This window comes from Pleurodeles waltl, chromosome 9 (genome assembly GCF_031143425.1).
Source record: "Pleurodeles waltl isolate 20211129_DDA chromosome 9, aPleWal1.hap1.20221129, whole genome shotgun sequence".
Classification (NCBI taxonomy): domain Eukaryota; kingdom Metazoa; phylum Chordata; class Amphibia; order Caudata; family Salamandridae; genus Pleurodeles; species Pleurodeles waltl.
In genome coordinates, this window is record NC_090448.1 from 671708987 (window position 1) to 671853165 (window position 144179).

Below are 144179 nucleotides of genomic sequence, written 5' to 3' on the forward strand. Positions count from 1 at the left end.
TTTGCCCCTTCCATATCTCCTTTCTCCCCAACCTGCTACCTCCCACTCCCTCCTCCTCTTCTTTGTCTCTGCTCCCTGCCTCCGTTGTTCTATTTCTAGCCCCGGGGTCACAGTCTGAATCCCAGCTGAGCCTGCTCCAGACAAGATGTTTGTTCGAGAGATGGGGGTGGGCGGCTCTTAGCTATGTGGTGCAGCTGCTGAGACCCATCCTCCCCTGCACAGATCCATTCTTCCTTTGCATTGAATGAAGTCAGCCGGCAGCTCCTCGGTCCGTTGCTATGGTAACAGAGGATGGCTGAGACCCCCAAGTCTCCTTCAGTGGATGGAGCCATTCAAGTGTGAGGAAGGGAAAGTAGACCGTTGGGACGGAAAGCGGCATCACTCTCACGTGGCGAACTGTAGAACCCCAGAGTGAAAAGGCAGCATTCTCTGCAACAGTGGCGGCAATGCAGTCTCTCTCAGAGGAACGTGAAGCCGTCTCTCCCCAAGCAGCAGAGAGACAGTCTTTTCACTCGGGCCAGGTGCAGTCAGTATCAATGGCACCGGGTGTGTGTGTACCATAGTTTACTCACAGAGGCAGGAGTGGTATTCCGCTGTCCCACGCAGACATGGTGACAGTCTCCGTCCCTCTGGGACAATGAGGCTCAGAAGCTGCCTCTTCTACGGGCCCATAGAGTCAGAGTAGCCCATTGATGCAAATACACTCAATCAGTGGAAAGGATGCTTCCTCTGGCTTGTTCTCATTGGCCTGGGTCCAGCACAACGGAAGGGCACGCATGAAAGGAAACACACCCACATGCCTAAGGAAGTATCAATGTACTGTGAAACAACAAAACACACATTGACTAAGCCAAACGTTTTGGGTTTAATATGCTCAAGATAGCAACCACAGGTATTCACAAGAGCACTCAGGCTATTTGTGCCACTTTATCCTGCATGGTGTAGTGTCTTGCATGATTTAAAACGGAACATTTCTGACTCCACAAGGACTCTCTATTTGTATGACGTGAAAGCCAGAATAGAATGCATTGAAAGCTTGCTTTAGAATGTTGGAGTTCACAGGCACATGCAGAGAAATAAAGATGTGTGATTTACAGCTCAGTGTGTTGCCTAGATATTCATTGCCAGTGTGAGAGAGACAATTCCTAGCCGGTGCAAGAGCTGTGCATGCCAACGCCTGCTGCAGGATAGTGGGCGTCATACCTGGTTCTAACTCGAGGATTCCACATTATTTTGGAGCATCCTGACTGCGGCTCGAGGATTGCAGTATCATCGGGAGCATCCTGACCTCTGGCTTGGGGGCAACGCCTAAGCATCCAAGTCTGACTTCAGATGTTCTGGGACATGGGCGGTGTGACGTCACATGCACCGGTGGCCATTTTGGAATGGGTTCCCAGCACAATGATGCACACACTATGCTGCACCTTACTGTTGTGTGGAGATAATTTAATGCCGAATAGGAAATTTATCAGTAAGGACACGCACAATTAAGGATGATAAGGGCAATTTGTTGTCATGCATGTTTTTCAGTGCTGATGTGCACAGCTAGTAGTGACTTTTAAGGTCTGAAGGTATTTACTATCTCTGGTATGCACAGCTGATCGCATTGGTTAACTTCTCTTTTAACTCTTGGGCGCACTTGAGGTATTTGTCACCCTTGTTGTGTGTGACTGATAACATGCATAGGACTCTCTGCACCTCTCATCGTTCCTGCACACAGCGAATTGGAGGGGCATGAAGAGTACTTTACACCACTGATGTGCACTGTTTTTGCAAACATTGGTTATGTCATTGATGTACACAGCTTTTGGGAACAATGATTCTGTGTGTGTAGTTAGTCAGGGGTGAGTGTACCTCATCCCATGAGACTTATATAGTGTGCAGCACATTCTTACATTTTTCCTGGTGTCATATCACTTTCTGGTCAATTGCCATGGCTGCAGCTAGTATTTCACAACCTCCACAATTTCTTTCAAAGAAGAGCGATCCGCTGTTAACATGGAAACCGGGAAAGAAACTTTTTGATTCTTATTTATTAGCAATTGGTGGGGGGAAGATTTCCACTGTGTGTAAACAGGCTGTTATGCAGCATAATTTAGAGGTAGAGAGATGGAACGTGTTTGAAAGTCTTGATGAGATACCTGTGGGGTGCGCTGGAGAACCATCTGATGTATTTGAGATGTCGGTGATGATGTTGGAGGAGCATTTTGGGTCTGAAATCAATGTAGCATTGGCATGTCATAAATTATTTACCAGAGTTTAGGGTACGATGGAGAAAATCAGGAGCTATATAGTCTCCTTATAGACATTAGCTTGCACTTATGAGTTTGACTCATTATCATATTCCTTGATAAGGGATCAATTGGTAAAGTGCAACAATAATCCAAGTGTGCAAGAGAAGCTCTTAACAAAGAATCCAGATTTGAAGGAGGCGGTAGCAATCATTCAAGGTATGGGGAATACCATGACATGAGTGCGAGAAATAAAAGATGATGCACCAGGGTTGGGCAGTGCAGACAAGTCTGGAAAAGTGGAGGATGTTTGTGAAGTAAAACAGCGGGGAGGTGATCCTCAAGGGGGACAGCCTTCCACAGGCAAATAAGACACCAAAGATGAACTAAAATGTTTCAGGTGTGGCAGTGAAGGTCATTTGTCCAAAGTCCTGGGTGTTGCACAACTAGCGACATGCAGGAGATGTGACAAGAAAGGTCACTATGCTAGGGTGTGTAAAGGGCAACAGATACAAGGGATGGCAGCAATTGAGATGGGCCAAAGTCTTGTCTTGAATATAAAAAATGATGGTATGGAGATCCAGTTGTGATGACAGAGTGTCAAATTACAGTAGGAGGGAAGAAGATAAATGTCCTAATTATCCTAGGTTCTCCTTATATTATGGTGGGGGGAGAAAATTGGGACACATTGTTTGGCAAGGATGAGAATACTTTACAACCATCTGACATAAACCATGTAGGGTATGGAGGGAAGAGAAATGACATGTTGGGTTACACAGTGATCAGAATTCAATTAAGGGACAAGGGAACAATGGGGAAGGTATATATTGCTAAAAGAGGAGATAACTTGTTGGGATGAGGGCATCAGGGAGACATGGGAATAATGTTAGATTCTACTTCGCAAGAAAATATACTTTTGCTATAACATGTAAAGAAGAATGATGACATCATTGATGAGTATCCCCAAGTGTTCGTGACACCCTTTGGCTGTTGAGGGGTCTTGAGCACAACATTACATTAAAGAATAATTCCAACTCATCAGTGCACAGGGTAAGGAAGGTTCCAAGTTTAATGTTGGGTCCATTTCAAGAGGAGCTCAAGAAATACCTGGATGCCAATGTGATTGAGGAAATAGAGGCATCAGAGTATGCTCTGGTCATTTTAGTATCCAAGGAAGGGGCAAAGAAAATGTGTGTGTTTGTAGATTTGAGAGACCTAAATAAGCATTTATGGGTGGACTGGCAAACCCTTACTAATATATCTGAGTCTCATGCTACTTTGGGAGAGGCCAACGTTCTTAGTGTGATGGACCTATATTCACACTACCACCAAATTTCTTTGCACCCTGATTCAAGACACTGGATTTTGTTTGTCACTCCATTAGGTGCCTATTGGTTCATTAGTATAGGGCAGCCTGCTTTCAATGGGTGATACTAAAGATACTAAAGGGCATACTGAAAGTACTGCTTTTCAGGACAATATACTGGTATCAAGGGAGGGCATGTTGGAACATGATCGCATCTGGAAGTTGGTTTTGATTAGGATGCCAGAGTGTGGCCTCACTTTGAGCAAGGAAAAGTGCAAGTTCATTGTACCACCGGTCACATATCTTGGGCAAACGATCTCCGGGGAAGGTGCAAGCCCCAAATTGGAAAAAGCAAATGGTATTGTAGAAGCACCTTCTCCTATCAACAAAAATCAGGTTAAGTCTTTCCTGGGTCTGGTGGAATTCTGTGCCACGTTTATTCCTAATTTTGTGATGATCTCTTTCCACTGAGAAATTTACTGAAGAAGAATTGTAGACTTGAGTGGACTAAAGAATGTACGAGTGCTTTCAAGGCCATCAAAGATGTCATTGCTGTGTTGCCCATATTGGAGCAGTTTGATGTACCTCGCAGGGCGGTATTATCTATGGATGCAGGTTTAAATGGGCTTGGGGCAGTGTTTTCCTGGGTGGACAACAGTGAGAAAAGGGTCATTGCGTTTGCCCCGCGTTCCATCAGGGGTGCCGAGGAAAGGTACTCAGTGATTGAGCGTGAGTCAGTGTCATGGGAAATCCATAATTTTAAGTTCTTCCTGTGGGGCATGCCCATAGTGATGACTGATCATCGATCTTTAGTCCAGCTATTTTCATGCAGAGAAGGTGCACACTTGACTCCCAAGATAAAACGGTGGAGTGAAGGGTTAACAAAATTTAATTTCCATGTAGAATATGTGGCGGGAGAGGAGGAGGAAATTTGTGGCATTGCATAGGTGTGCATATAACCACACCTAACTGTGTTACGTTAGAGCCTCCTTTTTCCTTGCTCAAGGGTAGGTCCCCTGGATCAAACTCAGTCCTCTTTGTTTGAAAGCAAGGAGGGAAGGGGAAGTTAGGGAAAAAACGTTCTGAGGGAGGCATAATCAGAAGATGCAGATACTACCAAAGAAGGTACAAGGCCAGATTTGATGAGACAAATTTTGCAAAAGCTGTGGTCTGGAATGTGGGGGATGCTGTTTTGGTGAAAAAAACAGAATTTCTCAGGAAAGGTATTTTCAAAGTTCATAGGTTTATTTATCATCCAATAAGTGAAAAGAAATGCATTTGTTCGAAAACGAAAATAGAAAATTAACAAAGCACTGTATTGCATTTAGACAGGATGTGGACAAATCTTTACTTACCTACCATAGAACATTCTTGGTTGGAATATTATAGGAAAAACAAAATTATAATATAGATATTATATGGTTTATATCATTAATGTAACGTACATATTGGGCCAGATGTATCATGATAGGGCATTGCGAATCGCAAATATCGATTTGTAAGAAATCGCTATTTTTGAATCGCAATAGGCCATGTATCAATATTGCGAATTGGAATTAGCGATTTCTTAAAAATCGATATTTGTGGTTTGCGAGGCCCAAATACCGAATCACAATTTGCGAGAACGCAAATTGCGATTCGGTAATTGTAAATCGCAAATTGCGAGAACGCACACCTGGAGGAGTCTGATGACATCAAAAGCAGGAAGTGAGTCATCCCAGGCAGTTTTCAGGTGCCACACCCAAAGTAGCACGCAGAGAGAGACAGCTCAGCCACGGTGAGCAACTCTGTGAAGAAGGCAGGACTGCAGAACCACCATGGACCCCTCTGCACAGGGAAAGGAGAAGGAAGAAAGGAAGAGGAAACTAAAGTTTAGTGAGCAAGAACTGGAGGTGCTCACAGAGGAGGTTGTGAGGAGCCAGGACCGTTTGTTTGGGAAAAGCTCACTCCAGGTGCCTGAGAGTGAAAAGCGCAGACTCTGGGCATACATTCAGACCAAAATCTGCGCTGTTGGAGTAGCGCAGCGCTCTGTGGAGGAGATAAAGAAGAGGTGGTACGACCTGCGGTCCTGTGCCAAGGAGAGGGTGGCAAGATGACTGCAGGAGGCCAGGAGCACAGGAGGCGGCCCACCCTCAGAGACACCCTCTACCTCGATGGAAGACCTAGTGGAGTCGACACTCCTCCCAGAAGCAGTCAGTGGGGTCACTGACATCGACACATCCGGCACATCAAGTACCAATAAAGGTAAGTGCAATATTGAAATGTAACCCCATATGTGTATGTACAAAAGCCCCTTAGGAATTAGCAAATAGTGCAAAGCATTGTGATAAGTAGTCCATTCCACATCTTAGATGCGGCACAACAATGCCTTATGGGAGTGGTAGTCCACAAGCCAGAGCTGAAAGTAGCACATAGAATGTAATTAGGCAGAGTGACACCCAGAAGAACACAACACCCACAACATTTTGATGAGAAGTAACTGTACATTTATTACCATTGTGTGACCTTTGGTGATACATACATTACTGACATGCTGCATATTGTCGTTGCAGGTGGCCCAGTCCCAGCAGCTTCTGCAAGTGCCATTGTGGGGGATACAGAAACCCACCCTACATCTGACTGTAACACAAGCGAGTCACAGAATATAGTGCCCATCCGACACAGGGCTAGGGCAGTACCACTACCGGAACTTAGCCAGGACTCTGATGAACTGCAGGATGACTCCCACACACCTTACCCAAGTGGTAGATGCACTCGTATGCAGGAGACCCAGCCACAGCATATGACAACACCCCGCAGGATGCCTACGTATGCAAGCGCACTGGCTTTCGAAGCAGGTGAGGGACCATCAGTGTTCGGTGGCCTGGAATCTGCTATGTTAAAGCAGCAGCATCTGCAAAACAAAAAAATCTCTGCTTTACAAAGGCAGATGCAGGCACACAATACAAACATGGGGGGTCTGCATCACCAGCTGGAGTGCCTCAATGGGAACCTCAATAAACTGCATGAGGGACAGATCCAACCATCGGAGAACACCAGGGAGCTGACTAGTGCAGTGAGGGAACTGTGTCATGAGCTGTGCCACGACAGAGTTAGCCACCGCAGGCAGGAGAGACGTTTCATGGGGATGTTTGGCAGTTGTTGTCGCTCTGTCAATCGGCTGGCAAATTCAACAGCCCTCATATCGCGGCGTGCTGTGGCCGCACAGGTGGAGGCAGCGCACAGCAGTAGGGATGTGGCACAAGGACTGGTGCAGATCACAAATGTGATAGACAATATGATGGGTAACCACCCCGCCACACCTAGTGAACTGGGACTGGGGGACACTGAGGACACATCTAGTCTCAGCAGCGTAGCTGTGCCCACAACTGATGCTAGACGTCGTAGTGCCAGGCACAGCACTGTCACTGAGGCAGAAAACAAAGGTGCCAGTGAGTCAACTGCGCACTCGAGTGGCTTGCGTGGCCGGAGGAAATGAGAGTATTGGCCACAGGGGACTGTTAATGTTTGTGCCATACAGGAAACTATGAAGGAATAGTGAAATTCTGTTGTCTGCTTTTCTTTATTGTTTCATTTACTTATTGTTGCTACTAGTGAAATTGATATTACCTGACATTAAGGTAATAAATGTACTTACTACAAGTACAAATGTCAGTGGATTTGTGTTGTTCATACTTACATCTGAAATGTCAGCACGCCTTTGCCTGCCCTCTGCTGCACTGTTCCTGTCTTCTGGCTGTAGGGGTGGTATGGGATAATCCTCCTCATCAGATTCAGAATCACATATTTCCACAGGTATGCCCATGGCGGTAGCTATATTGTGCAAGATTGCACATGTAGCCACTATTCTACATGTTGTCTCTGGGCTGTTCTGTAGTGCCCCTCCACTTTTGTGGAGGCACCGGAAGCAACTCTTCAGCAGCCCAAAGGTGCGCTCCACCACATTGCGTGTTGCCCTGTGTGCTGCATTGTATCTCCGTTCAGGAGGTGTTGTAGGATTGAGGTAGGGCGTCATCATGTAGGTGCGCACTGCGTAGGCACTGTCTCCTGGAAGGAACAGAGGGTATAATGAGTAACTGAGCCATCTGACATCAGCACGCCATCAATGCGCCAGTGTACAGAGGGTCAATACCTAGTAGATATCCTTCACTAAACTCCCCAGCTAGCAATCTTGTGTGAATCCCACTGTGGCGAAAGATGTACGAATCATGTGTGCTCCGTGGGTATCTGGCCATGAGATCAGTTATGATATAGGAGGCATTGCATATCACCTGTATATTCATGGAATGTTGGTATTTACGGTTTTGGTACACATATTCTGTGGCTGATGGTGGACATATTGCAACATGTGTCCCATCTATGGCACCTAGGACGTGGGGGAACTATGCTATCTGGAAGAACCCAATTTTTGTCTGCTGTATTTCTTGTGGGGTGTGGGGGAATCGGATGTACTGGTGTATTCTGCTCAGCATGGCGTTGATAAATGCATTGAAAAATCTGAAGAGGGTACTTTGTGAGACCCCTCCAGCTGCTGCTATGACCCCTTGATAGCTCCCTGAGGCAAGTAGGTGGAGGGAGCATAATACCTGCACATGGGTGGGTATGCTACATATCCTATGTGTTGTGCACTGCAGTATGGGTTGTAGCTCAGCTATCAGGTCAAGAATCATGGCTGAGTTCAAACTGTACTTCTCAAATATTTCCTCCTCAGTCAGGTCAAAAAGTGTAATGCGCACTCGGAAAATGCGCTCCTGTCTCCTCCTCCCTCTCCTCAAACCTGCCAAGATCCTCATTCTCCTCGCTATGGCGCAGAGTGCAGTCATTGTGGAAAAGGGTCTGAGGCATTCTGGGCCTCTTTATATAGGTTGCACCTGGTTACCACCTGGTTTCACTTAGTGGTATTTTGCATTTGCAAAATGGCATTATGTGAAAAATCGCAATTTGTGATTTTTTGGTGCATCGAATTGCGACTTGGTTTTGCGAGTCGCATTTTGCATCTCACAATTTCCTACTTGAAATACCGAATCGCGATTCAGTATTTCATGTCGCAAATTGCAAGATGCAAAATGCGACTCGCAAAACCAAGTCGCAACGCAAAAAATCGCTATTTTTGCGATTTTGTATTTTTGGTCTGCGAATGCTTTTCATGCATCGCAGACCACATTTTTGAATTCGCAAAACGGCCAATTTTTGCGATTCGCACTGTTTGTGAATGCAAAAATGTTTGATACATCTGGCCCATTGTTCTATATCTTCCATTGCATTTTATGTTGCACTAAACTTCCTATAAGTTAATTTTGGTTGGGCCTATATTTGTCTGGGGTGAAAGATGTGTTGTGGTTGTCCATAGATATGTTTGTCATAGTTGCAGAACCAGCTTAGATCACAGTGTGGGAAGAACCTGATGAGGGTTCTGAGAGTGGCAGCTGGGAGAGGAAGAGAGCTGGCTGGAGGTTGGTGGTTCTTGTATTCTTCAGCTTACAATACGTTTTCCTTGAAATGAGAAGACTGGAGTCTGTCTGATTTGAAGAGGTGTACATCTTAACACACTGGCTGACAGAACAAGTAAAAAGTAAGAATACTGCCATTACTCTTACCTGAGTCTTGGTAAGAGGAGCATGGCAACCTCAGCACCGGGCAGGGAGATCCAAGAAGAAACACTGGGGTTGTGCTTACTGAGCTGTCAAAAACCTGAAGGGGCACCCCATCAAAGCTGCCAGGTGGTGGCTCAGAACAACTCCAGAGGTCTACATGAGTGATTGGGCTCTGATGGAGTCTAAGAAGAAGGTAAAAACTTCAAAGACTGTTCTCGGTGGCCCTGAGACTGAAACATTGTCAGGCCTCAGTGATGATGCAGGTTCCCAGGGACAGTCAACAGTATCTGATAGAGCTCCACCAACAACATCAGCCACTCACATGAACAGTTACAATGCTGCTATCTTCCCAAAACCACGACCACCGTTCCACACTGCCAAAAAGCAAAATATTGGAGATAGATGGGCTGCCTTGATAGAGACATTTGAAGATTTCATTGATGCATTTTAAGAGACTAATAAAGGGAAGATTATCAACTATCTCAAAAATCTTGCTGGTGATGGTGTGAAAGAATTCATAAAGAAAATAGCAAGAACTGATGAAGGAGTCACATACAGTCAGATTAAGAATTAGTTTAATCTCAAATGTAATCCAGTTCCAGATGTTGATATTGAATGATATGTTTTCAGCCAAGAATGTCAAAGAGTTGGGGTAACAATTGATGACTTTGTTAAAAGACTTGACCCACTCATCAAACACTAAGTTTAATAAATGTAATGATAAAGAAGCCATGAGGCTTAGAGTCTTAGTTTGCAGTGAGTGTTGATGGCTGCCATAGCTGTGGAATGTGCTGAGAGAAGCTACTGACATGGAGGCCAGAGGTGCCTACAGCAAGTCAGCCATGAGAGTGAAAAGTAATTTGAAACAACAGACTGAAGGACACAAATTGATGTCTATGTTTTTCACTTTTGGATTTGCGTTTCCACATGAAGTAACGTGTTCCACCATTTGTCAGATATGCAACTTCTATGGAAAAGAGAACCTTTTAGTGATGATGTGCAAAGTTAAGGAAACAGTAAGTGCATCATGGCAAGAAGACAAAATGGCCACCACGATGTTCCAGAAGCAACGTTCGATGCACAAACACAAGGCCAAGTGGTGATAGCAGTTGAGGCAAATAGATACTAAACGAAGTTGATCATCATCTAAATCATAGTCAAACAGTTCTTCAGCCTCAATAATAAGTGAAAGTGAAGAAACTGACTGTGAAAGGTGAATACTTATCTCAGACAAATGTGCACATATCAACTAGTTGCTTGTGTGATGAAAAGTCAGTCAAAGAAAAATCAACATTCTAAAGCAACAAAATAATGCAAAAACTGTCCAAAGATTACATTGAAAATAAATGGATGGTCAATACCTTTCATTATCAATAGCAGTGCATCAATAAATATAGTGACTGAAGAAAAGTACAGTAAACTGCCTCAGTTTCCGTTGCTTACACCGTCAAAGACCAATGTATACACATGGGCTGCATCGACACCCACGAAGAGTAGAGGTTCATTTGTAGCAACAGCAAAACGTAAGAAAATGAAAGTACAAGCACTGATCCATGTACTTCAACAAGTGTCTTGCTTGCTCCACTTAAGCACAGCTGCTGACATGGGACTGATTTCAATTAATTACAACATGAATGCCCATCATGAAATAGTAAGTTGATTCCTTTCATTGTTTTATGGTTTAGGAAGGTCAAAGACATGAAAGTAAAACTACATTTCAATGAAGATGTCTGTCCTGTTGCTCAGAGCCATAGATTAGTTGTTTTTCATTTACAAGAAGCTGTTGAAAAAGAACTTGAATCATTAATTAAGCATGACATTATTGAAAGTTCCATTGGTCCAAGGCCATGGGTTTCTCCCATAGTAGGCATGCCTAAAAAGGACCATGAAGGAGCTGTGCGCATAAGCATTGACATGCGCCAGATGAACAAGCTATTGAACGAGAGAGCCAAGCAGGGCCATGCATTGCTGATATGATCACGCAGTTGAATGATGCCAAAATCTTCGCTAGACTTGATCTGAATAAAGGTTATTCTCAGTGAGAACCAGAAGAAAACTGCAGATATATTACAACCTTTGCTACACATGTTGGTTTGTTTAGATATAAGAGGCTTGGTTTTAGTGTTTCATCAGGTGCAAAACTTTTCCAAGACATCATACGACACATTATAAAACCTGTTGTAAATGCATTTAACAATAGCAATGCCATACTGGTGTTTGGAGCTACACAGAAGGAGCAGATAGGGCCCTCACACGTGTATGTCAATTACTCATTGATGCAGGTTTGACTTTAAACGCAGATAAGTGTGAGTTCAATAAGACAAAACAGAAATTTTCTGGCCATTTCTTTTCTGAAGGCATGATACCTGATCCTGCAAAAGTGCAAGCTTTGCCAAATGCTGAACCCCAACAAGAGGTTTCAATGGTGCGTTCTTTTCTGGGAATGGCCAGCTACTGTTCATGATAAACAAAGGACATTGGCACTGTTAGTACTCCACTATGAGAGTTAACAAAGAAAAATGTTTCTTTTCAATGGTCACAAGAATGTGAAAATAGTTTCCAGAGTATCAAACATGCCATAGAAAATGCAACAGAAATGGTGTACTTCAATCCAGAATATAGTTGATTCTAGCCCCATTGGGTTAGGCGCTATACTTGCACAGCATAGTGGACCCCCGAATGCAAAACTAAACATTGTGGCCTATGCTAATAGAGGTTTATCTCAAACAGAACATGCTTACTCACAGCCTGAAAATGAAAGGTTGGCTGTAGATGGGCTTTTGACAATTTGCATGTATTCCTGTACGGAAAGCTTTTCTTGCTGGTTACTGATCATCAAGCCTTGCTGACAATCCTAGGCAATCCAAAAGCCTAGCTGCTGCCTCAAATTGCACGATGGGGCTTACGACTGCAATAGTACGATTCTACAACTGTGCATCACCCAGGAAACAATCAAAATCCTTCTGACTATTTTCAAGAGTGCCCATTCAAGGTCATGGCGCTCCATCCAAAATGGCTGAGGCCTACATAAATTTAATTGTCAAGTCAAGTACAACAGCTGCAGCATAGTTAGCCCAGATTGTTATTGCTATGAGTCATGATTGTGACCAGTTCAAGTTAAAAGACATAGGCCCTCATTCTGACCTTGGCGGGCGGCGGAGGCCGCCCGCCAAAGTCCCGCCGTCAGATTACCGTTCCGCGGTCGAAAGACCGCGGCGGTAATTCTGACTTTCCCGCTGGGCTGGCGGGCGGTCGCCTTCAGACCGCCCGCCAGCCCAGCGGGAAAGAGGCTTCCACGATGAAGCCGGCTCGGAATCGAGCCGGCGGAGTGGAAGCTGTGCGACGGGTGCAGTTGCACCCGTCGCGTATTTCACTGTCTGCGCAGCAGACAGTGAAATACATGTAGGGGCCCTCTTACGGGGGCCCCTGCAATGCCCATGCCAGTGGCATGGGCACTGCAGGGGCCCCCAGGGGCCCCGCGACCCCCCCTTCCGCCATCCGGATCCCGGCGGTCCGACCGCCGGGATCTGGATGGCGGTAGGGGGGGTCGGAATCCCCGCGGCGGTGCAGCAAGCTGCGCCGCCGCGGAGGATTCAATGGGGCGGCGGTACACTGGCGGGACCCCGCCAGTGGTGCCGGTCCGACCGCGGCTTTACCGCCGCGGTCGGAATCCCCATTGGAGCACCGCTGGCCTGTCGGCGGTGCTCCTGCGGTCCTCCGCCCTGGCGGTCAAAGACCGCCAGGGTCAGAATGACCACCATAATTACTCATCAGTCATGGAACTAACACGTTTGACCACTCATTAATGATGGTGTATATCAAAGAGTACAAGTATGTCAAAGATGAATTGTCCATAACTCAGGAAGGAGCTATTCTGTGAGGATCGAGGATCCTGATTCTGGAGCGTCTACGACAAAAGGTGATAGTTGTGGCTCATGAAGGAAATCCTGGCATTGTTGTTACAAAGCAAGCCCTCCGAGACTGAGTTTACTTCCCATACCTACATGAAAGAGTTGAAAAGGAACTCACGGCCGGTCACATATGCAAATGCCTGTCAACCAAAGTCACTCAACATACGTTAAACATGTAAGAACTCCCTAAACATGCCTGGAAGGAAATCTCTATCATTTAATGGTAATAATAGATGAATATTCACATTTTCCTTTGGTCAAAGATCTGTTATCCGTCACACATGAGGAAGTAATTGAAAAATGTGATGGCATCTTTGCAACATGGTGTTTACCAGTCATTGTGAAGTCTGACAATGGTCTACCCTTCAACAGCAAAGAATTTAAAGATTTTCTGGAGCACCTGAACATAAAGCATCAAAAGATCACTCCATTGTGGCCACAAGCCAATGGATTTTAGTGTTTTTGAGTACACTAAAGAAAGCACTGCAGCGTGCAACTCTTAAGAATCACAGTTTAAAAACAGTTCTTAATTCTACTTTATGAGCTTACCGTTCAACACCCCACTCGCCCACAGGTGGAAGTTCTGCGACTTTGATGTTCAGGAGAGCAATGGCAACCAAGATACCCCAATGGACTATAGAAAGAGATAGTAATGAAAACATGATTCGTACAAGAGACTTGGTTCAAAAACAGAAAACAAAAGTGTATGAAGACAGGAGGCTACCTGCAAAAGACTTCTTATTCAGAAAAGGAGATTTGGTGATTGTTCGACAGTTGGGGAAAATAAAATCTGATGCTTCTTGCGATGCTGAATATTTTAAGTAGTGTCTACCTAAGGTCACATGGTGGCTGCCTAACGACCTGGGAAGTCCCTTACCAGAGACTCTTCTCAGTTCAGGCCTATGGTTCATTGGTCTTCAACTCAAGATGGTGAAAGAAAGACTAATTTTGAAAACTCAATGAATGTTGCTGATTCCTTACCACGATTGCCAATTTCCCACATTGAAAACAACTGTTTACAGCTTCTAGTAATCAGATCGGGTCGACAGATCAAAGTGCCAAGAAGATTATTCTAAGAGATATAGTTGTACATGTTTTTATATATGTAGATATTTGTGTCTGTTTCATAATTTTCTAAAAATTTGCAATTTTTCATTTAACAGAGGGGGAGATGTAATGTCCTGCATGATTTAGAACAGAACCTTTCTGATTTCTCAAGGACTCTGGGTCTATATGATGTAATAGCTAGAATAGAATGTAAGAAGAACTTGCTTTAGAATGTTGGAGTTCACAGGTACACACGGAGAAAGAAAAATATGTTATTTACAGCTCCATGTATAGACTAATCATTCAGCGGATACCAGGCTGGGGAGGATTATACACGTGGCACAAGTAGCTTGTGTGCACTTCTGCATACCTGTGTACACCAGTGCTAGGACCTCTATATGGCTTTCAACTACATGATTGTCTTCAAGATTTTGAAAAGAGGGGTTCCTATTTTTGAGGAAGAGGTGTAAGCAAAGATTTTCTGCAAAGTGTGGTGCTTTGTAGTAGAGGTACGGAGGGTCAAAGAAAAGGAACAGGAACTGGTTGTGAAGTGGGGGACCCTTGAGACCCTATAGTGAGAAAATGCCATGTCCTCCATTAATGTGATATGGAATGCAAATCTGCATCACCATTTGGAAGATATACCGGAGGGAGAAAATGCAGCAGGTGGGGCTGATAAGTTCTTACTCCATGGCAGAGTGGCATTCATACAACCCCATCCTACTTTTGAGGATGTGAAAGAGCCTGTAGTAAGCTGTGAGGACATTATACATAGTTATAAAGCATGTTGGCAGCTGGACCCCTCACTGTGAGAATAGAATCAAGTGACTTTGTGAAGTATACGTGCAGAGCACAGCATTGTCCCTTGATGTGTACACAGAGGTGTCATATTAACAACTGAAAGTGTAAAAGCTTATATGATGTGCTGTACTCAGTGGGAATTCTTCAGCCCACACCAAGTACAAAGTCTGTGATGTGCTTGTCCTGTTTTCCTGTGTGTTAGTGGCAGAGTAGGAGATATGAATGGGACTGTTGCTCTATTTGGGCGATGAAACTAATGGTATAGTAATGGGCAGGATTAACTTTGTACTCATATGCAGTCCTGCTATCCCTTTTGTGTCCATACGCATATATCAGTGAAGTGCTACCAGCAGTAGCTGTTAGTTTACAGTGGTTTATAGCTACTTTATTTTGTGCCAGCTGACACCTCTCAGACTGGTAACCCAGTGTAACTTAGTTTAAATTAATGAGCTAGAGACAGCCTACCAGTACCCCCCGGAGCCATCAGGGGGCAAAGGGCTCCCTCTTTACCCAGCCTGATGCCTTACCCTGCCATGGCCTCTAGTCCTCACAACTTACAACTGATGACCTCTCAGTACAGATACAGGCTAGAATGATGTTCTCAATGGCACTCCTGGATTCTCAATTAATCCCTCCCTAAGTATGGCTGATCTGCTTACTCTCTTCTTGTAGTCGCAGACACAGCTCTTCACCCTCCTTTATGTCTTTGCACCTCTTTGTGTATATCAATGGTTCAGATGTGCACATTTGTAGCATCTCATATTCATGGCATGGAAGGAATAGAAACTTCCAAATTCTGAGGGGTGAGCTGAGTGCCCTGGATGTAGTATCAGGCTGGGAAGCACATCAAAGTGGTCCTGTTTCTGTGTTCTTTAGTGTTTACAAGAAACCACATGTTGGAAAATGGGTTATTGGTAGGGGCAGATAAGTACCTACACTTAGCAATAGGCCACTAATCTCCACTTAGGTCCACTTAGGTCTCAGTAAATTAAAACCAGATCAACCCTTGGTAGCTTGGCAATGAGCAACAAGGCTTAATTTAGGAGACAAAGTGTAAAGCATTCAAATATCACAAAACAGTAATTAAATAAAACACAGGAAACAGTTTAAAAATCCAAAACCAATTTATAAAAATAGATTATATTTTTATCTTCAAATTGACACAAAACAAATAAAATCGGATAAGGGGAACCGGAGATATGAATTTTTAAAGAATTATTGTTTTCTAGCGCCTAGAAACAAAAAGCGCCAATCTGGTTGCACCTCGACCGGGGCAAAGTTAAAGTTTAAGGCCGACCACGATGGAGCCCGGTTTGGCTACAGCCCGCAGGAGGCCTCGGTCAAAAGCTTACCTTAGGACTTAGTCGTTTTTCTGAAGATTTTCTTCAGCGGGACGGACCTGCCAGTCCAATCCGACCTCCTGGAACTCTTCTTCGGATACGCGTCGCGGGAGCCCGCGGTGGAGATTTTTACCTTCAGACTTAGTCGTTTTTTGGAGGTGTAAATCCTTCGACTGGGGCAAACTTGGATCTTGATCTGACGTCCTTGGAGCCCTCCTCGGATACGCTGGCTGGAAGGTCCCGGTCAACTTCCTACGTTCGGACTTAGGTGGCCATTACAACCCTGGCTGACGGTGTTAAAGTGGTGGTAAAACCGCCAACAGGCAGGCAGTAAAAAAATTGCAATTACGACCGTGGCGGAAACCGCCAACAAAGACAGCCACTTTAACACTCCGACCACCACGGCGGTACAAACAAACAGCGCGGCAGTCACCGCCAACAGACAGGCGGGAGACAATGTACCGCCCACAGTATCACAACCTACCAATCCGCCACCTTTTCCGGGGCTGATTCACCACGGATAAAAACACGGTGGAAACAGGAATTTCGAAGGGAAAACGCTCACCTCTACACACCCCACGAGGACACCATGGACCTGGAACTCCAAATTCTCCCTGCGATAGTCTTGCTGCACCTCTACCAGGAGCACGAACGCCAGTGGCGAAGACCACAGTGAGTACTGCACCTATGACACAGGGGAGGGGGAGGGAAAAAACAGGGACACACACATGCAACACCCCCACCCTCACCCACTACAACACACACAAATGCAATTCTATACATCATAGTATCACCCCCCCCCCAACCCCCTGGAAGAATGCAAAGACAATAGAAAATTTGTGTAACCATTGTAATATATTAAAAACAAGTAGGCAGAAATATATATATATATATATACACCATGTACAAAATATATACCAAGCATAGTAGTCCAGGTAGTGCACTAAGATAGTCCGTGGAACACTGGGACCACACAGTATGGGCGAGGCCCACACAAGGTCCCCGACCATGACGGAGAGAACACTGCAGGGGCATCAGAGAGCAAGAAAACAGGCACCTCAGGGGGAGGGAAAGGGGGGGCACCTCAGCCGGTTGAGTGCACGACGCCAAATCCACGAGGGGGCCACATGCCCACTGTTCCATCCTGGGGAGTGCAAAACCACAGTCTCTCAAGTCTCTACAGTGGGTGGTCTGCCCACTGTTCAATCCTGGGGAGTGCAAAGCCACAGTATCTCAAGTCTCTACAGTGGGTGGGTAGCCCACTGCCCCATCCTGGGGAGTGCAAAGCCACAGTCTCTCAAGTGTCTACAGTGGGTGGGTTGCCCACTGCCATATCCTGGGGAGTGCAAAGCCACAGTCTCACAAGTCTCTACAGTGGATGTGTTGCCCACTGTTCAATCCTCGGGAGTGCAAAGCCACAGTCTCTCAAGTCTCTACAGTGGGTGGGTTGCCCACTGTTCAATCCTGGGGAGTGCAAAGCCACAGTCTCTCAAGTCTCTACAGTGGGTGGGTTGCCCACTGTTCAATCCTGGGGAGTGCAAAGCCACAGTCTCTCAAGTCTCTACAGTGGGTGGGTTGCCCACTGCCATATCCTGGGTAGTGCAAAGCCTCAGTGTCACGAGTCTCTACAGTGGGTGGGTTGCCCACTGTTCCATCCTGGGGAGTGCAAAGCCACAGTCTCTCAAGTCTCTACAGTGGGTGGGTTGCCCACTACCATATCCTGGGGAGTGCAAAGCACAGTCTCTCAAGTCTCTACAGTGGGTGGGTTGCCCACTGCCATATCCTGGGGAGTGCAAAGCCACAGTCTCACAAGTCTGTACAGTGGGTGTGTTGCCCACTGTTCAATCCTCGGGAGTGCAAAGCCACAGTCTCTCAAGTCTCTACAGTGGGTGGGTTGCCCACTGTTCAATCCTGGGGAGTGCAAAGCCACAGTCTCTCAAGTCTCTACAGTGGGTGGGTTGCCCACTGTTCAATCCTGGGGAGTGCAAAGCCACAGTCTCACAAGTGGATGACAGTCTCCACTGGTTCTGGAGGGGGCATGGTGCCCAGAGTGCTTCATCCTGTTAAGGACAGAGGTAGTGGATGTCAGTCTCCACTGGTCCTGGAGGGGGCATGGTGCCCAGAGTGCTTCATCCTGTTAAGGACAGATGTAGTGGATGACAGTCTCCACTGGTTCTGGAGGGGGCCATCTGCCCAGAGTGCTTCATCCTGTTAAGGACAGAGGTAGTGTATGTCAGTCTCCACTGGCTCTGGAGGGGGCCTCGTGCCCAGAGTGCTTCATCCTGTTAAGGACAGAGGTAGTGGATGTCAGTCTCCACTGGTTCTGGAGGGGGCATGGTGCCCAGAGTGCTTCATCCTGTTAAGGACAGAGTTAGTGGATGTCAGTCTCCACTGGTTCTGGAGGGGGCCTTGTGCCCAGAGTGCTTCATCCTGCCAATGACTGAGGTAGTGGATGCCTTTCTCCACTGGTTCTGGAGGGGGCTTTGTGCCCAGAGTGCTTCCTCCTGTTAAGGACAGAGGTAGTGGATGTCAGTCTCCACTGGTTCTGGAGGGGCATGGTGTCCAAAGTGCATCATTCACCCTGTGACAGACTCAGTTGCGTCAGTGCCCCTGCCGCTCATGGGCTAGCGGTGCTTGAGATGGCGGTGCCCTGTTCAGCGATGCTTGAGATGGCGGTGCCCTGTTCAGCGGTGCTTGAGATGGCAGTGCCCTGTTCAGCGGTGCTTCAGATGGCAGTGCCCTGTTCAGCGGTGCTTCAGATGGCGGTGCCCTGTTCAGCGGTGCCTCAGATTGCGGTCTCCATTGCAGGGTCTCAGCTGCTGGCGGTCCTTCATGGCCCAGTGGGGCTGGCGGTCCTTCATGGCCCAACAGGCCTTTTGCTGCTCGGTCCTTCATGGCCCAGCTGGGTTGGTGCTGGCGGTGGCCTCCTGGGCAGCTGGGCTGGTGCTGGCGGTGGCCTCCTGGGCAGCTGGGCTTGTGCTGGCGGTGGCCTCCTGGGCAGCTGGGATGATGGCGGTGTTCTCCGACGTGCAGCTCTTCCCAGACTTGACGGGTTTCTTGTGGCCCTTCCCCATCTTGGAAGGTGTCATAGTTGACTCCACACTCCCAACGGGACCCCTGGGAGCGGCTTTGGTGGCTGGAGTCTTCCCCCTCTCCCGCCGGGCACTGGCCAACTTCTGATGCTTCACAGGTGGGGGACTGTCTGTGCTGTGGCTCCGTGCCACACTGGTGGCCGGTGCACTCCAGATTCTGGTGACTATAGGCACCACTGGTCCCGGAGATGTTGTGGCTGAGGTGCTAGATCAGGACCTATGAGACGGACGGGGTGGGGGAGGTGTGGGAAAGAGGTCAAGGGTGAACAATAAAAGTTTTTGGGAGACACTGGGACGGGTAGCTGGAGGGGGTTTGAGAGTGGAGGAAGAGGTGGTGGTTGTAGGAGGTGTACGTTTGGTGACTTTGGGTGAAGGTGCATGCCTTGGAGGCTGTCGTGAGGTGGATGGCTGTTGGGTGGGTGTGTGCCTGCGTTTGTGTATCTTGGCAGGGGGCGTCACAGACACACTGGGAGAGGACGGAGGGGACATGTGAATGGTAGTGGGGGTGGTGACTGCACATGAGCGGGGTGTGGTGGTGAGTGTGCTGGAGAGGGACGTAGTGGCTGTAGAGGTACTGCATGCAGGTGTGAGTGTAGACGAGACTGGGAGGGAGGAGGGAGATGAGGAGGAGGGGGACACAGTGGAGGTAGTGGATGTTGGTGTGTCTGCATGTGTGTGATGCTTGCGTGAGTGTCTGTGAGATGTGTGGTGCTTATGTTTTCCTGAGCTTCCCTTGTGTGTTGAGGTGTGTGCATTTTGGTCTGTAGGTGTGCTTGGGATAGGCTGAGGTACAGGGGATTGGGTCGGGATTGAGGAAGTTGGAGGGGGGAGGCTAGAGACGAGGACAATGGCTGCCATCAGTGCTGAGGCCAGAGTCTGAAAAGCTCGGTGAAGGGCCGCCTGACCAGAATGAATGCCCTCCAGGAATGCATTGGTTTGTTGCAACTGCCTCTCTACACCCTGGATGACATTAAAAATGGTAGACTGCCCAACAGTGAGGGACCTGAGGAGTTCAATGGCCTCCTCACTGAGGGCAGCAGTGGTGACAGGGGCAGGGCCTGAGGTGCCTGGGGCGAAGGGGATGCCCACCCTCCTGGGTGAGCGGGCAAAGGCTGAGGGGCTGCTGGGAGGGTGGTGCTGGTAGGGGGGTGGCGCCTGTACTTGTAGATGCGGGGGGCACAGATGTTGCCACCACCACAAGGGAGCTCCCATCAGAGGACGAGTCTGTGTCGCTGGTGTCAGCTCCTGTCCCCGCTGTGGAGCTCCCCTCGCCCTCTGTCCCACTGGTGAATTCAGACTCCATAGTCTCGCCCTCCAGGGCCATGTGGGATGCAGCTCCCTCGTGCTCCGTTGACACTGCTCCTCTGCCTAATGATGCTAATGCACACAAGAACAGGAAGACCACAAAAAAGGGGGGGAAGACAGAAGAAAGACATGTTGAGTGAATGCATTACCGCTACCGTTGGCAGACACGACAGACACAGGAGCCCCCTGCACTACGCCGCGCTCTTGGGCTCCACTGTTCAATTTCTGGAAAATGGCCTACAAGGCTATGGACGACCTCTGCACACATAGATGACACAGGGGCATGACTACCTGTACTTGGCACTCTACAGAGGTGGGCTGGGGTGCCACATGGCCTTGCCTACGGAACTCGCCCGGGCCTAGGGAAACCCACAGCCCTCCTACCCCACCCAGACACCTCCACTGCATGCAAAGTCATCAGAATGAGAGTGTACTCACCCCCTTGTGTCTGCTGTGATGCCCTCAAGCGCCCATCAAACTGCGGGTAGGCCACCGCCAGGATCCTGAACATCAGGGGAGTCATGGTGCGACGGGCACCCCTCCCACGCTGGGAGGCTATCCCCAGCTGAGCCTCCGCCGTCTTCTTGCTCCAGATGCGAATGTCCTCCCATCTTTTCTGGCAGTGGGTGCTCCGTCTGTGGTAGACCCCCAGGATCCGGACGTCCTTGGCAATGGCACGCCAAATATCTTTCTTCTGGTGGGCGCTGACCTACATGAAATGTACAGGGGAAAAAGATAAGTTATTACCAACTACACCGTCAAAGTGATTGGTCTCCATCCCTACCCTTGCCATGTGGCACATGCATTCACCGTCTTTCATGCACGTAGCACTCTCCCCCCTTCCTTCTTACATCCAGCCCGCTCCACACAGGCATAGCCCATACAGCATGCTCCCAGTGTACTTACCTGTTTGTCTGGAGGACCGTAGAGTAGTGTGTACTGGGGGAGGACCCCATCCACGAGTTTCTCCAACTCCTCTGATGTGAAGGCAGGGGCCCTTTCCCCCAACACTCGAGCCATTGTCTCTTCCAGACCGGGGTCACAGCAGCACTTGCAGTGTAGGTCCTCTCCTGTCGAAGATCAGGTATCGAGTGATTGAAGTGATAGAAAATGGCGGTCACGTCCGCAGCGGTGCGTACCGTCACTGCCGGCGTACATCGCCATTGGCTCCTGGGACCCATTGGGTCCAATGTTAACCAATGCAGCATTGTGCCGCGGTCTTCGACCGCCTACCGCGACGGTGTACCACGCCAGCGCAGTTACCTCACATCCCATTATCCCACTTTACAGGTCAGGCAGCCGCCATTTTAGGGGCCCACATGGCTTAATTTCCAACTGCGTCACTCATACCTAGGCCTAGACTCAACACACATACAGGCCACCTTTTGTGTATGATAGGTGTTCTGTGTAAACTTTGGGTATGTACCTCTGAGTTGTTTGACTCTGTGATCGCTGTTGTCCTTCATAGGCACCGTCCGCTGGGACATGTGAGGAGATGGCAGCATCCTCCAGTGTACCGACCGTTGGTGGACCTGTCGACAATGGAGGAGCAAGATTATCACCTACAGGCTTGACCGTGCCACAATCCAGGAACTGTGTACCCAGTTGGAGCCAGACCTGATATCAGCAATCCGCCATCTCACAGGAATCCCCCCTCAAGTGCAGGTGCTGTCAGTGCTCCATTTCCTTGCAAGTGGTTCCTTTTAGACAACAGTGGCCATGGCATCAGGGATGTCCCAGCCTATGTTTTCCAACGTATTGTCCGGAGTGTTGTCTGCCCTGCTGAAACACATGCGGAGCTACATTGTTTTCCCTCAGGTGGAGGATTTGCCTACAGTGAAAGGTGATTTTTATGCCCTGGGACACATCCCCAACATCATAGGTGCCATTGATGGGACAAATGTGGTTTTGGTCCCCCCCCACAGGAGTGAACAGGTGTACAGAAACCGGAAGAGTTATCATTCTATGAATGTACAGATGGTATGTTTGGCAGACCAGTACATCTCCCATGTGAATGCCATGTTCCCTGGCTCAGTGCATGACGCCTATATCCTGCGGAATAGCAGCATCCCTTATGTGATGGGTCAACTCCAGAGGCACTGTGTGTGGCTATTAGGTGAGCACCTGGAAGCAAGTCATTGGGAGTGGTTGTCTGGGATTATCCCTACAGGTTAGTTTGTGTCTAACAGTTGTCCCTCGCCATTTGCAGGTGACTCTGGTTACCCCAACCTGTCATGGCTACTGACCCCAGTGAGGAATCCCAGGACAAGGGCAGAGGAACGCTACAATGAGGTCCATGGGCGAACTAGGAGGGTGATCGAGCGGACCTTCGGGCACCTGAAGGCCAGGTTCAGGTGCCTCCATATGACAGGTGGATCCCTATTCTACTCACCAAAAAAGGTGTGCCAGATCATCTTGGCCTGCTGTATGCTTCATAACTTGGCTTTGTGACAACAGGTGCCTTTTCTGCAGGAGGATGGTCCAGATGGCGGTGTTGTTGCAGCTGTGGAGCCTGTGGACAGTGAAGACAAGGAAGCAGGGGAAGAAGACATGCACAACAGGGACTCAGTGATCCAGCAATATTTCCAGTGAGACACAGGTAAGAATACAGAGCTACCTCCTACATGTACTTTAACACTACTACCTCTCTACTGTGTGTCGTTTTCACCCAGTATATGGTCACTGAGTTGTCACTTTCCCTTACAATTTCACAGATGTGGGTCCCACTGTGTGACATCTGTTTAGATTCCTCATGGACTAGAGCTGTGTGACATAGGTATGTTGACATTCAACTTGAAAGAGCATTTTGTCACTGTAATTGCTAATACACTATTTCGAAATCACAGACAGACTCCAGATTGTTTTGTGCTTTAAGTGTGTTTATTTAAGTGCTCAGTATTGGAGGGGGTAGTGAAATGGTGAGGGGTGATGGCAGAGGAATGTACATGGCAGAGTCCAGTCTATTAGTATCACAGGTGCATTGCCCATATGGGCATAGGAAGTGGAGCTAGGGCAGTTTCAGTATGGACAGGGTGACAAAGTGGGACAGTAGGATGACAATCAGGGTGGTCTCATTTCTTGGCGGGGTCTTGGCATCGTGCTCTGTCTTTGTCCTGGATCTCAGGGACCGTTTGCGGGGTGGTTCTCCCTCTGCAGGGGGTGGGGTGCTGGTGTGGTGGTCCTGTGGCGGTGCCGGCGGAGGTGGTGGGCAGTTCATCGTCCATGCTAGTGTCAGGGGTCCCTTGTAGTGCCACAGTGTCCCTACTGGTGTTCACAAGTTCCTTCAGCACCCCTTAGATGGTGCCCAGGGTGGAGCTGATGGTTCTGAGTTCCTCCCTGAAGCCCATATACTGTTCCTCCTGAGGTGCTGGGTCTCCTGAAACTTGGCCAGTACCATTGCCATCGTCTCCTAGGAGTGGTGGTAGGCTCCCATGATGGAGGAGAGGGCCTCGTGGAGAGTGGGTTCCCTTGGCCTGTCCGCCCCCTGTTGCACAGCATCCCTCCCAGTTCCCCTGTGTTCCTGGGCCTCCGTCCCCTGGACTGTGTGCCCACTACCACTGCCCTTAGGTCCCTGTTGTTGTTGGGGTGGTGGGTTATCCTGGGTTCCCTGTAGTGGTGGACACACAGCTGATTGACGTGTCCTGGGGACGGAGGTATGGGCCCGCTGGGTGGGTGCTGTGCTGGTGTTTCCAGAGGGGGAAGGTCTGTAGTGGCCTGTGACTGGGTGATGGGAACCGACTGTCCCGAGGTCCCTGATGGGCCGGGCTGGTCATCCAGATCCAGTTGGACAGAGGTGCTGTCATCACTGTGGGCCTCTTCTGTTGGTGACGTTGGGTAGGGGTCCTGCAGGGGTATAAAAGGATGGTTATTACATCTGTGTGTGTCATGGTGTGCAATGGGTGGGTGACCGTGTACCCCAGTGCTTGCATTCCTGTGTGAGACCTTATGTGAGGATGGTTTAGGGGGTTGTATGGGTCTGTGTAGTGGGCATGCTTTAGTGATGGGTGTCCATGCTTTGTTTTTGCATGCAGGGCTTGGTGTTGGGATGGGTGGTTTGTGATATTGGGACATATGTGAGGAGTTGGGGTGCTGGGGGGTGAGGGTAAGGGTGGGGGTATGTGATAGCATACAGGTAGGGTGAGGGTTGTAATAGTTAAGATTTGACTTACTGGAGTCCATTCCTCCACCTACTCCTGCGAGGTCCTCAGGATGCAGAATCTCCAAGACCTGCTCCTCCCATGTTGTTAGTTGTGGGGGAGGTGGTGGGGGTCCGCCGCCAATCCGCTGAACCGCCAGGTGGTGTCTTGAGACCACGGAACGCACCTTCCCCCGTAGGTCGTTCCACCTCTTCCTGATGTCCTCCCGATTTCTTGGGTGCTGTCCCACTGCATTGACCCTGTCCACTATTCTTTGCCATAGCTCCATCTTCCTTGCAATGGAGGTGTGCTGCACCTGTGCTCCGAATAGCTGTGGCTCTACCCGGACGATTTCCTCCACCATGACCCTGAGCTCCTCCTCCGAGAACCTGGGGTGTCTTTGCCGTGCCATGGGGTGGTGTAGGTGATGTGTGGGGTGGAGTGTTTGGTGATATGTGTGCTGATATGTAGTGGGGTGTTGTGTGAGGTGCATGGAAGTTCTGTGGGTGATGGTGTTGTGTGCCTGTGGATGCTGTTGTTCTTGCTGGTGCTCTCTCTCTGGCCTTCTCTCCGTAATTGTGGTCGTAGGGGTTTGTGGGTGATGTGGGTGTGTGTTTTATATTGTATTGGGTGTGTGGGAGTGGTGTGTGTATGTGTATCAGGTGTATGTATTTCAAATTGTCCAATGTGGTAGTGTTTTGTAAGTGTTGTGTATTTTGAGCGCGGCGGTGTGTACCGCCAATGGAATACCGCGATTGAAAGACCGCCGCGTGGATTCGTGAATCATGATAATGTGGGCGTATTTCTGTTGGCGTGATGGTGGAGGTTTTGTTTTTGCCAGTTTATCACTGACCTTTGGTGTGGCGGACTTGTGTGGGTGTCTGAATTTTGGTGGATTCGAAATGTGGGTCATAATAGCTGTGGCGGAATTCCGCGGCCGTGGCGGTGTGCGGCTTTTACCGCCAATTTTGTAATGACCGCCTTAGTCTCTGTTTTGGAGATTTTCTTCACAGGGTCGAACCTGCAGGTCAGGCCGGGTCACGGTTGAGGCAAGCCGGCTAGAGTTGCTGCGGCGGGTCGGTCCCTCTATGGAGCTTTTTTTTCAAAAGTTCTCCAAACTTCTCCAAACTTCTGGATCTTCTTCCAGATGTTCCTTTAAGGTTCTTTTGGGGTCCACAGCTCACCCCAAGGTTCCAGAAGCTCTGAGACGATCCTTAGGGGTATAGACTACAACTCTCAGAATGCATCTGGCGCAAACTTGTTTTTGGCCACTGGGCAGTGGTCAACTGGTTGGTTTCTTCAGGAGTTGGTGCAGGGGACTCTGGTTAGCAATTTTCCACCTGCAGCAAACAGGGAGTCCCTCCTTGAACCAGTTGAATCCAGACAAAGTCCTTCTTGTGGTGAAGCCCAAGTGTGCAGCTGGTGCAGTCCTTCAGAGTGCAGGGTCCAGGTGCAGGGCAGGGGTCCAGCAGGGCAGTCCTTCTTCTCCTATAGTTCTTCCTTGTTGGAATCTGTTGGGGATCTGAGGTGTGGGTGCAGGTCTGCCAGTTTTATCCTTGCTCTTGGGTGAAAAACAGGGGGGTCCTGGTTCTCCAATCAGGTGCAGGGTCCTTTCCCCTGTGATGACCACTTCCTGGGTAGTGTGGCAAAAATCAATCCCAAGAGGTGACATTCCTCAAAAATCCATCATGGCTGAAAGTGATTTTTGGAGGTTACATCTGGCTGAGCCCACCCACGGGTGTGGCTAAAAATCATAAACAGACCCCTCTCCTGTCCTCTCCTAATCTAATCAAGGGGCACCTTGCTGTCCGGGTTTGCAGGATGCAGGGGTGTTGCTGGGTTGCTCCAAATGTCCTTCTCTGCCTTTGAAGACCAGTTTGGCAGCCCTCCCCCTTCCTGCCTCACCATCTGCTGAGGGGAGATCTCCTCCCACACGTACATCTCTTTGTGTGAAGGCAGGCCACTTCACACCTCATCAAGACAGCCTGGCCAGGCTGCCAGAGGCTGGCCAATCAGAGCACAGCAGCAAAAACACTGCAGGGCTGAAGTTGGCAACTTTTTAGGTAACGTTTAGAACTCTTTACCTGAACAAGTTATATTAAATCCCACAACTGGAAGTTGTGGGATGTATTATAACAATTAATTCGATACCAAACTCTTGGTATCTGTCATTTAAGGGGACTTTTAAAATTAAAATAAAGTCTCCCCATTCTAGCCTATGGAGGCCATTCACTACAATGAGGGAAAACGAATTTGGCTGTTTTACCTCACCAGGGCTTATAAAACTATTTTTAGAAGATCCCTGCTTATAGTTACATGGCACCCAGCCCTAGGGGCATATAGGGCACACCTTAGGGATGACTTTTATGTAAAGATAAGGTAGTTTAAGAATTTGGAACTACTTTTAATTCCAAAGTCGAATTTGCATGTAACTTTAATTTAAAAGCATCCAGCAAGGCAGGCCTGCCTTTAAAATTACACTGTGCACCTCAGCAGTGCACATATGGGGGCACTACCTATGCTGGGGTCCCTAAACCTCCATGCCCTACCATATACTAGGGACTTACAGGTAGGTTAACTTTGCCAATTATAATTAGCCTAATTTGCATATCCACTTTACACAGAGCACTGGCCCTGGGACTGGTAAGCAGTACCCAGAGCACAGCCAAGAGTCAGTAACCACCAGTACCTGTCCAAAAAGTGTGGGGGTGACCAGGGCAAAAAGGAGGTCTTTCCTACACCACAGCACTATTTTTTGGAGACAAGAGGGTTGGGTTCTACATCCATCCATGCAGATGATATGCAGTTGGTGCTCCCACTAGGATAAGCACTCCTGACATTTGTTTGACCCTGTGAATAAAATTTTGGTTTAGCTTTAGGCACTACTTTATTTGTAAAAGAATGATTGTCAGTTCAGACGCCCACGGCTGGTGCAATTAAATGTCAGCGAATACCAAGGCCGAGTGGTCCTAAATCCAACTCACACCTCTTTAATCCACTACCAGACACTTCACGCCCATTTATCTTACTCTTGCAGGTTCATGCTTTCTTCTTTTTGTAGTGTTTTTCCATATTTCTCATTCTCCATCTGTGTTTTCCCTCTTTAGTTCTTGGTAAATATCTCATGCAGAAAAATAAGTGCTAGTCTCCAAATAATAATGCTTAAGCAGTGGTGGTAGGAGAAACAACTTGTCCTCAGTTCCACTCAAACATGTTTGCTGTTAGTGGGCAGCGTTCTATTGTGAAAGAATAAAGTGACTCCCATAAGATCTGGAATGTGGGCGATGAAGAGGAGCGACTCAATAGCCCAAGCGTGTACTCAATAGCCTTCTTTATATGGACGAACAGGTCAATTATTCAACAAAGGCCATAGCTTGTCCTTCTCTTTGTCTGGTTTTAAACCATTTTTTGTCTGAAAAAATACAGGAGCACTGTAGCTCAAGCTTGGGGAGATCGAAGGGAGGCTTGAAATCTGCTGCTACATTTTTGTTAGAGCATCCCAAAATACACTGGGTCAGCTACAAAGCTAACCAATTCTAATTCTATGATGGCTGTTGGGAGCAATCAGCACTGGCTTCCTATTGCTATCCACTAGATTTCTCATTGTCGTAATCATCTACAAAACTATAAAGTAAGTGAGATTGGACAATGGAGCTTCCGATTGCAGCCTTAAGTTCCCTGATGACCACTCAGATCTCATAGCAGGTAGTGTTTGGTTTCTTTCAAGTTCAAAAAGAAAACGTGTGATAAATTAGTACAAGATGTGGCAGTAAAATGGTGAAACGACCTTTCATTTTGGTTAAGAAGAGACACTTGTCTTGTAAGATTTCGAAAGAATCTGAAATATTTCCGCTTCTATACCCTGTTCTTCCCTGGTGGATGGTGTATCGATTAAATGTGCCACACCAGAATAGTCCTTGATTTATGATTCCTTACAGTTTTACTATTCACTTGATTCTCTGTTGTCAAACCGGTTGGCTGTGTGGCAAGGAAGCACGAAACTTGACCCAGTGAAGCAACAGCGGACTGGTGTCTGGCGCTTGCAGCAGGATCCACCAGGAGTTTGCAATGTGCAGACGGATGAGGAATTAAACCCAGCTCAACGGAAATCCAGTAGTTCTGCGCAAAGTGCAGGTTTGTGAGTAATACTGTTCTAAATCTCCTTTGTCAAACGTTTCCGCACCTCTCCTTCCACCCATCCAGTCTTTGGAAAGAGACTGAACGACCAATAACTTCTGCTATGGTGGCTGTCTTTTCCCCGCGAAACCAAATGGGAAATTGGTAACTGATGTGGGGTCCTGGGGGACAAGTCTTGACATGTGAAGATGGTAGCTTGTAACCCAGTTATCATTCATCCTCACGCAAATCTACAGATGCCCTTTCTGAATTGTTTGTTAATCGAGTAACTCATTAAGGAGCTCTACACTACTTTGGCCTTGGAAAAATGGGCAGGGATCTGATGCGCACCCTCCTCACACCCCATAAATGGACCTCTGAGTTCAGTGCTTAATTTGTAAATAAAAAAGTAGGGGTGCTCAAAGCCCTTCTCTTAAACACGCGGCTGCCGCAATTAAATGTGCGAACACGGAATAATGAGGCAGTGGAATCCTGAAACCATCTCGGGCCTCTTCAATCCATTTAAAGCCACTCGCTGCATCTTCAGCTCACTCTTGCAGTTCTCTGCTTTCTCCCATTATGAAGCTTTTTCATTTTTCTCTTCTTCCCTCTTTCCCATATGTGTCTTTTGCTCGCAGTAAATGCTTGAGGTCGATAAATAAGTGCCAGTCTTCAAAAATAAGTGCCTGTGTTCCGCACTGGAAACAACAAACACAAATTAAACACTGTCTGAGTTAGATGTAAGCACCTCTAGATTCTGCACCCGTACATAACATGACAATGGAATTCCTGTTACTGCACTAGAGATTGGAGCTTCTGGTGGTGGATACCTATCTACACACGACTACTTTGAATGAAGGTGACAGAGGAATGTTCTGAGCTACAAGTGCAGAGATTCACTGAAAGACTTATTGTCATTCAAATTCAAATTTGTTCCCTAGAAGCACCCTTGCTGGTGCGGACCTGAAGGCTGCAGGTTGGGAAGTGCTACAAACCCATACCAGAGAGGTACGTTTTTATTTTCAGATCTGGTGTTAGCTGGGACATTTAGATTTTGCTAGAAATATATTAGAAATATACTTAATTGTCGGGTTTTCAGCAAGCACTTTTCATCCATTGGCCTCCTGCAGAATTGCTCACGTTTTCCTACTGCCCACCATGGCATGGGACACTTGGTGATCCAACTTTAGCCATTGGCTCCTGTCTGTTTGAGTGACATCATTCTTCCAAAACACAGTGTTGTCACATACTCAGAAAGTAGTTCCCTCCACTGTCATAGTCTTTTTTAGCCATTGGGTGCTTGTTGGTACAGAAAAATACTTTGCATGATGTAGGACGTGTACCCCTACCCTGACTGTGCCATCTGCATGGATAACTGAATCCTTGGTACTCATTTTTGGTTATGGGCAAACACAGAACGTAAGTGGGCTCCACAACCTAGACCTGTCTCACAGTAATTCAGTCTGCTCAAACTGAAAGGGGCGCAACAATCACTATCCTCATGAAAGTAAAAGACTACTGCTCTTACCTCGAGTTACGTGTCATAGGCACACCCTTTTTTGTGTTCACTAGAATCAGTAATGTGAACCGGCCTTTTTACCTGTGTCACTGGAGAGGGGCCTACTGTACAGTTCCTTGGTTCTGTACTTGACTCATCCTTGGTCTGCATGGAGTTTGTATAGCCCTGGACAGTGCATGATACTTGTGTGTGTGTGTTGGGTTGAATGTGTGTGCCTATGGATGGTACATAACATAAAGGCCTGTGGGTTCAATTTTGGAAACCCAGTGCATGGAGAGGCTGGGAAGGTGATGGCAGCAACCCTAAGAAAGGAGCAGTGGATTCCTGAGGGCTGGGATGGGAAACATAAACTGAAGAGAGGGGAGCACATCAAAGGGCTCTTTGATTCCAGAAAGAGTTACTGGTCAGTGGAGCCTGAGCTGATTTCCAGGGAGATGGAACAACTGATTAGGCTGGCACTCTTAGGGAATCTGATAGCGAGGAAGGCTTAGGGGGTCATTCTGACCCTGGCGGTAATTACCGCCATGGCGGAGGTCGGCGGTAGCACCGCCAACAGGCTGGCGGTGCACCGCTGGGCATTCTGACCGCGGCGGTTCAGCCGCGGCCAGAAACGGAAAGTCGGGGGTGTCCCGCCGACTCGCGCTCCGCCGCCATGGGGATTCTGACACCCCCTACCGCCATCCAGTTCCTGGCGGTTCTCCCGCCGGGAACAGGATGGCGGTAGGGGGTGACGCGGGGCCCCTGGGGGCCCCTGCAGTGCCCATGCCAATGGCATGGGCACTGCAGGGGCCCCCGTAAGAGGGCCCCAAAAAGAATTTCAGTGTCTGCCTAGCAGACACTGAAATTCGCGACGGGTGCAACTGCACCCGTCGCACCTTCCCACACCGCCGGCTCAATTCTGAGCCGGCGTCCTCGTGGGAAGGGTGTTTCCCGCTGGGCTGGCGGGCGGACTTTCGGCGGTCGCCCGCCAGCCCAGTGGGAAAGCCAGAATGACCGCCGCGGTCTTTTGACCGCGGAGCGGTCTTTCGGCGGGAACCGCGTGGCGGGCGGCGACCGCCGTCCGCTGCGGTCAGAATGACCCCCTTAGTCTTTAGAAACTGTATGGGGCATATGTCAATGGAGGCTGACAGCCAATAGTAACTCCCTTGGGCTGTGTTGTGGTTCGTTCAGAATTGGAGACACTCGGGGTGTGGTCTGGCCGCCGATCTGAATGGCCGCCTGAACACGGAGCTCTGTGTGCCGGGCCGTATCGGGGGCTTGTGGAGGGGGCACGGTGCCAGAGGAGGGCTTCCCCACTGCCATGGAGATCCCTGTAGCCGTGTGGGATCTGGAGAGCGGGTGAGGAGATGACCCGTGACACTCGACGGCAGCGGTGATCCCGAGCGGTGCCTGATCGGATGCGGCCTGGAAGAACATGACGCAAAGCGAGCTCGATTTCCATGGGGGGCGTGGCTTCGCCGCCGAACAGATAGACCGTCTGTGAGCGGGCCCGTGTGTCGGTTAGAATCGGGGGCCTACGCAGCAGAAGAAGGTGCCTGTCCTGCCCCGATAACGACTTCTGGTGCAACCCTGGATCCCGGTGTCGGACAATGAGACACCCTGTGACACTCATCAACTGCAGTGCTCCCTGGCAGCGTCTGACTGGGTGCGGCCTCGACACGCTATGCCACGGTTTTGGCATTCGCATGGGGCACGACTGGACCGCTGACCCGTTGGACCTCCAGTGAATGGGGAGCTGTGTGCCGGGTCGGACCGGAGGCCTGAGTGGAAGAGGGCGTGGTACTGGACAAGAACCATCCCCGCTTCCATAACGGTCCCTGAGGAGGCTGGGACCCCTGAGGCGACTTGGGATCCTAAAGGCGTGAAGCTCATCAGCCACAGAGACCTCTTGCGACCTAACGGGGCTCACTGCGCAGCGGGCTTCAGTTCTGTTAGACGGGTGCACGCCGACGACAGAGCGGGAGGTAAGGGCGGCCTCCTGCAGACCACTCACACACATTTTTGCCCATTCAGAGTCAAGACAATTGGGAGGGTCAAGCTGTGAGGTGAATATCTCAGCCCTCTAAATTACTGCTAATGACCTGAGGCTCGACCGCACTACTAAAATACACCAGAGGACCTCCCTGGAAGTTTTGATGACTCGGTGGCATACTGGGGTCAACTGGCCCTAACGATCAGATTCTGGAGGCCTATGTTGAAGCTTGGAAGAGGCGCAGCACTGGTTGGCGTGTGGGAGAGAGCCCCCTCGATGAGAACTAGTGCAGTATCGGCAGCTCAGGTGAAGGACCACGGTTTTTGAGAAATAGCTGGCCCTCTCGGAGAGCATCCTGAAGGGTAAGGATTATGGACCTACCTACAACGCAATAGTGACAGGGTCCCCCTCAAATGGATCCACTGGATCTTCCTAACGCAAACGTCTCCCCTTCGCCACCCACCTTTATATTTTGGCTTTGATTTGGTGAATGCTGTTAACCCGGCATCTCCAAGGATCTCTTAACCTGAACAATGAAAGAGGCTTGAGAGGACAAGTAGCTATAGTCCGACATTCTGAGCCTCCCATACACCAGTGTGCCCACTACGTCAAACATATCTTCTATTATAGACTTGCTCTATTAGCCTAACACTCGCTGCTGACCGCAACCACCAGCCTCCCAGCCGACCGCATCACTGATAAAGTGTCCTACGCACATCTCTACAAAATGCTTCACTTTTGAATACTCCAGTACCTTGGGGGAATGCCAAACGGGAAGTCCTCTGGTAAGCATTCTCGCCAACTGCTGTTCTCTGAGGCTCTGGCACAACCTAAAGCCATGGCAGTGCAGGGAACTTACTCAGGCCCTGTGCCACCACTTGCTGCCTCGACCCCATTAGAAGCGTCTGTTCGTATACTACAAGAGATTGCGGTGGTGGGGCGCCGCTTGGAGACAACGGACGCCATAATTTTCCAATCTAAGGGCCTTCTTTATACTTTTTGGTGCAAAACTGCACTAACGCAGTTTTGAACCAAAATGTTTTGCACTGGCTTGCACCATTTTTTAGCACCAGCTGGGCACCATATTTATAGAATGGTGCAAGCCGGTACATAGGGTAGGCTAGCGCAAAAAGAATGACGTTAGGCAGGTTAGAGTCAAAATAAATTACTCTAACCTTATTAGCGTCATTTTTTGACGCTAAGGGGCATATTTATATTCTGTTTGCACTGAAGTAGCGTCATTTGTTTTTACTCTAATTCGGTGCAAAGCTAACTCCATATTTATACTTTGGTGCTAGACCGGCCAAATTTATGGAGTTAAAGTAATTTTTTGGAAGTGGAAACCTACTTTGCCTTAATGAGATCCGAGATAGGCGTTCCCGTGCAAAAAATGACTCTATGGCATTAACGCCATATTTATACTCCCATGCAAAAATGGTTCAAGGGAGGTTGGAGGGGTCAAAAAATGGTGCAAAGCTTGCTTTGCCCCATTTTTTTAAAGCCTGGGTCAGGGCAGGTGTTAGGGGACCTGTGGGCCTATTTCCATGGTGGTACACCATGGAATAAGCCCACAGGTGCCCTCCTCAGGCTCCAGGGGCACCCCCAGCCACACCAGAGGGACTGCGGAGGATGGGGGACCCCATCCCAGGTAAGTACAGGTAAGATTGCCTTTTATTTTGAAAGTGCCATTTGGGGGCCTGAAATGGGCCCCCATACATGGAACAGGGTGCAATGGCCATGCCCAGGGGACCCTTGTCCTCTGTGCTGGCCATTTGGGTGGTGGGCATGACTCCTGCCTTTTCTAAGGCAGGAGTCATGTGGCATGGTAGGTTTAGTACCATAAAATGATGCTAATCTGGTTAGAGTCATATTTATTTTACTCTAACCTGCCTAAAGTCATTTTTTGGTGCTAAACCTCCTTCTTCTATACCACCAGCCCCACCCGACTAAAGTCCTTTTTTTTTTACTCTAGCCTACCCTTTGCACCGGCTTGCACCATTCCATAAATATGGTGCCCGGCTGGTGCACAGAAATGGTGTAAGCCGGTGCTAAACTCTTTGGTGCAAAACTGAGTTAGTGCAGTTTTGCACCAAAAAGTATAAATAAGGGCCAATATTTTGTAAATTTGCACCACTTTTGTGTCAAAAAATGACATTAATGCGGCGCAAAAAAAGTATAAATCAGGGCCTTGGTGCTAGACGGGTCTAGCACCAAAGTATAAATATGGAGTTAGTTTTGCACCGAATTAGAGTAAAAAAAAATGACGCTAATTCGGTGCAAACAGAGTATAAATATGCCCCTAACTGTGGCCTCCTCCTCCATTCGGGCAGATATAGCCGGCTTCCAAGAAACTGTGCATAACTTAGACCAGCGCCTCACCATCATGGAAGACCACGTAGCGGCCCTGCCCACCAAGGAGGCTGAGTTGAGATCCTTGCGAACAAAGATCATTGCCCCGGAAGACCGGAGCCGTAGGGATTACATACGCCTCTTTGGTATCCCGGAACACAAAGAGGGCTCTGATGTTAAAACCTTTCTCAAAAATCTCCTACATGAGATTACTGGTTTGGAGTACTCGCCACCATTAGAGTTTCAGAGAGCACGCAGGATCGGTCCTCTTCATAGAGCGACCCCTGACAAACCACTGCCCATTATTGCATGTTTCCTGCGGCATGAACAAGCTCGTCAGACAATTATGGCAGCCAAATCTCGAGGATCTTACTCCTCTGAGGAACACAACATTAGGGTGGTGGCTGATTTCTCCAGATCAACCAATGAAAAATGGAAGGCATTCCTAGCCCTTCGTCTTCAACTCAGGAACTTAGACATTAAATATGGCCTCCTTGAGCCGGCACGCATGTGTGTCACCCATAGCGGAAAATCCAGAAACTTCACCGAACCAGTGGCTCTCAGCACCTTTCTGAGTGACCTAGCTTCTCATCCTATGGACACTGCTGCTACGCATTCAGATTTGAACGCCACCACCCTGACGCATACAGTCTGGGTGTCATTTTTTTACCACACAGGAGTAGAAATTAGCCTGCATCCATATATTTGGAAATAGTCTAACACTTAAACAATTGTCTGAGGTACAGTGTGGAAGAGTCAATGGTGTTTTCATGGCATTATGCTTCGTTTTTGGGCATAAGCGTCATTTTTTTACGATGGTGCGTCAGTTTTTTTATGCATGTGCGTCAAAATTTCAGGGCATTAACTGGGTTTGGGTCATTTTACCATTTTCATGATATGTAACATTTGTGACACAACTGAGATAGGCTGATTCCTCCCACTTTGGTCTTGACGGTGTATGGGCACATGTGAGACATCATACTACTGCGGACCATAATCCGCTACTTCATTAAGAGGATTTTCACTCTTAGCTGATGCACTAGATGGCCATATGTGTGGCCTACATATATGTATTGCACAAATTGGGCATGTTTGGCGTCAGGAGAGGATAGCAATGTGACGCACATAAGTACAAAACCTCAATGCCTATGGCTCAATGTGTGTGCATTGGCTACTAATGTAGTAGTTGACCCAGTGTGTGTGCATCACAAGATGCATTATTGCAAATATGCTTGTATGAATGTGAAGTCAATGTGTCCAAACCTTAGATTCAAGTCAGTGTGGAAATGAGAGAGGACATGTGTTAGTCATACATGTAGCAACATCACTTGTGTGCACTTCCAAGATTTTGGGTAACATAGACACCACAAATGACAAAGCATGCACCGGATAGATGGCAGACGCTTGTTCATGTCAATGGTCCAAAAGTTGCCCATCACATGTCCTGGAAATTTGGATACTGCTTCCTAGGCACTTGTTGGTGAACCCACCATGAGTCAGGCACATGTACAGACTAAGTGGAACCATGTTATTGACACGGAAAGCCAAAGCTGACCCACAACTGTAATCTCACCCCACAGTTGTGGTCACATGACTGAGCCACAACTCTCCTGTGGCAGTGGTGGACCAGAAGACGAGGCAGCACGTGGCCACATATTTCCAGTGATCAATTGCACAGAGGTGTCTGGTTCATGTGTGTGGTCCAATGTTGATCCTGTATATTTTTAGGGGTCTATGTTGTCACAGTTACGTCCAGGTCTCATCATGAGTCAGTGGCGGCTATTCCTGTATCTACTGAGTATCCTTCGGAGATCAATGGAAGTAAAGCCAATGAGGACATGAGAACCTACATGGGGATGGTCCCACCCTGTTACTGCAGAAGTGTTATGAGACTGTCAACAGGGCAACCTTGGTGTGCTGAGTGAGATCATATCTCAGGAGTCATGTTTCGGCAGGTGTCATTACAACAGTTGTACACAGGTTGGCCTGTAAAGTTCCCACTGCATCTGGGAACATCATAGCCTCTGTGTTGATTAATCTTGCATCTATTCAGCACCCACAGGCCATCAATATGTTGTGAGCAATCGGATTCAGCGTGTGAACTGTCAGGGTCCTAACATGTGTGGAATTTTCATGCACATTATCAGAGGTTGCTGGTTCTGCTGGAGGCACCATACCCAATCCTTGCCTACGGCCCTGGTACACTGTCACACTTTGTTGCTCATGCATATATGAGACCCAGACAAGGAATAAGCCATGATTTGGGTATTTGGAGACAAGTGTACAATTATGGTACAATAAAAAAGCAGATTATGCTATACAATGTATTTGAGTATGCACTGAGGAAGCACCTGATAAAATACCCCCGGAGGAATGTGAGGGTTGGGAAAGCAAGTATGCTACCTATGTAGCCACAAGGAACCTTTAGGGTAACGCACAGACAGGTGCCAGTGAGGCTGACAGGATGCAGGGTCAATCAGGATTCAGCAATTTCACAAGGTACATACTCAGTGGTCTGACTAAGACTAGTCGGAGGAAGAACAAGACAGTTGACATGGAAGACTGTGTTTGTCCTGTGTTTTGGAAGGTGACACATAAGCCCAAGGGCTGTGTTACATGGCTTATTTTTTCTAGCAATGCATAACAGTGTAATCAACAAAATGGCAGCTTCTATGCTGTTCCAAGCATGTGCAAGGGCAGTGCATGTTCAAATGGGTGGTCTGCATGGAGGTGCTCACAGGTGTGTGCTGCATCAGTTTCTCACAAGTCCTTTAGGTGAGATTTGAGTTCACATGGCCAACAGTACCTTTCACATGGGAAGCAATCTACAGGTGATTACAGGACTTAGAAACTACAAGCCAGTGCATTATTTGTCCTGATGTCCATGCAGTCAGATGTACAATGACTATGGAGTACCATACGAAAGGGTGAAGCACACTGGATTACTATTGTTAGTCTGTGTGTGTGTAGAGGGGGGAATATCTGGGTACACATATTACCATTCCAAGGACCTTTTAAGACAGGTGGGGTGAGACCAGGAGCATGGGTGTGTCAGGAGTTAGGACATGGGCTGACATGTACATGGAATGTCATGTGTGCAATGCTTGTCATAGGTGTGACACTTGTGCCTGTCTATGTTCTGCTTATATGGAACTCTAGTCACAGATAGTCCTTGCAAAGATAGGTGCTGTACAACTTACTGCTGTCACGGGTCTGGTCATACATTTCTGTTACCAATGCAATAGCACATCCACTGCCTCATGTATGCAGCATTTGTTTCCCTTATTGACTGATGGTGTCTTAGTTGTGTGCCATATGCTGCGATCAACCATGTTGCCAACATGTATGTGTGAAATAGGTGTGGTCCTCTGATATTGCCCTTCAAAGGTGAAACATACAGAGTATATGTCATTTACAGTGTGTGTGTATGTGACTGTTGTATAATACGCATCATAATTGCTTTGGGATTTTCTTTGTCCTGTTCGGTATGTCAGCAATGCTCCATGAGGCTACACTCTTATTCTGATAGTTAGAGATAAAGGTGAGCAAAAATGATTACCCAGACCATGATATGGTGATTATTATCGGTGTTTATTTACATATGTTGATACAGTGGTGATGGTGAGTTGTTTAAAAAGAAATAGTTCACAATATGTTGGTGCCTACGCAATCCAGCATCTGTGTTTTGTTGTTCCCCCTCATGTTGCAGGCCAGCATCCTCCTCTTCCTCCTCTTCAGGCATTTGGGGCTCAAGATCTAATAGGGGAATGTTCCTTTGTATACAAATGTTGTGCAGGATGGCACATGTTAAAATGATCTTACAGACCATTTCTGGTGAATATAGGAGGCTGCCACCAGTGATGTCAAGCCACCAGAATCTTGACTTGAGGATGCCAAAGGTCCCCTCGACAATGGTGCGTGTCCTCCTATGTGCCTCATTGTAGGCATGCTCTGCTGCAGTGCTTGGGTTGCCAAATGGTGTCATAATCCAAGGCTGGATCCCATACCCCTGATCAGCTGAAAGAGAAAATGATTGGGATCATGTAGACGTAGTATTTATACTTTGGTGCTGGACCTGACAAATTTATGGAGTTAAAGTCATTTTTTGGAAGTGGAAATCTACTTTGCCTTAATGAGATGCAAGAAAGGCGTTCTCCTGCAAAAAATGACTCTATGGCCTTACCGCCATATTTATACTCCCATGAGAAAATGGTGCAAGGGAGGGAGGAGGGGTCAAAAAATGGGGCAAAGCTTGCTTTGCCCCATTTTTTTAAAGCCTGGGTCAGGGCAGGCGTTAGGGGACCTGTGGACCTATTTCCATGGTGGTACACCATGGAATAAGCCCACAGGTGCCCTCCCCAGGCTCCAGGGGCACCCCCAGGCACACCAGAGGGACTGCGGAGGATGGGGGACCCCATCCCAGGTAAGTACAGGTAAGATTGCATTTTATTTTTGAAAGTGCATAGGGGGGCCTGAAATGGGCCCCCATACATGGCACAGGATGCAATGGCCATGCCCAGGGGACCCTTGTCCTCTGTGCTGGCCATTGGGGTGGTGGGCATGACTCCTGCCTTTTCTAAGGCAGGAGTCATGTGGCATGGTAGGTTTAGCACCATAAAATGATGCTAATCTGGTTAGAGTAATATTTACTTTACTCTAACCTGCCTAAAGTCATTTTTTGGGGCTAAAACTCCTTCTTCTATACCACCAGCCCCACCCGACTAAAGTCCTTTTTTTTTTTACTCTAGCCTACCCTTTGCACCGGCTTCCACCACTCCATAAATATGGTGCCCGGCTGGTGCACAGAAATGGTGCAAGCTGGTGCTAAACTTTTTGGTACAAAACTGAGTTAGTGCAGTTTTGCACCAAAAAGTATAAATAAGGGCAAATATTTTGTAAGTTTGCACCACTTTTGTGTCAAAAAATGACATTAATGCAGCACAAAAAAAGTATAAATCAGGACCTTGGTGCTAGACGGGTCTAGCACCAAAGTATAAATATGGAGTTAGTTTTGCACTGAATTAGAGTAAAAAAAATGATGCTAATTCGGTGCAAACAGAGTATAAATATGCCCCTAAATATGGCGTTAAGGCCATAGAGTCATTTTTTGCACTGGAACGCCTACCTTGCATCTCATTAAGTCAAGGTAGGTCTTCACTTCCAAGAAATGACTTTAACTCCATAAATTTGGCGCTAGACGGGTCTAGCACCAAAGTATAAATATGGAGTTAGTTTTGCACCGAATTAGAGTAAAAAAAAATGACGCTAATTCTGTGCAAACAGAGTATAAATGTGCCCCTAACTGTGGCCTCCTCCTCCATTCGGGCAGATATAGCCAGCTTCCAAGAAACTGTGCACAACTTAGACCAACGCCTTACCATCATGGAAGACCACGTAGCGGCCCTGCCCGCCCAGGAGGCTGAGTTGAGATCCTTGCGAACAAAAATCATTGACCTGGAAGACCGGAGCCGTAGGGATAACATATGCCTCTTTGGTATCCCGGAACACAAAGAGGGCTCTGATGTTAAAACCTTTCTCAAAAATCTCCTACATGAGATTACTGGTTTGGAGTACTCGCCACCATTAGAGTTTCAGAGAGCACACACGATCGGTCCTCTTCATAGAGCGACCCCTGACAAACCACGGCCCATTATTGCATGTTTCCTGCGGCATGAACAAGCTTGTCAGACCATTATGGCAGCCAAATCTAAAGTATCTTACTCCTTTGAGGAACACAACATTAGGGTGGTGGCTGATTTCTCCAGATCAACCAATGAAAAATGGAAGGCATTCCTAGCCCTTCGTCCTCAACTCAGGAACTTGGATATTAAATATGGCCTCCTTGAGCTGGCACGCATGTTTGTCACCCATAGCAGAAAATCCAGAAACTTCACCAAACCAGTGGCCCTCAGCGCCTTTCTGAGTGACCTAGCTTCTCATCCTATGGACACTGCTGCTACGCATTCAGAGTTGAACGCCGCCACGCATGAGGACCTATCAGCAGCTTCCTCTTTGTTGCCCCAATCACAGCACCTTATCTCGCAAAAGAGAGGCAGGATCTACGACCGTTCATCCAAAAGCCAGGAGGGTCGTGAGCACACTCTCCAAGCAGTGATTGATCATACCCAGGAGCAAAGCAGGGACAAATCTCGCTTACCCTTGAAACCACTCCCTGAGGAACATTCCTGATGCTGGACTTAGAAGAGCCTTGACTTCCTCCCATCTCTTGCCTGGCAATGAATCTACGCTCCTCGGACAGCTAAGTGCTAAAACAAACTATTAATGTCATTATCTTTTTTCCTGATGGGGGAGGGTTGTGTGGGGGGGGGAGTTGGAACTGGCGATTTGTCTTCAAGTGTTAAATGTTTTTTTTTTTTATATCATTGAACCTTACCCCTGACTGGGTTATCTGGCCATCTCTCCTGCAAATGCCATGTTACCCTGTGGGTTGGCTATGACTCATATCTTAGAGGGACGACAGATGTATTCCTTTGCTCTTAGAACCCTATATAGGATCTTTGATGCAGACAGACGAATGCTTACTCCTCTCGATATGGGCATTATCCCCTGCTTCAATGATCGACCAGGAAGTGTACCCCTCTCCCCCCTTCTCCCCCTCCCTTCCTTCCCATGGCTTCATGGCTTCGTGGCTTCGTAGCTGCGTGGCTTCGTTTCCCTATGCCACTCTGCGGACTAGCCTGCGGGAGAGCCCCCCCCCCTTTATGGGGAGGATCATATTAGCTAACATGTAGATTCCTTTGCCCCCCCATTGGCCCCCCTTCTGGTGACTGCCCAGTGAGTCGATCTCCCAGGTTCTGACCCTCAGTTCAACAGGACGTCTAGTGACGGGATATCCCTCGATCACTGAAGCTCTTTCTTTTTTCCATTTGTAGTTTTGGTTCATCTCCCCTCCCTTTCTTTTTTCTTCCCCTTAGTATTTTTTTGTGACTGAGGGACTTTCCCCCCATTTCTTGTTTCGCCTTATTGTTTCACCTCTTTTAGTGTCCCATATCAAAACCCAAACTCAAGATGGTCCGCTATATCCAGTTCCCACATACACCCATTGTTCCATCGATCCTATAATCCCCTACTGTCTGCGAGGTTGTGCTCCTACTCCGATACACATTGGGTCGACGACCCCACTCACAGTTATCTCCTGGACCGTACATGGTATGACCCATTACATTAAACGCCAGAAAGTCCTCTCTTATCTCCGATCTAAAAGTGCTGATACTGCTCTCTTGCAGGAAACACATCTCACCCCAGCTGAGTCAGAGAAGCTCTGTAGAGACTGGGTGGGTAAGGTACTCTGTAGTGGAGCGCTGGCTGTGCATGGAGAGTCGCAGGGCTCGGGGAGAAAATGCTGGGTGGCAATACTCATTTGTCGCTCTCTCCAGTTCAGGCTTCCTAAGACATGGAGAGACCCAGACGGGCGCTATGTATTATCCAAGCTTCATCTCGGATCCTCTGCGATATGTGTCGGCTCCATCTACGCTCCTGTTGGCTCCAAACACTCCTTCTTCCTCTCCCTTAACAGAACCTTGACAGATATTGGTGCCTCTCACTACTTGTTGGGCGGGGACTGGAACTTAGTGCAAGATGCCATTTTGGATCGCTCTAGTGGCCTGGATACGGGAAATAATGCAGACCGGGCCCTTCTCCGTGGCGTTTTGTTAGACCATGGTCTATTGGATCACTGGTGCCTCTGCCAGCCAACAGACCGCGAGTATACATTCATATCTGCGGTGCATGGGACTCAATCCCGGCTAGACTACTTTTTAATGAACCATCGGCTATTACAATCGGTCCATGTGTCTGGCATCCTTCCGGCCGCATTATCTGATCATTCCCCGGTTTTACTAGCTTTGGAACTGGGGATAACCTCACCAGGCTGTAAACCTTGGCACCTCCCATACTCCAGGTATCAAACCCCAAAGGGTAAGGAACAACTCAGGTCTCATCTTGCCACTTATATTCAGAATAATAAGGGTTCAGTTTCCTCATCGCAAGTATTATGGGCAGCAGTGAAGGCGACCATTAGAGTACAGATTATGAAGGATGCAGCCGTCTCCAATGCCCAAAAACGAGCCAGAGAGAGCGATTTGGAGGCCTGCATTGTTCAGACCACTCGGGAATACACCCAAATGCCCACTCCAATCATTCACCGATGTCTGGAGCTAGCTAAAATGGAGCTCAATTCGCTTTACACATCACGGGAGGAATATGCTTTGCAGAGATTAAAAGGCTGTCATTATGAACACGGTGAGAAGGCAGGTCGCCTCCTGGCCGCACAACTCCGACAAAGGGAAACAGTACTGGCCATCTCGGCTTTACGCAACACCGACAGTTCATTTATCACACACCCACAAGCAATAGCAGAGGAGTTTGGTCACTTTTACCGGACCCTCTATACACCGGGGACAGCTGAAGATAGCGGACGACTGGGGGCCTTCCTCGATAGGGCGCATATACTGTATCTTTCGGAGGAGTGCAGAGCGCTCCTAGAGGGTGACATTAGCAAAGAGGAGATACAGCAGGCAGTGACAAACCTTTCCTACCACAAGGCAACTGGGGAGGATGGATTCACGTTGGAGTTCTATAAATGGAAAGGAGCAGATGCTGTAGATACATTATATGAAGTGTTTCAAGGGGCTGCTCAAATGGGTACGCTACATCCTCTATCCAACAAAGCCTCCATAGTGGTTCTCCCCAAACCGGGCAAAGACCCTCTTCAATGCGGTAGCTACCGCCCTATATCACTTCTTAATGGGGATATTAAAATATTAGCAGGGATTTTGGCATCTCGCCTCAGGAAGGTTATCCCTTCTTTAATCCACCATACTCAAGTAGGCTTTGTTCCGGGTCATTCGTCAAGGAATCATCTCCGCACATTACTCCATACTATTTGGGCTGCCCGGGATTCACAGGAAGAGGCTCTTGCCCTCTCACTTGATGCTGAGAAAGCGTTCAACAGAATTGAGTGGTGGTACCTTTTTGAGGTGCTGCGCCGCTTTGGTCTAGGGACGACTTTTATCAATCGAGTACGTTTACTCTACGATTCTCCTACAGCCCAGGTAAACTGTGGTGGGTTCCTTTCTGATGCCTTCCCGATTAGTAGGGGAACACGCCAGGGCTGTCCTCATTCTCCATTATTATTCTTATTTGCCATAGAACCCCTAGCAGCACTGATACCCAACTCTAATCCTATTTCCAGTGTTCCGGTTCCAGGTGGCCGATCCCTCATCTATCTATATGCCAATGATATTCTCCTCACAGTTACCAATTTGCCCACCTCCCTCCCAGCTCTTCAAGCTATTCTGACGGAGTTTGAGTATCTATCGGGTTACCGGATCAATTGGGATAAAATTGAGGCGTTACCACTATCCCCAGTGACAATTCGTGCATCTGTTCAGGGATTTCCAGTTAAGTGGAAACAATCATGTCTTCTATACTTGTGTATTGATGTTAACAGAGGGTTGGATAGCATGGTGGTGGACAACCTAGATCCTCTAATTTGTGGCATGAAAAGGGATTTTGAGAAGTAGACACACCTAGGCCTGTCTATGTGGGGCAGAGTTCAGGCGGTACGAATGGTAACCTTACCATGTTTTTTTACATGTTTTAGGTATGTTGCCCCTCTGCATACCCCTATCTCTCCTTCGAGAGGTTGATCGTCATATCCGGTCTTTTGCTTGGGGATCCATATGTGCACAATTGCCCCGAAACACCCTACTTGCCAGACGTGAATGCAGAGGTTTAAGTCTCCCCTCGGTAGAACACTACACTCATCACAGATGGCCTATCTGCTCCCAGGAAAACGGGATCCAGCACAGTGGGTGGAAATTGAACAACTGCTTACCTGTACCGACTCAGGTCTTCAGGTTATATACAATGCAGATCCGACCTCCCATCGCACTCACAACCCTATGATTGGAGCCATGCAAACTGCATGGCGGCAGGCACACCGCTTATTGATCGTAAACCCTCACATACATGACAGGGCAATCATCTGGGACAATAAAGGCTTTCTTATTGGGGGAGAGACCATTTTTTGGAAGGACTGGGATATGAATTCAATTCCAATTCAATAGTTTATTCGGCCTAAGTTTAGGCCATTTAAAAATTAGAAATAATCATACATGCTAAGAGATAGAAATCGTAAACCATCACATAAAAAGGAAGCATTAACAGTTAGCACACTGTATATCGGAACGGACCAGAGGTTAAATAAAAGTTCCATAGTTTGTACTTCCCAGATAAAAAAATGCCATTTACCAGAACGGTTACAAGAAGAAACAAATGATATGCCATAACCTTTCAGAGTGCGCTTAAGGAAAGCTGTTCTAGAGCAAATTATACTTTTTTTAAAAAAAGGTTCATAGTGCTTCATAAAAAAAAATTCATAAATTGGGACTGGGATATGAAAGGTCTCACAAGAGTGGACCAATTCATTATGGAGGGCAGATGGAAGACGTTCCTGGAACTCAAGGAGGAATTCGATCTCCCCGAACGTCATTCCTGGCGTTATATGCAACTCAAGCACTGTCTGATGAGCCACCTTGGGAACCCCCCTCGACGACTCATTCAATCCCCAATACTTCATTATTTAGAAACCTGAGGTCATCTGAGAGGAACTGTGTCAGGCCTACAAAACTTGCTGAACCACCATCTTTTCTCACTCCCCCTCCTGGTGTCTCCCAAGTATCAATGGGAGGCACGCCTACAGATTGAGTACGATTCAGAGGACTGGGTGGATCTAATTGAAGCCAGGGACCGGGGAGCCCGTGAGGCCCTCTTAAAATTCAGCCTTTTTAAAGCGCTACACGATTGGTATTGGACCCCCCAGAAGCTCCGTAATGCTGGGCTTCTACAACATGCCTCCTGTTGGAGATGTCCTCATGCTCGGTGCGACCTACTCCACATTCTATTTGGTTGCCCAGCCATACGGCCTTTCTGGTGAGCAGTGGGGACTACCCTACGGGAAACACTACGCTTGCCATCATCCCTTCCTTCTCAACTTATCCTGCTACACGACACCAGAGAGCTCCCTGATCTCTCTAGACGACAATGCCGCTTGATACATACTGCACTAGCCACGGCAAAGGTGTGTATCCTTACACACTGGCGCGCAACACATATGCCCTCCCACGAAGAGTGGATCTCTGTAATGTTTCAGGCTGCTACTCATGAGCGACTTATTTATGACATCCAGGATAGGATGGACGTATTCCTACAAACATGGATGCCTTTCCTCTTTGGGCTGCTGACCTGATTGTCTCCCTTGTGGGATGTGCCATGGCTGATCATGTGGCAACATATCTTCCCATCCCAATCTTAGTCCTATTTCTTATCTCATCATTGTACCCAAGTATGAACCGGTCCTTATCATCCTTCCCTCCTTTGAACCTATTTAGTATTGGGCCCCACCAAATGTGCACACTTGCTATCCTCTCTTATGCACTCTTTCATGCTTTCTGTACCTTTCCCCCCTTCTCCTCCCTCACCTCCTCCACCCTCTCTATATATTATACATTGTTCTACCATAAGACACGTTCCCCCCTCGGTCACTCTTGTTATTCTTGTTGTTGTTGTTGTTATAGTTGTAGTTATTTTCATTGTTATTATTGTTATATTTATTATAATTATAATTATTTTTATCTCTTCTATTATTATTATCATCATCATTATTCCCATTATTATCATTATCATTTTCCCTATTATTCTTATTTGTGTCTATATTATTTTTACCCCTCTTGCTATCAGATTCCTTCTTATTTATACCCCTCCTACCCCCCACCCCCCTTTTCATTATTTACCCCCTTCCCTTTTCCTCCCCCTTCCTTTCAATTTCCATACCCTCATCCTTTTATATAGCTTTGGTTTTCTTTATTTGTCCTTTTTCAATTCAACTTAATTCTTTATGTGCCCTTATCTTGTTAGAGATATTCCTCTTAGTTTTAATTATATTCATGTTATTATATATTATTATATGGCGATATCCATCTCCCATTCCGCCTGGTCCCCACAGAGGCGTTCATCTTCTTCAACACCCCATCTTTTATGTCCTATTTTGCCCACTAAGTCCAAAGGGAAGGACATTGCCTTCCCGCGGGGGACATACAGACCACCATGTTCCACTTAAAACTGAATATTCCCAGCTTAGAGGTCCTACAATGTTATATGCCTACAGTATTTAGGTATTTAGGTAGTTAGATGTTCCCTTTATTCCCCTCCCCACCCAGTTGGGGTTTTTTGTGGCCACAACATCTCTAATGGTGGGACAGGTAGGAGAGGGTGGGTTTATCTACTTCTTTCTTTATTTCTTACTGTACTAGGTCTATGGGGCCTATTAGGACCATATATATATATAGATATATATATATATATATATATATATATATATATATCTATATATATATATATATATATATATGCCCTCTATTGGGGCCTGACGAGAGGTGGAGAACTATAGAATTGTATAATTGTATAACTCCATTCCACTGTAAAATAGTGACACCAATTTGCTCCTATAAGTAGGTGTTGTGTTCTTCTAATCTATTACATTATATTAATATATATAAGTACAGGTAGCTTTACCTCCACAGATTATCTTTAGAGTTACATCTGTTTGATATACTATTGGGTTACAGATCTTGGTACATGTGCATTTTGAGGGTTTATTGTATTACCTTTGTTTCTGTATGTTATATATTGTTTATAAAATGACAATAAAAATATACCACACAAAAAAAAGAATTGGAGACACTCCTGCTGTGGCAGACTGCCCTTTAACAAAGGGAAGTGCAGGCAAGAGAACACTTCAAATGAGCCAACAAACCCAACACAAGTTTTAAAGGCAAGACACTAAATGACACATGTCTGGATTTGAACTATAAAGGTGGGAGCATGTTCCCCATACTTCTTTAAACAGCACCACTCCATTAGGAGAGGAAAGACTGTGAAGACGTCTTGCTTCTGGAACCAGAGGTGGGGACCAAGGTCTGTCAATGTCCAATCTGGATGATAGACCATAACGCAAGAGCCAAGAACTCTTGTCCTGTACTTGGAGCACCTGCGTTCTGCCTGCCAAGACCAGTTGCTGTGTGGGGAGGGAGCGAGGCACTGTGGGGTCTTGATGAGCGAATGCCTGGGATCAGAGTGTGACGCACCTGGTCCAGTCATGAACAGTGTTGCACGTGAGATGTTTGCTCTCTATTGGAAATCCCCCATTTCTATTTGGGCTACTGTGAAGTTTTGGGCCATTTCCTGGTATCACTGATATACTGATAATACTGATATACTGAGACTGTGAGCCGTTGCTCATGCAACTGAGACTGCAGACTATTACTCATGTCCCTGTTCTGCATTTGCCTCCAGTGGGCCGCTTAGACTGTTGGGGCCATCCCCCAGAGGATGAGATCTAATCAGGACTAGTGCACGTAAGGATGACTCCTGTATGCCAGGAGGGAGTCACTTGGACCGTTTGGTCTATCGCCGTTTGGAGGAGTCCCCTCAACCAGCAGAGGGTTCAGGAATAAGTCAAGAAGCCACCTGCAGGAACACTTTTGCATCACCAACTTATGGGCAGGAACCATGAAGACAAAGGAGCCACTGCACCCAGAAGTAATCATTGTCTGCAACCTCCCAGCACATTTGATCCCGTCAACTGTGGGAAGATCACACTGCGAGGTACTCATTGTGGAGCACAGGGGAGAAAAGCACTACAGCTCCTGGACTCTTCCGAAGGCCTCATTAGGGGTATGGTGAAAGAAAGGCAGTAGGCCCATCTGAGACTTGTTGGAGCTTGGTAGTTTTGCCACATGAAGAGCTTAAAGATAATCAAGACCAAAGCCAGATTTTGATGCTTATTGCTATGTGAGAGGCACCTTGGGTCCCCTCCCAGAATCCGCCAAGACCACAATTTAGCTTGGAGGAGGAGAGAGGGGAATGAGAGCACCCGTGGGAATAGCACTGCCCTGACAAACACTAGAACGCTAGTCTTGAGAGACTACATGTGTGGCTTATTTAGTGTGCTGTGTTTAGCATGTGTAAGAAATACTGCTTTCAAACTAAAGAATAGGAGTTAATTGGACAGTCATCTTATTGTGTCACTGGGGTATTTTGAGCCATGAGCCCTCAAGTAGCTTGAACCTTTTCCTGACCATGAAGATCTTAGGATTGCTCTATCTGCACTTTCACTGAGAGTCCAGTGCTGAATGGGTCCTCCTCCTAACATCCATTCAAAGATGGCTGCCCTTGAACATGCAGATATACAATATATATATATATATTTTAAAAAACATGAAGCTGCATAGCCAAGAAACTGGCAACCAATGCCACTTAATGAGGCCTCCTATTGTATAACTTATTTTCTCATAATCTCAAAATGGCTTGGTAGTAAGGCAAGCACCTTAGAACATGCCTTTTCTCTTCTCTGATGAATCCTTAACATTTATGAAGCTCATTCAATCCAGTCCAACTTTCCTGAAGGTAACTCTTTTTCAGAAATGTTCTCATAGCCGAGCCCTACTGTGCTGGTAGGCTACCTTCCACATTATTTTAGACAATTGTGTTCTTGAGCTGACCTGGCCAATATACTCTAGCGCTCAGTCTCACATGGCTTTTGTTCTCCCTACATTAATATGGATTATTTTTATGGCCATTTTCAATTGCTGGCATTCAAAGCATTTGAGCCAGATTTTAGGGCTTGCATAGACAGTGCATGGTTGTCTTTTCAAGATTTTTTGTTTTCTAACAGTGGGCCTAGAGGCTGCCTATTGCTTATCATTGGTTGGCTTCATTGACACTTTCATTTGCTTGCTTCTTATTAATCAGTTGCCATAGGCTTATTAGCTCTTCATGTGTTTGTCCCTCCACTGGAGCATAAGTGCATTACCAGTGTCCCTACACTGCTAATTTTTTAGGTGGTACATTTTTCTTTGTGTTTGAGCAGAGTGCATCTTTTCAGCTTGCTCCCTTATGTACTCCCCCCTTCATGATCCTCCTTCCTTCCTTTGTCAGTATTGCTTGTCCCCAACCCTTCTCCCTCTCTCGTTGTCCAAGTTGTTCTTTGCTCCCATCCACCCTCCCTCTTTCCAATGTTGTTGTTTGCCCTCACCCACCCTCCCTCCTTTCTGTTGTTTTCTGTGCTGTTTTTTGCCCTAGCTCCTCTGGCACTCTGTGGTCTGTCAGCTTGCCGCTGACGTTTCGCTGTCATGCTCTTACTCTGAGCCCATGTTGCCCTGTGACTTGCTTTCCCTCCCTCTGTGTTGCCTCTCACCCCATGTGTTGCCTCCCCTTGCTCCGTTTTGCCTCCAGCCTCCCACCCGCAATAAATTACAAACAATGCTATCCCTCAGCCAGCGCTGGCCACATCATAGCATTTCCCCCAACCTATGTTGTCCATGTTGCCCTCCCACACACCATCCCTCCCTCCATGTTGCATCCCGTACAAACAGCAATAAAGCTTTTCCAATGCAATCAGTCTTGCATTTGTGAAAGTTACAGCTCATGGCATTGAAAATGGCTTTTTTTTAAACTTTTGTTTTTCTGTATGAGGTGGAGTGAAGATATTTGCATAGCACTATTGCCATTCATATGACCTTGCGGCGCTGGAGAACCAGGAAATGGGAAATAGGTTATGAGGGAGGGAAGACAAGAGTAATATGGTGGCTGGAAAAAACGATAAGTAACAACATCCTGTAAAAAGCAAGCACTCATAGAGAATGAAATGTTAAGTAAAGCATGTGAAATGTAAGCAGGAACAACATGGTTACGTTAACACTTTTACACTTATAATATGCTGGCTGAAAGAACCTGCAACATTTACTATTCTAATGTGCAAGAAGCAGGGAAAGTGTGCAGTACCACAGGCTGCCACTATGTGTCCCTTGGGGCCTCTTTCGGCCACATAAGGTACTGCACCCTGCAATCTTGAATTCAAGTATCCCCAATGACTTTCGGGAGCCAGGCTGGAAAATTAAGCCCGGCGCCCATTTGGCGAAATATGCTGTGCATTCAGGTCATGAGTCAGAGGAGACAAGAAAAATATGCTGGCTAAAAAAAAATAATATGTAACAACATCTAGCATAGCCACTTCTTAATACCTTGCATAAGCCACCCTTGCTGTTGTCTATGGAATGTAAACAGAGGCTCTGACAGTGTCCCATGGAACTTGGAATAAACAGCATTGTGCCAAGATTGTGACTTAAAGAAAACGAATCCAGCACCAACATTCTCAAATGGCGAAACGCTAGCCCACCCATAAACACTGGAGCGAGGGGACAGGGGAGATAAAGCCAACATGAGTGTAAAATGGAGGTCTTTCTCGAGAGAGAAGCAGACACCATTTGTTCAATAAACAGCCTGACACCAACAGCTAGAAGCGATCAAGTCGAGTTCACACTGCATGGAACCTCAAAGCGCTATGACCACCATGGAGCGCGAAGGGGAGAGACAAAAAGAAAAAAGTAGTGTACCCACACTAAAGTACATGGCCAATCATGCAATAATCCGTGTAAGAGGTTCAGTCTGCAAGGTGGTAACAAACCAGCCTCAAAGTAGGACAAAAGTACAGCATTTACCAACAACATCAAGGGATTTTTAAAAGGTAGGCCCAGGTACGAATGAAAGTGATGACCATGAGATGGGCATTTTTAAAGCCCACAGAATAGATTACAAAATGTCGAAAGCAGCCCTCAACCTAAAAAGAAGGTTTAGCAGGCAAGTAGTAGAGTCATATTGGATTACACACAAGAAATGGTGTGAAATAATAACATTTACAAGTTTTGGAAGTTGTTAAACAATATCCATGGAAAACATGGGCTCTCTGGTTATTTCTTCATCACATGGAATAACTGGTTTAATCACATTAAGACCCCTATTACTATCAATTCCCACATATAGGATATCAGAAGCAGATCAAAATTCAAATGATTAGAAGATGTCAAAGATGTCACGTCTTCCCCAATTTCCCAAGTACCCTTAACAAGCTAATTGCATTATCATCTATTACTCCATATCCCACTGTCCTTCAGAGGGAGCCATTCTATATCCTACATACCAAGTAGGAGGGTGATAATAATACAGCAAATCACAGGCTGATTCCCCTCCTTGACAGTGAGACAAAACTTTCTGCAAAGATTATTCTCATGCAGATGCAACTCTGGCTGCCATTAAAAGAAACCCTCTATCTCTATTATATCGGACATGATTCTGCTTTCAAGATGATCAACAGAAATACATTTTGGCATAAAGTGTGAAGGTGGAGCATATAATCATTTTTAAATAACATATTAGTTAGGCTTCATTTGGGAATGAGTGCAAATGAATAAAGTGAAGCCAGAAGACATTCCTCGAAAATACCAACGTTTCGGTGGTTTCAACAATGGATGCATATTGACACCCTTAATATTTTCTTGATAGACATCATAAATATTGGATGCTTTGGGTCGGGGTCTTTAAATATAGACACACTTAAAGGAAGCTAGCTTGGAACTAGGGGATAATTCTTCATTTTGTGTTTTTAAGATTTCAGTTTTGGAATTCAGATGCTCATGGCAGACAGCAATGAATTAAAAATATGCAGGTTTCATGGCAACGGGGAAGATCATTTTATTACATATTTTTTGTATAAGTCCATCGTTAACTTAACAGCTCCAAATTTACTTAAAGCAACTGGTTGCAGAGCATATGCCATAGTCAGTGGAACGAGGCTTCTGTACTATTTCTGGAAAGCACAGATAACTGTTTATGCACTTCAACAGTTAAGTTCACTTGGCCCATAAACCTCATATTGGCACCTTATAGATTTAAATAAAACTACCTTCAGTTTTGGTTTTGATTTTTCTTTTTAACGTGGTTTATTTAATCAGTGTAGTAGAATCTGTTTTGGTGTCCTGTATGTATATAGGCCCACACGACATACTCTTACATCATGCCACTTTTATTCAGATTTTTTTCCTACTGAATTTAACCAACTGACCGGATTCATTTCACTATTTACTTCTAATACTGCTGTATATTGATTTGTTCAGCGACTTAGATAAATTGTACCCAAACTTGACACGCATATAACTGACTACAAGCAAAACGCCAGTCTTAGTTGTTGAAGGTCATACACAAAGCAATGGGTTGAATGAGGCCATTTATTATTCTCCCATCTCGATATTGGCCTCAAGCCAGCCATCTTCCCTCCCTGGGAGAAGGCAAAGGATGCTACATACTAAATTTAAAACACATGACCAGGTAAAAGAGGGCCTCGGCTGATTATTGAGCATGTTATTAACAAGCTTCAAGGATGAGTGTGTGCCAGAGTGGAAACGCAGGCATGGTCTAGAAACATCACTCGCAAATTAAATCTGAATGAGCCTAAAAATATAGAGCCAACTAACCTAATCATGGCTACCTGAATTGGCCAAAAGGTGTTTTAGAAAACTACTTAATTAATGAACGTATATATTTAGATTCTACAACACTTAATAAAAAGTGAAACTAGTAGAGCTTCATAACTTGATCATCCACATCCTGTAGCGTGTATTACTTTCAATAAGATTACACTGGCTCTAAGTACCTGCAAGTACTCTAGGATAGTGGGTGCCTCTTTGTTTCTTGTTTCACGCACATTACTAATCTATGTGGTATATGTTTTGACGATTCGCCTTGCATCCACTGGGTAGTTATATAACTCTGCGCCCATCACTAAGTAAATCCACTACTTACAGAGTATAATCACAAGACAATAGGCTAAACTGGGCATGCGTGTTGTGCCATAACAGGACCACGCTGGGCGGTGGTGACAGTTCCAAAAGAAGCAACTGAATCACAATATGGTGCCAAGGATGCATTATCATTTAGATAAATCAAAATTCATATGAGAAGTAAGTCTGGGTGCTACAGTCGTGCAGAGTATTAGGGTTACAGCAACAAAGCTTGGTGGTCACATTCGGTATTCCAAAGATACGAGTGTCATAATTCCTGCTGCACCACACAAGCTTGGATAACTTTCAATTAACAAAAACAAAACATGTCACATCTAAACCTCCAATATCCCACGTGTGACATGTACACACCAGCAGCACTTAGAAGTAAATTACAGCACAATGTGTCAATGAACATGTTTGCAAACATGCATTAGAGAGGGCAGAGGTGCTACTCATATCAAAGCATCTCGTACAAGTGAAGGATAGCCTGCCTCTGTCATCCAAGCACAGCTGCGTGGCTAGAAGAAGAGGTGCAGCGGGCTAGAGGTAGGTATGAAAATCTAAACACAACCATCTTCCCGCTTTGATCACCTCACTTGAGAACTACCATTTATGTACCGCTTGAGACACTCGACCACACAAACAATACCACAAGTAGGAGATAAACCATGCTCACAGCCCTACTGCTGTCCGGACATGGCGCTCTGCGCTGAGGAGGCACGTGGTAACGGCGGGGCTGGTCCAGGTTCACAGGAGGTCTGGCACACAAAGGCAATATGAGCGCACTCAGGGCCCTTTGAAGCTGCTCACCCGAGCCCTGGAAACCTGACACTGCCTGATGTCGCGGCATTGAGCACGCCATTTCACATGCACCACTGCATGCCACCTGAACAACAACTCACACTCCTGCTGCACGCATTAGGCAAATGGATTAACTTCAAAGTCAGAAGAACCAGAAGTAGAATTGTGGCAGAGGCGTCAACTTCACAAAGTGGCCTTTGTGTGATCACCAGGTTGCGAATGCATTCCTAATTTACATCTATTCTTCTGGTAACCACATTAAAACAGCCATTGTTGAGTTTTCAGCAATGCAAAAACTCAAGCAACAAAAACAACGAGAGTTAGCGCTACAGGCTATGAAATTACATATACAGCCCAGTTTACACAAAAGTGAAAACACATAGCCCTCGCTTACAAAAACTTGCGCTGGGCTGTCCTGAAAGAAGAGAAAACAAGCCGGGCCTGGGAGCTGCCTTTATTAGCGTTTACTGGTGGAGCAGATGTTCAAGGAGCCACAGGGAGTCAAGGACAGCAGCAGGATGAAAGCAAAAGAATATCAGCGACCTAGGAGGAGGTGGGACGGACAAATGCTGCAATAAAATTCAAGCAGTTATGGGTCTGAAACACCCACAGAGTAACAGGAGGAACAAAGAAATGATAAGGTTGTCCTTCAAAGCAATAGATAAAGAACCAAAGTGGAATTATACAGTAGTTAGACCCTGTTCTGAAAGAGATAAATGAGGAACAAAGTGGCAGGACTGACCACTATCAAGCAAGGATTTTAAAGGACACTGAAACAAACAAATGAAATCGTTTTAAGCCCACAAGAAGTAGGCTAAAGTATACAAGAGGCCATATGCTTACGATCGACCTAAAAATGTGTAAGGATGCGCATATCATAGGTTTTTTTTTAACTTTCATGCTTGCGGCACGGCAGCTTTACTGCTGTACAACATGCCCAAAAGACATTGCCAAAGGCACTAGCTACATCATAGGCAAGATCCATTGCCTTTGCCCATGCCTTTTTTTTTCATGATTGCGTCTTTCACCATGCAGCCCCTTAGATAGGTCTGTTTTCAAGTCATAGCCATCATGATGCAATTTATTAAAAGTGGTGGAATTTGTCTTTGTTTATTTGCTGCATATTGTACACAGGCCACTTGCCTTGCTATTTGTCATACAAAATGGAGCTGCTACTACAGGAGTTTGTAAGTGTGGATCAGCTTCATAATTCCTCTGCTCTAATCACTGACTTCCCATATCTTTACAGTTAAATTCACAGTCTTCTGAATTGTTCACAGAATGATTTATGGAAGACAGCCCATGTTCCTGAGAAGTAAGCTCCCAGGATACTTCCAGGTAGCTGCTTCTGAGAAGATGACCTATTCTTTGTGTGAGTCCCTAGATTTTCTTCCGAACATAAGTTCTGGTTGCACTTAATGATGTACCTCTTGAGCTTCACACAACTTCTCATCACTAGAGTTCAAGATTTTCCTTTTAACTCCCTGCTATTCTAAAATTATTTCGGCTTTATCGTTGGCAACTTCACTCCCTTTCAGAGCCACAAAACTGCATGAGGTGCACATGCATTTTATAATTAATAAATAACATATTTCTTTCTTAAAAAAGAGCATGGTATGAGGTAGAAAGAGCATCATTAGTTCATTCAAACACAATTAATTTGTTGGATGCAAATTAAACTGGACTTTTGCAGACATAAAGAGCTGGTACCAGGAAACCTCTCTTGGTCGTGGCACAACCTCTTCTTTTCTTGTATTACAAGATTCCTTACCTGGTCTAGGGCTACCTGAGTGGTAGCCCTGTACCTGAATTCTAACATAGGTTCCCAATATGCTGTATTGACAATGCTACTTTTCACCCGACCGTATTACTGCCATGTTACAGTAGAGCGCATATAGAGACTGCGACAATTGATCAAGCCTTATCAGGACATAGGAGGGGAGGCCTTTTTGCTGGCCCCAGCATGGTTGAAGACATTGATTAAAGGGAAAACTAGAATATTTACATCTGAGATTCAAGCAAAGGAATACTTGATGGAATTGAAATTACAGAATCCGAGGAAAACAGAGTAGAGGCAAAAAGAGTTGGTTGACTCTGTGCTCGCTGTTGTCCTTCATAGGCACCTCCACTGGGACATGTGAGGAGATGGCGGCATCCTCCGTTGTACAGACCGCTGGTGGACCTGTCGACAATGGAGGAAAGACATGTGATCATCACCTACAGGCTTGACCGTGCCACAATCCAGGAACTGTGTGCCCAGTTGGAGCCAAACCTGATCTCAGCTATCCGACATACCACAGGAATCCCCCTCAAGTGCAGGTGCTGTCAGTACTCCATTTCCTTGCAAGTGGGTCATTTCAAACAACAGTGGCTATAGCATCAGGGATGTCCCAGCCTATGTTTTCAAACGTGTTGTCCAGAGTGTTGTCTGCCCTGCTGAAACACATGCAGAGCTACATCGTTTTCCCTCAGGTGGAGGATTTGCCTACAGTGAAAGGAGACTTCTATGCCCTGGGACATATCCCCAACATCATAGGTGCCACTGATGGGACACATGTGGCTTTGGTACCCCCCCACAGGAGGGAACAGGTGTACAGAAACCGGAAGAGTTATCATTCCATGAATGTGCAGATGGTGTGTTTGGCAGGCCAGTACATCTCCCATGTTAATGCCAAGTTCCCTGGCTCAGTGCATGACGCTTAAATCCTGCGGAATAGCAGCATCCCTTATGTGATGGGTCAACTCCAGAGGTACTGTGTGTGGCTATTAGGTGAGCACCTGGAAGCAAGTTAGTGGGAATGGTTGTCTGGGTCTGGGGATATCCTTACAGGTTAGTGTGTGTCTAACAGCTGTCTCTCGCCATTTGCAGGTGACTCTGGTTACCCCAACCTGTCATGGCTATTGACCCCAGTGAGGAATCCCAGGACAAGGGCAGAGGAATGCTATAATGAGGCACATGGGCGAACTCAGCGGATAATAGAGCGGACCTTCGGCCTCCTGAAGGCCAGGTTCAGGTGCCTCCATATGACAGGTGGATCCCTATTCTACTCACCAAAGAAGGTGTGCCAGATCATCGTGGCCTGCTGTATGCTTCACAACTTAGCTTTGCGACGACAGGTGCCTTTTCTGCAGGAGGATGTTCCAGATGGCAGTGTTGTTGCAGCTGTGGAGCCTGTGGACAGTGAAGACGAGGAAGCAGAAGAAGAGGACTTGGACAACAGAAACTCAGTGATCCTGCAATATTTCCAGTGAGACACAGGTAAGAATACAAACCTGCCTACCACATGTACTTTAACACTACTACCTCTCTACTGTCTGTCGTTTTCACCCAGTGTATGGTCACTGAGTTGTCACTTTCCCTTACGATTTCACAGATGTGTGTCCCACAGTGTGACATCTGCTTTGTTTCCTCATGGACTAGAGCTGTGTGACATAGGTATGTTGACATTACAATTGAAAGAGCATTTTGCCACTGTAATTGCTAATACACTATTTTGAAATCACAGACTTACTCCAAATTGTTTTGTGCTTCAAGGGTGTTTATTTAAGTGCTCAATATTGGAGGGGGTTGTAAAAAGGTGAGGGGTGATGGTGGAGGAATGTCCATGGCAGAGTCCAGTCTATTAGTCTTACAGGTACATTGCCCAAATGGGCATAGGAAGTGGAGCTGGGGCAGTTTGAGAATGGACAGGGTGACAAAGTGGGACAGAAAGATGACATTCAGGGTGGTCTCATTTCTTGGTGGGGGTCTTGGCATCGTTCTCTGTCTTTGTCGTGGATCTCAGGGACCATTTGCGGGGTGGTTCTCCCTCTGCAGGGGGTGGGGTGCTGGTGTGGTGGTCCTGTGGCGGAGCCTCCTGTCCACTAGCGCCTGCGGAGGTGGTGGGCAGTTCTTCATCCATGCTAGTGTCAGGGGCCCCTTGTTGTGCCGCAGTGTCCCTCCTGGTGTTGAGTACTTCCTTCAGCACCCATAGGATGGTGACCAGGCTGGAATTGATGGCTCTGAGTTCCTCCTTGAAGCCCAAATACTGTTCCTCCTGCAGGCGCTGGGTCTCCTGAAACTTGGCCATTACCGTTGCCATCGTTTCCTGGGAGAGGTGGTAGGCTCCCATGATGGAGGAGAGGGCCTTGTGGAGAGTGGGTTCCCTTGGCCTGTCCTCCCCCTGTTGCACAGCAGCCCTCCCAGTTCCCCTGTGTTCCTGGGCCTCCGTCCCCTGGACCGTGTGCCCAGTACCACTGCCCCCAGGTCCCTGTTGTTGATGGGGTGGTGGGTTAGCCTAGGTTCCCTGTAGTGGTGGACACACTGCTGATTGACGTGTCCTGGGGACAGAGGTATGGGCCCGCTGGGTGGGTGCTGTGCTGGTGTTTCCAGAGGGGGGAAGCTCTGTAGTGGCCTGTGACTGTGTCTGGGGAACCGACTGTCCCGAGGTCCCCGATGGGCCGGGCTGGTCATCTAGATCCAGTTGGACAGAGCTGCTGTCATCACTCTGGGCCTCTTCTGTTGGTGGTGTGGACCCTCCTGTCCGGTGTCTTTGGGTAGTGGTCCTGCAGGGGTATAAAAGGATGTTTATTACATCTGTGTGTGCCATGGTGTGCAATAGATGGGTGACTGTGTACCCCAGTGCTTGCATTCCTGTGTGAGACCTTGTGCGATGGTGGTTTAGGGGGGTGTATGGGTATGTGCAGTGGCCATGCTTTGGTGATGGGTGTCCATGCTTTGTTGTTGCAGGGCTTGGTGTTGGGATGGGTGGGTTGTGATAGTGGGACATTTGTGAGGAGTAGGAGTGATGGGGGTGAGGGTGGGGGTATGTGTTGGCATGCAGGTAGGGTAGGGGATGTAATAGTAAAGCTTTGTCTTACCAGAGTCCATTCCTCCATCTACTCCTGCGAGGCCCTCGGGATGCAGAATCGCCAAGACCTGCTCCTTCCATGTTGTTAGTTGTGGGGGAGGAGGTGGGGGTCCGCCGTAGTCCGCTGAACCACAAGTTGGTGTCTTGAGACCACAGAACGCACCTTCCCCCGTAGGTCGTTTCACCTCTTCCTGATGTCATCCCGATTTCTTGGGTGCTGTCCCACTGCGTTAACCCTGTCCACTATTCTTCGCCATAGCTCCATCTTCCTAGCTATGGAGGTGTGCTGCACCTGTGATCCGAATAGCTGTGGCTCTACCCGGACAACTTCCTCCACCATGACCCTGAGCTCCTCCTTAGAGAACCTGGGGTGTCTTTGCCGTGCCATGGGGTGGTGTGGGTGATGTGTGGGGTGGTGTGTGTAGTGATAAGTGGGGTAATATTTAGTGGTGTGTTGTGTGAGGTGCATGGAAGTTATGTGGGTGATGGTATTGTGTGCCTGTGGATACTTGGTAGTTGTTTGTCGTGTCTCTCTCTGGCCTTCTCTCGGTAATTGTGGTCGTAGGGGTTTGTGGGTGATGTGGGTGTGTGTTTTATATTGTAATGGGTGTCTGGGAGTGGTGTGTGTATGTGTATCAGGTGTGTGTATTTGGAATTGTCCAATGTGGTAGTGTTTTGTAGATGTGTGTGTATTTTGAGCGCGGCGGTGTGTACTGCCAATGGAATACCGCATGGATTTGTGGGTCGTGATAGTCTGGGTGTATTTCTGTGTGCGTGACGGTGGAGGTTTTTTTTTCCGCCAGTTTATCACTGACCTTTGGTGTGGCGGACTTGTGTGGGTGTCTGAATTTTGGCGGATTCCGAGCTGTGGGTCATAATAGCTGTGGCGGAATTCCGTGGCCCCGGCGGCAGCAGTGTGTTGGTGGTCTTCTACACAGCTGTAAGCGGCTTTTACCGCCAATGTTGTAATGAGGGCCTGGGTGTCTGACTTGTTGCACCAGTACTTAGTAGATTCAGATCTGACCTCTCCCCAAGAATTGGGAAAGAAGGCAGACAAATGGGTCAGAACAAGAGTGAGCAGAAAAGCTCATACAGGGGGTGACAAGGACAAGAAGAAGGATGGTAAGTCTCATGACAAGGGTGGGGACAAAGATTAAAACAAAGAGTCTTCATCAGGCCCACAAAACTCTTCTGGGGGTGGGTCTAAATCATCTTCTAATGACCATCTGAATACAAAGCTTTAGTGTTACATCTGTAGGAATAAAGGCCATAGCGAAGGAGATAGTTATTGCCCTAAGAAAAGCACCAAGCCTCCCACCACCATAACCCCCACTGCTTCAACTAGTGCCCCTAGCAATAGCAGTGGTGGTGGGAAAAATAACACTACCAATATTCAGTCCAAGGGTGTAGCAGGGCTCAATCTGGGAAATGCAGTGGGGGTTGGTTTAGTTAGGGAAACCACTGAGGCTGTTTTAGTCTCTGATGGTGGCATTGAACTTGCCACCCTTGTTGCTTGTCCCCTTAATTTGGGTAACTACAAACAACAACCCCTAATAAATGGTGTTCAGGTTGAGGCCGACAGGGACACAGATGCCAGTGTCACAATGGTGACTGAAAAACTGGTGGCTCCTGAGCAACACCTACTTGGTCATCAGTACCAAGTGACTGACGCCGATAACAGCACTGTAAGCCACCCCATGGCTGTTGTTGATCTCAACTGGGGAGGTGTTACTGGTCCTAAAAAAGTTGTGGTATCCACAGACCTACCTGTAGAGTGTCTACTGGGGAACACCTTTAAGACTTCAGCTTCGGCTGAAGTGGAGTTGGAGGCCCATGCAGTCATACTGGGCATTCCTGGGCATATCTTTGCTTTGACAAGGGCTCATGCCAAGAAGCAAAGAGGACAGAGAAACTTGGGGCATATTTATACTCCGTCTGCGCCGATTGTGCGTCAAAATGTTTGATGCACAATCAGCGCAAGCGTTGCCCTGTATTTAAACTTTGACGCCCGTGGACGACAAAATTCAGCCGTGTGCGTCATTTTATGGATGTGGCAACCCGCCTTGCGTTAATTATGTGCAAGGTAGGCATTCCCGTCCAAAAAATGGCTTAAAGGGCCATGCGTCGTATTTATGCTTTCGAGCAAAAATGATGCACGGCCGGGAGGCGGAGCCAGAAAATGACGCACAGCCCGATTTGCATCAAAAATTAACGCCTGGGTCAGGGCAGGCGTTAAAATGGGGCAAACACACCTGTATTTAATCAGAACACATAGAACAAACAGCAGAGCAGCAGAGCAGCAACAGGGAGCCATGGAGGTGATTCTAATCCAGCATGCATGCAGACGCAGAGCCCAGCAGCAACAACAGCAGCTACAACAACACCAGCTGGGATCCCAAAGGCAGCGCAGAAGGCAGGAGAGGATATTCCGCCCAAGAACAACCTTTCAGGGCCTCAGGGAACACGACATCATCCAGAGGTACCGGTTGAACTGGCAGGCCATTCAGCAGCTGCTGCGAAACATTGAACAGCAGTTGGCCCCCACTTTGGTGACACCCTGCACCATCCCAACAGAAACAAAGCTGCTTGCCGTACTTCACATGCTGGCAAGTGGCTCTTTTCAAACAACTGGTGCCCTGGTTGGCGGAATATCACAACCATCATTCTCCGCCTTTTTGCCCAAAGTACTGGATCCCATCATTCAACTGACACCCCGCCACATCTGCTTCCCTAACACATTTCAGAAGCAGCAGTAAACTAAACAGGGGTTCTACGCAATCAGTGGCTTCCCACACGTCCTTGGTGCTATCGACTGCACACATGTACGCCTTGTGCCACCTGCTGCAACTGAACACCTCTACCACAACAGGAAGCACACACATTCCAGCAACATGCAGGCCATTGTCGATCACCAAGGATTGATCACCAATATCGTGGCTAAATATCCTGGGAGTGTACATGACTCATACATCTTCCGTCACTGCACCATCAATAAACACTTCCAGGATGGACGGTATGGCAATGGACTACTTGTTGGTAAGTACAAAAACCTACTTATTTACACGCTGCACAGCAACCCTCTAGGACACACAACACATACACCACAACAGCAACATGTCGACAGGAACACTCTGAGGTCGTGACATCGCTAGCCATATTTCTTAAGTCACCATTGAACCTGTCACACAATGGAATTTACTGTACAGCCTAATGTGAAGACTTCAATGAGTGTGGTTGCCTAAATGTCACCTTGCAAATTGTAAGTGTCCCAATGACCTTTACATTAATACATTGCATAAGTCTAAAGGTATGGGATGTCCAGGTTACTTTGATATGAACGTGTTAACAACACTTTCAATTTTAACTCTGCAAGGAACTATCATCTCACCCCCTTTCAAGACACACGGACACCTATATCACAAGTCACAATGATAGGGAGGGCACACTGTACTGAAAATCCCAAAACATACTGCTGACAAACGGTTAGCAGACAAACACTCGTTCAGCCAAGGAAACAACACAATGCAGATGGTACAGCCTACAAGCATAGGATGTCACATTAGTACACAAAAGAGTCACAGACAACACAAGACAACTACTGCCATTAAAGGTCTTTTCAATAGGGCCATCTACATCAACATGATCCCATTCATTTTCTCTTGCAGCTGATCAGGGGTATGGCATCCAGCCATGGATTATGACACCATTTGGCAACCCGAGTACAGCTGCAGAGCGTGCATACAAAGAGGCCCATAGGAGGACATGCAGCATTGTCGAGCGGACCTTCGGCATCCTCAAGTCAAGGTTCTGCTGCCTCGACATCACTGGTGGTAGCCTCCTATATTCCCCCAAGATGGTCTGTAGGATCATGCTCACATGTGCAATATTGCACAACATTTGTATCAGAAGAAACATTTCCCTCCTAGAACCAGAGCCACACATGCCTGAAGAGGAGGAAGAGGAGGATGCTGGCCTGCAACAGGAGGGGGAACTACAGAACACAGCTGCTGGTATACGCAGGCGGCAACAGATTGTAAATAATTTCTTCTGAATATGATCACCTTCACCACTTTAGTTAACTAATGTAAATAAACACCTATTATAATCACCATATCAGGGTCTGGCTATTCCTTTTTACACACCTTCATCTCTACTTATCAGAATAAGAGTGTTGCCTCATGGAGCATTGCTGAGATACTGAGTAGGACACGGAACATCCCAGAGCTTATGTCATGCCTAACATACAATGGTCACATACACACACACTCTTAATTACATATATCATGTACATATCTCCTTTGAAGGCCTATAGCAGAGGACCACAACTATTTCACACATACATGTTGAAAGCAAGGTCCAACGCAGCATATGGCACACAACTATGACACCATCACTCAATAAGGGGAAAACAAGCCTCATACATGAGGCAGTCAATGTGCTTTGGCATCACTAACAGGAATGTCTGACAAGACCCTTGACAGCAGTTAGTCCAACTGCATCCAATATTTGCAAGGAATATCTGTGACTAGAGTTCCATAGAAGCAGAACATAGACAGCACAAGTGCCACACATATGACATGCATTGCGCACATGACATTCCATGTACATGTCAGCCCATTTGCTAACTCCTGACACACCCATGCACCTGGTCACAACCCACCTGTCGGAAGAGGTCACTGGAATACTAAGATGTGTACCCTGATAATACCTCCTCTACAAACACAGACCAACATTAGCAAACCAGTGTGCTACACCCTTTCCTAAGGTATGCCATTGTCAAAGAACATCTGACTGCATGGACGTCAGGTCAAGTTATACACTGTCTTCTAGTTTCAAAGCCCTGTTAGCACATGTAGATTGCTTCCCCTTGTGAAAATGTCTGTTGGCCCTTAGAATGCAAGTCTCACCTACAGGACTGGTGAGAAACAGATGCAGCCCACACCTGTGATCACCTCCATGCACACCACACATTACAAAAAGCACTGCCCCTGATGATGCCTGGAACAGCATAGGAGTTGCCATTATGTCAAATACATCATCAACCATTGATAGTAATTAAGCCGTGTAACACAGCACTTGGGTTCATTTGTCACCTTCAAAAACACAGGACATACACAGATTGATATGTCAACTGTCTAGTTTGTCCTCCAAACAGTCTCAGTCAGACCACTGATTATGTAACTTGTCCAGTAGCTGGCTCCTGAATCAACTTGCATTCTGTCAGCCTGACTGGCAACTGTCTGTGTGTCACACTAAAGTATCCCTGTGTCTACATATGTACCACACTTGCGTTAGCAAACCTGCAATGCATCAGGGGGCATTGGGCATGGGAGTCTACCATGCATACACAAATACATTGTATAGCATCATCCGCCTTTTAACTGTACCATTTGAGTTAAATCCTCTTGGAAATGCAAAATTCATGGCCCATCCCTTTTCTGGGTTGCATTTATGCATGAATGACAAAGTGTGACAGTGTCCCATGGTCATAGGCAGGGCTTGGGTACGGGGCTTTCAGCACAACCAGCAACCTCTGATAATGTACATGACTAATACACAAATGTCAGAACCATGACAGTTCACACACAGCATCACAGATCGCACAACAAAGTGATGGGCCGTGTGTGGTGAATAGCTGCGAGAATAAACAGCACAGAGGCTATGATGTTCTCAGATGCAGTGGGAAGTGCAGAGGCCAACCTGTGTACCAATGTTGTAATGACACCTGACGGAACATGACGATTGAGACATTATCTCACTCAGCACACCAAGGTTGCCCTGTTGACTGTCTCATTTCACGTCTTTAGTGACAGGGTGGGACCATCCACATGTTGGTTCACATGTCCACATCTACTTTACTCACATTGATCAACAAAGGATACTCAGTAGTTACAGGAATAGCTGCCACTGAACTCATGATGAGTCCTGGTCCGAACTGTGACAAATTACATCCCAAAAAATCTACAGGATCATCATTGGACAACACACATAAACAAGACACCTATGTGCAATTGATCACTGGAAATATGTGGACACGTGCTGTCTTGTATGCTGGTCCACCACAGCCACTTGATAGTTGGGGCTTACTTCTATGGCCTCAACTGTGGTGTCATCATACATATGAGATTGACCCTTGTCTGTCTGTGCAAACAACATGGTACCCACTTCCTCAATGCATGTGTATGACTCACTGTGGGATTCATCAACTAGTGCCTAGGAAGCTCTTACCAATACTCTAGGACACAGGATGTAGAAATTGTGGACCTTTGACATGAACATGTGTCTGCCATCCATCTGGTGCATGCTATGTCACATGTGGTGTCTACGTGACCCTAAAACTTGGAAGTATACTTTGCGGGTGTTGTTACATGTATGACTAACACATGCCCTTGCTCATTCCAATTTTTACTTGCATCTTAGGATTGGACACATGGACGCCACATTCATACAACCAAATGTACAATAATGCTTCATGTGATGTACACACACACCTGGTCAACCAACAAATTAGTTGTCAAAGCACACACTTTGAGCCAAAGGCAATTAGGTATTGTACATATGTGCGTCACATTGCTATCCTCTCCTTATGGCAAACATGCACAATTTGTGCCACACATATATGTAGGCCACACTTATGACCATCTATGACGCCAGCCAACTGTAAACATACTGTGAAGGGTTTAGTGGATGATGTTCCGCTGCAGTATGATGTCACACATGTGAACATACACCATCAACACCATACTGTCTTCAATTAGCCAATCTCTGATGTGTTCCATATGTAAAATAACCAAAAAATAAGTAAAATGCCCCAAACCAGTTAATGCACTGTAATTTTGACGTCCCTAGCGGTGTGCGTCATTTTTTGTTTACGAAAACTGTATTTGCGTCATTTTTTTTGACGCACAGGAGTGAAATATAGCCCGCATCCAGATATTTGTACAGTCCATGTATCATTATGCAGGTTAATATTCACGTCTGTGCGTAAAAAAAAATGACGCAAATACAGTTTCGTGCAACAAAAAATGACGCATAACGCGAAAAAGGCGGGACTTTTCATTCAGGAAGTGATGCAATAGGATATCCTGTGTACAGATCATGTACAGTGGGTGTACTTTCACTTTCACTTTGCAGTCTATGATCCTTCTAGACTGTGTGGCTGTGTAGAGAGTGTTGTCCAGAGATTTTGTGCTGTATTTGTCCTGTGTGCTATCTGTAAACTCCTTTTGTGAAATAGATTTTGTTTGTGTATACTGTAGTACTGTGTTTTGTCTACATTTGTCCATTTATCTTGTGTATTTCTTGTTTGTGGGAGTCTGTTGTGGGTAGTGTTAATTTGGGGATAGTTGGGCTCTTTTAGTGTTTAGGTTTACTTTTTTTCTGTCTTTTTATCCCTACTTTCACCCATTTCCCCTTTCTATTTCTTTTACCCCTATTCCTTCTCTTCAATCATAAGTATGTCTGGTTGGCCACGTCTTGGCAGGATGGGGGAAGAGGAGTTGGGGGGCTTCATCTGGCTGGTGACACATTTCTTGCTGCTCATGATCCAGGCAGGGTCATACAGGGGTACCCAACAGAAGCGCGCAGAATACGGTGGGGAAAGGTGCTGCATCACCTGCAGCATGTGTATGCCATTCAGAGGAGTGTCCACCAGCTGAAGCACCGGTGGGCTGACCTCATCACCAGGGAGCAGGATCTCTTGCATCACCTGGGAATCATGATTGGTGGCACTGTTGGTCAGTACGACTATTGTTATTGTGCACAAATGAATGCTCTGTAGTGACATCAGTGAATTAGTGCAATGTCTGCCAGCTAACTTGATGACTGTGTGTAATTTTGGGGACATATAAGGGGATTATTGATGCACTATGGCAAGGATCACAATTGCTAGCTGTCAGGTAGCACGTGCTCAGCAAACTTACAGGTAACTTTACCATGAAGGAAATTGGCTCAAACATTGGTCTCATGTGAGTCTGGTGAGTGTGGAAGGAAAGCGTTCACAGAAGTACTATGAATGTGTGGGATTATTGTGTTTCTTAATCTTTTTGGATAAATGTCAGTTCATGATTTGAATACATTGTGTAAAGGTATAAGGTGCCCTCAGCTAACATCGTAAGATGTTTGTTGGAATCGGTTGAGTCACAATCCAAATATGGATGGCAGTCCAAGTGTATGCACATGGCTTTACATCTCCATGGTTGTTGCAAATCACCATAGCTGGGCCACATCAATTGACTATACTGTAACAACAGGATGGCTTACAGGAGTCCCTGCCCCTCCCTCTGTACATTGGGCCTATGTGCACTAAATGTGTAATGGCCACAAGACATGTTTGACTGGTAATGCAGTCCCCAAGTAACCAGGCGTTTGATGTTTCTCTTGGATGCACATGATGAGACGGTTACACTCCATATTTTTTAGTGCTTACCACTTATGGGGCAAGTTTGCAACCACATGATAGCTAGAGCCAATGTATGTGTGCAGATATGTGTGTAACTGTCACAGGAGACCCATGCTATGTACAAGTTGGCCGTGAAATATCAGATGCAGTACCATCATGTCTGAATGGCTGCCATTTACTTATTCAGCCTACACATTGTAAATTATACTGAAAATGTTGCACTGTGCACAGATTTTGAGCACATTTCTTCTTTCCATACCTTACAGGTGGACCGGCGCCCTACACTGTGGGAGAGGTGGCGACATTTGAGGACCCCGACCACTACAGTAAGTGTTGATATGTCTGTTATGTGTTGTGTTTGCTGGTTATGGAATCGTGTGAGTTGAACGCATAGCAAGGTGTGAGGCTGCGGGCAAGTTTTTCACTTGTTCCATGAGTGGGAATGCAGTTTTCACATGTTTTGAGTTAGCCAATGCGTATCCAATGGTATCATGTATGGATTGTAGGACATCCCTGTAGGCCCTAATGTGAGTACAGGGGATAGTCATGTCTCTGACACTTGTATCACCAAGAGTCGCAACGGACGTCAGCCCCTATTTAGTCAGCCTGTCAGACCCACATTCTCTAAGATTGGTGGAGCTAATAGCTTCCCAATAGACATCTGCTTCACTATTTGCCTACGTAATTTTGAAACAGTAGGTAGAACCTCCTAGCATCATGTACTTCCACATGTAGTGCATCAAGTCTGTGGAACCTGAGTGTAATGGCCTAGGTGTGCATGCAATTCATGATCATGGGTGTTCTATCAACTCTGTGTCTGATGTAAGTCAGGCCTCACTGGAAGTATATGTTGTGTACTAAGTTCTGATGTTCCTGACATGTCTGACCCTATGAGTGCTCTAGGGTTTGCTGACTCCAAAATGTAGATAGACCTTACCTGTGGTGTGTCTGTAGAGACAAACATGTGTGGATTAGCCTATACACTCCTCGGTGTACATGTTGTTGGCAAATTATAGTTGTGTATCCACTGCCCCCCCTCAAACACGGCCATGGGTTTGTGAATGGGGTACCTAGTATTGATGCTACCAGTATGTTACACATACCTGTGAAGAAGTGATGGTTTGGTTGCATACTAGTATACACACTCAGGTTTGGCACTTGGTACCATACTGGAAAGTCCAGTTACAACTTGCAGACCATGTGACTTTAGTTTTGCTTTCCGTACACTGACATTTGTTGCCCAGCTCTTGGTGGAGGATATGCAGCATGATTCTTAGATGTTAACTGTCAGAACTCAGATTGCAAGTCAAAGCCAGTTGTTACCCATCTTGTGGGTTATGAATGTGCTTTGTGTGATGTGACCTTTGTTGTCTGGCCTGCCATATACTTCCTCAGGGACATTCGATGCTCTGTATCGTGATATGAGCTGTTAGAAGTACAGTAGATGTATTGTCTGATTAACTTGCTGTGTTGTTTCACACAATGCAGTTACTAATGTGGCATATCTGCATTTGTCTTCACAGCAGCTAACATGACTCCAGACCAGGTCCGTGAATTTCAGCGTCGGGCCATGCGATACCAGCACATCCTGCTGGTGGAGTCGGGGTTCCAGAGGATGGCCCGGCGATATCACCATGAACGTGCCTCCGGGTCATGGCGAGCCTTCCCACAGGGTGGGCCTACTGTGCCCACCATAGCCACCACAGAAACAACCACCAATCTGAGTCAGGTGGCCCCACCCACAGCTACCTCTGTTGAATCTACATCTGCTGGACTTCCTGGCCCCAGCATTGCCACCGGTGCAGACTGCCACTGTTCCAGCTGTTGACCCTGCAGCCTTCAATAGACTTGAAAACAAGATGGACAAAGTGCTGCACAAGGTGAGCCACCTGAGCCGGGACGTGTGGCACATTAAATGGCGGGTCAAGGATATCAAGAGGACCCTCCGGAGGGCCAACCTCTAGACAGTTGAATAGATGGACATGATACCCTCCCCTCCCTCCTCTTTCCTTGTTCTTATACTTAGAGGGATTAGGGGGCTTAGTGTTAGGTTAGTATAGGCTGTTAGTTTAGTCAGTGTTAGTGGGTGGGGGCAAGGGGGTCCTGCTTGTTTCTTTTTTGACTTATTAAATGTGTGGGTGGGTGGGTGGGGGGCTATGTTGGGGTTCTTGTGTGTAAAAAACAAAAAAAAACAAAAAAAAGCAAAAAATATAAAAATAAAAATAAAAAAATATATATAATTGTTTAGGATAGTATAGTATGTGTTTAGGTTAGTATGTGTTGTCCTCAATGTGTCCCGTCTCATAAGGGGGGTGGGAGGTAGATGTTTAGAACGTTTTGTTACATGTGATAAGTAAGTGTAGCTGCTTAGGGTAGTTAGGGACAGTTGTGGGTAATGAGTAGTCAGGGTAGATTAGGGTAGGTAAGATTTTTGCCTCAGTTTCCTCATCTATGGTTAGCTTTTAATAAATATTTGGTTACCCCTTAATAGTATGTGTTGAATGGTACTTGATCGTGGGTTTGGATTCCGTGTACATCTCTTTTGTACTATAACATCTGTGTCCAATGCTACACACAAATCCCAACTGAGCTGTACGATTGGCAGCTAACCCAGCGCTACCTTGCAAAGTGTCTACCCTTTGTTGCAACCACCAATCACAGTTAATATGGTTCCCAATGTGTTTCTGTTGATAAGTGTGTTTTCAAAGTCACTAACAGTGCTTCCAGACTTGATATTGGGGAAACAGTTTTAGGTCTGACTGCAGTGTGATGATCATGCACACCCTTATAAGATGAGTTCTCATTTGCAATCTTGTATTCTTGTCTTCATCCTCCTCATCACCAGGGAGCAGGATCTCTTGGACCACCTGGGAATCATGATTGGTGGCACTGTTGGTCAGTACGACTATTGTTATTGAGCACAAATGATTGCTCTGTAGTGACATCAGTGGATTAGTGCAATGTCTGCCAGCTAACTTGATGACTGTGTGTAATTTTGGGGACATATAAGGGGATCATTGATGCACTATGGCAAGGATCACAATTGCTAGCTGTCAGGTAGCACGTGCTCAGCAAACTTACAGGTAACTTTACCATGAAGGAAATTGGTGCGGCCTTTCTGTCAGCACAGCTAACAAAATAGGAGCCAATCATGTCTATATAGGGTACTATTGACAGAGAAGTACAGATGTACCAACATTTAGGCCAACTATGTTGACGCAATTGCTAGACTGACTTTAGAATCACTACATGATGCTGAAAATGAGTGCTGCCTTCACGACAATTTATAATAGCAAAGTGGCTCAAACATTGGTCTCATGTGAGTCTGGTGAGTGTGGAAGGAAAGCGTTCACAGAAGTACTATGAATGTGTGGGATTTTTGTGTTTCTTAATCTTTTTGTATAAATGTCAGTTCATGATTTGGATACATTGTGTAAAGGTATAAGGTGCCCTCAGCTAACATCGTAAGATGTTTGTTGGAATCGGTTGAACCACAATCCAAATATGGATGGCAGTCCAAGTGTATGCACATGGCTTTACATCTCCATGGTTGGTGCAAATCACCATAGCTGGGCCACATCAATTGACTATACTGTAACAACAGGATGGCTTACAGGAGTCCCTGCCCCTCCCTCTGTACATTGGGCCTATGTGCACTAAATGTGTCATGGCCACAAGACATGTTTTACTGCTAATGCAGTCCTCAAGTAACCAGGCGTTGGATGTTTCTCTTGGATGCACATGATGAGACGATTACACTCCATATTTTTTAGTGCTCACCAATTATGGGGCAAGTTTGCAACCACATGATAGTTAGGGCCAATGTATGTGTGCAGATATGTGTGTAACTGTCACAGTAGACCCATGCTATGTACAAGTTGGCCGTGAAATATCAGATGCAGTACCATCATGTCTGAATGGCTGCCATTTACTTATTCAGCCTACACATTGTAAATTATACTGAAAATGTTGCACTGTGCACAGATTTTGAGCACATTTCTTCCTTCCATAACTTACAGGTGGACGGGCGCCCTACACTGTGGGAGAGGTGGCGACATTTGAGGACCCTGACCACTACAGTAAGTGTTGATATGTCTGTTATGTGTTGTGTTTGCTGGTTATGGACTCGTGTGAGTTGGACGCATAGCAAGGTGTGATGCTGTGGGCAAGTTTTTCACTTGTTCCATGAGTGGGAATGCAGTTTTCACATGTTTTGAGTTAGCCATGCGTATCCAATGGTATCATGTATGGATTGTAGGACATCACTGTAGGCCCCACTGTGAGTACAGGGGATAGTCATGTCTCTGACACTTGTATCACCAAGAGTCGCAATGGAAGTCAGCCCCTATTTAGTCAGCCTGTCAGACCCACATTCTCTAAGATTGGTGGAGCTAATAGCTTCCCAATAGACAACTGCTTCACTATTTGCCTACGTAATTTTGAAACAGTAGGTAGAACCTCCTAGCATCATGTACTTCCACATGTAGTGCATCAAGTCTGTGGAACCTGAGTGTAATGGCCTAGGTGTGCATGCAATTCATGATCATGGGTGTTCTATCAACTCTGTGTCTGATGTAAGTCAGGCCTCACTGGAAGTATATGTTGTGTACTAAGTTCTGAATTTTCTGATATGTCTGACCCTATGAGTGCTCTAGGGTTTGCTGACTCCAAAATGTAGATAGACCTTACCTGTGGTGTGTCTGTAGAGACAAACATGTGTGGATTAGCCTATACACTCCTCGGTGTACATGTTGTTGGCAAATTATAGTTGTGTATCCACCGCCCCCCCTCAAACACGGCCATGGGTTTGTGAATGGGGTACCTAGTATTGATGCTACCAGTATGTTACACATACCTGTGAAGAAGTGACGGTTTGGTTGCATACTAGTATACACACTCAGGTTTGGCACTTGGTACCATACTGGAAAGTCCAGTTACAACATGCAGACCATGTGGCTTTAGTTTTGCTTTCCGTACACTGACATTTGTTGCCCAGCTCTTGGTGGAGGAAACGCAGCATGATTCTTAGATGTTAACTGTCAGAACTCAGATTGCAAGTCAAGGCCAGTTGTTACCCATCTTGTGGGTTATGAATGTGCTTTGTGTGATGTGACCTTTGTTGTCTGGCCTGCCATATACTTCCTCAGGGACATTCGATGCTCTGTATCGTGATATGAGCTGTTAGAAGTACAGTAGATGTATTGTCTGATTAACTTGCTGTGCTGTTTCACACAATGCAGTTACTAATGTGGCATATCTGCATTTGTCTTCACAGCAGCTAACATGACTCCAGACCAGGTCCGTGAATTTCAGTGTCGGGCCATGCGATACCAGCACATCCTGCTGGTGGAGTCGGGGTTCCAGAGGATGGCCCGGCGATATCACCATGAACGTGCCTCCGGGGCATGGCGAGCCTTCCCACAGGGTGGGCCTACTGTGCCCACCACAGCCACCACAGAAACAACCACCAATCTGAGCCAGGTGGCCCCACCCACAGCTGCCTCTGTTGAATCGTCATCTGCTGGACTTCCTGGCCCCAGAATTGCCACCGGTGCAGGACAGCCCACACAGACCTCCTCCACCGGTACCCAGACTGCCACTGCTCCAGCTGTTGACCCTGCAGCCTTCAATAGACTTGAAAACAAGATGGACAAAGTGCTGCACAAGGTGAGCCACCTGAGCCGGGACGTGCGGCACATTAAATGGCGGGTCAAGGATATCAAGAGGAACCTCCGGAGGGCCAACCTCTAGACAGTTGAATAGATGGACATGATACCCTCCCCTCCCTCCTCTTTCCTTGTTCTTATACTTAGTGGGCTTAGGGGGCTTAGTGTTAGGTTAGTATAGGCTGTTAGTTTAGTCAGTGTTAGTGGGTGGGGGCTAGGGGGTCCTGCTTGTTTCTTTTTTGACTTATTACATGTGTGGGTGGGTGGGTGGGGGGCTATGTTGGGGTTCTTGTGTGTAAAAAACAAAAAAAAACAAAAAAAGCAAAAAACATTAAAAAAATGTTTACCAAAAAAGTATATATTTGTTTAGGATAGTATAGTATGTGTTTAGGTTAGTATGTGTTGTCCTCAATGTGTCCCGTCTCATAAGGGGGGTGGTGGGTAGATGTTTAGAACATTTTGTTACATGTGATAAGTAAGTGTAGCTTAGGGTAGTTAGGGACAGTTGTGGGTAATGAGTAGTCAGGGTAGATTAGGGTAGGTAAGATTTTTGCCTCAGTTTCCTCATCTATGGTTAGCTTTTAATAAATATTTGGTTACCCCTTAATAGTATGTGTTGAATGGTACTTGATCGTGGGTTTGGATTCCGTGTACATCTCTTTTGTACTATAACATCTGTGTCCAATATAACACACAAATCCCAACTGAGCTGTACGATTGGCAGCTAACCCAGAGCTAGCTTGCAAAGTGTCTACCCTTTGTTGCAACCACCCTTTGTTGTAACCAAGTTAATATGGTTCCCAATGTGTTTCTGTTGATAAGTGTGTTTTCAAAGTCACTAACAGTGCTTCCAGACTTGATATTGGGGAAACAATTTTAGGTCTGACTGCAGTTTGATGATCATGCACACCTTTATAAGATGAGTTCTCATTGGCAATCTTGTATTCTTGTCTTCATCCTTCTCATCACCAGGGAGCAGGATCCCTTGGACCACCTGAGAATCATATTTGGTGGCACTGTTGGTCAGTACGACTATTGTTATTGTGCACAAATGAATGCTCTGTAGTGACATCAGTGGATTAGTGCAATGTCTGCCAGCTAACTTGATGACTGTGTGTAAATTTGGGGACATATAAGGGGATCATTGATGCACTATGGCAAGGATCACAATTGCTAGCTGTCAGGTAGCACGTGCTCAGCAAACTTACAGGTAACTTTACCATGAAGGAAATTGGTGCGGCCTTTCTGTCAGCACAGCTAACAAAATAGGAGCCAATCATGTCTATAAAGGGTACTATTGACAGAGAAGTACAGATGTACCAACATTTAGGCCAACTATGTTGACGCAATTGCTAGACTGACTTTAGAATCACTACATGATGCTGAAAATGAGTGCTGCCTTCACGACAATTTATAATAGCAAAGTGGCTCAAACATTGGTCTCATGTGAGTCTGGTGAGTGTGGAAGGAAAGCGTTCACAGAAGTACTATGAATGTGTGGGATTTTTGTGTTTCTTAATCTTTTTGTATAAATGTCAGTTCATGATTTGAATACATTGTGTAAAGGTATAAGGTGCCCTCAGCTAACATCGTAAGATGTTTGTTGGAATCGGTTGAACCACAATCCAAATATGGATGGCAGTCCAAGTGTATGCACATGGCTTTACATCTCCATGGTTGGTGCAAATCACCATAGCTGGGCCACATCAATTGACTATACTGTAACAACAGGATGGCTTACAGGAGTCCCTGCCCCTCCCTCTGTACATTGGGCCTATGTGCACTAAATGTGTCATGGCCACAAGACATGTTTGACTGCTAATGCAGTCCTCAAGTAACCAGGCGTTGCATGTTTCTCTTGGATGCACATGATGAGACGATTACACTCCATATTTTTTAGTGCTCACCAATTATGGGGCAAGTTTGAAACCACATGATAGTTAGGGCCAATGTATGTGTGCAGATATGTGTGTAACTGTCACAGGAGACCCATGCTATGTACAAGTTGGCCGTGAAATATCAGATGCAGTACCATCATGTCTGAATGGCTGCCATTTACTTATTCAGCCTACACATTGTAAATGATACTGAAAATGTTGCACTGTGCACAGATTTTGAGCACATTTCTTCCTTCCATAACTTACAGGTGGACCGGCGCCCTACACTGTGGGAGAGGTGGCGACATTTGGGGACCCTGACCACTACAGTAAGTGTTGATATGTCTGTTATGTGTTGTGTTTGCTGGTTATGGACTCATGTGAGTTGGACGCATTGCAAGGTGTGATGCTGTGGACAAGTTTTTCACTTGTTCCATGAGTGGGAATGCAGTTTTCACATGTTTTGAGTTAGCCAATGCGTATCCAATGGTAACATGTATGGATTGTAGGACATCCCTGTAGGCCCCACTGTGAGTACAGGGGATAGTCATGTCTCTGACACTTGTATCACCAAGAGTCGCAATGGAAGTCAGCCCCTGTTTAGTCAGCCTGTCAGACCCACATTCTCTAAGATTGGTGGAGCTAATAGCTTCCCAATAGACATCTGCTTCACTATTTGCCTACGTAATTTTGAAACAGTAGGTAGAACCTCCTAGCATCATGTACTTCCACATGTAGTGCATCAAGTATGTGGAACCTGAGTGTAATGGCCTAGGTGTGCATGCAATTCATGATCATGGGTGTTCTATCAACTCTGTGTCTGATGTAAGTCAGGCCTCACTGGAAGTATATGTTGTGTACTAAGTTCTGATTTTCCTGATATGTCTGACCCTATGAGTGCTCTAGGGTTTGCTGACTCCAAAATGTAGATAGACCTTACCTGTGGTGTGTCTGTAGAGACAAACATGTGTGGATTAGCCTATACACTCCTCGGTGTACATGTTGTTGGCAAATTATAGTTGTGTATCCACCGCCCCCCCTCAAACACGGCCATGGGTTTGTGAATGGGGTACCTAGTATTGATGCTACCAGTATGTTACACATACCTGTGAAGAAGTGACTGTTTGGTTGCATACTAGTATACACACTCAGGTTTGGCACTTGGTACCATACTGGAAAGTCCAGTTACAACTTGCAGACCATGTGGCTTTAGTTTTGCTTTCCGTACACTGACATTTGTTGCCCAGGTCTTGGTGGAGGATATGCAGCATGATTCTTAGATGTTAACTGTCAGAACTCAGATTGCAAGTCAAGGCCAGTTGTTACCCATCTTGTGGGTTATGAATGTGCTTTGTGTGATGTGACCTTTGTTGTCTGGCCGCCATATACTTCCTCAGGGACATTCGATGCTCTGTATCACGGTATGAGCTGTTAGAAGTACAGTAGATGTATTGTCTGATTAACTTGCTGTGTTGTTTCACACAATGCAGTTACTAATGTAGCATATCTGCATTTGTCTTCACAGTAGCTAACATGACTCTAGACCAGGTCCGTGAATTTCAGCGTCGGGCCATGCGATACCAGCACATCCTGCTGGTGGAGTCGGGGTTCCAGAGGATGGCCCAGCGATATCACCATGAACGTGCCTCAGGAGCATGGCGAGCCTTCCCACAGGGTGGGCCTACTGTGCCCACCACATCCACCACAGAAACAACCACCAATCTGAGCCAGGTGGCCCCACCCACAGCTGCCTCTGTTGAATCTACATCTGCTGGACTTCCTGGCCCCAGCATTGCCACCGGTGCAGGACAGCCCACACAGACCTCCTCCACCGGTACCCAGACTGCCACTGCTCCAGCTGTTGACCCTGCAGCCTTCAATAGACTTGAAAACAAGATGGACAAAGTGCTGCACAAGGTGGGCCACCTGAGCCGGGACGTGCAGCACATGAAATGGCGGGTCAAGGATATCAAGAGGACCCTCCGGAGGGCCAACCTCTAGACAGTTGAATAGATGGACATGATATCCTCCCCTCCCTCCTCTTTCCTTGTTCTTATTATTAGTGGGCTTAGGGGGCTTAGTGTTAGGTTAGTATAGGCTGTTAGTTTAGTCAGTGTTAGTGGGTGGGGGCTAGGGGGTCCTGCTTGTTTCTTTTTTGACTTATTACATGTGTGGGTGGGTGGGTGGGGGGCTATGTTGGGGTTTTTGTATGTAAAAAACAAAAAAAAACAAAAAAAGCAAAAAACATTAAAAAAAAATTTTACCAAAAAAATATATATTTGTTTAGGATAGTATAGTATGTGTTTAGGTTAGTATGTGTTGTCCTCAATGTGTCCTGTCTCATAAGGGGGGTGGGGGGTAGATGTTTAGAACGTTTCGTTACATGTGATAAGTAAGTGTAGCTTAGGGTAGTTAGGGACAGTTGTGGGTAATGAGTAGTCAGGGTAGATTAGGGTAGGTAAGATTTTTGCCTCAGTTTCCTCATCTATGGTTAGCTTTTAATAAATATTTGGTTACCCCTTAATAGTATGTGTTGAATGGTACTTGATCGTGGGTTTGGATTCCGTGTACATCTCTTTTGTACTATAACATCTGTATCCAATGCTACACACAAATCCCAACTGAGCTGTACGATTGGCAGCTAACCCAGAGCTACCTTGCAAAGTGTCTACCCTTTGTTGCAACCACCAATCACAGTTAATATGGTTCCCAATGTGTTTCTGTTGATAAGTGTGTTTTCAAAGTCACTAACAGTGCTTCCAGACTTGATATTGGGGAAACAGTTTTAGGTCTGACTGCAGTGTGATGATCATGCACACCCTTATAAGATGAGTTCTCATTGGCAATCTTGTATTCTTGTCTTCATGACCCTCATACATCATTTGTGACACAGTTCGGCATGATTACCTATTTGTATGTTAACTCAGACACCTTCATTTGTGCAGTTTTTTTAGTGTTTACTTAGATTAGTGTGGCATGTTTATTGTGTTATTTTTGCACGTTGACAACATTTAGCGGGCACTATTTGATGACTTAGTTATCCCCTGAGGAAGCATTCTTCTGTCCAACACAGCATGGTGGTGTATGCTTTCTCACTTCATCAGATTATTCCCTCAGGATGGGCAGAGTATGATGCAATCATGGTCACTGTGCAGATTTCTCTAACTACATAATTTCTGGACAGTTGTATTGACAAGCTACGTTATTTGACAGTGGGGACATTTCAATGATCTACTGCACAGTTGATATGTCACATTACCCAGAGACAGATTTGTTGTGTAAGTGCTATTTATTGAAAAGTGCTGTAGTGCTATATGTACATTGTCCATGATTGTGAGTCCATTATAGTGATATCTTCCATTGTGATCCAACACAAGGATTTACCAAAATGCTTTTGTCCTGCTGGGGTTGCTGTTTCAGACAGTGCAGAGGGACAGACTTAGCCAATGAGTAGGAGAGAGACAATCACTTGGCTGGGTTACAAGATATACAGTGGTTAGCAGAACAGTGCTTGAGTACAGTTGTTGTAAGACTGCCATGTTTCAAAACGCAGGACTTTGGTAATAGTTGGCCATGTGGCAGGGACTAGTGCTTCAGGGTCATTTTCCTTGTGAATGTGATCTGTTCCATGTCTTCTTCTTCTGATGTGTGTGTTGCCTGCTTCGTCCTTGTTGTTGTTGGTTGTGAAGGGGCAACAGACACCTCAGTGTTAGAAGACGTGGAGTCAGACATCCCGGTGGCTGCTCCCTGTGAAGGTCTTAAGGGCAGTACTGCTGCAAGGAGGGCCTGCTGGTTCTTGAGAATAGCAGCCACATCACGATGGTAGGCAGCCAGGTCGGCCCTGAGGGGTTCAATGTTGCATTTGTGCATGCGTTGACAGGATTGCTGTTGTAGGTGTTGGGTCAACTGTATTACAGCTGTGCTGATTTCCTTCTGGGTTTTCTGCAGTTCCTGCAAGATAGATGTTAGGGCTTGCATAGCTGCTGCCTGATCTGCAGATGACATCATGCACGAACGCACCCCCTCAAGGCTGGCTGCCATATTTTGCATCCCCACCGCACCTCCATGGCCAGCTCCCGCTCTACTCCAACTACAGTTCTCTCAAAGCTGGTGCCTGTGTCGTCTCAGTCCTCAACTGTATTAGAGCTGGCAGTTCTTACAATTGGGGTGGTGGGTGGATCCTCTGCGATGGCTGCTTGTTCTGTGCTCCTCCTTGTGACTGAAGGTGGGGTCTGGAGGGTTTCAAGGACCGTTTGGATAGTCTCCTGGGGAATGTTTATCGGCTCGTCATCCATGCCATCAGGGAAACCTGGGACAGGCATATCGGCAGGAGATCCATCTTCCTCTGCAATGAAACAGGGTAAAATTAGTGTGTCTGTGTTGTGACAATTTTGACGTGACTTGCCTGCCTTTTGATGAATTCACTTTGTGATCTTGTTTTGTATTAATATCTGCAGTCCTTCAGATGGGCATTGTTTCAGGCCTATGGCCCACCTGTGTGTCACATGTATGTTATTGAGTTATCAGACTTGTCAGCCTCATCGCCTCTAGGTGTTGCTTTATGCCAAATAGAGAATTGCCACCTTCTTTTCCTACTCGACCCTCCGTCTACATCCATTCTCATGGTGAGACCTTTCACTGGCTGTGGGTGTACTGATGGCCCTGGCAGCACACTTGACTATCAGGACCTGCCCCAATCCCTGATCGCTCACATCGACTTAAATGTAATTGACGTGTTGCATATCCTATCCATGGCATAGTTATGATCTGATATGGATGTTGACATTGTTAATGGGTCCTGCTGATGTTGGGTAATGTGTGTTACATTGGATTGCCCTGATAGTCGTATCAGTGTCCTATTTCGTCCTCTGACTGTGCAGGTGTATTTCAGTGACCAGTTACATGTGTCCCCTCCTGAATGCTGTTGTCTGAGCAGTATGACATTTGTGATGTTGCCTTGTTACCCAGGCACAGGATGGAACCTGACATATGCAGCATGGGTGTGTCCTTAGTGCTGTGTCGCTCCTATTGTTGTTTACTTTGGCTGATGTTTGTGACAACTATGGGCATTGACATTTGAGTGTACTGGGGCCTTTGTCTTGTTTCAGGAGATTGTTGCAGATGTCATCCTCACCCCCTAATTTAGGTATGTATGTTCCATGGGGAGGTTACTGCCATTGGCTACTTGAGCTGCACACAGATCAGAGGTGGTAGTGGCAACTGTTGTCGCAGTTACATTGCAGTTGTCGGTTTGGCTAGAGGATTGCTAATAGGGCCCTAGTTAATGTAGGAGGTATGTTGGCTGACGAGTGCCAGGATGTCAGTTTGACGTAGTGGCCTTCCCTCCTGTCGTGGCTTTCCCTTTGCTCCATCGTTGGCATGACAGCATGCCTCCAAGGGACTGTTGTTGGTGTTGTGTAATGGTGTGTCCCAGGTCTTCTCAGAACGGGCCATGCCCCCCTGCCGTGCCCCTATACCCATGCCGCTCCATGTATTAGATGACTTCCATGCAATGTGTAGTAGGTATTTCCCCCCCCCGGTTGCAGTTGACATTAGTGCATTTCAATTCCCCATGCGACTTACCCTGTATGTGTGTTGTTTCCTGGTAGTCTGCGCTGTCCTGTCCTTGAATCCCTGTGACGATCTCCTCAGGGATGACGGCTGCGACCATCTTCTCCATGTGGTTCAGGGCCTCCTGGTGTGCTGGACTCCCCCCTCCAGTCTGCAGTGCTGCCTTCCTGTTCCTGGCCATCTTTTCCTTGGTCCTGCGTTTGCAGTCATGCCAGCGTTTCTTGCACTCGATGACTGTTTTGCGTACGTCTGCCACACTGTTAATCTTGTCAACAATTTGTTGCCATGTTGCCTCTCTCCTACTGATTGGCAACTTTGAGGTGACAAACAGTTGGTGCTAATGTTCCGTCACCTCTTTAACCAGGATTTCCTGCTCCTCTGCACTGAAGCAACACTTTCTTTTCTTCTTAAAAGTGTCCTGGTTCTTGTGTGGGTCCTCCTGGCTGGTTCCTGGTCTGCTGTCATCTTCCTGGGGGCTGTAGTGGCGCCTGGGATCCATTTTGGCTCTCCCCCGGTGAAATGGCTGTGTTCGCTGTGTTTTTTGACGCTATTGCGTAAAAAAAACAGCGCATATCCGGTTTGCGGTGTCGTAAATCGACCCACAGTCATTTCCGCCGCGTTAACGTTGTTTTCCTTTACGACTTGACGCCGCGGTGTGCATCAAATATAATGACTTCCACCTGCACCAAAATGGCGTTAGCCGGCGGTAATATTTTTGACACAAAACTGCGCCGGCGCAGTGTTGAGTCAAAAAGTATAAATATGGGCCTTGGATCCTGAAAAAGTGGACCAATAGCTTCCCAAAAGCAGGGGTAGAACGGGTAAAAGGTTATCCACTATCCCTCCCTCCACTGATGATTCCCCCTTTGAGGAGGAGGAGCCAACTTCCTGGACAGAAACTACACCTGAAGAAATTCAGGCTGATACAGCTGAACTCTTAGGTGCAGGGGGCCTGCCAGAGAGGAGTTAAGTGTGGCACAGCAAACCTGCCCCACACTTGAGAGTTTGAGACAGCAAGCTGTCAAAGAAGAGGCAGGGGATATCAGTGGCACCCAGAGGGTGTACTGGGAGAACAATCTCTTGCATTCTGAGGTAAGGGACCCAAAACCTGCTGCCACCAGGAGAGTGGTCATTCCCTTGCAATACAGGTCATTTTTGTTAACCTTAGCACATGACATTTCCCTTGCTGGACATCTGGGGCAAAGCAAAACCTGGGACAGACTGGTCCCTCACATTCACTGGCCTCACATGTCTGAAGATACCAAGGAGTTTTGTCGCTCCTGTGTCACTTGTCAAGCCAGTGGAAAGGCAGGTGGCACTCCAAAGGCCCCCTTAATCCCACAGCCAGTGGTTTGGGTACCCTTATAAAGGGTAGGGGTTGATATTGTTGGCCCCCTTGACCCTCCCACAGCTTCTGGAAACTGATTAATTCTGGTGGTGGTGGACCGTGCACCAGGTATAGAGAAGCTATACCTCTTAGCACCACTATAGCACCCGCAGTGGCCAAAGCCCTCCTGGGAATCTTTTCCAGGGTGGGTTTCCCAAAAGAGGTGGTGTCAGACAGAGGTCACAACTTTATGTTTGCATACCTAAAAGCAATGTGGAAAGAGTGTGGTGTAACTTATAAATTCACCACACCTTACCATGCCCAGGCAAATGGGTTGGTTGAGCATTTTAATAAAACACTCAAAGGTATGGTTATGGGACTCTCTGAAAAACTCAAGAGGAGATGGGATTTCCTGTTACCATGCCTCCTTTTTGCCTACAGGGAGGTACCCCAAAAAGGAGTTGGCTACAGCCCCTTTGAACTCCACTTTGGTCACCATGTTAGAGGTCCATTTGCTCTTGTAAAGGAGAGTTGGGAGCAACACCTGAAGCCCCCTAAACAAGATATAGTAGACTATGTGTGTAAGAAGGCCACTAAGAACCTTCAAGCAAGCCAAGAATTGCAGAAGCAATGGCATGACCAGAAGGCTGCCCTGACAGTGTACCAACCAGGGTAGAAGGTCTGAGTCCTGGAGCCTTTGGCACCAAGGGCAGTCCAAGACAAATTGAGTGGACCACACATCATAGTGGAGAAGAAGGTTGAGGTCACTTATTTAGTTGACCTTGGCACTCCTAGAAGTCCTCTTAGAGTAGTTCATGTGAACCACCTAAAGGCCTACTATGACAGGGCTGACTTAACCCTGCTGATGGCCAGTGATGTGGGACAGGAAGAAGATAGTGACCCGCTCCCTGACCTCTTCTCCAATACTGAAGCTGATGGCTCAGTAGATGGAGTTGTCCTAGCAGACAGCCTTACTGAGTCTCAGAAGGAAGACTGCAGGAACCTTCTAGGACAGTTCTCTGAACTGTTTTCTCTAACACCTGGACAGACTACATGGTGTGAACACACCATTGATATAGGGGACAGTTTGCCTGTTAAAAGTAAGATTTATAGACAACCTGACCATGGTAGAGAGTGTATTAAGGCTGAAGTTAAGAAAATGCTTGACCTAGGAGTGATTGAGCACTCTGACAGCCCCTGGGATAGCCAGTGGTGCTGGAACCTAAACCTCAGTCCCAAAATGAAAAAAGAGAGATGAGGTTCTGTATAGATTACAGAGGGCTCAACCCTGTCACCAAGACTGATGCTCACCCCAATACCCAGGGCAGATGAGCTAATAGATACACTGGCATCTGCCAAGTATCTAAGCACTTTTGTCTTGACTGCAAGGTATTGGCAGATCAAATTATCAGAAGATGCTAACCCTAAAACTGCTTTATCAACCATTGGCGGGCATTATCAGTTTGCAGTTATGCCCTTTGGTTTGAAGAATGCACCTGCCACTTTTCAGAGGTTGGTGAATACAGTCCTACAAGGTATGGAAGCTTTTAGTGCAGCATATCTAGATGAGATTGCTGTCTTTAGCTCCATCTGGGATGACCACCTGGTCCACCTTTGAAACATTTTGGAGGCTCTGCAAAAGGCAGGCCTTACTATCAAGGCTTCACAGTGCCAGATAGGGCAGGGGAAGGTGGTTTATCTGGGACACCTAGTTGGTGGAGAACAGATTCAGCCATTGCAGGGGAAGATCAAGACTATTTTAGACTGGACTTCCCCCACAACGTAGACCCAGGTCAGAGCCTTTCTAGGTCTCACTGGGTATTACAGGAGGTTAATTAAAAACTATGGCTCCATTGTTGCCCCTCTTAATTACTTCACCTCAAAGAAGATACCTAAAAAGGTATTATGGACAGCCAGCTGTCAGAAAGCTTTGGAGGAGCTAAAGCAGGTCACGTGCTCTGCACCTGTCTTAAAAAGCCCAAACTACTCCAAGAAGTTCATAGGTCAGACTGATGCTTCAGAGGTAGGCGTTGGGGCAGTGCTTTCAAAACTCAATACAGAGGACCAGGACCAACCAGTTGCTTTTATCAGCAAAGGGATGACCCCCAGAGAAAAGTGTTGGTCAGCCATTGAGAGGGAGCCTTTGCTGTGGTCTGGGCCTTGAAGAAGTTGAGACCATACCTCCTTTGTACCCACTTCATTGTTCAGACGGACCACAAACCTCTCTTATGGTTAAAGCAAATGAAAGGAGAAAACCCCAAATTGTTGAAGTGGTCAATTTCCCTACAGGGTATAGACTTTACAGTGGAATATTGACCTGGGAGTAACCACTCCAGTGCAGATGGATCCCCAGATATTTCCACTTAGACAATGAAGACTCATCTAGGCAAGGTTAGCCTTATCGTCCCTCGTTTGGGAGGGGGGGTTGTATAGGAAAGTAACCTCTTTTTGCCATAGTTACCCCCTTTTCTGCCTGATGTCAGTGTGCTTGACTGTGTTCAGTGGATCCTACTAACCAGGACCCCAGTGATTATGCACTCTCTTTCCTCTAAATTTGGTTGTTGTATACTGGCGACCCAGTATTTACCCCACAATTGGCATACTGATGCACCCTTATAAGTCCCTAGTATATAGTACTTAGGTACCCAGGGCATTGGGGTTCCAGGGGATCTCCATAAGCTGCAGCATATCTTTTGCGACCCAAAGGCAATCCATGCAAAGGCTTCTGCAGGACTGCCATTGCAGCCTGCGTCAAAAGGTGCATGCACCCTTTCACTGCCATTCACACTGCACCAGGTCACTTATAAGTCACCCCTAGAGCAAGCCCTCCAGCCCTGAGAGCAGGGTGCAGAGTACCTGTGTGTGAGGACACCCTTGCACTAGCAGAGGTGCCCTCAACACCTCCAGGATCATTTTTCCGGACTTTTTGAGTGCGAGGATGCCATTTTACACTTGTACTGGACATAGGTCACTACCTATGTCCAACTACATAATGGTAACTCCGAACATCGGCATGTTTGGTATCAAACATGTTGGAATGATACCCAAAGGCATTTGCAAGCATTGTTTGTATGATTCCATGCACTCTGGGGGCTCCTTAGAGGACCCCCAGTATTGCCATTCCAGCCTTCTGAGGTTTTCCAGGCATCCCTAGCTGCTGCCACCTCTCAGACAGGTTTCTGGCCTCCCGTTGCATGAAAAGCTCGAGCCCAGGAAAGCAGAACAAAGGATATCCTTTGGGAGAGGTGTGTTACACCCTCTTCCTATGGAAATAGGTGTTACTGTCACAATCTGCACAATGCTTCTCACCTTTAGCTGAAGGATTTGAAAGAGCAGTCCGTCTTCTGCAGGTTCTGGACTGACCAAGATAAGGGCGACCCTTTCTGGTAGGCATGGTGCTGCTTGACAGGAAACTCCAAAGCAGACCGTACCCTCCAGAAAGAGTCCCTGAGGGGAAAAACCCCCAAAATATGGGAAAAACCTCAAAACAGGAACTCCTGAAAAAGAAGAAAAAACAAGAGGGAAAAAAGGAAAAAAATGGAAAAAGTTTCAATCAGAGCAACAGGAACTGGAGAAAACACGACAAACAGGAGCGAGGATCATCACCAAGAGGAAGTGTTTGCAATGCAGAGAAAATCAGGACTAAGGCCCTCATTCCAACCCCGGCGGTCTCTGACCGCCAGGGCGGAGGGCAGCGGAAGCACCGCCAGCAGGCTGGCGGTGCTTCCTGGGCTATTCTGACCGCGGCAGTAAAGCCGCGGTCAGGAAAGGGGAACCAGGATGGCGGGAACGGGTGTCGTGGGGCCCCTGGGGGCCCCTTCACTGCCCATGCCACTGGCATGGGTAGTGCAGGGGACAAAGATTTTCACTGTCTGCTTAGCAGACAGTGAAAATCGCGACGGGTGCCACTCCCCATTCGGAGCCGGCTTCATTGTTGCAGGGGCTTTCCCGCTGGGCCGGCGGGCGCTCTTTTGGCGGGCGCCCGCCGGCCCAGCGGGAAAGTTGGAATGGCCGCCGCGGTCTTTTGACCGAGGGCGGTCATTCGGCGGTGACCGCATGGCGGGCGGCGCGGTCAGAATGACCGCCTAAGTGACTTATATACTGGAAGACGGGAAGTGACAACACAGGAAAAGAAAGCAACACCATCTTGGATTGGCAAAGGCCCATAGAAAAGAATAGGAAGAAGGTAATATTATAAAAGAAAAAGGCATGCTGGGAAAAAGGAACATAAAGAAGACAACATGGAAACCAGGAGAAAGAAAAAGCGAAGTGCACAGAAACAAGAAGAAAAGAAGGAAAAAGAAAAGAAGAGGAGTCCTCTACCAACAAGCAGGAAGAAAAGTCAGGGAAACAGGTAAGGACGACGCGACCGGGAGCACGAAATGGGCATCCCGAAGCGTGCCATGAATGTGGTGCAAAAACGTGGAGGACGGCGCTCCGATAATCCGAGTCGCGGTCCGACCGCCGCTGAAAAAAGAGATACTGCGGTTAAGTGCGGCGTCACAGTAGGTCTCCTCCCCGAGGCCCCAGGCTTGTCAGGACAACGGAAATAAAAAAGGCAGACCAAACGGGGTGCATGGACAGATGAGGCATCCTCCCAAGAGCAGTCACTGAGGGGATAACCCTTCCAGTGGATCCAAAACTGAAGTCTGTTCTGAAAAAATCGAGAATCACAGATCTCTTGTACCTCATATTCAGGATGGCCATCCACAGAAAGGGGAGGAAGTCGTTGAAAGTGTCAGTTATACGGATCAGGAATGAAAGGGTTTAACTAGGACACATGAAAAACAGGATGAACTCTCCAAGTATGAGGCAGCATTAGTCAGACAGCAACAGGATTTAACACTTGAAGTATCCAAAAGGGCCCATAAAAACGAGGTTTGAATTTGTTTAGAGAAAATCATGAGGGCAGAAATCTGGAGGAAAGCCACACCTTGTGTCCTGCTTGATATGAGGGCGCCTTCTGATGTTGACGATCCGCCTTCTGTTTCATTGCTTGTTTAGAGGCCAAAAGAGTGGAATGGATTAGGCTCTGGATTTGGCAGATTTGTTGTGCAAAGGAAGTGACTGAAGGAACAGGCAACGTTTTACTAGGAATAGTGGAAAAAGCCCTAGGATGGAAAACACAGGTGGAATAAAAAGATGTTGCTCCGGTTTCACTATGTACTCTATTGTTATAGGAAAATTCAGCAAGGGCAAGAAAATCCGACCAATTACTTTGAGTGGCATTACAGTAGCATCTATTGTTGAAGTTCCTGATTCACCCGTTCAGTCTGACCACTGGTTTGTGGATGAAACCCAGAGGACAAGGACACATCAATGTTTAATAAGGCACAAAAGGCTCTCCAAAATCGTGACACATATTGTGGCCCTCTATCAGAAATTACCTTTCGCAGAAACCCATGGAGATGAAAAATGTCTTGCATGAATATGCAACTCATTTCAGGGGCTGTGGGTAATTTCTTTAGGGCTCTGAAATGTGCCTTCTTTGTGAAGGAATCAACAGTTACCATGATGACATGGTTACCAGAAGAGGACGGCAGGGAATAGATAAAATCTGTGGAAAGGGTGCACCATGAAGCTGAAGGAACAGGTGAGGGCATCAATAAACCTGCTGGTTTGGTTTTGAGTATCTTGATTTGGGTGCATACTGGACATGCTGAGACATAGGTTTCCATTTCGTTCTTAAGGGAAGGCCACCAAAAAGATAGTTGAAGCAGTTCCTGGGTCTTCTTGATTCCTCGATGCCCAGCTCCAGGAGAATCGTGACACATCTGTAATGCCTCAGTTTGTATCTTTTTAGTAGGTAAGAAAAGGGGGTTTTGATGATAGAAGTAATATTGTTCTTTTCGTATGAGAGGTGTCACTTTATTCCATTCTTCAATTGAAAGGACCTGATACTCAGATTTAACGCAATCCAGAAACGATTGAGTGACCCTGATAATTCGACTGGACTCAATGATGTGTGAAGAGGAGGTATTAGTGATGTCAGGATATCGACGGGATAATGCATCTGCCACTAGATTCTGGGACCCGGGTATGTAAGTTATCCCAAAATCATATTGGCAAAAAAAGAAGGCCCATCTTGCTTGACGACTATTATGGCATTGAAAGCTGCGAAGACATTGTAAATTGCGGTGGTCAGTCCTGGCTTCAAAAGGCTCTCTAGTGCCCCTCAAGAAGTGTCTCCATTCTTTACATGCTACTTTGGGAGCAAGTAATTCTCGTTCCAGTACTGAGTAATTGCGTTCTGCTTCTGTCAGAATGTGAGAGAGATGGAAGATAGGGTGTTCCAATCCATCGTCGTCTTGTCTTTGAAGTAGAACAGCTCCTTTTGCTCTTTCTGACGCATCAGTCACTACTATGAATTTCTTTGTAGTATCAGGATGTCGCACAATGGGTGCTTGAGTGAAGGACCTCTTTAGATCCTGAAAGGCCCGTTCAGCACGTTCAGTCCAGACAAATCCATTCTTCAGATTTTCTTTTTTAATAGTCCGGGTGATAAAACTTTGTTGGTGAGCAAAATCCTGAATAAATTGTCAGTATAAGTTTGAAAGACCAAGAAAACATTGAGTTTCCTTCACAGAAGAGGGAGAGGACCAGTCTAGGATGGCTCTTACTTTGTCTTGGTCCATGGCAATTCCTGTTTGATTGATGCAGAACCCCAAATACATCACTTCGGTCTTGTGGAATTCACACTTCTCTGGTTTACAATATAATTGGTTCTTTTTGAGTCTTTCCAAAACCTGCAATACATGTTCAGTATGTTGTTTTGGATCACAGGAATATATCAAGATATCATCCAGATAGATCACCATACTTTGATTCAATAAGTCAGAAAACACAGAATCCATGAATTGTTGGAAAACAGAAGGTGCATTGGTTAATCCAAAAGACATGACTCGATATTCATAGTGTCTGAATGGAGTACGGAAGGCCGTCTTCCATGCATCTCCTTCCTTGATACGCAAAAGATGATAGGCACCTCTTAGATCTAATTTAGTGAACATCTTGGCTCCTTGGATGGCATTCAGTATATCCCTAACTAAAGGTAAGAGATACGATCTTTCATTGTTATTTTATTGAGTCTGCGAAAGTCGACACATGGACGCAGATCTTTCGTCTTCTGGGGAACAAAGAAAAGAGGAGCCCCAGCAGGAGATGAAGAAGGAGCAATTAACCCATTCTTTAAGTTGTCATCTAGGTATTCTTTGAGTACCTTCTTTTCTTGACCTGTCAAGGAATACATTCGACCAAATTGAACCACTTCATCTGGAACCAAAGGAATAGCACAGTCATAGATACAATGAGGAGGTAAGCTGTGATTACTTGGTTTCTGAAAGATGTCAGAGTATTCCTGATAACAATTTGATACTCCTTGAATCATATTTATAATGTTATCAGTATGCTTTAACGAATGATAGAACCTTTTGGGAGACCAATATGAGTTGGTAGAATAGCGATTTTGCTGACAAAATGGAGATGTCCAGGATATTGTTCTTGTTTCCCAATTGATATAGGGGTTGTGCCGGGTTAACCAAGGTATTCCTAAAATCATTGTGTGGTTCGGCGAGGATATAAGATCAAAAGCAACATGTTCTTGGTGCCTTCCAAAATTTAAACAGAGTGTATGAGTAGACTCCACCATAGGCCCTGAGGTTAAAGGGGAGCCTCTGAAGTGTGTACTTGCCCTGGGGTTTCCTTTGGAATACAATGAATACCTTTATCCTTAGCCCAGGTCTCGTCCAAATAGATTCCACTGGCTCCACAGTCTACAAGAGCAAAGAGTTGTTCTTCATGACCTTGTGGACATTGTAATGTAACCGAAAGGATGAACAAGGTGGACATAGTTTCTCTGAAGGAACATATTTACGGTATTTCAGCTCCTCCCGTCCCCTTCCTACTTACAGGGGACGGGAGTTGGCGTTTCCCGAAGGCCTGAAAGGACGAACAGGGCAACATCGAATCAGATGACCAGCCTTGCCACTATAGAGGCAAAGACACTTTTATCTTCTATCCTCCTTTTCAGACTCAGAGAGCAGACCAAGACGAGATCAATTTGCATGGGTTCTTCCGTAGAAGATGGGGAAGCTTCAGAAGGGACTTCGTCAGTTCACTGACTGATGGTACGATTTACTGCAGGCTGATATGATACTCTAGTTCTTCTTCTTTCCATCTTGCGCTCCCATAATCTATATTCTATGTTCATTGCTAGGTCCACTAATTCTTTCAGGGAACGAGTTGGAGTAGAATGTACCTATTCATTCTCGATTTCTTCACGCAGTCCTCAGCAGAACAAGGTTACAAAGGTGCGTTCCACCCACGTGGTTGTGGCTGCCAACTGTTTGAAGCGGGTTATGTGTTGTAAAACATCCTGAGTACCTTGCTGTATATCACTTAAGGCCTCCTCTGACACAACTTCCAACCCAGGTCTTTCGAACATCTGCTTGAAAAGGTTAAAAAAAGCAGGATAATTATTCAGGACTGGATCTTCTGCAGAGACTAAGGGAGTCGCCCAAGCTAGTGCAGGCCAGACAAACTGTAAACTTTGGAAACTGATTGGATAACCCACCTGGGCCTTATCGGAAGGAAACTGTAGTGGACGAAAGGCAAAGAAGACCGTTAAGGCGTCCAGAAACTCTTAAATTTTTGGCGGATCACCAGAATATTGAGGTGTCACAGTTGACACGGGTGGTACATCCATTGACCGGGAGGACAGGGCTTGTCTTAGTGCAGTATTTTCAGCCCGTAATTGCTGTAACTCTTGAGCTTGTTCTTGGACTGTCTGCAGCATGGCTTGTGCGTTTTCTACTACGTCTCCCTGTGGTCCTTCCTTTGTTGTCTCACAACGCAGATTCTTTTGGCGTTTCAATCTGTCACGATCTGCACAATGCTCCTCACCTTTGACTGAAGGATTTGAAAGAGCAGTTGGTCTTCTGCTGGTTCTGGACTGACCACAATAAGGGTGACCCTTTCTAGTACCCACAGTGCTGCTTGACAGGACACGCCAAAGCAGACCGTACCCTCCAGAAGGAGTCCCAGAGTGAAAAAAAATAAAATATGGGAAAAACCTCAAAACAGGAACTCCTGAGAAAGAGGAAAAAACAAGAGGGAAAAAAGGAAAAAAAACTGGAAAAAGTCTCAATCTGAGCAACAGGAACTAGAGAAAACACGACGAACAGAAGCGAGGATCACCACCAAGAGGAAGTGTTTGCAACGCAAAGAAGATCAGGACTGAGTGACTTATATACTGGAACACAGGAAGTGACAACACAGGAAAAGAAAGCGACACCATCTTGGATTGGGAAAGGCCCATAGAAAAGAATAGGAAAAAGGTAACAGTGAAAAAGAAAAAGGCATGCTGGGAAAAAGGAACATAAAGAAGACAACATGGAAACCAGGAGAAAGAAAAAGCGAAGTGCACAGAAACAAGAAGAAAAGGAAAAAGAAAAAAAGTCCTCTACCAACAAGCAGGAAGAAAAGTCAGGGAAACAGGTAAGGACGACGCAACTGTTTCGCGGTTGTACATCCTCAGAGCACAGCCTGTCTTCAGCCTGCACCAGAAGAGCGAAGGAATCTTCCTTGGGGAGAAGGAGTCTGGTATTCTTTGTTAATGCAGTCATTTAATTCCAAATCTTTCTTCATTTGTTTATTCATTGCTCTGTTTCTTTGTTTTGCAATAATGTCTTCAAAACTTTGTATTCTCCTAATCTACAGAGAGAAAAAAACAACTACAATTAACAGAGGAAGTAATGTAGCCTTGAGGATTCCTCCTCCTGCTGCTTTAATCCAATTTCCTATTCAGGAAATTCCCTTTATGAAGCTATTTCCTATACTAGTGGTTTCTATATGTTCTAAGTAAAGCTTCAGGTCAGAAATATTCTTTGCATATTATATAATTTTCTTACTCTCGTCAGGTATGTAAGTGCAACAATTTTCTATTTTTACCATCTTGCAGACCCTGCTTTTTTCTGCAGGTAAAATGTCTAAAGCATATCTGTTTTGCAAAGCAATTTTTCTAATGGCTACTAGCTCAGTGTTTTCAGCTAATAAAGTTCCAGATGTGCTAGTTTCCAGTGTGTCCACTACTGTTGAAAGCTTTCTAATCTTTGCATCGTTTAGTATCACTTCTACCGCTGGAATACTAGTCCCACATATGTCTCCCACTAATTGTGTTCCTTCATTAATACTACGTGTGAATCTGTTTGTAGGTGTCATTGATAAAGCATCTAAACACTGTACATGATACATTTTTGGAAAAAGCAAGCCTAAACAGCAAATACCCTTTGAATCAGCAAGTAATCTAAGGTATGCATTATCTCCACAAATAAAATAAACTACAGGTATAATTGGATCGTCTTCCTGTAAAATCTGTCATGTGCCTCCTGATAATTCAAATGTGTGCTCGCAATTAGTGTTCCCCAAAGGTCTTTTTTTTGTTTTGAATTGTTCTTTTGAAAACACCTACTTTCCCCTTATTTCTCTTCTCTAACTTTAATCTTGGATAATACTTTTTCTTCTATACTCATCTTCTTGCTTTTTCAAAGCATTCTTCAAAACGTCCTCATGTTTAATACTGTGCGCAAAATGTGTTCTCTATTCTAACATCATGATAAAAGTTTCCTCTAATGGATTCATTAAGAAGTTTAAATTATTTTTGAAAGCCTTAACAGTGTCTATAGGAAGAACAGGTCTAAAATAAGGCTATGCTGTCTACCTTTCTTTTGCCTATGGATGTAAGGTCATGCTTTTTAGTGAAGAAACTTTTGAAAGAATAATGTCAAAGTTAGAGTAATCATTTTTAAAATGTTGTTGTCTATAAACTAAACTAAGTTAAATAAGGCATGAAGTAGCAGATGAAAAAGGATGTGATGGTAAGCCACCTTCTCATCGGCTTATGGATTTAAGTCTGTACACACATAACAATCATATACATCTAAGCTCATGAATACTCTTAAACTAATCTAGAATAATACTTGTTTAATTTGTTGAGTAATCTTCTTTCATTTAATCTACAAATTAGGCTTTAAAGCTCATCCTCATCTATGTCAGGTTAAGATGTTGTGTTAGTAAATGAAAATACAGATTTCTCTGCTTAGAGTGTAAAGTTTATCATGAATAATTTTGCTATAGCCAATAAAACTACCAATAAAAATGTATACCTAAAATAATCATGCATGTAGCTCTAGTTAGATTACACGTTTATCTAAAGTCAAATATCAAAACAAATTGATGAGTGTAGCAGCAAAGGTCAGTGTCTATTTATTGCACAGTCTTTTAATTGTCTTCTTTCCCTCTGCAATTCAGTTTCTAGCAGCTTTATTTACAGCAACACTTGTATAGTCTTCCTTAACCCTAATCCGTGTCCTTCTAAAATGTAATTCCTACTCTTATACTGCAGCCTCAGACAACCTCAAGGTGGCTCAAGTTATTCTTGTTCCAGTCAAGCAAATCTGATAGTGGGATATTTAGCATTTGTCTCACGTAGTAAGTCTATTCAGATGTTGAATACCTCTGACAAGATACTCTGGCTCTTTTGGATCTTTTCAATGTTTGTTGATCTCCTTCTGTGTCAATGATACCGCTTGACTCTGCCTCCTAATCAAATGTTGGCAGAATGGATTCACTCAAACGCTTGAATTCTTCTGACTGTAGGCTTTCAGCCATCTAGCATTGTGGGTGTCTTTCTGTTCTTGATTGAGTGCTTGCTCCTTCTCCGGGATCCTTTTGTTGCACTGAAGATGTCTCTACTGTCACTCTTGCTTCTCTATCTTTTACATCAAGAGCTTCAATGACGCTCAGTAGGATATCTGAAAATTGGATTTCTTCACCTGTCTGCAGCTCTTCACTTGTTTTTTTTTTGTTGCTGATTTTGTTCCTTGCATTTGTGTGACTTGTACTGTTAGCAAGAGTACAGTCACCAGTGTTTTCGGGTGTTGCTCATAGAACACTATTTCTGTATACAGATCTCTTGTCCTCTGGGTATGCAAAGCATTAACCCAGTTTGGCACTCCAGTACATTTTACAGCAGTGTTGGTGATTAAAATCATCTAGAAAGGGCCTTTCTATCTTAGGTCTAGACAGAACTTTCTCACACATGTCGTGATGAGCACCCAGTCCCCTTGTTTTAAATAATGGCACTGCTCATGATGTGTCTTTGCAGTGACAGTTTCAACTTGTTAAGAGACAGTACACACCACATCAGCCAGTCCTTTACAGTAATCAAGTACCATGTCATCTGTTATGTTCACAAGTGCATTTACAAGCACAGCAGGCAGTCTTGTGGCTCTTCCCATGAGTATCTAATGAGGTGATAAACCTGTCTTCCTGCCAGGTGTACTTTGAAGGCTCATCAACACCAAAAGTAAAGCATCAGGCCACTTCCATAAAGTAGATGCACAAACCTTTGATATTTGGGACTTGATTATACCATTGAACTGATCGTCTATAACAGAAGTCTCTGGTCGATAGTTCATCTTTTGCTCATGCTCATGTGTTTTGGGTCTGGTAAGCAAAACCTCAACTGAGTGAGAGACCATAACAGTTAAAACATGTCCCACCAGTATGCTTTCAACCCTCTTGAGGATAGCACGCACAGCAGCCACTGATTTTAGACAACTAGGCAGTCCAGCGGCTGCAGGGTCAAGAGTGATTGAAAAGTAAGCTACAGGTCTCCTTTCATTGCCATGCATCCGAGTAAGCACTGAGAGAGCACAGCACTCTGGCTCACTGCAAAACAAGGTAAAACTCTTGGTATAATCAGGCATTCCTAGTGCTGGGCCACGACAGAGATGTTCATTCAGCTCTAGGAAAGCTTTTATGCATTTGTTGTCAGGCACATCTCTGTATGTCAACCTCAGTAAAGGCTTAGTCACTAGGGAAAAGTTAAGTTTCCACTGTCTACAATAGCCAACCATTCCCCAAAACAATCTGACGCCTCTTTGCGTTTTCAGAGGACCCATTCGTAGATTGGCCTCCTCTCCTTCTCATGACACTTTTCTTGTTCATTTTTCAGTGATATGCCTCAAATATTGGACTTCTTTTTGACAGTACTGTAGTTTTCTTGGGGACACTTTGGCCCTCATTATGACATTGGCGGTAAATCCCACTTACCGCTATGCTGACTGCCGCCAACATAACGCCGCAGCGGCGGATAACAGCTTACCATATTATGACACACACCTACCAATCCGTCACTACAGTATACAGCCACATACATAAGTCCGCCAGCACAAAGGTCAGTGATAAACTGGCGGTATCCAAATCCACACCATTACGCCAACAGAACTACACCCACAGCATTGTGACCCACAAATCACTGTGTCGGACATTCAATGGCAGTAAACCATTGGCGGTACATACCGCTGCGCTCACAATACACACACACAAACAAAACCACACCACATTGGACACCACCCCCCCCCACACACACACACACACCACTATAAAACACACACCCACACTACCCACAGCCCTTTATGACTAGAAAGAATTGCCACAAGAGAGAGACAGCAAGAGCACCCACACAACCAGAGCCACATAACATCATCACCTATACACCATCCATGCACCTTACATCATACATGCCAACACATCACCCCACACACCCTAACCCACACCACTCACACTACACCCATGGCACCACAACGACACCCCAGATTCTCTGAGGAGGAGCTGAAGGTCATGGTGGACGAAATCATCCGGGTAGAGACACAGCTATTTGGAGCACCAGTGCAGCAGACATCCATTGCTAGAAAGATGGAGCTATGGTGGAGAATCGTGGACAGGGACCACCTGCAAATATTGAGGGACAACTGATAGCCACAGACCAACCCTTAAGGCGCACACCATACCCATACACCAACATACACTGGGTGGGAACCAGGGCTCAACTATTAGCCACACCCTGTGCCTCTGGAGTTGAGCCATAACATATGGGATGCTGCTATTCCTCAGGATAAAGGCATCATGCACAGACCCAGGATATTTTGCATTGACGTGGGAGATGTACTGGTCGCCCAGGCACACCTTCTGCACATTCATGGAGTGGAAGCTCTTTCAATTTCTGAACACCTGTTCATTTCGCCGAGGGTGACAAGTGCAATATGTGTACCATCAAATGCCCCAATAATGTTGGGGATATGTCCCATTGCATAGAAATCAGCTTTCCCTGTGGCCAAATCCTCCACCTGCGGGAAAACGATGTAGCTGCAAATGTGTTTAATCAGGGCAGACAACACTCAGGTCAGCACGATTGAGGACATTGGCTGAGACATTCCTGCTGCCAAGCCCACTGTCACTTGGACTTGGAAGTGAGCCAGTTGCCAGGAAATGGAGTACTGATAGCACTTGCACAAGAGGGGGGATCCCGGTGGACTGACGAATAGCAGAGATTAGGTCAGGCTCCAATTGTGCACACAGCTCTGTGATTGTGGCCCTGTCCTGTCTATAGGTGATGATAATGTTTGGAGGGACAGGTGGAAATGAGGTAATTCCACTGACGTTGTGCACCATTGCGGGAGGCGGTCGAAAACTGCATTGGAACTCCTCATTGGTTAACATTGGGCACTATGGGGTACAGTGGCCAATGGTGATGTATACCAGCACTGACGGTATGCACCGCCGTGGACGTCAACCGCCATTTACTATCTGTTCACTCACTTGCTAACTGACCTTCAACAGGAGAGGACCTACTCTGCATGTGCTGCTGCGACCTGTGTCTGGAACTGACCATGGCTCGTGTCACTGTGGAAAGGGCCCCTGCCTTCACCTCGGCGGAGTTGGAGCGACTGGTGGATGGGGTCCTACCCCAGTAAAGAATGCTGTATGGGCCTCCAGACCATCAGGTGAGTACACCGTGAGTACGATGCATGGGGCGTGAATGCATGGAGAGCTGTGTGTGAAGGCCTCATGTAGGGGGGGGGTGGTGGATGGGCCTTGGGCAGTGTGCTGCATGTATGGTTGACCATGTTTGTGCTAATGGGGATGGGAAGGGGCATGGTGGGCCATGAGTGTGACAGGCAGGACGGTAGGACAAATACCTTCCCCTGTGTCTATTTCCCTGCATGTCAGCGGCCATTAGAAAAAGGGTATATGGCGTGCCATCGCCAAGGACGTGCAGACCCTGGGGGGGTCCACGGAAGGCGGAGCACCTACTGTCGCAAACGGTGGGAGGACCTGAGACTCTGGGCACAGAAGACAGCGGAGGCCCAGCTGGGGAGGGCCTCCAAGCGAGGAAGGGGTGCCAGTCGAACCCTGACACCCCTGATGGCCCACATACTGGCGGTGGCCTCTACAGAGCTGGATGGGCGCTTAGGGGCATCACAGCAGCCACAAGGGGGTTAGTACAGTGCCCCAATATACAACTTGCGCCTGGTGGAGTGGTATCCGGGTGGGCAATGTGGGCCTGTGGGTGCCCCTAGGCCAGGCCTGACATTGCAGAGTAGGTCCCATGTTGGGCAGGGTTCTGATATAAAAGACCACCAACCAAGCTAGTAGGCATACACTACTTTGCAGGGGTCTGTGGGTCTTAAGTGTGCTGCAATTGGCATCAGGTGTTCCTATTCATGGCCTGGTGACTAGCATTGTGACTGTTAGTGCATTGCCTAGTGCGTAGGGCTGTTCCCTGTGATTGTGGGTGTGTCGTTTACGCCAACAGTGGTGTTGTTGCCGCCATTGACCAAGTGTATCCTTTGTCGCTTCCCTCCCCTTTTTGTTTTGTCACCCTGTCCTTATGTGCATTAGCATCATCTGGCAGAGGAGCAGAGGTACCAGCGACAGAGGGAGCTGCATCCCACAGGGCTCAGGAGGCCGAATCCATTGACTGTGAGGACACCAGTGGGACCGAGGGCGAGGGGCGCACCACGGCGGAGACAGGAGGGGACAGTTCGGACATGGATTCCTCCTCCGATCGAAGTTCCCTGGTGGTGGAGGACACCTCTGTGACCACCCCATCTACAGGTACAGCCGCCACCCCAGTACCAGCACAGCCTTCCCAGCAGCCCCTCAGTGTTTTCCCGTGCACGCTCACCCAGGAGGTGGGCATCTCCTTCGCCCCAGGCACCTGAGGCCCTGCCCCAGTGAGCCCTGCTGCCCTGAGTGAGGAGGCTATTGACCTCCTGCGATCCATCTCTGCTGGGCAGTCAACCATTGCGAATGCCATCCACGGGCTGGCAGCCCAAATGCAACAGACAAATGCATTCCTGGAGGGCATTCACACTGGCATGGCGGCCAAACAGAGATAAATCCATGCTCTGGCCTCCTCTCTGACCGCAGCCATTGTCCCTGTTTCTAGCCTCCCCCTCCAACTCCTCTACCCAATCCCATTCCCCTCAACCCCAACCTATCCCAAGCACACAGGCAGATGAGCATGCACCCAGGACAACACACAAAAGTGGACATGGCAAACACAAGCACAACACATCATCCCACAGGCACTCACACAAACACCATCCAGAAGCAGACATACCAACATCCACTGCCTCCACTGTGACTCCCTCCTCCTCATCCTCCACCTCCCTCCCAGTTGCGTCTACACTCACACCTGCATGCACTACATCCTCACCCACTACCCCCATCACCAGCAAACCTATCAGCACACACCCCTCACTGGCAGACACCACCGCCACTTCCCTGCACATGTCCCCTGTGTCCTCTCCCACTGTGCTTGTGCCCCCTCCTCCCAATGTACACAAACGCAAGCACTCAGACACCCAACAGCCATCCACCTCACAACAGCATCCAGCCCATGCACCTGCACCCAAACACAGCAAACATACACCTCCTACAACCACTGCCTCTACCTCCACTCCCAAACCATCTCCCTCTTCACGCCCCAACGTCCCTAAGAAGCTTTCCTCTCCACCTTTGACCTCTACCCTAGCCCCCCACACCCCGTCCCTCACGTCAGGCAAGGGTAGTCAAAACCCAGGCAAGCACCTCAGCCACCCAGTCTAGGGGCACAGTAGTGTCTACAGCTACGCCAGGTGGGAGAAGATCCCGGGCAAGGAGGAACCCCCAGCTGCAAAAAGGAAGGGCAAGGAGGCACCCCCAGCTGGTAAAAATAAGGGCAAGGAGCTATCCCTGGCTGCTGGCAGGAAGGGCAAGGGGCCTGCACCAGCAGGCATAAAGGACAAGAGGCCTGGTGCTGGGACTCAGTCTGAGCCCCCACCAGCAACCATGGTGGTTCAGCCGTCTGAGGCTGCAGGGGATGGGCTGGAGCCTCCCCCCACCACTGCCGGTGGACAGTGTGTAGTCCTGCGTCCATGGGCTGTTGTGCGGCCAGGCCCCAGCAAATCCTATGGGTCTGACACCCAGGTGAGAGACTGTGACCTTGCATTCCCCAAGATCTGCATCACAGGGCATGTTACCCTTTCCAGAACCAGTGGAGAAGCCATCCACTCACCCCGTTCTTCCCAGGATAAAGCTCACTGGTCAGGATGCCCCCTCCAGAACCAGTAGAGAAGCCATCCACTCACCCCATCCTTCCCAGGATGAAGCTCACTGGGCACAATGCCCCTCCAGAACCAGTGGAAGTAGACACCCACTTGAGAGACTGTGGCCTTGTTCTGCTTTCCCTCTTATCTCATATCCGAGCTTACAGAACATTTATTGTTGTTAATTGTCCCCCACCCACAAGTTCCTGACAGACGAAATTAGTAGATTGGAAGCACACATTCAAAAGTAGTCGCAGCAATGAAAGCAAAATATATCAAAGTACTTCTCAGTTGCAATGTACACAGCAAATATAGGTGAAGACATTTATAACATAACTTCAAAGCAAAGCATAAAAGTCAAAATTCATCACCGTATGCGCAAGGCGGTAGGGCCTATACTCAGCTTCATCTTTCTGGGGTCTGCAAGTTGATGACTCCGGTCAACTGCGAGAAAGAGATTCTCTACCCAAACAGGAGATGGGCAACTGACATCTAGTTCCAGTCTGAAGTCAAGCAGATTTGAATCTAACTTACTGTAGCCCAGAGTCATCCTTAAAAGCAAACTCAGTGTGATAGCCGAAGAACCTTGGAGAGGGGACAATTCTCCTGTGCTCACTCGCTCTCAGACTGGATTGCGAGGTAAACACAAAATCTACGTGCTCTTATCAGCTAAGGTCTGGTGTGAAGAAAACAGCTTGGTCCATCTTGTGGAAAAACACAGCTTGGAAAAACACAGCTCATCTGTAATGTCTCAACTGCAATGTCTAACTTCACGTTAAAGCCAATAGGCAGCTAACCTAAATATCAAATGTAATGTCTAATGTCATATCAAAGCCAATAGGCTGAATACAGAATGTAATGGCTAATGCCATGTCAAAGCCAATAGGCAGCTAACCTAAATATCAAACGTAATGTCTAATGTCATGTCAAAGCCAATAGGCAGCTAAACTGAATACAGAATGTAATGTCTAGTGCCATATCAAAGCCAATAGGCAGCTGAACTGAATACATAATGTAATGGCTAATGCCATGTCAAAGCCAATAGGTGGCTAAACTGAACAAAACATATAGGTGGTCATTACAACCTCAGCGGTCTTTTTACAAGACCGCCGAGGGACCGCCATGCGGAAGACCGCTAGTAGTGGCGGTTTGCCGCTCCGCGTATTATGACTGTTGGCTGCTCTCCATCCTTTTTCGGACGGAGAGCCGCCAACAGCCAAACTGGCGGGTGGCGGGGAAGTGGAGGTTGCTCCACCTCCACCGCCACGCCAACAGAACTCCGCCCAGCGAATCACGTCCTGTGATTCGGCGCGGCAGTGTTCTGTTGGCGGTGTGGTGTCGGCGGAGCAGCCCCCATGGCTCCCGTCCTCTCCCGGAGGATCGACGGAACAGGTAAGTCGATTGTCCGTTAGGGGAGGGGGTGGGGGGGTGTTGTGTGTTGTGTGGGTGCATGGGGGTGTGCGTCTGTGTATGTAGAGGGGGTGTGTGTGTGCGTGTATGCTTGCGGGTGTGTTGCGTGTTTTGGGAATGAGTGCGTGTATGTCTGTATGTATGTCTGTATGGATGTGTGCGTGTATGTCTATATATGGGTGTGCGTGTCTGACTGAGTGTGTGGATGTAGGCATGTATGTCGTGTGTGTGTGTTGGTGGTGCCTGCGTGCGTGTTGTGTGTATGTGGGTTCTGTGATGTTGGGGGTCGGGGTGGGGAGGGGGGCCCTGCCTCCTTTGGGGGGTGGCAGGGGTGGTGGGGGGTGTAGGGGAGGGAGTCGGGTTGGGGGTGGTGGGTGGGGGAAACCCCTATCAGTGCCAGGGAAGGAATTCCATGGCACTGATAGTACTTACCACCATGGATTTCATGGCGGGTCCTACCGCTGGAAATCCACGGCGGTAAGCCGGATCAAAATACCGGCTGCGGTATTGTGACGACCGCCGGGCTGGAGACCCAGGTGTCCAGCCCGGTGGGCGGAACAGAGAAGCGGCGGATGACCATGGCGGTAACCGCCATGGTCATAATACAAAAAAAAAGACCGCCAGCCTGTTGGCGATCTTACCGCCACTTCTCCGCCTTCTGCCAGGGTCATAATGACCCCCATAATGTGCTACTGTTGAACATTGAGCAACTAATATGCGCAGTGGTGAAACACAAAGTCATTGGTCAAACACAATTAATAGCATCACAGGACAGAGCACCGGGCATGTTGCCCTCTCCAGAGCCAGTGGGAAAGTTACCCACTTGAGAGATTGTGGCCTTGCACTCCCCAGGACAGAGCACAGGTCATTTTGCCCACTCCAGAGCCAGTGGGCAAGTCACCCACTTGAGAGACTGCGGCCTTGCACTCCCCAGGACAGAGTGATGGGCATGTTGCCCCCTCCAGGACCAGTAGCGCTGTTCCATCTTCCGGCTGAGGTGCCCCCCCATTCCCCGTCCCCCTGAGGTGACTGTCTATTTTCGACCTGATGCCCCTGCAGTGCTCTCTCCGTGTTGTTGCAGAAGTGAGGTTGGGCCTTGGACTTTGTGATGTGACCCTGTGGCCCACGGACATTGAGGACTGAGCAGTGTCCCTTGCATTGTAAATATATATACACTTTTTGATTTAGATGCACAAATTTCACCTATTTTTATCTTATTACAGCCCTTTTACACTATAGTTGTTGTCCTTGCTTTATTCCCGATGGGTACGAGGTGTATATGTTATGTTACTGGATCTGGTTGTGTGTGTGGTGTAGAAGGTGGGGTTGGAGGTTTTGTTTGTGTGTTTCACTCTCTTTTTCCTCCCCCTCCTCTGTGTGCTAGGCGGCAGTACTCACCATGGTCATCTTTGCCGGCGTTGGTGTTCGTAATGGAGCAGAAGGTAGAAGGGGAAGACATGCAATTCGGGCTCCATGGCGGCGTGGTTCTTCACTGAGTCTCCAGAGGTGAGTCGTTTCCCTTCTGTGTTCTGTTTCCGCCAGACTTTTGATGTCGTTAGTACTGCCCCAGAAAAGGTGGCGGATAGGTGTGTCATATTACTGTGGGCGGTACACTGTTTCTGCCTGGCTGTTGGCGGTTACCGCCGTGGTGACTGTTGGTTTCACCCTGGCGGTCGGTGTGTTAAAGTGGCTGTTTGTCTGAGCGGTTTCCGCAGTGGTCATAATTTCATATTTATTACTGCCGGCCTTTTGGCGGTATTACCGCCGGCCTTTTGGCGGTATTACTGCCGCTTTATCACCAACCGCCAGGGTTGTAATGAGGGCCTTTATGTCCATTCTCAGCTAGATGATTTAGCAGAGCAATGGTGTCCCTTTTGCAATTCTCTCTCTCGTACTTGGTGCCACAAGCAGGTCATCAACGTACTGCACAAGGACTGAATTACATGGAATGTTCACTGTCTCAAGATTTTTCTTTAGAATCTGATTAAAGATTGAAGGACTCTCGGTATACTCTTGTGGGACTCAACACCATGCCAAGACTTTCACTCAAAATATAATTGGGAAAAGGAATTGCCTATCCTCATGCAATGAAATTGCAAATTACGCTTGATAAAGGTCGACAACAGTGAACCATTGTGTTTTGCACAGAACTTGGTAATCAATGCTGGCTGGATTAGGTACCACAGTACAACATGGGATTGTAATGTCATTCACCTTTCGTAAATCCTGGACTATCCTAAATTTACCATTGGGCTTTTGTAATCCCATAATCGGTGAGCTGCATGGACTCTTCATTATTTCTCTCAAACTTCCTTCTTGTAACATGTCTTCAATTATTGGTGTTATTCCTGCTATTATTTCTGGGGGTCAATTGATATGGTGGCGTTCTTGGAAAGATCCCATGGGGCTTGAGTGTAATGCGGACTCGTTCTACACCTTTGATTAGTTCGATATCCTTCCCTCTGCAATCCCACACTTCTGGATTCTCATTCTCTTTTAAATCTCCCAGCAATTCCTCTACAGTTCTCACTGGGTAAAGGCCTACAGCATCCTGCTAAGGTAACTTAAACTCAACATCTTCATCATGGGTCTGGAATTCGACACCATTAGGAGTGCAAAAGATTGTACAATTCACACACAAACAAACTGGTGGTTTTCTTCAAATTATCCTCTTTTTATAGGCACTTCTTTTGAAACTGTATTAGTAATCTGTTTATTTGTAACTGCTAAAACTTGGATCTTCTTTCCCGAGATGGGGTATGTCTGGATCTTCCCTGTTCTAACAGTGTGAATCAGAAATTACACTTGATGGCCAGTTACTTCACCTTCTACAAATGGTTCACTCTGGTCTACTTCTAAAACTGCACCAAACATGCAATCTGCCTCCCTGCTCATGCACCATCATTGAAACATTTCAAAGTCAAAGCTCTCACTGTCAATTATAGGAAATTGCTGAAATGCATTGTGATTCTGGACCTATAATGCATTCTTAGTTATGTGGAGCATCTGGTTCATATTCATTTTAGGATTTCCCATATTCTGTTGAACCATAGGGGCTTGTGGTAACGGGCATCATTGGAACTTGTGTTTGCAATGGTACTTGCATTTTGAACAGGCATATTTTGCATTTGTATCTGATTTCCTCCTTGCATTTGATTATTAGCATTTATTCTATCTGTATTAGGCCTACATTTCCTATTCCAAAGCACAACCTTATTACAAAAATGACAAGGAGTCATTTTCTTAAATGTTGCAACATCTACTCCTGTACTTGGATCAATTGGAACTCCTCAACCTCTACCCTGTGCAGCAATCATGCCTCGCTGAACACCTTATATTCCAGCATGAAACCCAACTCCTTCCATGCCATTCTGAAAACTGATACTTTCCTGAAAATGACTGATTCTAAAAACCCTTCTAAGCCATTTTCGCCTAGGCCAACATAAACTTCTATTTAAGCTTTTTCTGCTTCAACTCCTGTTCATCACTACAATACTAGGCATACATCAGAATCTCATCCAACGACTTTGCCAACAAATCACATTCTGTTGTATGTGCTGACTAATCTCAGGTCTCAAACAAACTGTGAAATAAAGAATCCCATTCGGCTCAAGATACATCTGACCTATATGCTACTGAAATGCTTTCAACAAATTCTCATAATATTAATGCACAGAGTCTTTCACCTCCTGTGGAATCCTGTTCAACCTCACGTAATCCAAATGCTTTGGAAGAACTGTGCTTTTCAGAAAAGTAATCACCTCACTGTTTGATTGGTCATAGTAAGTGAGGGTGAATTAGTACAAGAATCTCTTGGTGGCTCTGAAGTCAGCCAATGTATAGTCATTTTGGATTCAGACCACAAGCCGTTTGAAACAACAAAATCAAAGACTTTTTTTTATCAGTCCACAACACTTTCAAAATCTTAACAAGCCTTTCAACCTGTGTGTACCACACACATGCATGTGGTTTTCTCTCAACTTGGGGAAATTTGTAAATGATACAAGATCTATCCTATTCCAAGGCACATGAACATATCCTCTGTCTGGTATTTCTCTTAATTGATAAGCCAAAGCTTCTCTTTCATCTGTGGAATTTGAAGGTGGCTTTGTTTTTTACTTCAGTAACCCCAGTTAGTTTATTTTTCTTTTCATGTTTCTTCACCCATCTGCTTTCTAATTTTTCAAAGTCACTCCTTCTGTGGCCGCATTTCATTTATGCAGTAATGCGCAATAACATCCCTGAGGAAAACATTGTCTCAATTGATTCATCATCCAACAGTACCCTGAAACTTCTCTGCAATGGGATGCTTTTGGGAAGATTGACTATTTATTTGCTAATTCAGTTAATCTCATGTACAGTTACAGCTCAAGTAGTAAATTCTTTGCACAGATAAATTAATTTTCTCGCTTTGGTATTGATTCACATGATCCAAGTCCAAACACCCTCTAATTATTTCTTCCAATTCTGTTTTGAATCTTGAAGCATTCAGTGGTCTCTTTCTGCACGCTGGCTAGTACTTGGGCTTTCCGCTCTCTTGGTTTTCGTATTTTTCCTGGCAGCTTCCTCAAACTATCCATGCAGGGGTGGGGGGGGGGTGGAATCCCATCTTCAAGCAAATTTGCCTCACTTTGTGTTGCTTGTGTCATAAAGGCAATTCTCCCTTCCCTTAATGATTGAATAGTCTGTGGTGATTACCTCACAACAATTTGTGAATTGTGTGAAGTTGGGATAAACCATGTCACATGTGTGCCTTCAAAAGCTCCTTGAGTTACTGCATTTAGGACAATATTACTTAGAGCATTTGGTGTGTTTGGTATAATTGATGTGCACACTTCTACCGGTTGTATTGTTACAGCCCTAGCGATATGTGCTGGCACAGTCACAAGGGAAGTAACATTTGCAGGCATCACTGCTTGTACAGTCTCAACTTTGGGCAGGCAAATTATAAGTTATCATGGGCTGTACAACAAGCTGTTTTACAACAGGCTGAGTAATCATGGTCTGTGCTACAACAGGTTGAGCTGCGGCAGGTTGTGCTATAATGGGCTCGGTCAGTGGTGATGGTCTTTCAGTTTGAAATGCATTTGGATCAACAGGGGCTGTAGCCACTGTTGCATTAATAGTTGTCATTCCATCAGTATTTGTCACAGAACCCACATAAGGTGGTGGAAGTGCAGGCAATAACTCGTCCAAAATGTAATCTCCTGAATCAATATCAGTGTCTGATTTTGTTTCATCTTTTGTCTCTTTTTCCCCTTTAATCTTTTTTCTTTGGGGTTTTTCATGTTTTTTCAGATTGCTCATTTTTCTCATCTGTAACTGCAGGATATCATTTAGCTCCCTTTATTTTATTATTTCTTCATCCCTGCTGTTGGTCATCCCAAGTTGCATTTGTGTAATTTCTCATTGCTCTTTTTGTTTTTATTTGGTATTTCTTCCTACCCTGTTGCAAGCCATCTTCCCCCATAACATTAGTGTTTCAAATCGTGTAGGTCTAGAAAGTAGCTTTATGTCACAAAGTAATTCTCGTATCCTGTCTATAATCCTCAAATTAAATGTACCCCAACTAGGAAAGCTTAAGGGAACCTCTTTCTCAGTGATTTTACACCACTGGCAAAGCCAGACACGTGTGTGCAACTCTTCCTTAATCATGATATGGTAAGATGGCATACTCTCAGGAAGTTTCTCTTCACCCTCCCTAACTGCAGTAGTCACATCACCTCTAATTAAACTTCTAATAGTAATAGCTCTTATAAATGTCATCATTTTGAATTAAATCAACAAGTGGCATACAACAAAATATAAATCTTTAATATTTTGGTTCTGTTCCATATATGCCAGATTTCAATAAGCCTGTTTTCCAATCTCAGCACGGCGCTGTAAACCAACCAATCACTAGGTGGCTCTTTGCACAGCTCAGCCAATTAAAAGCAGTGTTTCACACCAACTGACCAATACCAGTGCAGCCCAATATGACACTCCAACCTGTTCCTTGCAGCAGCTCACTCTCCCTTATAATTTCTTTGTATTCACACAAATAATAAATTCTACTAAACTATGCAATTTTAAAAAAACAGCCTTTCTCTGCCCCTTCTAAAGAAAACAAAAAAACAAGAATATTTAGGTTTTTACACTCTCTGACCTTTTCCCAAACAAAAACCAAGGAAATTGTGACTAGCGGGTAATCACCTAATCAATGCAGTGTCACTAACACTGACCAATAATAGTACAATCACAACAAATTATTACTGTCTCAAAAGTGCAGATGATGACGTCTCACAACCTGCACCACAAATCATTAGCAGACAAGAATACCTATAATCAATTCTTATTTGTCTACCTCGGGATCTTGGACTACTTCCAAGTCCGATAACCTCTTTATCTTGTTTGACAAAAGCGTATAAGCATCAGCAAATCATGAGCACAATTCATAAGCTTCAATAATTTATTCAACACGCATACAACAATGCCAATGCACAACCACAACAAAAAATAATCAATAATCAACTTATACGCATAAACCTATTGATACTCAGACCTTCAGTTCTGCAACTGCCTTACAAAACCACACTCTGTCAATCTTCAAGCTCGGGCTTTGGGCACTGTGGCATGGGCATTTATCTATCTCTTGGCAATTTTGAATTACTACAGTTCCTCTTTCCAATTACATAAACCTTTCTCTCGCTACCAATTTTTGAGGCGCAAGGACTTTCAATAAGTATTTGTTTGATGGCATAAATCTTACCAACTCATCCAGAACACGAAGTCCCCGCTCAAATTGCTGGACCCAAGGTAAACGGACCTTAGGAGCAAGTAAGAATTAATCAGGAACTATAGATTACAATAACTTCATACATCACAGTTTCAATTTTGATTCTTGTGAGTCAATGATGAGTAGTAGTAAATCTTTATCATGCAGCCACAAAATATCAATCAAATGTTAATCAATATAAATCATTAATATCAAAGCAAATGCATAAAGCACGTTCCAAAAAGAAAAAGTCCTTATTCTACGCTATGGAGAATGGGAGAAAGGCATCAATCAGGACCCATAAAGAGTTCTAAATTCAAGAGATGAAAGCATGAAATCTCCAGTGCCGATCTTCCCATAAAGACAGGTTCAAGAAAATCAGTGAAGTTTCAGAGCAGCATAGTTTCAACAGTGGAAATGTAAGGGTTTCTCAAAATGAATCTAGGAGGCGTCTGCAAAAGTATCCAGCCCCTCGCCCTGCCCCGCGCTACTCACCCTCTCTCCTGCTTCTTTTCTCCTTCTCTGTTCTTCCTCCTCGCTCCTCTTCTGTAATCTTCTTCTGTACTCTTCTTTCGTTCCTGCTCCTTGTCTTCTCTCTTCATCTGTGTGCTTCTCAGCCTCTCCTCTGCACCGCGACCCGCGTGTGCCTCTTCTTCTCTGTCCCTCTTTTTGGCTCCTTCCTCTGCCGCTCGCCACCCCTCTTCTCCTTCTTCATCTGTATTCTTCTGTCTTCTGCGCTCCTCTTCTTCACCTTCATCTGTACTCTTCTGTGCTCCTCTTCTTCACCTTCATCTGTATTTCTCTGTCTTCTGCGCTCCTCTTCTTCTTTATCTTCTTCTGTAGTCTTCTGTCTTCTGCTCTTCGTCTCCTGTACCTTCTTTTGTGGTCTTCTGTTCTTCGTCTTCTGTCTTCTGTCTTCTCTTCTTCATCTTCTGTCTTCTGCTCTTCATCTTCTGTCTTCTGTTCTTCTGCTTCTTCGTCCTCTGTCTTCTGCTCGCCCCGCGCCTGCCCTCCTGCTCCTGTCTGATCTCTCTCCCTCACTCGCCTCCCCCTCTGTATCACCCCTATCTACCCCGTTCGCTATCTGCCTCCCTCACTCCTCCTATCTACCAATCTACCTATCTCTCTATCTCACTATCTATCTCCCTCACTCACCACCTCCTCCTATCTACCTATTTCTCTATCTTTCCCCCCCACTCGCCACCCCCTCCGTTACCACCCCTATCTTCCTATCCTTTCTCTCTACCTCTCACCCTCACCCACCTCTACAACCCCCCTCCCCTATCTTCCCAACCTTACTCCTATCTCTCTCCCTAAACTCCTAAACTTCCTAAAACTCACCCCCCAACACCCTTAAACCCTCCTCCCCAGCTCTTCTCCCTCTACCTGTCCCCCCTTCCCTTCCGCTTTCCCTCCGCCACCTCCTGCACGCCCCCGCCGCCCCAGCTCCCATTCGCCCCCAGCTGACCCCTCCCCCCCTCCTCCCTCTTATGGCGGCCGCTGCACCATAAGAGGGAGGAGGCGCGCCAGAGGCAAGCCCGTCTGCGCCCGTCCGCGCCTGGCCCGCTCCCAGCGCCACGACCCCTGGTCCCCAGCTCTCCCAAATCCCGCTGCTCCGCTACGACCCCACCACCCTCCACGCCCTCAACCCAGGGCGCTCCAACACCTGCTTCCAAGCGCACCCCAAACGCACCCATGGACTCTTCACCTGCCACTCCTGCAAACGCATCTTCCACCACGCAACTACCAAGACCACCAGCCCACGCGCCATCAACCACCTCAAGTGCATCCTGGTCAACGCTCGATCCATCCACAAGCACGCCGTTGTACTCTGGGACCTCCTGGACTCCACAGCACCGGACGTCGCCTTCATCACGGAGACCTGGGTGAACGCCTCCTCGGCCCCTGACATCGCCACTGCCATCCCCGAAGGCTACAAGATTTCCAGGAAAGACCGCACCAACCAAGTAGGAGGAGGAATCGCCATCGTCTTCAAAGACTCCATCAGCGTCACCACCTCCACCGAAGACACCCCCCTCGCTGCTGAACACCTGCATTTCCAGATTCGCACCGACCCCAGGACCACCCTCAGAGGATCCCTCGTCTACCGTCCCCCTGGACCGCGCGCCCCTTTCAGCGACTCCATCGCTGACTTCGTCTCCCCGCACTCCCTCGCCTCGCCGGACTACATCCTCCTAGGCGACCTCAACTTCCATCTGGAACAGAACAACGACCCCAACACCACCGCTCTGCTCGACAGCCTCGCCAACCTCGGCCTCAAGCAACTGGTGAACACCGCCACCCACATCGCCGGACACACGCTTGTCCCTATCTTCTCCGCCAGCAAACACGTCTCCTTCAGCCACGCCTCCGCTCTACACTGGACCGACCACAGCTGTGTCCATTTCACATTCCGACGTGAGACCCGCCACCTCCGCACTCAACCCATCCCTCGTCGACAGTGGAACAAAATCCCCGAAGAACAGCTCTTCTCCGCGCTCACCATCAACCAACCCACCCTCACCACCGACGACCCCAACGACGCAGCCCTCAGCCTCACGAACTGGATCACCAACTGCGCAGACAACCTTGCACCTCTCAGACGCACGCATCGACAGGCCAACACCAAAAAACTTCTCTGATTCTCTGACACCCTTAAGGAATCGAAGAAAACCTGTCCGCCCTCGAGAGAACTGGGCGCAAGGACCACACCGCTGACAACATGACCGCCCTCAAGAACGCGACCCGCGAACACCACCACCTGATCCGCGCAGCCAAAAGGAATTTCTTCACCGACAGACTGGACAAAAACAGCCACAACAGCAGAGAACTTTTCAGCATCGTTAAAGAGTTCTCCACCCCCAACGCCAACGCCGTCACGCCCTCACAAGACCTGTGCAACTCCCTCGCCACCTTCTTCCATCGCAAGATCACCGACCTCCACGACAGCTTCGGACACCAGACCCAACCAAGCATCACCGAACCCACACCCCCGGCCATCACCCTCAACGCCTGGACCCACATCAACACTGAAGAAACCAAAACCACCATGAACTCTATCCACTCCGGCGCCCCATCGGACCCCTGCCCTCACTTCATCTTCAATAAAGCCGACGACATCATCGCCCCGCACCTCCAGGCCATCATCAACTCTTCATTTTCTTCTGCTACCTTCCCCGAAAGCTGGAAACACGCCGAAGTCAACGCCCTACTAAAGAAACCTACGGCTGACCCAAGCGACCTGAAAAACTTCCGCCCCATCTCGCTCCTCCCCTTCCCTGCCAAGGTAATAGAGAAGACCGTCAACAAACAGCTTACCATCTTCCTGGAAGACAACAACCTTCTCGACCCTTCGCAAACTGGATTCCGAACCAACCACAGCACTGAAACCGCCCTCATCTCAGTCACAGACGACATCAGAACCTTGATGGACAACGGTGAAACAGTCGCCCCCATCCTCCTCGACCTCTCGGCTGCCTTCGACACCGTCTGTCACCGCACCCTAATAACCCGCCTCCGCTCCACCGGGATCCAAGGTCAGTCCCTGGACTGGATCGCCTCCTTCCTCTCAAACCGCTCTCAAAGAGTTTACCTCCCACCTTTTCGCTCAGACCCCACCAAGATCATCTGCGGCGTACCTCAAGGTTCCTCGCTCAGCCCGACACTCTTCAATGTCTACATGAGCCCCCTCGCCGACATCGTACGCAAGCACAACATCATCATCACCTCCTACGCCGCCGACACCCAACTTATACTCTCCTTCACCAAGGACCCCGCCCGGGCTAAGACCAACCTACAAGACGGCATGAAGGACGTCGCAGATTGGATGAGGCTCAGCCGCCTAAAGCTGAACTCGGACAAAACGGAAGTCCTCATCCTCGGCAACACCACGACCGCATGGGACGATTCCTGGTGGCCCACGGCCCTTGGCACCGCACCGACCCCCTCAGACCACGCCCGCAACCTCGGCTTCATCTTGGACCCTCTTCTCACCATGACCAAACAAGTCAACGCCGTGTCCTCCGCCTGCTTCCTCACCCTCCGCATGCTCCGCAAGACCTTCCGCTGGATCCCCGCCGACACCAGAAAAACCGTGACCCACGCCCTCGTCACGAGCCGCCAGGACTACGGCAACACCCTCTATGCTGGGACCACCGCTAAACTCCAAAAACGCCTGCAACGTATTCAAAACGCCTTGGCCCGCCTCATCCTCGACGTACCCCGCAACAGCCACATCTCCGCACACCTGAGACACCTGCATTGGCTCCCAGTCAGCAAAAGGATCACCTTCCGACTTCTCACCCACGCACACAAAGCCCTCCACAACAATGGACCGGAATACCTCAACCGTCGCCTCAGCTTCTACGCCCCCACCCGTCTCCTCCGTTCCTCTGGCCTCGCGCTCGCTGCCGTACCTCGCATCCGCCGCTCCACGGCGGGTGGGAGGTCCTTCTCCTACCTGGCAGCCAAGACCTGGAACACCCTCCCCACCAGCCTCAGGACCACCCAGGACCACTCCACATTCCGGAGACTCCTCAAGACCTGGCTTTTCGAGCAGCAGACACCCCCCCTTCCCCCTAGCGCCTTGAGACCCGCATGGGTGAGTAGCGCGCTTTATAAATGTTAATGATTTGATTTGATTTGATAAAGATCTGGAAAGAGTCTAAGCAGGATCTCTGTATGTGAAGATCAAAGAATAACAATTTTCTGTTAAATTCTCTATCTCAGCACATTGCTATCATTAAAAGTTTAACATTCGCATTCCTGACCTAGGTCATGGTAATAGAAAGAAAGAAAATGCATTCTACAATTGTGAGAAAATGCTTTTTACAGTTGTTTCAGCTAAATCCATGTGGTTAGGAAAACCTACTGCCCAAACCTGCATTCAAAATACAACTTTTTGTCTGAGGCCTACACCTATATTTTTACATGTTAATTACATTAATTTTCATTATTACAAACGCTCATGATTATGTTACACCACAAACATCAACACCACCCTCTGCCCCCCTTCTGCCCCTACCACTCACCTGAACTACGTCCCTGCTCTCTGGGTAACATTAACCTTGGAAACAAGGCATTGCTTGACTGAGAAAGTCTGAGTTTCTTCTGCGTATTGCTCAGCATTTTTGTGACTTCTGCACTCTTGGAGTGACCTGCCTGACCTTCCACTGCAACATTTTCCACAAGTTCCCCTGCTGTCTTCTGCTTCGCCGACGAGTGGACTATACACAGTGAGCCCCATAAAGAATGACACTAACACTGCCCCTCAAAGATGTAAACAAGAAACTACTTGGTATGTTATGCCTAAAATATTAAACAGGAATCCTAGCAGATCAAAAGCAAATGTGCCCTAAAGACTCCAGCCATGCCAGAGGCTGTTTTCGAACTGTGGCATCAGGACCAACCACCTCTACTGTGAAAAAAGAAATGTATGTTTTATTTACATTCCATTTGGTGATACCTTGGTTCCGAAACTGCCTTGAAAACGGTTGTCTCATAGCTAGGCTATGCCCCTTCATTTGTTTATTAATCCATTCACACTGTCTCACACACCCACGATCAATCCACTTCTGCATTTACTCAGGCTCACCAAACCACATTTTCTCATGTGTCCATCAACTCACTAACACTCACAATTTGATTGTTTTAAACATTTTCACGGTTTTTACCGCTATTGACATTTGGAAATGTAATACGCACACCACACGAATGACCTTTTTAAAACACGGGAGTTCTACCCGGCGTCTTGCTATACGGGGGCAGCACCCCCGTTTAACGTATTGAATGTAAGGGTTTTTACACCGTGGAATTTGATATGCTCTGGAACCATTTAACATGGGTAAACAATTGCACTAAAGAGCACATCCCGCGGTGATCACATTTTCATTCTGAGCTTATGCTGAGTGATTAATGTATGGATATGCATGTTATGTACACTACAGACTTGGCTAATGGTGGCATGCACTTCTTTGTAAGTAACAACAGTTACATATATATATTATGGTGTTTCAGTTTGGTTTTATTATTTTTACAAATGCGTTGTAACATTGAGTCCGACAAGTACACAGATAACATTACCTCATTGTATGTCTTCCCCAAACAGTTTTTACTGCCTGAATAGTATTCTGCTCCCGCAGATATTGATTACCTGAACCAGCCAAAAACATACCCTCAATATGGCCAGCCCATCCCAGCATGGCATATAACAAGAAGCCTTGCCTGACCAATTACTGTTTTTTTTTTTCTTTTGTGAAGCTGTATTAATCCCTGCAGGCCAGCCCAAGGTAGGAGTGCTTTTTTCTTATCTCCTCCATTTTTCTTTTTTTTCATTTAATTGAAATTAATACCTTTGTGTTTTTTTTGTTTTTTTTTAAATAAAGGCCTGCTGTAGCCTTTCTTTTGCTTTCGTTTTAGGGAGTAATTACCAAAACGCTAAGCATTCGGGACTCATACACAGATTTTGAGACTCGCTGGGCGGTCCTTTCTGTATGGTGCTTCGGCTTGAAAGGCGCAAGCTGCTCTCCTCATCTCCGGTTTGGTGGGCACTGAGGGCCAGATGTAGCAAAGGTTTGCGACTCGCAAACGGGCAGAATCGCAATTTGCGACAGTGCAAAATCGGAAATGGGATGCAAAAAGCCCATTTCCGACTCGCAAAAAGCGATGTGCCCCGTTTGCGAGTAGCACCCGTTGCGACCCCCTTTTGCGACCCGCAATGTGCGTGTCGCAATTTGCGACTCGCAAAGCTTATGCAATTGCAACTCGCAAATTGCGACTAGTCGCAAAAAACCCAGTTTGCAAGTCGCATTTACCACTAACTCAGAGCAGGTGGTAACCATTACCAAAGTATAAAAGGAGACCCAGAAGGCATCTGGGTCACTCAAGATGGCAGACATATACCTGATAGCAGTGAGGAGGAGAGTCTACGCAGCCCAGCAGAGGAGGAGGAGGGGCCACAGACAGGAGAAGATATATAGAACAAGGCAGACCCTTTTCCAGCAAACTGAAGAGGAGATCTATGATAAATACCGCCTTAGCAGCGCTGCCATTCTAGAATTAATAGATTTACTAAAACCACAGCTAGAACACAAGACCCTGTCCCTACGCATGTGCAAGTACTATGCGCACTGCACCTCTTGGCATCAGGGAGCTATCAGGGGGTCATTGCCGTGGCAGGTGGGGTATCCCAAAGTGCAGTGTCAAGGTTCCTCAGGGCATTCCTAGATGCCTTAGTAGCGCACAGGTCTCAGTTCATATACTTACCAAGGAATGAGGCAGAAATTAACAGCACGAAGCTGGACTTTTACCGCATTGCCCACTTCCCCCAGGTCATTGGATGTGTAGATGGGACACACATTCAAATATGCCCCCCGCTAATCTGGAACATATTTTTCGCAACAGAAAGTGTACCCACTCACTCAACATACAGGTTGTTTGTGATGCCCATTACGTCATCACGGACATCGTAGCTAAGTTTCCAGGCAGTACCCATGACTCATACATTTTTAGACATAGTGGGATACATCAACGCCTGGAACGTGGGGAGTTTGGAGACGGATACCTCCTAGGTAGAGCTGCATACACCTTGCAGACATACACACAGGTCACTGTGCACGACTATCTGGACTTACTAACAGTGTACTTTTGTGCCCAACAGGTGACAGTGCATATGCTCTAAGGCCATGGATCATGACTCCATTTTTAACACCCAGCAATGAATCAGAGAGGCAATACAACAGTGCGCATAAGAGGACCAGGAACCTGATCGAGCGCACCTTCGGACTCCTGAAGGCAAGATTCCGATGCCTCCAACGCAGCGGAGGCGCCCTCCAATACACCCCCATTACCGCCTTCAAAATTGTGGTCGCATGCGCCATCCTCCACAACATAGCCACCAGACGTGGGCTACCTCTCACCCCTGCAGACCCAGATCCTGATGAGGAAGAGCAAGAACAACCACACCGCCATCATGGGGATAGGAGTCTAGCTAATCAAGGCAGACTGAGACGGGAACACATTGCAACGCAATATTTTGGACGGTACGTGTAAACTCCCACCATACTCACCCATTAACCAGACACTCCTTTTGTTAAGTGGAAGAGAAATAACTGTTTTAATAATGTAATGGATGAAATATATACATGATTCAATTGTCCATGGGCAGGGAAATGCCAACCACTCATGTGGCACATTAAAGCCATGTGCCACATTTGTTTGTCCGGGCTGTTGGCTAACTTCTCCTGCCCCTCCTGCCAGCCTGGCTGGTCCCAGCCGCATCTATGGTGCTCTGCCTCCCACTCCTCAGCACCCTACTGTCAGTGGCAGATACACTGCTCACTGTGGAGCCCTCTTCACTATCTTGGGGTGTTTCCCCGGTGGCCCTCGACATCTCACGTGTCTCCATTAGTTCAATGATATGTGTGAGAAGTCCCAGGCCCCTGGCAACATCCCCAGCAAAATGGTCCATCTCAATTTGCAGGCCAACTGTCCTCCTCGACAGGCCTGTTGTGTTGATGGCTAGCCTGCCGATTGATGTGGCCATCCTGTCCAGTCTTAACATAATCTGCCTATCCCTGCGCCGCCCAGCCTCTGCCTGACCCAGCAGTCCGGCCGCCAGTTCCCTGATGGCAGAGGCAATGTCCCCAGTGTTCTGGCACATCAGGTCCATCCGCCTGTTGAGGTGCCGCATGCTTGCCTGGTTTTGTCTTTCAATGCGGTGCAGCACCCCACTGATCCTGCCCAATGTTGTGTTTTGCAGGCGCTGACCCCGCAGCAGATGTGCCTCACTGCTGGTTGGAGGATGAATCCGGATATCAGACGCTCTTGCCCTGCGACGCCTGCGCAGTGGTGGCTGCCCTGTCCTCGCACCTGTATCCTCCCTGGCTGTTGCTGGGGAAGCTCCTGGCGTTGCTGTTGCAGCAGGCGTTACAACTGCAGGAATGCTGCTGACTGTGCATGTGGGGGTGCTGGAGGGTCCTGGGGTGTCCTCCTGGGCCTGGGTGCTTGGGGTGTAGGGGGTGTCTTGCTGGAGACCTGTGGGACATGGGGAACACACTGTCAGTGTCTAGTATCTGTTGCACAATTCCTAATAAACATTTGCCTATGCACTGCCTATTGGACTACATTTCCCATAATGCATCATTCTGGCTTTTTCTACCCTGAAATGGAGCTAATTTGGTTGTGCATGCACATGTGTACATGGTGGGTGGGGTATGACACTGATAGGGGTACAGGCTTATCACATGGTACTCACCGGTTGATGTGCTGGGCTCTGAAGTGTCCAGGTCCCCAAATCCACACACTGCCTCTGGCTCAAAGGTTTGCTCAATCCTGTCTTCAAGGGGTGTGGGTGGTGGCACAGATGATGGTCCCCCTCCAGTGCCTCTCATCTCCCGGAGCCTTTCTGCCACCCTCTCCTTGGTCCGGGAGCGGAGGTCATACCACCTCTTCCTTATGTCCTCAATTGTCCTGTGGCTCACCCCCAGGGCATTGATTTTCTCCTGCATTTCCTGCCAGATTTTTCTTTTGGTGGCCTCTGGAACAGTGAGGGCAGCTCTCCCAAAGAGCTCATCATGGTGCTGACAACATTCTTCGGTCAGCACCTCAAGCTCCCTCTCTGAGAATTTAATTTTCCTTTTTCGGGGGGTTCCCTCCATGGCTGCTGCAGCTAGCTCAGTGTGCAGACTGGCAGTTGTAAAAGGGTGTGGTCCAGCCTCCTCCCAGGTGTATTTGTTAACTTCCTGGCTGTGATGTCATCATCATGTGCCAGGAAGTGTTTCCAGAGTGTTTTGGTGTGCTTTCTGGAGTGTTCTGCTGCACCTGCAAGCAATTTTGAGGGAACTCGCAATTTGCGACACCAACTCGCTAATTGCGAGTTCGTTTTTTGCACACTCTCAAACAGCGACCTCGCAATCTGCGGACTCGCACACAGCGTTGCGAGTCCGGATGCGAGTCGCTAAATCGGACCGGCTTCTTTCCTGGCATACCAATTTGCGAGTCGCATTTTGCGAGTCGCATTGACTCGCAAAATGCGACTCGCAATTTTTTTGTTTCCTACATCTGGCCCTAGGTGTGGAACACTGGGAGTAGTGTGCGCACTTCAGGGTAGCCAGCGCCCTCTACAAAGATGGCCACCTCACGTTTTATCATAATGATTGTGGTGTGATTTCGGTTTCGTTGCTTGGCAACAAAAGCTCTACTCTAGGAAGTGGGACCCCAGCACCAGAGCTAAGGGGTCAGGGTGACTCTACCCTGGCCCCTAGTTTTATTTTTATTTTTTACTTTAGTTAGTGGGACTCTGCTAAAGCATGGCTGCCGATAATTCCTGGATTCAAGTGTTGGCAGCCAATCAGAGCTGTGCATTTCACTGCACGAGCTCGTCATTATTTGCCAATACATCGTGAACGATACGCGTCCCTAAATATACACATTTATTTTCCTTCTAATATCTCTAAAACTACTGGACGGATTTACGCCAAATAACTGAAAGTGTAATCTACGTACTGAAAGCTAGCTTTCTGCCAAATTTTGGGTAATTCCGTCCTGTGGTTTGGGCTGTAGTTGTGTCTAAAGGTTTTATTAGAATTAACATGGAAACACAACTTTTTTGGACCCCCCCCCCGCTTTTTCTCCACCCGAGCTTGATAGATAACCCTGAAACTTTTAGTGTGCAACAAGAATCACTGGGTCACCTTTTTTTAGGAACATTTTGTGAAGATTTGTCAAACGGTGCGAAAGATATAGGCAAGTCAAAAAATGCTTTTTCTATAGAAACATGATCATAACTGTAACTACCTCGTGTCGACCACTATTAGGTATATATATTCCTGTGATTCTTGTTGCACACAGAAAGTTTTGGGGTGATCCGTCAGGCGAGGGCTGAGAAAAAGGGGGGGGGTCAAAAAACCTGTTGTGACTCCCATGTTAATTCCTATAGGAGTTTTGAACACGACTACAGCCTGAACCACAGTTTGTATTGACACCAAGTTTGGCAGCAAGATAGCTTTTGGTGCACAAATTGTGATTTCGTTATTTGGTGTACATCAGTTCAGGAGTCATTGACAAATTAAAGGAAGTCCAAATTTGTATATCTGAAGTTGAGACGACTTCGCGAATAATGACAAGCTGAGTGCACATCTTTCAGTTACATTTTGGCTGTGTGGATTTATGTTTTATTGTTGTCTCCACCGTATGACGTGCCAACCCTGATTTGGGCACCGATAAAGGAGTTTGGAACGCAACATATATAAACCTAAAATTGGGAACTTCCCAGAGTTCTCCTTTGTTTTTTGCATAATTTATGCGTCACTCTAACCCTGAAAGGGCCTTGGTTTGACTTATACTGGGTGCTCCTCCCTTGTGTCTGGACAAAGCTATACCCCTCTGAAGAGCTCTAATGAGAGCGAAACACGTGTCAGGGGTTGCTTTACTCATTCTAGGTTGGCTTGGATGGTATTTGACCAGTCCAAAGCTGTAATACTGTGCCTGGAGTGGTAAATGTCTTTTGTCATTTTACAGCTCGGCGAGGATGACACTGTACTGATCCTATGCTTAAAAACTTTTCTAAATAAGCAGACATTTAAGGTGAGCAAATCTAGAGTGTCGCTGGTGTTGCAGGGTGCTCCTTACTAGAGCAGCTCTCCACCTAAAATTGGGAACTTCCCAGAGTTCTCCTTTGTTTTTTTGCATATATATATATATATATACATACACACACACATTAACTACTGCTGGTCGTCAGTAGGTAGGTATAGTTAGGATTGTTTCCATAGAAAAAGCGTTTTTTGACTTTGCTATATCTTTGGTGCTGTTTGATGAATCTTCATGAAATTTTCTAAAAAAAACAGTGTGCCCTGAGGTTTTGTTGCACATGGAAAGTTTTGGGGTGAACTGTCAAGTGGTGGGCGAGAATAAGGAGGGGTGTTTCCTATGTGAATTCCCAGAGAGATTTTAGGCATGACCACAGCCCGAAACGCTGGATGGAATTACACCAAATTTGCCAGAAAGGTAGCGCTTGGTCCAGAAATCATCCTTTTTAGGTCTCGCATAGACAGCGTTTGTGCTGCCTCTTCGACACATTTTGTTTTGTATCCGTGGGCTTGGAGTACACCTTTTCATATAAATCAGCAGACGTAGTCGCCCTTCCTCTTCCTTTGTTTGTCCATTGCCCTGGAACATGGCTGCATTACTTGTGCCCTTTCTGTGCCCCGTTATGGGTGCTACTTTTTTCCTTGGGTTTTAGCACTTTGCAAGAGAGCAGCTGTAGGAAAGTACCATCTTGCCTGGCATGTTACCCCCATTTATTTTTACCAGTGTGTCAGTTTGGTTTTGCCTGTCTCACTGGGATCCTGCTAGGAAGGTCCCCAGTGCTCATAGTTGTGGCCTGAATGTGTTCTCTGTGTGGTACCTAACGGTGTCACTGAGGCTCTGCTAATCAGAACCTCAGTGCTTATGCTAACTCTGCCTTTACAATTGTCACTGCAGGCTAGTGACCATGTTCACCTATTCTGATTGGCACACTGGAACACCCTTATAATGCCCTAGTATTTGGTACCTAGGTAACCAGGGTATTGGGGTTCCAGGAAATCCCTATGGGCTGCAGCATTTCTTTTGCCACCCATAGGGAGCTCAGACCTATATTACACAGGACTGCCACTGCAGCCTGAGTGAAATAACGTTCACGTTATTTCACAGCCATTTTACACTGCACTTAAGTAATTTATAAGTCACCTATAGGTCTAACCCTCACTTGGTGAAGGTTAGGTGCAAAGTTACTAAGTGTGAGGGCACCCTGGCACTAGCCAAGGTGCTCCCACATAGTTCAGGGCAATTTCCCCAGACTTTGTGAGTGCAGGGACACCATTACACACGTGCACTACATATAGGTAAATACCTATATGTAGCTTCACACTGGTAACTCTGAATATGGCCATGTAACATGTCTAAGATCCTGGAATTGTCCCCCCCATGCCAAATCTGGAAATGGGGTGCCAATCCCATGCATCCCTGGGGCTCCAGCATGGACCCCAGGTACCGCCAAACCAGCTGTCTGGGGTTTTCACTGCAGCTACCACTGCTGCCAACCCACAGACAGGCTTCTGCCCTCCTGGGGTCTGGGCAGCCCAGCCCCAGGAAGGCAGAACAAGTATTTCCTCTGAGAGAGTAGCCTCTCCTGGCCTCTGGGAATGCTTTGAAGGGCACAGATGGGACCCTCCTTGCATAAACCAGTCTACACCGGTTCAGGGATCCCTCAGCCCCTACTCTGGTGTGAAACTGGACAAAGGAAAGGGGAGTGACCACTCCCCCGTCTATCACCACCCAAGGGGTGGTGCCCAGAGCTCCTCCAGTGTGTCCCAGACCTCTGCCATCTTGAATGCAGAGGTGTGAGGGCACAGTGGAGGCCTCTGAGTGGCCAGTGCCAGCAGAAGACGTCAGAGACCCCTCCTGAAAGGTGCTTACCTGACTAGATGGCCAATCCTCCTCTGAGGGCTATTTAGGGTCTGTCCTGCGGGCTTCTCTTCAGATAACGAATGCAAGAGCCCACCAAAGTTACTCTGCATCTCCCTCTTCAACTTCTGCCAAGGATCGACCACTGAATGCTCCAGGATGCCTCTAAAACTGCAACAAATTAGCAAGAAGACTACCAGCAACATTGTAGCGCCTAATCCTGCGGGCTTTCTCAACTGTTTCCTGGTGATGCATGCTCTGGGGGCTGTCTGTCTTCACCCTGCACTGGAATCCAAGAAGAAATCTCCTGTGGGTCAACGGAATCTTCCCCCTGCTAACGCAGGCACCAAACTCCTGCTTCACTGGTCCTCTGGGTCCCCTCTCATCGTGACGAACATGGTCCCTGGAACACAGGAGCTGGATTCAAGTGACCGCGACAGTCCAGTGGTCCATCTTTCCAAGTTTGGTGGAAGTAAGTCCTTGCCTCCCCACGCCAGATAGTAGACCTGGTGTACTGCGTGAACTGCCACTGCTAGGGCTTCTGTGCACTTTTGCAAGGAATCCTTCGTGCACAGCACAGCCCAGGTACCCAGCACTCCGTCCTGCATTGCTCAACTTGCTGAGTTGACCACCCGCTTCGTGGGACCCTCCTTTGTAGTGTTGAGACGACCGTTGTGCTCAGTTTTCTTGAACCCATGTTCAAGTACTTCTGTGGGTACTGCCTGCTTCTGCATGGGCTCTGTGTGTTGCTGAGCGCCCCCTCTGTTTACTCCTCCAAGGGGTGTCCACCTGGTCCTTTCTGGGCCCAGGCAGCACCCATTTTCTTCAATTGAGACCTTTGCAGCTAGCAAGGCTTGTTTGTGGTCTTTCTGCATGGAAACAACTCTGCATCCTCCATGGTGCCATGGGACATCTTCTATGCAAAGGAGAAGTTCCTGGCATCTTCTGATGTTGCAGAATCTTCAGCTTCTTCCACCCAGAGGCAGCCATTTTTCACCTTCATCTGGGGTTTTGTGGGCTCCTGCCCCCCCGGACACTTTCGTGACTCTTGGACTTGGTCCCCTTCCTATAGAGGTTCTCAGGTTCAGGAATCCATATTCAGTGCTTTGCAGTCTGTTGTGGTCTTTGCAGAATCTCCTATCACGACTTTAGTGTATTTCTGGGGAAGTAGGGTAACTTTATTCCTACTTTACAGGGTCTTGGGGTGGGGTATCTTGGACACCCTTAGTGATTTCTTACACTCCAGTGACCCTCTACACACTACACTAGGCCTGGGGTCCCTAAGTGGATCACATTCCACTTTCTTAGTATATGGTTTGTGTTGCCCCTAGGCCTATTGCATCCTATTGTATTCTAATGTTTACACTACTTGTCTAACTGTTTACATACCTGAATTTGGTTTGTGTGTATTTTTTGTGTATTTTACTTACCTCCTAAGCGAGTATATTCTCTGAGATATTTTTGGCACATTGTCACTAAAATAAAGTACCTTTTATTTTTAGTAACTCTTTGTATTGTGATTCTTATGATATAGTGCTATATGATATAAGTGGTATAGTAGGAGCTTTGCATGGCTCCTAGTTCAGCCTAATATGCTCTATTATAGCTACCTCTATCAGCCTAAGCTGCTAGAACACTACTAATTTACTAATAAGGGATAACTGGACCTGGCACAAGGTGTAAGTACCATCAGGTACCCACTATAAGCCAGGCCAGCCTCCTACCGCAGCTTTCTCAGCAGGTTCCCTCCTGTACTTCTCCCACTTCTTCTCTTCCTTCCCTGTGTTGCTTGAACCCCCCTTCCCTCCATTGATATCTGTGTTGTTGCTGCCCCAGGCACTCCCTCCTGCACTCCATTTGGTCTTGTGCTTGCTCCCAACCCTTCTATTCCAACATCGGTTGTCCATGTTGACCCCAGGCCCTCCCTCCCACCCAATGTTTTCTGTTTTGACCCCAGACCCTCTATCCCACTCTCTGTTTCCCTGTTGCCCCTCCCACTCACCCTCCCTCCATGTTGCCTATCAATCTACTGCCCCCAGTAATTAACAAAAAAAATGCTATGATGTGGGCAGCAGTGGCCACATCATTGCGCATTTCCCTACCCCCTCTGTTGGCCTGTTGCCCCCCTCAATGCCTTTCCTTCTTCCTTGCTGCCTCTCCCCTTTGTAGTGTCCTGCTGGACACATTCTAGTGTTTCACCAGTGACTCGGCTGAGGGCTGGACTTATACTCACACCCCACACCCAACACAGGCGTCACCAGTCAGGATACCCTTCCAATAAAAAGGGTTAGGCGCACGTGCCCATGGCCAGTTCTAACAACCATGCTACTGTGTCTGCATCTCCTTATTTCAGAAGCATGAGGGCCTAGGGCCCCCAACACTACAATGACGATGAGGATGGGACCGGGAAGCACGGAGGTCTCATACAGAGACTGGTCACCCAAAGACTTTGCACTATGGCCAGAGCACCTGAATCATGATGGCTCGAGCAAGCTGACCTTGCATCAACGACCCTTGTGGCTCCCTGCGAGATTAGGATGAGGTCCTGTAGGCTGTTCCTCTGTGACACCTTTTCTGGGCCTGCGAGAGGCCGGCACAGTCCACACAGTCCGTGGCAGCCCGCCAATGGGCCTCGAGCAGACTCCTGTTCAATGGAGGTCTGGCACGAGAGGGAAAACAGGCGCTGCTTGGCCACTGGACTCCCAGGTGCACCAGGGCATCACGTCATCTGCAGTCTTAGGAGGTGGACAAACTCCTGAGCCAGAATGCCATCCAGAACTGTGTACAGTGGACTCCCCACTGCTCCAGATTCACCCGCATCAGAAGCTGTAAATAGACTTTGACAACATGAGCCCAGGCGGGACCAGACCAACAAACCCCAGCAAACTGTAAGGTCGTGGACAAGCGACTGAAATATCCAGATGTCTCTGCACAGCTGTTCGTGTCCAGCGCAGTCTGGTTGAACAACTGAGGCGTTCTGTGATGCAGAGTACCCAGCTACACCTGTTCTATGCCGCAGGTCAGGTGGACCACCTGAAGAGACTCTATATATTTTGTGTCTTTTTTTTCTCTCTCACAGGTTGGACTTTGTTGTTTCGTTCCTCATTAAAGTTTTGGAGGGATGTAGTGTTCTGCTGGACACATTCTAGCTTTTCACCAGCCACTCGGCTGAGGACTGGACTTATGCTCACACCCCACACCCACCCAACACAGGCATCACCAGTCAGGTGACCCTGCCAATAAAAAGGGCTGGGCGCACGTGCCAGTTCTAACGATCATGCCACTGTTTCTGCGTCTCCTTATTTCAGTAGCATGAGGGCCTAGGGCCCCCAACACTACACCCTTCATCTCTGCTGCTGCATCAGCAGCAAAAAAAAGCACTAAGACGAAGCCAGCAATGGCTGCATCTTAGCACTTTTTTTCCCCTCACTTCAGCAATGTTAGGGTTTAGTGCTCAGTTATGGCACTTGCTGACTGCTCTGCCTGTTTATTTCTGCTGCGGCTGGACTGATATATTTCCAGATGCTTGGACATAAACATGACAGGCTCGCATTAGCACTTTGAGGATGATTGGTCATTATGTTTATAAGTAATTGGTGGCCTAGAATAGCTGGAGCTGGAGCTGGTCCAGGAGCCGGTGCTGGTTCCAAGCAGCAGTTTATCTAGGCAGGCTCCGACACCTTGTCTTCATCTCACACATCTCATTGCAAGATCATGGAAAAGGAATCTAACAATAACGCATCGGGTGAAAAAGCTTCCCTTTGTAAGCCTGCATGCACTAAGCTATTTATTTTACCATGAGTACTTATTTTCACACTTGTTTACTTCACAGAGCATCAGACGCCTCATGTGAGCAGTGTTGAACCCAAACTCGTCCTGGCTGCTGCTCTTACTTAACACTTGTGCAGTTATATTTAACTTCATGCTTAATTGTTCAGCAATGCTGGTACTGATTTAGAATTGGCTATTGAGTCCTCCTTGTGATCACACCTCTGTACAGTGCTGCTGTATAATTGATTGTTGCTTTCATTGTTTCAAAGCAGTCGCATATCAAGCAGTACTTTTGAGGACCCTTCAGGCAGGATAGATTCGGCCATGTTGTGTCACCTCGTCAGAGCACTGAAGGTGGACCTGCACATAGCTTAACACCAGGCAAGCTGTAATTGTGGGACTCTTAACAATACATCTTTTGATCGCATTCTAGGGGTTGGAACTAGATATTTTTATTATCTCTCTTTCGTAAACATTATGATCTTCAGAGTATTGAACATCCGGCCACCTGGACGAATAATTGAGTCACTTTCACTAGATGACGCAGTCTGTCAGAAGGCAATGAGGAGTCAAACTAAGACCTAGCTAAAAGGTCTTGGTCATTCACCAACACTGCACCCTTTCCGAGTGGTATTCAACATTTAGATAATTCAGAATGCTGTCTAAATGCAATTTGTATTGACTCAAATATAGTAACATTTTGTGAACTAAATCCTTAGTGAATTATTGTCTTTTGTATACTGTTTACTCTTATGTCCATTTTAGAGCACAGAGTTGCTCAAAAAGGGCTTCTGGCTAAATGGTGTGTGGGTAGTTAGAAACCAACTCGATTCAAACGGTAAACCATACCGGTTACCAGGATGTGGCATAATGGTCAGAGCTGCTGACTTTGGAGCTGGGGAAGCAGGTTTGAGTCCTGGGACAGCTCAACATCCTATGATTCTGGCCAAATCCATTAATCTCTTAATCAGCCATTGGCTAACATCAGTCTAAGATACTCATATTGACATTTATTAAGTAGCACCTCCTCACAAAGTACTTCTCTTCAGTGCCAGTCAGTACCATGACAATGTGCACTTTTTTTTAAAGCAAAAATAAATATTTGATTTTGCAGCGGCACCTGACAAGCCACTTAACTTCCCTCTGCACCACTTCTCTCCATTCTGTGCCACTCCATTCTACACCACTCCACACAATGCCACTCTACGCTGTGCCACGCCACTCTACTCCACGCCACTCGAATCTTATCCACTCTGTGCTACTTTACTGTATCCCACTCCAGTCTGTGCCCCTCTGCTCTTTGCTACTCCATTTCACACCACTCTATGCCATTCCATTAGCTTTTACCCATGCTCAACAGAAGCTATGCTGCTGTACATGGCTAAAAGACAATGACAATGTCAATAGCTCTCACGTAGGAGAGACATATTGGCTTTGCCAGTGCTTGGTCTTATTTGGTGTAAATCAGTTCAGTAGTTTTTGAGATATTAAAGAAAGAACAAATTTGTATATCTAGAGGCACGAAGGCTTCACAAATTCTCACAATCTTGTGCAGCGATCTGACTAGCTGCCAACACTTCAACCATTTTGAGACTCTGCTTCAGCCGAGCCTCAAACAAATTCAAAGAAAAAGGCAAGGGGGTAGGGGTACATTTAACCCAAGTCCCTAGCCGTGGTACAGGAGTGTTGAGTTATAGTTACCTTAGGGCACAAGTTATAGTTACTTGAAATAATTAACTATAACAGCCGAATGTCTAAGGTTTTGTATGTTTAAAATGTGAGCCTAACTATAACTTCCCTGTAACCTTTGTTTTTTTTAAAGTGAATACACACACACACATATATTTACACACACATATATATATATATATACACACACACACACACATATATACAGACATATAGACACACACTCATATATATGTGTGTGTATACATATATCCACACACACGTACATCTATGTATATATGTGTGTGCGTGTGTAAAAAAAAAATATATATATATACATAAATACATATATATATCCATATAGAGAGAGAGAGAGAAAGTGAGAGAAAAAAATTGTTGGTTGACTGTGGTGTGAACTCTGGTCAAGCAACAGCCACAACCCCGTGCAGGGTGAACCACAAAAAGTCACTAAATTAACTTGTGCTTTACCCTAGGTAGCTAGGCACAAAAAGCAGTCAGGCTAAGTTTAGAGACTAAGGGGGTCATTATGACCCTGGCGGAAGGCGGAGAAGCGGCGGTAAGACCGCCAACAGGCTGGCAGTCTTTCTTTTTGTATTATGACCATGGTGGTTACCGCCATGGTCATCCGCGGGTTCTCCGTTCCGCCCACCAGGGCGGAGACGACCGCCGGGCTGGAGACCTGGGTCTCCAGCCCGGTGGCCGTCACTATACCGCCGGCGGTATTTTGACCTGGCTTACCGCCGTGGATTTCCTGCGATTGAAACCGCCATGAAACCCATGGCGGTAAGCACTATCAGTGCCAGGGAATTCCTTCCCTGGCACTGATAGGGGTCTCCAACATCCCCACCCCGACTCCCTCCCCTACACCCCCCACCACCCCTGCCACCCCCCAAAGGTGGCAGGGCCCCCCTCCCCACCCCAACCCCCAACATCACAGAACTCACACACACACAACACGCACACAGGCACCACCAACACACACACGCACACACACCGACATACATGCCTACATCCACACACACAGACACGCACACCCACATACAAACATACATGCACACATCCATACAGACATACCCACAGGTATACATGCACTCATTCCCAAAACACGCAACACCCCCACAAGCATACACGCACTCACACACCCCCTCTACATACACAGACGCACACCCCCATGCACCCACTCAACACACAACACCCCTCCACCCCCTCCTCTAACGGACGATTGACTTACCTGTTCTGTCGATCCTCTGGGAGGGGACGGGAACCATGGGGGCTGCTCCACCGACACCACACTGCCACCAGAACACCGCCACGCCGAATCACAGGACGTGATTCGGTGGGCGGTGTTCTGTTGGCGTGGCGGTGAAGGTGGAGCAACCTCCACTTCCCCGCCACCCGCCAGTATGGCTGTTGGCGGCTCTCCATCGGAAAAAAGGAAGGAGAGCAGCCAACAGTCATAATACGCAGAGCAGCAAACCACCACTAGTAGCGGTCTTCCGCATGGCGGTCCCTCGGTGGTCTTGTAAAAAGACCGCTGAGGTTGTAATGACCACCAATGTATTAAGTATTTATGCAGTACACAAACAGCAAAACAGTGAAATCACAACACAATATGAATCAGGAGTTTGCGCACGGCGTTGTAGAAGAAAGTCTCCAAACACAAGGATTAGTATTATCGCTCCTCCTAAAAAGTTCATTACGTAATTGCATTCCTCCCAGTATTGCGTTCATCGCTTTTAGGAGAAAGGAGGATACCAATCCTTGCATTTGGAGACTTTCTTCTACAACGCCGTGAGCAAACTCCTGAACTGTGATGTGAGTAACAAACCCACAAAGTGTTGATGCAGCCCTTCATTGATAAATTGCTCACTGGTAAGGGCTCGGAGACTATGAATGTACCGTTTTATATTTTTTGCATGGATTGTGAAAAAACGTGCACTTGGGCACACAAACTGCCAGTGTTTACTCTGAGGAACTGTGAGTAACATGGGAACTATTCTAACAGTGCTACGGTGCCTTTTGAACAACAATAAAAATTGACACTATGCTGTATAAATACTCAACAACTGGAATTGGAATATCGATGTAGGTGGCAGAATCGTGTGGTGATTATTAATTCAATCAACAGAGAATTAATGACCTCCAGGTGTATGAGGCATTGAACTACATATCACAGCATGCAACTGATGCGTTATAAGGGCATGCATTATCAACAGGTGTTCAAACAGAAAAAATCACTTTGATGAAAATGGCAGTCGAAACGCATCGTCAATGTCTGAAAAAATTGCAAATAAATGGTTATTACCTTAATACGATAACCTCCATGCTGCGTCTTTTGGCTGTTCAATATAGATATATATACACACACACAGTGAAAAAAACAAAGGTTACAGGGACGTTATAGTTTGGTTCTGAAATTACTCATACAAAACCATAGAAATGCAGCAGTTAGAGTTATTTCCAGTAACTATAACTCGCGCCCTTGCCCTGCACAGTTTTCTTATCAATGATGTTATTGCAAAAGTCGCAGTGATATCAAAGATGGTATACAAGATCTCATCAATTACATATTCGGTAATTAGCTGTGCATGGCAAAGGAGTTATAGTTACCTTAGGGTGCGAGTTATAGTTACTTGAAAGAGCTCTAACTATAACTGCTGGATTTCTACGGTTTTGGATGTGTAAATTCAGAACCTAACTAATGTCTCTGAAAACTTTGATTTTTTCAGTGAATTTCTAAGGTTCTTTAACATAAAGTAATTTTAAGCCAGGCCTTGCAGCCAAGCCCTTATAACCACCCAAACCCGCACCATGCATGGCCGATGGTTGCGTGCAGCCCATGCTGGCCACAGAGCCTGTCTCTGTCCGTGGATGTGTGAGTGGGTGCTGGAATGTCTAAGTGTGTCTGAAAGTGGATGTGTGAGTGTATAAGTGGGTCTGAGTGGGTGCATGGATGTCTGAGAGGGTATGTGAGTGGGCACCTGAGCCTCTGAGTGCATGTATGAGTGAATGAATTAGTGCATGAATGAGTCTGTGGTTTTACTTTCAAATTTTTCCATAATCGTGAATATTTTGCATATAATTTGTGGAAATTCGCGAAAATTTGTGAATTGTCACGAATATCGGCCACCGTGATGCAAAAACACTCCTATATCACACCCCTGGGTCAGGGTACCTTCACCCTGACCCCGTATGTCATTTTCAATTTCAATTTGTCACACCTGGGGATCGTGTCCTGTGAAATAAAATGGCGGTTGCAACTTTCTAGTCAGGTTGCAGTCAGCCAATTGCAACACTTCAATTTTGCACGTGTATTTGCGAAAATTCATGGCCAGAGATATAGAAATGTATTTGGCCTTAAATATCTCCTAAACTACTAAAGGGATTTACATGAAATAACAAAAAGCACAATCTGCGTACCAGCAGCTAGCTTTCCTCAAAATTTGGTGTAATTCCAACCAGTGTTCGGGTTGTAGATGTGTTGACAGGTCCTAGGGTAATTAAGATGGGAAACACCACATTTTTTATCCCCCTGTTTCTCAGCCCCCACCTGCCGGATCACCTCGAAACTTCCCATGCCAACAGGAATCACTGGGCTACTTTTTTGGGGAAATTCTCGTGAAGATTCGTCAAACGGTGCCAAAGATCTAGGCAAGTCAAAAATGCTTTTTCTATGGAAGCATGGTCCTAACTAGAACTACCTACTAGTTTGATAAGAACTTGGGTGGTGTATGACAAACATTCATTAAACTTTTCAAAAAGTGTAACCACCTCACCTCCTTTCTGGAAATTCTCAAGTGGGGGGCTGAGAAAAAAGAAGGGTCTCATAATGCTTTTTTTCCCCATGCAATTTCCAATAGGGTTTTTAGACAATGATACATAAAAGACAGCTAAACAGGATCCCACCAAGTTTGGCAGGAGGCTAGATCTTTACCCAGAAAGCATACTTTTTGTGATTTGGTATAAATCTGTTCAGTAGTTTTTGAGAAATTAAGGGTAATAAAATAGAGATATTTAGGCAATGACAGTCCTGTTGGAGTCTCATTGTATCAAATTACAAAATTCAAGCATTCTGTTTGACTGACAGGGCTTTTTTCCCACTAGCCAACTTATTCCTGTAGGATTGAGACCATTCTTGTGGCATGAGCACTCTGATTACCAGCCCAAAATATGAAGAGAAATGTTGTTGCCATCCTTATAAGACTTGAAAAATAGAAGGGAGCAGGTAAGTGACGCCCACAAAATGTAGGGCTATTAGGGGATCCAAAAGTGACTGTCCCTTGGGACAACATTTTATTTTTTTATTTTTTGGGGTCACTGTACTTCTGCGGTACTCCCATGGGAACTGTTGTGCTCCAGTGGGAAAACTGTGGGATGTGAAATGAAAAGTAATAAAATGGAGTTGGGATGCCAGGCTGAGAATTCAGAGGCTGCTTCCTCGAACTGCTGAGTAAGCTCAGGTTCAGTAGTCATTAAAGAATTACACATCGCATCTACATTTACCCATTACTAGTTGCTGCGGGTTTTGTACTAGGTGTGCCTCGATTAAAAAAAAATATATATTTTTTTATTATTAGCAAGAGGAAGGTCTTGCATAAGTTATGGTCTGATCATAGAGAAAGAGGCTCACTGAGGTTACGTTCCTCCATGTGAGAGGACCAGATGAAATCAAATCTATGCCTTTTAACATGGATGGAGCATGTGAAATATTGTTGGAGGTTTAGTGATGACATCAGTTCCCAGAACTCATAGTCCCAATAGCCCATTTCACAGTCATTTATCCAATAATTAAAATCCCCAGTCACTACTGAAGAGTCCAAATATTCTGTGGGTAGGAGTTATATATTAGTAAACATATAAGATAAGTAATATTAAAATCAGACTTCAAAACCAATTATATCAATGTTAGTATAGGTCCAAGAGGAATTCAAGCAGTCCGTAGAAGTTGTCATTTTTCTTTTCTTGGTGGATCTTTTCATGTTTAAAATATTTTCCCATTGGGCATAGTTGCAAATATATCAGGATTTATTGTTGAGGTAAGTTTCTGTTAGCTGCAATATGTCAGGTTTGACTTGCTCCAAAAAAGTGAAAATTTCAGCCTTATTTTTACCAAGCGAGAATGTATTGAGATAATTAACCTGGAGCAAACCTGCAAATCTAACTGTTGATTCTCCCCCTTCAGGTAGTGTTTGTGTGTTCCGATTTATCTCTGGTGTCTTAGAGATAACATTATTATCACAAGGATAAAATACACCATTTTCTCTAAGGGTTATCTCACAAGAAGCGCATGTGAGTACTCATTAGTTTCCTCACCAACAATTCAGCTATTGAGTACAATAAGAAACCTGTCTGGCCATGGATAGGTGCAGACTGGGTTGCCTTTGGCACACATACAGTGCCTGCTCAGCAACCCAGTTTAAATAGGAAGTGCCAGTTGGACACCACCAGCTGCTAGAGCACCAAAATCCAATATGGCAGCTTCAAAGTAAAGAGGAAGAAAAATGGAGTGCCAAGTGAATATCAAACGAGTAAAAAGTAGGGATTATAGATTAAAGAGCACCTCCTCACACCCAAAACCAACTTCTGCCTGTAGAGTAAAAAAGAATCAAACCTGCCCCCCCCCAAAATATGTTTTCTGCCACATAAGAATAGCCTTGGTAACAGTACTTGAAACAGTATATGTGCCAACACCCTCAAGGATTAAAAAGGTTAAGATTTGTCTTTACACAGATTGCCTACAATGATTTCCAACACAATATCAAACTGCAGTGAAAGCAGAAACATATTTTTGAACAAATTATTAGGAATTGAACCCTTGATCTTCAGCAGTTATTTGTAATTTAAGTATATATATTTTTAACAAACATTTTTAAACAAAAATGGGGAACAGCGATGGGGACCTCCTTTATACCTAGCTGTGCTAATTTTCATGTGTGCTGGTGGGAGAAGCAGGTGATCATTGTCTGGCCATGGACAATGGACAGCACATATAGCCTTATGGCTTAGCAGTATATATAATTTATTCATCATATGGAGAGGCCCCAAAGCAAAAGCCATAGATTTTGGATAGCACATATAGCCTTATGGCTTGCCGGCATATATGATTTATTCATCATATGAAGTCACCCCAAAGAAAAAGCCATAGATTTTGTGATGCAAATCAGTCAGGATAAGTGAACAGTCTGCTGCATGCGGACAGTTTCCACCCACTAGCACTGAACAAAAGTATTCATTCTGGTGAATAATTATGAGTGAGATTAACTTTTAGCACCAATGAGGCTTTTGCGACAGCTCAGGCAGAAATGGTGAAGAGATTTGGAGCAATATGGTATACTGACACAACATTGAATAGAGCAAAATAGAGAGTAAAGTGTCTGAAGATCAAGGATGTACTTTTCAGGAACTAGCGAAAGTTTAAGGAGGGTCGATCCAAAGCATCTTAAGGCTTTTCAATATGTATAGCAAGCAGCACACAACTATAAAACACACTCTTCAAAGACATTGGTGTCTATTGCGAAATAACCCTATAAGAGTCATGGGAGTACAGAAAAAATCATTAATGAACTGGTATTTAACTGAGTGATGAGGTGCCTACAATTAATCTGCTGTACCCGTGCATTTGGCCTGAGAACAAGAACGGAGATGTCTGAAACGTGTTAGGCCTGAAAAGTGAAAATGCCAAAGAATTCTCTGTATGTTGTTGGCTTTGCTGCATTCCACAATAAATAATAACCTGTTGGGAGTGTGCTTTCATCTGAGGACAACTTCTTTTTGCACACACACACACACACACACACACACATCCATATATATATATATATATATATATTTTGATATATATATATCTACATATATATATATATATATATATATGTATCTATATATATATATATATATATATGTATCTATATATATATATATATATATATATATATACACACATATATATATATATATAAATATATATGTAACAATTGTGTAGTTAGAGTTAGGCCAGCGCTTCCTCCACTCATTTTTTCTCAGCCTCCACTCAAGTGGGGGCTGAGAAAAAAGGGGTGACTCAAAACACAAAATGTTGCTGGCAGCCATTTGGGGACTTAGGCCCTCATTATGAACATGCCGGCAATGGCGGTAATTACCGCCACCGGCATGGCGGTCCAGACCGCCTTATAATATACGCGGCAGAACCGGCACTTTTGTAACTCCGCCACTGCCAGGTTTCTGCCACCAGGCAGCCTGGCGATTGCGGATTACATATCCAACAGGGCCACGCTGCCCGCCGGATAAAGTTCCAGGTTCCACCAGCCTTTCCCTGGCGGTATACCCCACCAGGGAAAAGCTGGCGTAATGGATGCCACGGGCCCCCATGCACAGCCCCATCGCACATTTCATTGCCCAATTTGAGGGCAGTGAAATGTGCGACAGGTGCTGCTGCACCTGCAGGACTGCTACATTGCCGCCGGCTCCATGTGGTGCCAGCGTCAATGTTCAGGCCCTGCGTTCAGCAGAGCCGGCCGTCCGAAACACTGTTTCCGCCCGCCGGCTCAGCTGAATGTACATTATGTGGCCGGTAGAGGCTTTTGTGCGCTGGTGGTCTTTTGTTGACAGCCAGCACCAAACTCTGTGGGTTTTCCCACTGAGTTTATAATGAGGGCCTTAGTCCTCTGCCGTCAAGCTAAAAAGTAAAAATAAATATAAAGGGACAGACCCACCCAGAGGAGCCCACCCCCGGGATCAAAATAATGAAAATGAGCAGTTTTGCAGGCGATCGAAGCAAAATACAAATGAAAATGGCGGCCCATCGTATTTTTTATATTTGTAATAAATCAACTGTAGAGAAGGTGTGAGAGAGCCCCCCTCCCTCAGCCCAATTTGGGCTATGGAGACCCCTCTCCCAGAGCTGGGCACCATAATTAAGGGGCAGGTGGTGCATGGCCCCTATCTCCAAACCAATGGAACTCCTGTGACCCCATCCCATGGGACCAGTACATTAATTATGGGGAGTGAGCATACATCCACGCCTCCCTGAGCTTTGAAAAGTTCCAGGGATCCAATCTCCTAGGACCCGCAGACTTAATGTGTCCCAGGGAGTCCACCTCGGGTACAATGTAGTTTTCCTGCCTGTACTACTGAGGGTAGGAAAACATATTTATGGTCACCTGGTCGGTGCATTTTTTTTATTTCCATCCAGACGTGAGCAAACATGGAAGTCTGGTCATCGCTGGATTGTGCTTTAACATGCTTCGGCTGGGTGGGAGCAGATCTTTACCCTTTCCCTTTGTCCGCACTCCTGCTTGCAGGGAAAGAGAACACATATTATTCTACCTGGAGGGAGCAAGCAGAAAACAACTGCTCCCTCCAGGTGAGAGCAATGCCAGTTCCTTCCCCATATGAGGAGTCAGCAAGCACAACTGGGACCATGGGACTCTCCCCCAGCCCCCAACCTGGTGGTTGGTGGGTACCCAGGTGGGTACTGGAACACCCACCTATATTGTAGTCATTCTCCAGTGGTGTGTACCCCTGAGCCTAATAATGCTTGGGTAAGGGGCCACACACCCCACTCCCCTTTTTTATTGAATTTGGCCCTGGAGGATGGGGTCCCTGGGCCTATTAAGACTTTGGGAGGTGGGGTGCATGTTCCCCTTTCCTTAGAATTTGGTTCCAGGGGATGAGGTCCCTGTTGCCCAAGAAGGCTCAGGGAGAGGGGGGTGTTGCATGTCCCCCCCTGTTTAATTATATTTGGCCCCAGGAGATTGGCCCCCAGGCCTTTTAAGTCTCACAGACTCAGGGAACAGTGGGCAGTGCAGCCCCCTCCCCTTTTTACTGGAATATGGCCCCAATGCATGGAGTCTGTGGGGCCAATTAATGTTCAGGGAGATGGCCTGTGTGCTCACTCTCCTTGATATATATGCTTTGGCCCACAGAAATGGCATACCGGGGCCTAAACGCCAACCTAGACATGCACACCAAAGGCTGTGCGCAGTGTGGGTTGGCTGCCTCTGAGGAGACGGACGCAGGGCCAGGCTGCAAGCCACGCTCCGCAGCCAACCACACCCATGATTAAAGGCCATGCACATGGGGTTGACTGACCTTTGAGTGACTGCCTGCGGGGAGCTGGACACAGGGCCAGTCCCTCTGGCCAACCCCACACCATGCAAAATGAAAGGCCATGAGCGGTGTGTGGTTTGCTGACTCTGGGTGGGTTGGCTACAGGCCCTGCGGCCAACCTCTCGCTACACACTGCTTGGGGTTGGCTGTCCCAGGGTGGGTTGGCTGCCGGGGGGGGCAGAGGGGGGCTGAAGCAGTGCCTGGTCATTGGAGGGGGTTGGCTTTACCTATGGTAACAAAACATTATTTCATTTTTTTTTTAATTGACAAATTCACTGAAAAAAACAAAGGTTAAAGTAACATTATAGTTAGATGAAATGTTCAGTAAGAACAATGTTTTAAGCTTAACAAAACACAGAAATTCACTAGTTATATTTACAGTTATCTCTAGTAACTATAATTCGTACCCCAAGGTAACTATAAATTGTGCCTTTGCCGTGCACTGCTAATTATCCCACATATTACATCACTCATGACTTCTTCTGTGACATCATTGATAATATCATTGAAATATTTGCAATGAAATTATAGATGGAATAATTGTTGACGGTGAAGGGTAACTATAATGTTACTTTAACCTTTGTTTTTTATCAAAACAATGCCCTTACAGGCTTAGAATGGCACATGAATTATGCAAAAAAATCTCTAGGTAGTTCCAAAGTATGGAGCACTCAACAACACTACATTCTACACTGCATATCCGCTCAACTCAACTGTCTATTTTTCTAGCAGAGTTTTTATATGTAGGATGAGAACAGTGCCATCCATACTGAGCTAGAACGTGACAAAGCTGTTTGCCAGTTTTAAAGTAAAACCTCTAAGCATAGGATTAACTTGTGCCATCCATGCTGAGCTCAAACAAATAACAAAAGTCTTTTACAATTCCAGGCACAGTATTACAACTTTGGATTTGTAAAATACCATCTATTAGACCTGACAGCCTTGGGGTGGTTTTCCCCCAAACCTTTTGCCTACCTCCTCTATTTTTCTACCTTGGTTTTGCTGATATGTGGACTCTGTGCACTTTACCACTGCTAACCATTGCTTTAGTGCTCTATCCCTAAACATGGCAGTATTGGCTTATCCCCAATTGGCATACTTAATTTACTTATATATCTCTTCTAAAGTGCACTACACATGCTCCAGAGCCTGCAAATTAAATGCTACTTGTGGGCCTGGAGCACTGATTGAGCCACCCACTTAAGTAGCCCTTTAACCATGGTGCAGGGCCTGTATGTACAGTTTTAGACTCGTATCTGGGTTTGATGCATCACCTTTTGAACTGCCACTGCGCAGTGCTTTTCCCACTAAAAGCTCCTCGTATCTCCTGTTGACAGCAGCCTCCCCAACGACACCCAAACTCCACATCACAGCTTTACAAGTCATCGGAACCAACACATAGCCTACACTACAAATCGCATTCTTGACACCAGCCTTCACATCTCAAGCCCCGTCGACAGGATCCTTGACGGTGGCACAACAGGACCTCGTACTGCGGCCTTGCAGCGTCTCGAAACCGGCGCATCACCTTGGCTGTGCAATGCATCTTTGACATGGATTCACGCAATGCTCCGCAACCAGGATTCAAGGTATTTTGGTTCAGCGTGCCTAACTGAGTCCCTCTAGGTGGCCTGCACTCCATCGCAGTTGGCCTGAAGTTTTGACTTTGCCCCGATCCGGCTCAACCACATTAACCCAATAGCACCTTTTGCTTTTTAAGGCTATTTTTATTTTTTAAAAGTATAATTCAATATGTCCTGTTCTACTTATTGGATTTTTCTTATTTTGGTCTTGTTTTATTTATTATATTCAGCTCTATTTTTCTCACCTGGTATGGAATCTTTTTGTGTGGTGTTTTCACTGTTTTAATGTTTTAATGTTTGAAGTGTTGCACAAACACTTTGCACATTGGCTCCAAGTTTAGTCTGACTGTTCTGTGCTGAACTACCATAGGGTGTGCTCAGGTTTATTTACAGTTTGCTTGCGCCTTACCCTGACAACATTTGTGGTTGCTGATGACCAGGGCTTACACCCCAGTCAACCAATATCCCAGTGCTTACATTGGGGATCAGCGTTGAAGATAGCATACATGACAACATTTTAGAAGAGGTGAGCGGGAGATGTAAACAATTGGGAGAATGTATTCCCCCATTAATATCTATTGACAAAGAGTCAGTTTCAGGCAGGAGACAGCCAAAATAAAGCCATTTTTGCCTTTAAAAAATGAGGAGCCTCCCGCCTGAATTGGGTCTTTTGACATGTATGGGATAGGACTTGTGTTTTTGCAGTGCCATGCAGTAATTTGTTGTACACTACTGTTCCACATCCAACACCAGTTCAAATGTTGAAATCTCCCGGAGTGACATTTTTCGAAATCATGTCTCTTGCTGCTTTGATATACAACCATGAGGGATGGAATTTCAGCTGGCCAACATAGAGGAATACAACGTGCCCCGGCTAAGAGACTTCTGCAAGGAGTATGGACTTCCAGCCAAGAGTACCACCATGGAACTGGAGTTGCAAGAGATGCTGAGGGCCTGGGCAGAAGCTCACCCTGTACTGGATAAAACCACAGCTGAAGATGAGGAGCTGGAGGATTGCCCTCTTGAGGAACCACTTGAAGTTGATGAGGAGGGTGAAACCTCTGAATAAGAGCTTGCTGCCAGGGCGGGGAGCACTGTCTTCTCCTGTAGCCTTTCCCTAAAGGAACTGGCGGAGAGGAGGGAGGAGAGAGAATTCAAGCTGCAGATGGCTGGTGTAAAAATGGAGGCATAGGAGAAAAGTTTGAAAGTGAAGCAAAGAAGGCTGAGGCAGAAAGAGCCTTAGCAGAAAGGAAAAATTTACTGGATCATTAACTGAGTCTGAAGAAGCTGGAAGTCAAGGATATACAGGAGTTATATCTCCTCCCCTAGGCAGGCACCCAGGCCCAACTTTCAGCTTTAAAGGCTTCAAGACCTTTGAAATCTGACCTGAAAGCAAGTGGCTGTCCCATGGTTTTCCCCCCACTTTGAGTGGGAAAACTAAGCCAGGGTAGGAGGAGTGACCACCCCAGCCTGCACCACACCCCCGGTGCGGCAGGTGAGGTGACTACTCCACTTCATTTTCCTCCATCTTAGATAGCAGGAAAATAGCCCATTAGGGTTAGGGATGTGATCTCTTCTCACAGGAGGTGGTCACATAGTGGGTGTAGCCACCCTAAGGTAAGTGGTCCATTGGCCACTACCAGGTACTTCCCTTAACATCCACTAAATGTAGTATTTAGTGGGCATCCCTACCCTCAAAGTGACCTCCACCTGGCTCCAAAGACCTTAGGATGCAGGACCGTTGGCTGATCTATCAGCACTGCACCCTGCCTCCCTGGCCTGCTTCAGACAACCAGCTGTGCCCTAGGGGTCTCCAGCCCCTTGCGACCTCTACACTTTAAGGGGACCCACTAGACTTACTTTTAAGTTGTCCTGTGCAGTGCGTTTTCAAGTGGTCCCCTTCTCCGTCCTGCACTAGCTCCAAGACTTTCAGCCACTGCTCCTGCTTGAACCAGGAACTGCCCGAACGTCTCCGGCTGGCCCACAGGACATCTCAACGCCCTTGACCTAAAAACATAAGGTGACATGTGTGACAGCATTGTCTGATTTTATATGCAATTTTTAAAGTTTTCTCCATTTGATTCCTGTGGTGCATAATTCCGCACAAAAAGAACATTTTTGCAAAATTTTGAAAATTCATAACTTAAAATGTACTTACCCGATTTTTATTATCTTGGTCTTAACAAATGTATACAAATCTGTAGTATTTTTTATAAATTGGTCTTCAGTTATTCTTTTTGAGTGTGTGTCCACATTTATTGATACTGTGAGTACAACAAATGCTTAGCACACCTCCAAAATTAGCCTAACTGCTCGATCAAGCTACCACTAAAAATTGAGCATTACGTGGTCTACTTAATACCCCTGGATTTGGATCCCTGGATGTTTGGACTCTGTATTGAGAGCCACTCCTACATTTGGTGGTACAGCAGGGGATACAAGACTTTGCATTTGCTGATACCACTTTGTCACTAAGTGAGCACACAAATAACTCTAAAAATATATTTTACAAATATTTTTAATTAATTGCTAGGGCCGTGATTAGGTCCCTAAAACAGTGATTAGTGACTAAAGTTCTTTACTCTAGTTAGGCCTTTAAACAAGTTTACATGTTTTTTTAAAGTTTGCAAAGTTTTCTAAAGTTTAAAAGCTCCCAACTTTAGTAGTATAAGACATGTCTGATGCAGAGACCTAGGCTCTGAAACTCGAACTGACCACCTACCTTGAATATAACCAAAAACACCTAAGGGCTCTGTGTCACACTTACCACATTTCCACTGGGAGGTGTCCTACCAGAGAGAAGTTGAGACAGCGTGTGGCTGACACAATATGACGAAGACCATCCCAGAGAAAATAAAGAAGAAGAAACTTCTGAGCAAGAAGTTAACACTGATGATATTAAGTAGTCAGCCCTCCTCCCTCCAGCACATGTGCCCTCTCAGAGGAGGACTTGAACCTGGAGAGACTGTCCAAGAGGTTGGCTTTAGAGCCACAACTTTTAGAAATAGAAGTTAAAAGAAGAGAAATGGGATTAGGACCCATCTCTGGTGGCAGTATACAAATAAATAGGGAGAAAGACTCCTTTCGATCAAAACCTCTCAAAAGGAGTTGTCCCCCCTTACACTGAAGGTGATGATATCATTAAGTGGTTTTCTGCCTTTGAATTAGCCTGGCAGGAGAGTGGTAAGGGAAATTTGGGGTACTTTAATGTGGGAGCTGTTCTCAGGTAAATGCAGGAATAGGCTCCTGGCATTAAATGAGGCAGAAGCCAAATCAGATGACCTCATGAAGGGTACCCTGACTGAGGACTTAGGATTCACAACTGAAGAGTATCACATAATATTCAGATAGATTTGGAAAACCCAGAGTCAGTCATGGGTAGAATGTATGGACTATTCAGTAAAAATGCTGGGTGGCTGCTCAGAAGGTAACAAGGTACATGATTATGATGGACTTCTAAATGTATTCTTGAATGAGATCTATTGAGTAATTGTTACAAAGAGAAACTACATCAGTTCTGGTAGACCTAAGTCCACTTTCCTCTCAGAAATTGGGAAGGAAGGCAGAGCACTGGGTCAAAACAAGGGTGACCAAAACAACTACTGGTGGGGGAGAACCAAAGGTAATAGGCCAAAAAGCCACCCCTCCCCCCAAGGGAAAGATGGGAAGCAAAATAAAAGCAAAGAGTCTTCATCAGGCCTCCAAAAACCTGTTCAGGAGGGTGGGCACAGGGCCTCCTCACAGCCTAAGGGTGGGTACAAAGGTTGGAACTTTGATTGCCATGATTGCAAGAATATAGGGCACCAAACTGGAGACTGCAGCTGTGAAAACAATAAAAAATGCCTCTAGTCCACCTGCAGTAGATGCAGTTGCTAATCTCCAGATGGGATCACAGTTGTGGCCTGACCATGTCAGTGAACCCACTGATGCAACATTACTCACTGAGGGAGGGGTAGATCTATCCTCTCCTGCCTTGTCATCAAAAATACAGGCAGCACCCGTTGATTAATGAGACCAAGGTAGAAGCTTGAGGGGCAATGGGGCCAGTGTCACTATGGTGGCCCAGCACCTGGTCAACTCAGATCAGTACCCGGTGGGGAAAACTTATCCTGTCACCAATGCTGGCAATGGCACAAAGGTCCACCTAATGGCTATGGTATTGTTTGACTGGGGGGAGTAGTTGGACAGAAAGAAGTGGCTGTGTGTTCATCCATCCCCGCAGACTGTCTGCTTGGAAATGATTTGGAACACTCTCCCTGGGCTGAAGTAGAACTGAGGACTCATGCAGCAATGGGCTCCCAGACCAGAAGGGGGTTGTGTCAAAACAAAGGCACAGAGCAAAGTCCAGAGTGAAAAAGAGGTCCTGAAAGAGTGGACCAACCCTCCAAGAGAAAAGGCAAGAAGACTGGGGGGGGCAGCTTCTGAACAGATCACAGGTCAGACCCGCTCTTCCCAGGAAGAGGGTTTGTTATCCCCAGAGGTAACTGAGCCTGCAGAGCTTGGGCCTCACCACCCAGAGCTCTTAGGACCAGGGGGGGGCGCCCTCAGGAGGATCTGTGTCAGGGACAAAAAACCTGTCCCACTTTTTAGAGCCTGAGACAGCAAGCTGAACAAGAAGAATAGAGTCAGTGGTACCCACAGAGTTTATTGGGAGGATGAACTCCTTTTTACTGAGGCCAGAGACCTCAAGCCTGGTGCAGCCAAAAGGTTGGTAGTGCCCCAGCAATACAGAGAGGTCCTTCTCTCTTTCTATCCCATGACATTCCCCTAGGAGGGCATCTGGGCCAAAACAAAACCTGGAGCAGGCTAGTTAATCACATTTACTGGTCTAGGATGTCCCAGAAGGTGAAGGACTTTTGTCAGTCTCTGGTCACCTGCCAAGCCAGTGGCAAGGCAGGAGCCTACCTGAAGGCCCCCTTAATCCCACTACCTGTGGTTGGGGTGCCCTTCCAAAGAGTAGGGGCTGACATTGTTGGTCCCCTTGACCCTCAAATAGCTGCAGGAAACAGGGACATTTGAGTGGTAGTGGATCATGCCACTAGGTATCCTAAAGCCATTCCACTTAGGACCATCACTACCCCTTCAGTGGCCAAGGCTCTCTGAGATATGTATACCAGAGTTGGCTTTCCTAAGGAGGTAGTAACAGACAGGGGTTCAAACGTTATGTCTGCATACTTAAACAGCACGTGGCAGGAGTGTGGAGTGACACAAGTTCACTACCCCATACCATCCACAGACCAAGGGACTGGTTGAAACATTTAACCAGACATTGAAAGGCTTGATTGGAGGACTCCCTGAAATACTCAAAAGGAGAAGGGATGTCTTACTTCCATGTCTGCATTTTGTCTACAGAGAAGTGCCACAAAAGGGAGTAGTGTTTCCCCATTTGGACTTTTGTTTGGGCATCCTGTGGGGGACCACTAAGTCTTGTGGGGGCTGGGGGAGGCCTCTCAAAGAGCCTAAACAGGACATTGTGGACTGTGTGCTTGGCCTACGTTTGAGGATGGCTGAGTACACTGAAAAAGCAAGTAAAAATCTTTAGGCCAGCCAGGAGCTTCAGAAGCACTGTTATGACTAAAACGCTGCACTAGTGGAGTTCCAACCAGGACAGAAAGTTTGGATATTGGAGCCTGTGGCTCCTAGGGCTCTCCAAGACAAGTTGTCCCGGTCCTATCCCATCCTTGAAAGAAGAAGGGAGGACACCTACCTGGTTGACCTTAGCAGTTGCAAGAATTCCAAAAGGATTATACGTGTCAGCCGCCTGAAGCCCTATTTTGATAGCTGATGTGACCATGCTCTTGGTTACAGATGAGAGACAGGAAGAAGAGAGTAGACCTCTCCCTGATCTCCTCTCCAGCAACCCACAAGATGCTTCTTTGGATGGTGTGGTCTTGGCAGACGCCTACACAGGCTAACAGTGCACTCTAAAAAAGTCCTTCAAATGGATTCCCCCAGAGACCAGGAAGACAGTCACGCATGCACTCATCACTAGCAGACGAGACTACGGTAATGCCCTCTACGCCGGCACCACACTCAAACTCAAACGCAAACTCCAGAGAATCCAGAACACAGCCGCACGCCTCGTCCTAGGCCTCCCCGCCACGAACAAATCTCACCACACCTCAAATCCCTTCACTGGCTCCCCATAGACAAGAGAATCACATTCAAGATCCTCATCCACGCACACAAATCCCTCCACAACACCAGCCCAACCTACCTCAACGTAAGAGTGAACTTCCACACTCCCACATGCAACCCCCGATCAGCCGACCTCGCCCTAGCCACAGTCCCCAGCATCCAACGCACCACCACAGGAGGCAGGTCCTTCTCCTACCTCACCCCCAAAACCTGGAACTCCCTCCCCACCAAACTTCGCAAAACCAAAGACCTCCTGCTCTTCAGAAAGAACCTCAAGACAAGGTTGTTCGAACATTGACCTCTCACTGCCCCCTCCCTTGACCCCCCCCAGCGCCTTGGGACCCTCACGGGTGAGTATCCCGCTCTATACATTTTTTTGATTGATTGATTGAACTACTATTCTGGTGTCTTCTCTATGACCCCTGGCAGGACTAACTGGTGTACCTATGATATCTCACTCCAAGGGAGAGAAAAGAAAAATGAGGTTTTGTGTGGACTACAGGGGTCTCAACTAGACACATAAACAGATGCACACCCCATTCCAAGAGCTGATGAGCTCATAGACAGATTAGGGGCCATACTTGTTTGGCTGTCACTTCATAGTTCAGACAGACCATAGGCCTCTTGGATGGCTTCAATAGATGAAAGGTAAAAACCCCAAACTGCTTAGGTGGTCCGTATCCCTACAGGAAGTGGACTTCAAAGTGGAACACAGACCTGGGACTGCCCATGCCACTCCAGATGGCCTTTCTAGGTTCTTCCACTTAGCGGATGAAGAATCTCCCGGGGAAGGGTAGGTTCATCCCCTTTCGTTTGTGTGTGTGGCGGGGGAGAGAGGGAGTGGTGTGAGAAAGGGCCTCTTCTGCATGGTTAGATCCCACTTTGTGCCTAGAAAATTATGTGGTTTCAAACTGTAAGTGCCCTGGGCCCAT